The sequence below is a fragment of the Pan paniscus genome, chromosome 18, assembly GCF_029289425.2.
Source record: "Pan paniscus chromosome 18, NHGRI_mPanPan1-v2.0_pri, whole genome shotgun sequence".
Lineage (NCBI taxonomy): Eukaryota > Metazoa > Chordata > Mammalia > Primates > Hominidae > Pan > Pan paniscus.
Window position 1 is genome coordinate 60,146,628 of NC_073267.2, and position 143,818 is coordinate 60,290,445.

The window sequence follows — 143,818 nt, forward strand, 5'->3', positions numbered from 1 at the left end:
CTTATAGCATCTTTAAAAAATAAATATCTATTGAAATATGACAAGCATAAAGGAAAATATAAATATCATGTGTTTAACTTGGTCAGTTTCACAATGTATTTGCATCAATGCAACCACTATTCAGAGTAAAAATAGGAGATTACTGGCACCCCAGAAGTCCCCTTCACTCCTCCCCTAGTCACTACCTCCAACTTTCTCCCCAGTGGTAGCCTCTATCTTGGCTCCTACCTGTAATGCAGTTTTGCCTGCTTTTGAACTTTATAGAAACGATACCATTCCGTATGCACGCTTTTGCACTCAGCCTGTTTCACCCAACATTATGTCTGTGAGGCTGCAGTTCTCGTGGGGGTTCAGTGATTCATTTATTTTCATTGGTTATTAGAACCACAGCATTATTTTTAGTATATTCACTCAACAAACATTTATTGCATGCCAGGTCCTGTTCTAGGCCTTGGGAGAAGGCAAGGAACAAGGCAAAAATTCCCTGTTCCCTTGGAGCTCATGCTGTCTTGGGTGAGAGACCAACAACAAAGACAATAAATAAGTAGAATACATAATGTGTTGTGTGCAGATAAGCGCTATGGAGAAAAATACAAAATAAAGCAGGAGAAGGGATTGGAGGGTGTTGCAGCTGTACACTGAATAGTTAGGGAGGCCTTGCCGAGAAAGTCATATGGAAGCAAAGACCCAAAGGAGAGGAAGGAGGGAGCCATGTAGATTTCTAAAGAAAGAGCATTCCAGGCACAGCAAAGGCAAAGGCCTGAGTGTAACTGCAGGTTTGGCATATTTGAGGAACAGCCAGGAGGCCAGGGTAGCTGGAGCAGAGTGAGTAAGATGAGAGTGTAAGAGGTGGGCAGAGAGGGTGCCAGGGGCCAAACAGCAATTGTAAGGACCTTGGCTTTTACTTTGGGATGGGAGCCATCAACAGAAGAGTTTCAGCAGAGGAGTGATATAATTTGACTTAAAACAGCAACAACGACAACAACAACAAAACCAACAGACTCACTCTGGCTGCTGGATTGAAGAAGGGCTGTAGTTGGAGGCGTGGAGAATGGCCAGGAACTCCTGCTATCACCCAGGTGAGAGATGATGGAGATGTGGACCCAGGTGGTAATGGTGTATATGGGAAAAATGGGCTGCATCTTGGAAATATTTGAAGGCCAAGCTGAAAAATTTGCTCCCAGATTGGATAGTGGGGTTGAGAGAAGATGGGTCGGGTTAAGTGTTCTAGGTTCAGATGTTCTGTCAGTTTTCTTAATTAATTTTCTGTTACTGGGCATTAGGGAGGTTTCTAGCTTCTCACTGCTATAGGCAAGATGGTGGTGAACATCCTTGTAGATGGTTCTGTGCACTGCCCAGAATGAGTTTTCTAGGGTAGATTCAGTCCTTCTAATGCAGCATTTTCCAACCTTGGCTGACTGTGCACCACCTGTACAGGTATTTACTTGAAAGCTGTATGGGGTAGTGGTTAGAGCATTCATTTGTGCCAGAGGCCTGGGGCAAATCCCCATCTCTGGTGCCAGAGGAAAGGGGGCATCTCGAGGCTGGGGAGGCCCCTGGCAGGAGTGAAAAGTCCTGAGGAGCCCGGGCTTCAGGTCTCAGAGGGGGCCACTGTTTTTTGAGTACCTTCCTCTCTGTGGGACTCAGTTTCCCCATCTTCACCATGCCAGTGAGTGGGTGGGTGTAAGTGAGCGAGTCTGCCTGGAGGATCCTACTGCTGCTCTCTGCACCTCTTAGGGGAATCTCCTGCCTCCTCCTTCTCCCTTGGTGGGCGTGAGATCCAAGTTCAAATTTGTACCTCAGTTTCTGCATCTATAAGTTAGAGGCAATAATAGTCAATACCCTAGAGGTGGAAGTAACTGAGTTACTGTATGTAAAGACTAGCACATGGTAAGCACTTTCTAGATGCCAGTTATTTTCGTTATTTTTAAAAATTGACTTCACATTTTTTAAAACAACCAAATATGAGTTTCAAAAGGAACATTTACATTAACACGTTAAATGGAAAACCGGTGTCATTTGCTCCAGAGAACAGAAGAATGTAAAATAAAATATATTTAATGGAAACAAAAACAATGCTATTAAAGCTAATTAGATAGTTTCAGAGCCAAGTAATCTAGGCAGTGCTAGAAAGGTACTCAAACCCTATTAGTACTAAACTGAAAAATAAACTCCATTCAACATAAACGGAAAAATTGAAAGGAAAATGAAAAAAAAGAACCTTAAATGACCAGTCCACTCTTACCTAACATGTAACCTGTCACACTCTGGAAAAGTTTTGCTAGTTTTGGCTGTGTGTGCGTGTGTGTGTGTGTGTTGGGAAGTGAGGTGTGTGTGTGTTGGGAAGCGATGTGTGTGTGTTGGGAAGTGGGGTGTGTGTATATTGGGAAGCATGTTTGTGTGTGTTGGGAAGCGGTGTGTGTGTTGGGAAGCGGTGTGTGTGTTGGGAAGTGGTGTGTGTGGGGTGTGGTGTGTGTGTGTTGGGAAGTGGTGTGTGTGTGGGGTGTGTGTATGTGCACTTGTGTGTTGGGGAGCAGTGTGTGTAGGGTGTGTGTGTGTTGGGAAAGCAGGGTGTGTAGTGTGTGTGTTGGGAAGTGGTGTGTGTGGGGTGTGTGTGTTGGGAAAGCAGGGTGTGTGTGTGTTGGGAAGTGGTGTGTGTGTGTGTGTATGTGAGTGTTGGGAAGCAGGGTGTGTGTATTGGAAGTCGGGGGTGTATGTGTATCGGGAAGCATGTTTGTGGGGGGGGAAGGAGGGCGTGTGTGTGCGTGTATGTGAGTGTTGGGAAGCAAGGTGTGAGTGTTGGGAAGCAAGGTATGTGTGTTGGGGGAAGCGAGGGCTGTGTGTGTGTATTGGGAAGCATGTTTGTGTGTGGGGGGAAGCAGGGTGTGTGTGTGTGTTGGGAAGTGTGTGTGTGTATGTGTGTATGTGAGTGTTGGGAAGCAGGGTGTATGTGTTGGGGGAAGCGAGGGCTGTGTGTGTGTATTGGGAAGCATGTTTGTGTGTTGGGGGGAAGCAGGGCGTGTGTGTGTGTTGCGAAGCGGTGTGTGTGTGGTGTGTGTGTGCGCGTGTGTGCTGGGAAGCGGTGTGTGTGGTGTGTGGTGTGTGTGTGTGTGTGTATGTGTATGTGTTGGGAAGCGGGTTTTTCCGAGGACTCCCCGGTTCCCTCCTGGTTGAAACGTGGCCCAGAAAGAGAGGCACACTGGCTAGGGCACACAGCCAAGGCCGTCCAGCCCCGCAGGAAGCCCCGGTCCTGCCCTGTCCCAGGTAAGCCTGGCCAGCCCTGGAGCCGGCGCTGCGGGGCTGCGGGGCTGCGGGGCTACGGGGCCACGGGACAGGAGCGGGTGCTGCGGTCCGGGCAGAGCAGGGGCGGGGTCCAGGCGGGGGCGGAGCCGAGCGCCCGCGCACCCGGAGCCGCAGCCCGAGCCGGAGCCGGAGCCGGAACCGGGAGTCGTGGCCCGGAGTGGGCCTTGGAGTCGGCGCGCAGGCGGCTCGCGGTGAGTGCTGTGCCCAGCGCCTGGGGGTGGGCTGGGGGGAGACTGTGGGCGCCGAGGGTCCCACCCCCGGGACTTCAACACTTGGCTTCTGAGCCATCCTGGCCGCAGGGCTTGGGCAAGGGTTGCCTCGGTTTCTCCTGGGGGAGTCCCAGAATGTAGATGGGAAGTGAGACGGAAAGGGGGCATCTCGAGGTTGGGGAGGCCCCTGGGCCACTCTTTTGATTTCCTTCCTCTCTGTGGGACTCAGTTTCCCCAGCTTCACCATGCCAGTGAGTGGGTGGGTATAAGTGAGAGAGCCTGCCTGGAGGATCCTACTGCTGCTCTCTGTACCTCTTATGGGAATCTCCTGCCTCCTCCTTCTCCCTTGTTGGGTGTGAGATCTAAGTTCAAATCCATCCCTTCCCAGACAGCCCACACCAGGACCTGTGAGGCCACATCCCCCAGCTGTTTGCTCTCCTCTGCTTCTCAGGTTGATGGAGCAGCCATCTGGTCCTGCTTTCATTCCAACAAACTGAAAAGCCCTCCACCCCAATCCCCCTGGGGAGGACCTCCTGAAGCTGCATGAGGGCTGGGGGCTGGACCCCTGCTTCTGAGTTTGCTCTTTCTGAGCCTCTCCTGCCGTGGCCTTGGTTTCCCCATGGGCTGTGACCTAGCCTCCTCCAGGGTCCTTGTTCTACAGAGGGGAAACACCTGCCCTGTCACTCTCCCCTGACCCCTTAGTGAAAAAGACTAGAGTGACATCCCCACCACCTGTACTTGCCTGTCCCGATCACTCAGCCATGGGGCTGCTGGGGCCCCTGAGTCTGTTGGCTGCTCAAGGCCCCTTTGCCTCGCTGCACCCTGGGATCTGAGGCTGGAAGCATCCTCATCCAGCCCACCCCCCTCCTACCCAGTGCAGAGCCCCTCTGTGACACATGCCCAGTGGTGGGGAGCTTATTACTGATGAGGTGGCTTTTTAGTGCCTTGCAGCTCTTGTTTCCTTTAGCTAAAATCTGTGGCTTACAGATTCTACACTTTGGTTCCATGTCTGTCTCCCGGAGCCATGCAGAGCACATCAGTTCTTTCATTCTTTCCAGCAGTCATCATTCATGCACTGAATGAGACACAAGACAGAGCAATAGGAAAATCAGACAAAACCCCCTGCCCTCATGGAGTGCACATTCTAGAAAGGAATGGACAGCAATGAAATAAGTAAATACATGGCATAGCAGGTGGCGGGAAGTACTACGAGTAAAACAAAGCTGGGAAGCAGGATGGAGTGCTGGGGCTGGGTATTGCATTGTATATAGCACAACCAGGGAAGGCTTCCCCAAGACCACGATAGCTGGGCAAAGTCATAAGGAATTGAGGGGTGAGCCACGTGAGTATCTGGGGGACTGGGAGGCTTTGGTTTTCACTTGGAGCGTCATGGGAGCACGGGTTTGGAACAGAGGAGTCACCTGCTTTGACTTGGGGTCTGGCAGGCCCATCTAGCTGTGGGGTGGAGAATGGATCATGGGGGGTGGGGTAAGGGCAGAAGGAGAGCCCGGTGAGAGGATCATTGCTGTCATTCTTGGGAGAGACCATGGTGTCTTGCCCATGGCCCAGAGGTGGTTAAAAACAAAGAAACCCAGACATTCAGATTTGGGATATATTTCAAAGGCCGTGTCGATAGGATTTGGGGTGCAAGAGAAAGGTAGAGTCAAAGATGATTCTGAGTGTTTGGCTCGAGCTTCTGGAGGTTTGAAGCTGCCATGAACTGAAATGGGAGTTGCTTAGCGGGGAGATCAAGAGTTTGGTTTTGTGCTTGTGGAGTTTGAGCTGCCCATTAGGCATCAATGATGAGTAAGCAGTTGGGAAAAGTTAAGGGCGGAGGTTGGAGTTGAAAATAAAACTTTGGGCATCATCACCATATAGCTGGTATTTAAAGCCACAAGAGCAGGTGGGCTCATCTAGGGATGGAGTGATATGGAGAAGAGAAGGGGTCTAACCATTGAGTGCTGGGGCCCCCAGTGTTAGGAACCAGCCAAGAAGACAGAAAGAGTGAAAATCAGAGAGTCGGGGTGTCCTGGAGGAAATGAAGAAAATGCCCCAAAGAGGAAGGAGGGAACAAATATGACCAATGCCCCTGGCAGAGCAAGCAGGCTGAGGGCTGAGGATTGAGCAATGGGAGGTCACTGGTGACAGTTTCACTGGAGCTGGATGGGGAACTTGAGGGAATGGGAGGGGATGGGAGGACTTGGGGACAGCAGTACAGGCAACAGACAAGGGGGCCTGCTGTAAAGGGAGCAGATAAATGGGATTGGAGCCAAATGAAGAAGGGGGGTGTCAAGAGAGTGCTTTACTTTTACAGTGGAGAATTAGAGTGCATTGTGCACTGGTGGGGGGATTTGATCTCTTAGGGAGAGAACAGTGTTGGGGAGGGAGAATGCAGGATGGCTGGGGGAGGGTGGGGGGCTTGGCCCCAGCAGAGACTCAGGACACTTGGGAAGTTGAGCTTCCCTGGGCTTCCCCTCCTCTCCTGTCTGCAAGCGGTCAGTGGGCTGAAATTTCAGCACTTAAGCAAAGCATTTGCTCTTGGCCCCAGAGAAACCGGGCTGGCTGTGGTCTCAGGAAGGAAGGAGGTGTCCAGGCTCAGGCCTGGGCCTGGGTTTCAGGGAGGGCCCACGTGGGTCGCCCCTTGACCCTCTCTTTCAGCAAGGAAGTGATCCTTTCTCTACATGGGCCTCACCTTGGGGAGGACAATGGTGTCTTTGAAGTTGTAGTAACTGAAGTAGAGATCAAAAGGCAATGCAGATAGACTGACAGATTTCGCCTGAAGAGGGGAAGCCCGACCAGGTAATAAAGGAGTAAGAGGAAGGATGTTAAGGACAATTTTAGGAAACAGATAATGAGTGAATATTTTTTCTCTCTCTTTCCCAATTTAAACTGAAGCAGGAGAAACTGAAGCTAGACATAATGATTAACTTCCCAAGCTGGTGAGCTTCCTGAGCTGGTTAGTGAGAACAGCACTAAGGCCAGGTTCTCCTCCCCAGATGGTTAAGGTGAGACAGGACAATGCCTGCTCAGAGACAGGGGCTGGCTGAATTGGCCCTCAGGATTCTCTCTGCTCTGAGGTTTCTGGAAGAAGGCCAGGGCAGAGGTGTGGTGATGCAGCTGCTGGGAGGACAGAGCTCCGAGTCACGTGGCTTGGGCGGGCCTCCCCTTCCTGGTGTCCACAGAAGCCCAACGTCACTAGCCGGGGTGTGTATGGCTCACACGTAGGCCAGGCTGCCCTAGGCTTGGTGTGCAAGGGAGGGGCCCCTACTTACTTGTGGCCTGTCCCCTCGTGAATGTGTCTCATGTCCCCAGTGGGGTTTTTCAGTGAGGGTCATGGTCTCCAGGATGCACAAGGCTTTGTGCCAGAATTGCCTGGAATTACCTAGTTCTGGAAGGCTGGTTGGCCAACTCTGGCCTCTGGCTTTTCCTTTGGGAATTTCCCTTGAAGGTGGGGTTGGTAGACAGATCCAGGCTCACCAGTCCTGTGCCACTGGGCTTTTGGCGTTCTGCACAAGGCCCACCCACAGATGCCATGCCTGCTCCCCCAGCCTAATGGGCTTTGATGGGGGAAGAGGGTGGTTCAGTCTCTCACGATGAGGAGGAAAGAGCAAGTGTCCTCCTCGGACATTCTCTGGGTAAGAGGAGCAGGCATTGTCCTGTCTCAGCTTGATTCTCAGCCTTCTTTCATCCCTGGCCGCGCACATGCTCCCAGGCCTGGGGTCAGATGGGGAGTGCTGACTCTGTTTCTGGGCTGTTTTCTGGGGAGAATGGGTGGGCGGTTTTTTTCCCCAGGACCTGGGCAGGGGCAATGGTGGGGGCTGCTGTCGCATCCTTGGCTGGTGTTTCCACAGCTGAGAACCACTCCAGAGCCAAGCCCAGAGCTTATTCTACCCCTTTTTTGTCCTCTCTTCCCCTGTCCTTGGCCACCCCACCCTCTTGGCTCCTCTGCTTAGATGTGGGCACAAGGAGGAGAACTCCTTGGCCTGAGAGAACTACCTTAGATCCTGGCTTCCAGTGGCCTCTGCAGGGGGGTACACCCTCTCTCCCAAGCAGCCAGACACACAAGTAACCTCATTGCCTCAGTTTCCCCATCTGACCAGCACAGAGTCCCCTGTGCCCCAGCAGCGTTCTGAGAGATTGGAGCTTTCTCCTTTTGCTTACCTTGGCTACCGTATGAGGACAGATACAGAGTGTTCCCCCCACCCCCAGCCCAGGGGATATTTGATTCATGAACATTCCCACAGTGTCTTTGTGGGGGACAGTGCTGTGCCAGGCTCAGGGATGCCAGGACGAGTAAGACCCAGGCTTCCACGTGGCCCAGGAAGGGAGAAAGACACATAAACAACCATCAGGAAAGAGGTAAAATCCCCAGGCCACTTGGCATCTGCTCCCTTGAGTGTCTGGGAATGTCCCTGATTTATAAAAAGAAGCTGATGGCCCTCTTTGTTGTCCATGCCTACACCCTTTCACTTTCGTTTCTTCGGGGCACTGCAGCAGCCCTTGTCCACGGACCCCATGACAATCGCAGAACTGACCATGCTGAGAGATTTTCTTGGCTGCTCAGGGACCCTCCCAGGGCTTGAAGCTCCTGGAGGGTCACTTGCCCTCAAATTCCCAGAACCCACAGCAGGTCACTGATGATAGCAGTGGCAGCAGTCTGTGCACGGTGGTTTCGAGGGCGTGGGAGGGAGGTGAGGGCCCTAGGGCAAGTGTGTGTGGGAAGTGTTGATGGGGGACAAGGCACCAGAACGCTCGGAAACAACTTAAGTTTGCACTGTAATTTTTCACTTTGCCTAGGACAGGACCTTTAGAACAATATTCTGAGTCTATCCCTTGGAGTAGCAGTGTGCAAAACACACAGCATGGGCTTGGGGCCCCTGTGGGGATCCCAAATGTAAGAGTTAGAGACATGCATTCCAGAGTCATACATGGCTCGTGTTGAAATCCTGACTCTGCCTGTCTAGCTGTGACACATCGTACAAATCACTTAGCTTCTTGGTGCCTCAGTGTCTTCCTCTGTAGAATGGGTAGATCATAGGCACTACTTCAGAGTGGCTGGGAGGGTTTAGTGAATTCCTGCAGGAGAGCACTTAGAATGGCACTTGGTGTGTAGTTTATGCTTAATTAATATTAGCCGTTACTGAAACTGCTGTAGCCTGAATCCAGCCAGCATGAAAGAGCCCCTCTCACCCTGCTTCGAAGAGAATGAATTCCCTGATTGCTTGGAAGATCTCTCTCTCTCTCTCTTTTTTTTTTTTTTTTTTTTTGAGAAAGGGTCTTGCTCTCTTGCCCAGGCTGGAGCGCAATGGTGCCATCTTGGCTCACTGCAACCTCTGCCTCCCAGGTTCAAGTGATTCTCCTGTCTCAGCCTCCTGAGTAGCTGGGATTACAGGCGCTCGCCACCACGCCCGGCTAATTTTTGTATTTTTAGTAGAGACAGGGTTTCACCGTGTTGGCTGGGCTGGTCTAGCGCTCCTGATCTCAAGTGACCTTGGGAGATCTCTTGCTCCTAATATTACCTCAAGCCTTTTTAAACGTTTTAAGCCGGAGACCAAGCATGGGTATGGGAGTTAGGGGTCTTGATTTAATTCTTGGTTGCTTCAAACTCTGTGGAACCTTGAGGTGTTTCTTGCCTTCTCTGGGCCTCAATTTTCACATCTATATGGTGGGGAGCTTGGATTGGGTAATGTCTGAGGCTAGAACCATGGCCAACTCGGGTTCTGCTGGGGCTGACTTGCCCTGGCCTTCCCTGACCACCCTGCATCTGGCTTCTGGAGAAGTCCCGCACTGACCTTGTTCTCCTCCCCAGGTTGTGAAATGTGCTCGCAGGAGGCTTTTCAGGCACAGAGGAGCCAGCTGGTCGAGCTGCTGGTCTCAGGGTCCCTGGAAGGCTTCGAGAGTGTCCTGGACTGGCTGCTGTCCTGGGAGGTCCTCTCCTGGGAGGACTACGAGGGCTTCCACCTCCTGGGCCAGCCTCTCTCCCACTTGGCCAGGCGCCTTCTGGACACCGTCTGGAATAAGGGTACTTGGGCCTGTCAGAAGCTTATCGCGGCTGCCCAAGAAGCCCAGGCCGACAGCCAGTCCCCCAAGCTGCATGGCTGCTGGGACCCCCACTCGCTCCACCCAGCCCGAGACCTGCAGAGTCACCGGCCAGCCATTGTCAGGAGGCTCCACAGCCATGTGGAGAACATGCTGGACCTGGCATGGGAGCGGGGTTTCGTCAGCCAGTATGAATGTGATGAAATCAGGTTGCCGATCTTCACACCGTCCCAGAGGGTGAGGCACTCCTGGCGTGCATCACAGAGTTCCCAGGAAAGGGGTGCTTAGTCACCAAGACTGATTTGTCCTCATGAAGTCAGCCTGTGGGGTAACTTGGTCCGTGGGATTTCCCCTAAAAAGGTAGCCAGGCAGGTAAAATTTGCTCTTGACTCTTGGCAGGAAACATACAACTCTTTCTTTCTTCTTTTCTTTTCTTTGTCTCACTCTGTTACCCTGGCTAGAATGCAGTGGCACAATCATAGCTCACTGTAGCCTTGAATTCCTGCGCTCAAGTGATCTTCTGGCCTTAGAGTAGCTGGGACTACGGGTGCTGTACCACCATGAACAGCTAATTTTTTTTTTTCTTTTAGAGATGGGGTGTTGCTGTGTTGCCCAGGCTGGTCTCCAGCTCCTGGCTTTAAGCAATCCTCCCGCCTTGGCCTCCCAAACTGTTGGGATTGCAGGCATGAGCCACTTTGCCTGGCCAACAGAACACTCCTGCCGAGAAGAAGTGTGTGGTGGCCAGGAACTCAGATTCTGGAGCCAGAATGGTGCAGGCTCAAGGTCAACCCTGTGTGATCTCAGGCTTCCCTATGGAGCCTCTCCAGCCTCAGTCTCCCTTGTTTCAGTTTCCTCATCTATAAAACAATGTTAATAGTCAAATGGTGCCTATCCTATAAGGCTCTTGGGAGGATTCAGTGAGTTAATTTGGGTAATGCTTAGGATAGTGTCTATTACCACTGGCTGCTATTTATTATTTCTGTTATGAGTGATACTCTGTACTCGTACACTTTTATTTCTGTCTGTTTTAAATTAACAGCACAACAGACCATAACACTGCAGTATATTGAATTTATTTTATAATTAACATAGCATATTATAAACTAATATAGCTTAAATGTTTATGTAGGATTTCTGACATGAAATTGCATTAGATCATAGATGTTCAGAGTTGGTATATAACTGCCCCTGAGAATGTAGTAACTCAGCAGAGACCAGAAGGTCAGAGAAATGACCACTGAATATTTTTGAAACTCTTTTGTTTTCTTCCAAATAGTGATTCTTAGGGCTCCTGAGAGGCAGATGGAACAATCACTAACATTCCACTTTATAAATCGGGAAGTTGAGACCAAGGAAAGTAGTTTGAATAAGCTCACAGTAGTTAATGAGGGGGCCAGTGCTGGACCAATTGGCCAGCACTGGTCATTGACTTATTCATCCATCATTCATTTATTCAGCCAGAATCTATTAGGTGCTTCATACATATTTGCTTAAAGTTTGTTGTGTTCATAGAGCTTTGCACACAGTAGGTACTCCATAAATATTTGTTGATGAAATAAGTGAGTTACTGAATGAATGATTGAATTAGAATGACACTGCAGTGTTAAAATGGGCTGGATTGGGGAACATTTTAGTTTTTATTTTTGTCTGTTTTCCAAAAATGTATGTGTTGTTCACATGAGTCTGGATAACCCTAGATTGAGATTGATGAAATAAATAAATTTGTCTTCAAGGCTGCACTAAAGCTGGCTCACATGGCTAGGTATTTACAGAGCAGACGTGGTGCAGTCCTCTCTGATTAGTTGCACGTACAGAAGACATATTCGTTATTGGACTGACCTTAGTTTCTCTTATAATTTGTTAGGGGAATTGAATCAGCCCATCTGAGAAGTTACAAGATTGTGTCTTGTCATCTTTAAAAGTTCAGCAATGTGATCTGGTACAGATGGTCTGAGGGGTTTGGAGAAGGTAGCCTAGATCCCTAGGGCCCAGAGAAGACAGGATGTGAACAGAGGAAGTACATGGATTGGTGAAGAAAAGAAATGGGATAACTCATGGGTCAAAGAAGAAATCATGATGGAAATCAGAAAATATTCAGAACCAAACAATAATGAGAATATTATTTATCAAAATCTATCGGATGCAGCTAAAGCAGGACATAGGGGGAAATTTACAACCTTAGGTGCCTAGATTAGGAAAGAAGGAAGGCATTTGTTTATTTATTTGTTTATTTATTTATTTGAGATGGGGGTCTCACTGTGTCACCCAGGCTGCTGGAGTGCAGTAGCACGATCATAAATCACTGAAGTCTCGAACTTCTGGGCTGAAGTGATCCTCCCGCCTCAGCCTTCCAAGTAGGTGGGACACAGGCTAGCACCATCATACCAGGCTAATTTTTTTTTTTTTTTGTAGAGACAAGGTCTTGCTATGTTGAGGTCTCAAACTCCTGGGCTCAAGTAATCCTCCTCCCTCGGCTTCCCAAAGTGCTGGGATTACAGGCATGAGCCACTGCGCCCATCTAAGGCTGAATTTTAATGAGCTAAGAATTCATCTTAAGAAAGGGCTAAATAGACAGCAAAAGCAAACATTGAAGGTTGGGACTGAGCTGAGTGGGTAGCAGGGATGGGAGACAACAGATCTGAGGAGAGCAGGAGATTTTTAAAGGATTGCACTGCCTGAGGTTTAAGCCTTTAGAATCCAGCTCTCTCTGAGCTCCCTTTGAGCTCTGACATTCTGTGACTCTGATTTGGTGGCCTTCCCTTAGTAGCCTTACTGATTTCATTTGGATGGTGCTTGTGGTATATCCAACCAACATGTCTTCCCAAATGGCCTCTTAATTTCCTATAAAGAAGTAGTTGTCATTGATTGCAGGTTAGGGACAGAAAATGCTGTGGAATGAAACAAAATGCAAGTTAAAGAACTAAATTCCAAAAATACCCATTGCTACTATTGACTGAGTGAATTCCTACTGTGTGCCAGGCACTGTACCCAGTCCATTCCCTGTATTATTTTATTTAAGCCTCACAAGGGTGTAGTGTGACTACACTGTTTCTTAACAATGAAGAAACTGCCCAAATCGCCCATCTGGGAAGCGGCCCAGCTAGAATTTGAATCCAGGCCTGTTTTCCTCCAGAGCTTGTGCTATTCTCTGTCTGTCATAAAATGTGGGGGCTTTGTGTGGTAAACTTGCTCAGTTGGGCATAGCAGTTGTTAGGAAACCTGAGGCTGGTAACACCAGCTGTAATACCAGCTGTCCGTCTGACTCATGCAACTGTTAAAGTTGATAGGGCTGAGGTGTCAGACTGAGCTCTGAATTGCCTGATTCCTATAACAATATTAACTTAAACATTTTTTAAATTGGGAAATGCACCATGCATACAGAAGAGTGTGTATATTTCATATGTATAGTGTAAACTGTTCCCATCACCCAGGTTAAAAAACAGGATGTTGCCAGTACCTGGGGCCTTCTTTAACTGCAACTGCTAGAGGTAAACACTGGCTTGACTTTTGTGTAAATCATCTCTTTGCCTTTCTTTAATGTTTTAGCATCTTTTAAAATAAATCCCCAAACAATGTATTGTTCTATTTTGAAAAACTGAGTAGCAAGCCAAAAATAGCTGTGTAAAGAAAGGTCACTTAAATTAGGCTGGGTGCGGTGGCTCAAGCCTTTAATCCCAGTACTTTGGGAGGCTGAGGCAGGTGGATCACAAGGTCAGGAGATCGAGACCATCCTGGCCAACATGGAGAAACCCCGTCTCTACTAAAAATACAAAAAATTAGCCAAGAATAGTGGCATGTGCCTGTAGTCCCAGCTACTCGGGAGGCTGAGGCAGGAGAATCGCTTGAACCCGGGAGGCAGAGGTTGCAGTGAGCCGAGATCGCACCGCTTGAACCCAGGAGGCAGAGGTTGCAGTGAGCCAAGATCGTACCACTGCACTCTAGCCTGGGTCACAGAGCAAGACTCTGTCTCAAAAAAAAAAAAAAAAAGAAAGGTCACTATTGCCTTTTCTTAGATGAAGATTCCCAAGGCAGGGAAAGCTAAGTGGAGTCTCAGGGACTTGGTCTGGCTTTTCCTTCCCTGGGAATTTATAAGGACCTCTTCTGGGAAGTCAGTAGGCAATGCCATGAATGAGTCTGGGGAAATATTGGGCTCATTGCAACTGGAGGGTCTGGCAGGGCTGATGTGAATTAGGTGCTGTGTCCGGAGGAAAATGGCCAGAGGAAGTGGGCTGCTTTGTACAGTCAGTGGTAAAGTTACCAAAGGCTATTATAGCTCACAGGAATGGGCCAAGGCTAAACACTCCTGTGGAGTGAAATGAATGTCCTCAGCTGACTGAGGCAGCGGGAGTTGAGAAGAAACGATATTAGTTCATGGTGAAGACAAGTCAAATATAGATAAAGGTTAGGGTCAGGCTTGCCTGGACATCTAGGAGATAACTGCCCTCAACTTGTTTGAATCTTGAGTCACTGCTCCATTCTGTTTGAACTGGTGGCCATCTACTTATAGTATACAGCCATCAACCTGAGATTTCCCTACATGGTCTTCCTGCCTTGGTCTCCTGTATCCTGAATCCTATGGCCTCTTCTTCCCTGGTTTACTACATTTTGCTAGACCGTATCCTCCAGTCAATTCCTTAGAATGAATGTATGAAAGTTAAAATTTCTGAGGTCTCACATGTCTAAAAGTTCCTTCATACTGGATTGATAGTTTGGCTGGGTATAAAATTCTGGGCTGGCCATCATTTTCCTTCAGAATTTTGATTGCATTATTCCATTATCCTCTCTTTTCAATATTGCTTCTAAGAATTCCAAAACCTTTTTTTTTTTTTTTCTTTTTGAGACAGTGTCTCACTCTGTCACCCAGGCTGGAATGCAGTAGTGTGATCTTGGCTCACTGCAACCTCCGCCTCCTGGGTTTAAGTGATTCTTCTTCCTCAGCCTCCTGAGCAGCTGGGATTACAGGCACCCACCACCACACCCTTTAGTAGAGATGGGGTTTTGCTATGTTGGCCAGGCTGGTCTTGAACTTCTGACTTTAGGTGATCTGCCTACTTCGGCCTCCCAAAGTGCTGGGATTAAAGGCGTGAGCCACCACACCCAGCCTCCAAAACCATTTTAAAACTCTTTCTGGTAGCTTTTAAAATTTTCTTTTAGTCCCCAGAATTTTAAAATTTCAATTATGTGCCTTTGTGTTCTTCCGTTTTGTTGGTCACCCAAGAGGTACTTTCAATCTGGAAACTTCTCTCTTTATGTTTTGGGAAATGTTCTTGATTAGTTTACAGGTGATTTCTTCCTCTCCATTTTATCTCTTCTCTTTTTATGAAACTACTATTAATTCAATGTTAGAATTCCTTGACTGATCATTTAATTTTCTTCTATTTTCCATCTCTGTGTCTTTTTGCTCTACTTTTCTATGATAGTCACAGCTCTATCTTTAAACTCTTGAATTTTTCATTTTTGATGTCATGATTTTAATTTGCAAGAGGTAGGTTTGACTGTTTCTTTTTTGTAGTATCTTACTCTTGTTTTATGGATGCAACATCTTCTTTGACTTAAGGATCATAAGATAGGTGGGTTCTTTGTTTGTTTGTTTGACTGTTTTTCACCCTATGTAAACTTTTTCTACAAGTTTCTTTCCCCTTCCCCCATTTTTGGCTTCTATCTCCCACATTAGATGCTTTCTCTGGGCTCATGATACTCTTTGGTTTTCTTTCTCAAGATTGACAGGTAGGACTTTAAAACTTGTTAAGCATGTGGGTGAAACTTGTCTACCATGAATTTCACTGTAGATATTTTGGAGATTGACAGTGTTTATATCTTTAGATCTTGCCTCCTGGGTTGATCAAGTTATCTGAGTAGACCACAGACCTTTTGCCTGGGGATAAACCAGAAATCTGTTTCAGAAACCACTTTGATTCAGTCTTCCTTGTTTTAGTCATTTCCTTCAGTTCTGGAGGTCCCTCATGCTGATCATTCCAGAGCCCTTTACAGATCCTAGGGTACACACTGCATGGTTTTCAACTTTCTTGTTTTGGGGTTAAGATTTGGCTTTCAGGAGTCTCCTCAGTCCGTTACTATTCATTCAATCAGCAAGTCCTTGAGCACCTGATTTGTGCCAGACATTCTTCTAGGTGTTAGGGATACCTCAGTGAACAAAACAGACAAAAATCTTTGTCTTGGAAATACACACACTCCAGTCAGGGGAGAGGGACAATAAGCCAAAGGAAGGAAATTACAGAGCGTGCTAGAAGGTGATAAGTGCTGTAGAAAGTAAGTAAAGTGGGTTTGGGAGTTGAGAGTTTGGGAAGGGGATAAATGATGGCAATTTTAAATAGAGTAGTCAAAGTTCTCACTTAGAAGGTGAAATTCAAGTAAAGACTTGAAGGAGAACAGGGAATTAGCCACATGGATGGCTAGGGGAAGGCTTCCAAGCTGAGAGGACAGCCAGAGCCAAGGCCCAGAGGCAGGAGCATACCTGGTAGTTTTAGGAAACAGGAGGCCAGGATGCTGAGTGGAGTAAGAGGGGGCATGAAAGGAGAAACTTGGGTCCACGTGGTTCTAGACAGGTATTTTTGTCTGTTTTGGGCCCTGAAGGTTACTGTTGGACTTGGACTCTTACTCTGAGGAAATAGGGACACTACTGGGACGTTCGTACAGGAGCGATGTGACCTGAGTTTTGTTTGTAAAGGATTAGACTCTGGCTGTGGCATTAAGGCTAGGCTGTGGGGGCAGGAACAGAAGCAGGGGGACCAGTTTTGCAGCCTGTGCAGCTTTCCAGATAAGCAGGGATTGTGGCTTGGAGGAGGATGGTATAGAGGAGGTGACAAGAAATGGCTCTATGTCTGGTATGTAGATGTTGGCCACAGATGGCATTTGAGCACTAGAGACCTGGCTAGTCCACATGGAGTTTCCATAAGCACATAATACACATCAGATTTCAAAGACTTAATATGAAAGAAAGAATGAAACATACCTTGCTATTTCTTTTTTTTTTTTTTTTTTTGAGACCCAGTCTTGCTCTGTCACCCAGGCTGGAGTGCAGTGGTGTGATCTTGGCTCACTGCAACCTCCGCCTCCCAGGTTCAAGTGATTCTCCTGCCTCAGCCTCCTGAGTACCTGGGACTACAGGCACATGCCACCACGCCTGGCTAATTTTTTGTATTTTTAGTAGTGATGGGGTTTCACCATGTTGTCCAGGCTGGTCTGGAACTCCGGACCTCAGGGGATCCACCCGCCTTGGCCTCCCAAAGTGCTGGGATTACAGGCATGAGCCACCATGCTCAGCCATATCTTGCTATTTTCTACATGGATTACATGTTGAAATGGTAATGTTTTGGCTATTGTGGATTAAATAGAATATATGATTAAAGTTGATTTCATCTATTTCTTTTAACTTTAAAAAATGTGTCTGTTAGAGGATTTGAAATTCCACATGCGGCTTGCATTTGTGCCCTGCATTTCATTTCTGTTGAACAGTGCCCTTTGGGACATGCTTTGAAGGTGGAGTCAACAGGATTTGGCAGATTACAGACGAGAGGCTTCAAGGGTGACTCCAAGACTTCGGGGCAGAGCACCTGGAAGAAAGGGGTTAATATTAGCCAAGATGAGGAAGGCTGTCAGTTTGGCAGGTGCGTGGGCAGGTTAGGAGTTTAGTTTTGAATATGTTGGAGGTGTTTATGAAACTTTTAAGTGGAGATGGAAAATAGGCAGTTGGATGTGCAAGTCCAGGGCTCAGGGAGACAGTTCAGGCTGGAGACGAAGATGTGGGAGTCTGAGGAGAGATTGTATTCAAATATTCAATCCATGAGACTTCAGGAAATCACTTCTCTTCCAAATGATTTACAGCCTGCAGAATCATTTTCCCTATCTTTGTAGGTTTAAGTCTTCATTTTGTTTCATTTATTTTTCAGTTATTCACTGTTTTAGTGAGTTTTGAGTAGGAGCCAGATTGGATGCATGCGTTCAATTCACCATCCAACACTGTATTAACTACTTGAAACTCATATGGTTGTTCGGTTGTTTTTTTGACCTTTTATTCTGGATGGAAGAGAGATGCTTATGAAGTTGCAGTAATCAGTAAGCCTTCCCACATTGCTCCATCAGCCTTCCTGGAAGAATAATGTCTTCTGCCTTTCCTGTAGGCAAGAAGGCTGCTTGATCTTGCCACGGTGAAAGCGAATGGATTGGCTGCCTTCCTTCTACAACATGTTCAGGAATTACCAGTCCCATTGGCTCTGCCTTTGGAAGGTAGGTATATGTTCTCAGTTAATCAGAAAGGGAAGGGCAGTCAGTGCAGATCCATGGTTAAGAGCAGAACACACCTCGGTTAACATCCCATATGCTGGCAGTATAGCCTCCCTATGACTCAATTTCCTTGTTTTAAGGGTAGCACCACCCCCTGTCTCATTGGGATTTTAGGAGCATTAAAAGGACAAAAGCGTGTAATGTTAGATATTAGCTTTCATTATCTCCCACACAGTATACTGACAATTGGGCTACCATATATTGAGGGCTAACTAAAGGTGTTACTTACCATCCAAACTCTCATTATCTGTACCGAAAAGATATGGACACATGTTTTGAGTTAGGGCTGGTATCTCTTGATCTCTGAAACTTAGCAGCTCACAATGGGAAACTCAAGAACCAAGTGGATCCAGAGACTCTGGTATCCCTCAGTGCCCAGGGTCACCACCCAAACTCAGGAACAGGAGGGGCTTGGACCGCACCACTTGAACATACCAGGCATCCTGCCAGGTGCTTTATGGACAATGTCTACCCTTTGCAACAACCCTGAGAAGTAGGTGGTGTTTTTTTCCACCTTATAGATGTGGAAACTGGGCAGGGAGGTTAAGTGACGAGGGAGGGGAAGATGGGTCTGATTGTAAATTGTCCCCACCTACACTTTCTCTTTCCTTGGGAGAAGAAATGTCAGTTGTAAAGAGAGAGTGCAAGCCTGGCACTCTTTAGGGCTTGTTCCTACACCACTGTACGGAAAGCTCATTGGCACTGAAGCCCCCTGAGCTGTGTGTGGTGCTGGCAGATGGGTCTATCACCCTGGGCTGTGCCCTCTGGGCAGCAAGCAAGCCTGTGGGCGGGGTGGCTGGAAGTCTGTGCCTGGCACTCGCGAGTGCACCGTCTCATTGAAGAACAGGATCTAAACATCAGTGCACCACAGCAGGGTGTGCAGCACGGAGTGCAGGGCCTGGTTTGGCCCTTGGTTGAGGTTTGCTGTTGACATCATCAAGCACAGCTAGTCACTGTAAGACCAGGCCAGGGTGCAAGATTCCCCACACTTCTAAAGGTGACAATTGGTGTGTTTATTTCTCTATAAAATGACTTTTTTTTTTTCTGGAGAATTTTAGTATCATTGGTGATGACTGGAAAACCTGCATCAGAAATCAGGTCGGAAGAGGAAGATATATATCTGATATGTACTGGAGAGGAAGATATCTATCTTATGGTCTAAGTTCAGGGATCCTGGTATATTCAGAGGGCAGAAAGCTCAGCAATAATCATCAACTCTGGGAACAACAGAGGTGACATAAACACAGGGCGTCCCCTTTGTGTGACTGCAGATAGTCATCAGTGAGCTCAGAGCTCTATGAAAATTACTTGCTAGTTTTTGGGTTGAAAATAGTGGGCCAGTGTTTGGTTGGGGGCAGTGAGGCTGTGATGGCGGGGGACCATGCCAAGCTCCTACCAGCCTGGGACGCTAAACCAGCACTTCCCCATTTCCTGAAAGGGGAACTAAACTCTGACACAGGAAATGGTTTGCTTGCATTACTTTCAGGATGAGAAAGGAAGAGCACTGGCCTTCCAAACACACCCCGTGCATGAAAACTCTCCCTGTATGGGGTGCATGGGGAGGATGGGGAAGTGGAGGCAGGATCACAGACTCTTGTTCGAGTGCTCAGCTGGGGCACCCCGGTGACCCCGAGGCCTTCCCTTGCTACGTCCACCCAGATCAATCAGGATCATCTCCCCATCTCGAAGTTTAACTTTATCACATCTCAGAGTTCCTTTTGCCACGTAAGGTAACATATTCACAGGTTCTGAGAATCCGGACGTGGACATCTTTGAGGGTCTATTGTTGTGCCTACTATATCCATGAATAATAATGATAGTAAGCACCATTTTTTGAGAGTTTGCCATGTCAGATATTCTTTTAAACTGTATTTTATCTCGCTGCCTCCTGAAACGATCCTTCCAGGTGTATATTGTCCCCATTTTTACAGATGAGAGAACTGAGGCCCAGAAAGGCTAAATGGCTTGCCCAAGTGTATGGTGGACCCAGGTTTTCAAACTCAGGTGTGTCTGGCTTCAGAGACTGGGCTCCTGAGCCCTTAAGCCCTTTGTTCCCCTTTAGAAAAAGTCAACTGAGGCTGAGTGGTGAAGGGATTTATCCAAAGCCACCCGGCCACTATGGCAGGACAGATATCAGAATACAGGTCTTCCGATCCCAGCCCAGAGCCCCTTCCCGTCATCTAGAACTCCTCCTGGTGTCAGTAATGATAATGGCAGTCACTGATGTCTTTTGAGCACTTACTTTGTGTTGAGCACTGTGCTAAGCACTTGACATAGGTCATCTTAGTTGATCCGTGTAAAACTCTGTGAGGTAGTGACCAACATTTCTCCCACCTTACAGAGGTGGAAACTGAGGGTTAGGAAGTTTCCTTGACTGTCCTCAAAGTGCACAGCTTGTGAATGGAGGAGCCAGGATGGGCGCCCGCTGGCTCTCCTATCCCTTCAGTTATGTCAGCGTCCCCCGCAGCAGCCCATTGTCTGGTTAGGTCCCATCTTCACCATGGTGCCACCTTCATCTGCCTCTTCTTCTGCCTTCCAGCTGCCACATGCAAGAAGTACATGGCCAAGCTGAGGACCACGGTGTCTGCTCAGTCTCGCTTCCTCAGTACCTATGATGGAGCAGAGACGCTCTGCCTGGAGGACATATACACAGAGAATGTCCTGGAGGTCTGGGCAGACGTGGGCATGGCTGGACCCCCGCAGAAGAGCCCAGCCACCCTGGGCCTGGAGGAGCTCTTCAGCACCCCCGGCCACCTCAATGACGATGCGGACACTGTGCTGGTGGTGGGTGAGGCGGGCAGTGGCAAGAGCACGCTCCTGCAGCGGCTGCACTTGCTGTGGGCTGCAGGGCGAGACTTCCAGGAATTTCTCTTTGTCTTCCCATTCAGCTGCCGGCAGCTGCAGTGCATGGCCAAACCACTCTCTGTGCGGACTCTACTCTTTGAGCACTGCTGTTGGCCTGATGTTGGTCAAGAAGACATCTTCCAGTTACTCCTTGACCACCCTGACCGTGTCCTGTTAACCTTTGATGGCTTTGACGAGTTCAAGTTCAGGTTCACAGATCGTGAACGCCACTGCTCCCCGACCGACCCCACCTCTGTCCAGACCCTGCTCTTCAACCTTCTGCAGGGCAACCTGCTGAAGAATGCCCGCAAGGTGGTGACCAGCCGTCCGGCTGCTGTGTCGGCGTTCCTCAGGAAGTACATCCGCACCGAGTTCAACCTCAAGGGCTTCTCTGAACAGGGCATCGAGCTGTACCTGAGGAAGCGCCATCGTGAGCCCGGGGTGGCGGACCGCCTCATCCGCCTGCTCCAAGCGACCTCAGCCCTGCACGGTTTGTGCCACCTTCCTGTCTTCTCATGGATGGTGTCCAAATGCCACCAGGAACTGTTGCTGCAGGAGGGGGGGTCCCCAAAGACCACTACAGATATGTACCTGCTGATTCTGCAGCATTTTCTGCTGCATGCCACCCCCCCAGACTCAGCTTCCCAGGGTCTGGGACCCAGTCTTCTTCGGGGCCGCCTCCCCACCCTCCTGCACCTGGGCAGACTGGCTCTGTGGGGCCTGGGCATGTGCTGCTACGTGTTCTCAGCCCAGCAGCTCCAGGCAGCACAGGTCAGCCCTGATGACATTTCTCTTGGCTTCCTGGTGCGTGCCAAAGGTGTCGTGCCAGGGAGTACGGCGCCCCTGGAATTCCTTCACATCACTTTCCAGTGCTTCTTTGCCGCGTTCTACCTGGCACTCAGTGCTGATGTGCCACCAGCTTTGCTCAGACACCTCTTCAATTGTGGCAGGCCAGGCAACTCACCAATGGCCAGGCTCCTGCCCACGATGTGCATCCAGGGCTCGGAGGGAAAGGACAGCAGCGTGGCAGCTTTGCTGCAGAAGGCCGAGCCGCACAACCTTCAGATCACAGCAGCCTTCCTGGCAGGGCTGTTGTCCCGGGAGCACTGGGGCCTGCTGGCTGAGTGCCAGACATCTGAGAAGGCCTTGCTCCGGCGCCAGGCCTGTGCCCGCTGGTGTCTGGCCCGCAGCCTCCGCAAGCACTTCCACTCCATCCCGCCAGCTGCACCGGGTGAGGCCAAGAGTGTGCATGCCATGCCCGGGTTCATCTGGCTCATCCGGAGCCTGTACGAGATGCAGGAGGAGCGGCTGGCTCGGAAGGCTGCACGTGGCCTGAATGTCGGGCACCTCAAGTTGACATTTTGCAGTGTGGGCCCCGCTGAGTGTGCTGCCCTGGCCTTTGTGCTGCAGCACCTCCGGCGGCCCGTGGCCCTGCAGCTGGACTACAACTCTGTGGGTGACATTGGCGTGGAGCAGCTGCTGCCTTGCCTTGGTGTCTGCAAGGCTCTGTAGTGAGTGTTACTGGGCATTGCTGTTCAGGTATGGGGGAGCACCATCAAGGCTAAGTGTGGGAGCACCGAGCTGGGATCTAGAAGTCTGGGCCCAGCTTCGCCTCTGCCACCCTTCTTTGCAACACTGTCCAGATCCCTTCCCTTCTGGGCCTTAATTTCAATATGTGATGATGACAGCCACACTTTATTGACTGGCTGGGTCTGGTGCTATGCTTTCCGGAATGACCTCATCTAATCTCTACAACCACCCTGGGGGGTAGGCAGGAATGTTATTATCTCCATTATCCTTGACTTGAGGCTCAGAGAAGTGAAGTAACTTGTCCAGGAAATGGCAGAGCTGGGGTTCACAAATTGCATCATTCTGATTACAGGTTTTCTGCCTCCCACCAGTCTATGGATACACTTCAGAGGCTCCCTGAAAACCTTGAGGTCACTTGCAGAAAGTTTTGTGTAGTATGTGTCCGTATCAGGAACAACACCAAATCAGAGGTGACTTGTGCCCCATCAGAGACTTTAACACCCCAACCAGATGGGAATTTCAGGACCCAAGAAATAGGAAGTGGCTGCAGGGTTACAACTACTGTTGGATTCCTGAGGTAGCACAGTGTCCAAACAGGATTTCAGCACTACCCGTATTGCTTAGAGCCCCAGCCAAAGATGTGAGGTTTTGCCCTTTGGAGAATCTGTGCCCCTGAACTCGGGGGCCTCTTTCCACATCTTGGGGGCAGGCAAGGGCAGAGGGTGTGCCTAGGCCTGCGGATCAGCATGCGACAGATTCCCCAACATCCTTCCAGCTTGAAAGGGGAATGCCCTGCTTCTATTTAGAACCTATAGGAAAGCAGAAGTTCTAGATTGAAGTTAAAATTGATTCCCAGCCTCCAGGGGCTTTGGGCTACACCTGGATGACCTTAATTGACCCTAAGCATGGGACAAACCTCTTCTTGAGAGTATTACGATGGTATACATCTTCTCTGGGGGCAAAGCAACAAGATTTATTTTTCACCATGGACCAAACACATGGATACCCACTAGAAACTGTGTAGTGAATTTTGTTAACCCTGACATAGGGACCATGGTCTTTAGGTTAAAGCATAATAACAACATAATACATAACATATATAGCGAATATATATATGTATTACATGCAATGAATGTAAATATGATTATACCCATCATGGTCTTGGAGGAAACAGATGACACACTTAAAATGGGTGTTTTGAGGAGAGTTTGAAAAACAGATTGTTTACAAGCCATGGGCAGGAGTTAGGAAGAGTGAGAGGGTTGGTGCAGGGGCCTGGGGTTAGTAACAGCTGGGGGAGGGTAGACTTGAAGGGGGAAGGGGAGGGAGACTAATTAGCTGGGGGGAAGGTATGGAGACGGCTGCCTGAGCTTCTGCAAAGTGGAAGAATACCGCTTGGCCCTAACTCCTCACCCCAACTCTTGCTCGTGACCAGCGCCTTCCACCAGCTGGACCCATCAGGGAGGCCGAGTGGGCTGTCTGCTGGAGTAGTCCCCAGGCATCAGCCTCCCAGGAGCCAGAGACGGGTAGAGAAGGGGGAGAGTGGATCTGGCCAGGCAAATGGAAAACAGCCAGCACCAAACTCTATTTCCCTAGGAGGGAGGATCATGATACTTTGAGTGGGAATTTGGAAACCTGTCTGTTGGAGCAATTTCCCTGATAGAAATAAGAATGTGCATTTTCCTGGGTAGTAGACTCAGTTTTTACCCCAAGAGGCCAGGCATCACTGGCCTGTGTGATCCTCATAGGCCAGTCCATCTCTGGAATTCTTGAATGGATCATCCATCCTTGATTAGGGATGTCCCCGTGATTACCAGGGTGTGCAGAAGGGCTCTGGGAAACCTGTGGGTCTGTCTCTATGTTCAGAGAAAGGTGAGGGTGGCCTGGTTCTAGCTCATGGTGCTCAGACTGTGGTGTGTAAAGGCACTCGTGGCAATGCAGATTCCTGGGCCTGCCTCTAGTGATTCCCATTCAGTAGGTTTGGGGTGGGGCCCAGGAAATCTATATTTTTCACAGACACCCCTGGTGATTCTGATACAAGTGGTCTCGCCCTGGGAGAACTACTGGTCTGCAGCAACCAGCTTGGTTTTCCATTAGCAATTACTGTCCTTGAGCGAGTTTTACTGCTCTTCACCTTACACACACTAAAACTGCCAAGGCCGTAGGGGAGGGGAAGCAACCATGAGGTTGCTGTGAGTGCATTGTGTGTGTGTGTGTGTGTGTGTGTGTGTGTGTGAGAGAGAGAGAGATTGAGAAAGAGAGGAAGGGAGGAAGGGGGAGGGCACAGGCTCCTCTCCCACAGTGCCAACCTGCCTCTCTCCCACTTGAAGTGTTTCCATGCCAACTGAAATCCTCAGCCTCTAGGAAACCCTATATACACAGTGCCCCTATATAGGTTTCTTTAGACTCTGGCTCTCTCAGACTCTAGAGTGATGGCTTTAAAAGTTTTTTGAATGTTACCCACAATGATTGAGAAAGAGAGAGAGAGAGCACGCACCACCATGTAAACATGGAACCTAAGCTTCACAAAATGACTTCGCTTTATGAACTCTGAGGCACTCTGCTCTCTTCTGTTCTGTTCTATTTCCATTTTAGAAATGCTGCTCAGGACCTTCAAAATGATTTGCATGACCTGCAACCTGCAGTCTGAAAAATCACTGCACTACAGAAGTGGCCATAAGAGGCCCTGAGGGAGAAGGTGCACAATGTCATGGTTAAGAGTGGGGTTTGGAGCCAAGCCACCTAGGCTCAAAGCCTTTATGTGCCGTACAACCTTGGCAAAGTCACTTCGCTTGTCTGTGCCTCAGTTTCTTTCTCACGAATGCTCATAATAATGGTTCCCATTTCACTGGCTTGTTGTGAGGATGAAATAGTGTTATTATTGGGAAGTGGTAAGGATAGTGATCAGTGCTAGCGATCATGATTCTAGGTGACTTTTACTGTGTACCAGGTGCTCACAAGGCTTTATGTGCACAGCCTGGTGAGGCTGATAATACTATTGTTCCCTCTTTTTTTTTTTTTTGAGACGGAGTCTCGTTCTGTTGCCCAGGCTGGGGGTACAGTGGCGCAATCTCGGCTCATGCAAGCTCTGCCTCCCGGGTTCACACCATTCTCCTGCCTCAGCCTCCCAAGTAGCTGGGACTACAGGCGCCTGCCACCACGCCCGGCTAATTTTTTTGTATTTTTGGTAGCGACAGGGTTTCACTGTGTTAACCAGGATGGTCTCGATCTCCTGACCTCGTGATCCGCCCGCCTCGGCCTCCCAAAGTGCTGGGATTACAGGCGTGAGCCACCGTGCCCGGCCTGTTCCCTCTTTTATAGATAAAGAGACCAGCAAATAACTAGTAAGTGGCTGATCAGGATCACAATATCCAGCTGAGGCACTCCAGAGCCTGAGCTGTTAACCATTCAGTCAGGGCCTCCCAAGTTTGCCTAAAGATAAAGAATCATGTGCACAGTTGTTAAAATATACAGATTCCTGGGCCCCACCCCGCAGATACTTGATTGCCAGCTCCAGGGTATGGGCCTGAGAATCTGTCTTTTAGGGAAGCTTTCAGATGATGTTGTGATCAGGTGAGTTTTGGGAATGGTGCCCCAAGAGGAGTGGCAGACAGGGCTTGCTCGGCAGGGACTAGCCTGTTGGAGTGGTGTCATTGGGGTTAAGGACTGGGCAGCAGGGCCTCACTAACCACAGCCTATATGCCTGTTTCTGAAGTTTTGGCCACTCTCATCCAGCTGGTCTACTGTCTGCTGGCCTAGATGATGGTAAATTGTCCCCAGGGGTAGCCTGTCTAGTTCAGGCTGCACCTTTCGCATATATCAGCTCCTTTCCACCATCATCCCCTTTGTGAGGCTGCTGTGATTATCATGTTCCTTTTGCAGAGATGGAAACATTGCCTCAAATTAGCTCTGTCATTTCCTAAGGATTCCAGGGTTCTGGAATTAGTAGGGGGTCTGGATCCTACGTCCTGGGCCATCCCCATCATAGTGCACCACGTCACCTCCCTGGCCAGGGACCGTGGGGTCTCCACTTTTTTGGGGTGCTCCATCTATGCAGGGTTTCCTGGAAGCACAGATGCTGGCACTTCAGGGATGAATGAAAGTCTTTTTGGGGGATTTGTAGATTTTTTTCTTGTCTTACTAGCTCCATTTTCAAATGTATTTATTTTGTCTCTTTAGTTTGCGCGATAACAATATCTCAGACCGAGGCATCTGCAAGCTCATTGAATGTGCTCTTCACTGCGAGCAATTGCAGAAGTTAGCGTAAGTCAGCCTGGGCTGTGGACAATGGGCTCCAAGTGCCCTGGTCTCACCCCAGGTCGTGCAGCCTGGGAAGCTGTGAGTGATGGGCTGGGGCAGGGGCTGTTTGCATGATGGGGGGTGCAGGTGATTCCTGCCCAGAAGGGAAGGGCAACCCTGGGATTTGGTGCTCACTGTCCAATGTGCTTTGCTTCTGTGTCTCCTCTCTTCTGGAACTGAACAGTCTATTCAACAACAAATTGACTGACGGCTGTGCACACTCCATGGCTAAGCTCCTTGCATGCAGGCAGAACTTCTTGGCATTGAGGTGAGCCCAGGTTTTCCTTATTCCCTGGAAACTATTTTTTGCCCCATTTCTGAGTCAGTCTGATCTGGTCTTGGCCTGGCACTGCCCACACTGGCTCCTGACCTCCTGATTGAATGCAGGGACAGTGTCTCATTTTAAGCAGGGGTTCTCTAATGCTGTGATCTCCCCAGTAAACTCTGGACTAGCTCTGCTGAGGACTTCCTGTCTTTTGACCTTTAGCCCGTAGGGCAAGAAAGCTTTTCTAGGCCCCTTTCCTTTTCTGTGTCTAAGAGTGTCACAGCTTTCTGGGGTTACTGAGTTCCACGACGCATGTTGAGCTCGTCCTGGTGGGGGAGGCATACACAGTTACTTGCCACCCCAGCTGTGGCAGCGAGTTGCTGCAACACTCCCAGGAGGTCCTTTCACCACTCAGAGCATGCAAGGTTTGCAGTCCATCTGGTTCTGCATTTCTGCGACTCCAGTGTCTCCCAGTTTCAACAGGAGTCTCTCTCTCTCCTACCTGATGCCTTTAAATTGCCCCTCTAGCTGGCCGCTGGGTTGGCCTGGCTTCTCTCTCCTTCTCTCTCTCTCAGATATTCTTGCCTCCTGTGATTTGTGAGGCAGTAAAAAAAAGACAAAGTAAAGAATTGCTTCCATCTATTCTTTTACCTCTTGGGCTGGGTTTGTGGATGGGAGCCGCCATTTTAAAATGGCGGGCCACATAGCTCAGTCTCGGCGAGGGCTACTGAGATCAGAACCACAGGTGCCAATTTGTACAAAGGACTCAGTCCTGCTACCACTGCCTGCTCCCTCAGACTCACAAGCCTGGAATAGGCTGTGGCCAGACCTGGCTGGCCCATCCCTGAGAAGGGTGCTAGTTTCAGAAATGGAGGCTGAGTTTGTGGCCGACACAGTAGTCCTCCGGTTTGTGCAGGAGAGATGTTCTAAGACCCCAGTGGATGCCTGAAACCATGGAGAGTACCAAGCCCTACACATACCATGCTTTTCCCAATACCTACACACCTGCAATAAAGTGTAGTTTATAAATTAGGCACAGTAAGAGAGTAATAGCAACTCATAATAAAATAGAACAATTATAACAATCAATATACTATAATAACACTATGTGAATGTGGACTCTCTCCGTCTCCCTCAAAATATCTTCTTGTACTGTACTCACCCTTCTTCTTGGGAAGATGTGTGGTGGTAAAATGCCTGTGTGATGGGAGGAAGTGAGGTGGATGACGCATGCAGCACTGTGCTCTAGCACTGGGCTGCTGTTGACCTGACCACACTTTAGGAGGAGAATCATCTGCTCCCAGAGATCCCTAATCTTTGAGCAACAATGAGGTCGGCAGCTGGATGTCAGGAGCAGACAATCTTGATGATTACCAAATGGGAGCGTATAGAGCGTGGATGCGCTGGACGGGGGGCTGATTCACGTCCTGGGTGGGATGGAGCTGGATGGCACGTGATCAGAATAGCATGCAATTTAAAATGTATGAATTGTTTATCTCTAGAATTTTCCATTTAATATTTTTGGACTGCAGTTGATTTCAGATAACTGAAACCATAGAAGGCGAAGCTGCGGATAAGCAGGGGGCAGGGATTACCATATATCACTGTAATAGAGAGCACAGGCTCTGGAGCCAGACTGCCTGAGGTTTGAACCCTCATTAGCTGTGTGACCTCAGGTCAGCCCAATGTCTGTGTGCCTCCGTTTCCCCTTCTGTAGAATGGAGGTAATAACCCTGGCTACCTCACAGGCTGTAGTGATGAGCAAGCAAGTTAATCCACATGAAGGGCTGCACCGTCTGGCAGGGGCTTTATATAGTAAGCGAGTGGCTGAAAGATGATGGGTAAATCACACAAGCACTCAGCTTGTTTCTCCTTATGTGAGTCCGGTCCTCCAAGCAGGGATTCAATGTGCCACACATTTATTGGGGAAAAGTCCTAAAAGGAGAAGTGGGGAAGGGAGCTGGGGGAGGCTGGGAGGTGTGTCCCTGAGTGAAGGAGAGAGGGAAGGAAGGAAGGTTGAGACTGGGCACCTTGGACTTCAGTGCAGTCCTAAGACATCTTGGCAAGGCTGATGAGGAGTTCTTGAACCAAATTCACCAGGCAGGGGAGCCTGATGTCTCAGGCAGGGGCTGGCAAGTGCAGATGCGAGGATGTTAGATTTTGGAGCACAGCAGCTGGGGCCCTTGGCTACCTCCAAGGAGCTGAGGCTGGAGACCTGAAAGGCGAGTTCTCCTAGCTGCCACACCCCTTCTCCAAGGATACAATAATATCTGCCTTATAGGATTGTTGTGAGCTGAGTGGCTTGACGTTCCTTGAAAGAATGAAAGCGTATAGTTATCCCAGGAAGCCTAGGGTTGCAGGTGAGAGCTCTGGGGCTTCTCCGAAGCTCTCAGAGGTGTCTGGATTCGGTTGCAGCAGGAGCCTTCCTTGCTGGGATCTTCCCCCACCCCTAGCCTTGGCCCTCCCTCTCTCCTTCCTTTCTGGAAGGCTCAGTGGGCCCCACCCCTCCCTCCAGCCACCTGGACCTGCCCAGCGCTCTTGTGCAACAGGTAAAGCCTACCTGTAGCAACAACAGATCTGGGAAGGCTGCAGAGGGCACGATGGGGTCTGGATCGAGGGCGGCTGAGACCAGAGGGAAAGGTGTGACCCTGAGTCACCCTCGCTGTCCCGGGGAAACCACCTCCCAGGACAGCTGCCTACTGTGGCTCCTGCCTGGACTTGTCACACTGCTGTGCAAACAGCGTCCCGCTGCCCCTTTCCCTTTGCTGGGGGAAAATGAAGTTTTGGGAGCCGCTGAGTAAACTAGACCTAGCAGCGAGGGCACCTGATGTGGCTGCTGCCTCCCGGGCAGGTCCTCAATGCTTTCTTCCTGTGTTTCCCTGGCCAGGGCACAGACGGCCCTCCTTTTCTGCCTGCCGCTGTGTTCTCTCAGCCTCCTCTGTCTTCCCTTCCAGGCTGGGGAATAACCACATCACCGCTGCGGGAGCCCAAGTGCTGGCCCAGGGGCTCCGAGGCAATACCTCCTTGCAGTTCCTGGGGTAGGTTGGATTCCAGGAAGAGGGACCTGCACGGAGGGGCTTGGGACTTTTGAGGATTTAGGGGCAGGTGAAACTCTTCAGCCAGGAGGCCCCAGAGGCAGCCCAGCTCCAGTGGGGAGGACAAGCCAGGGAGAGAGTGGGCGGCCCTTGACTGCCACCTTCACACTTGGTCTATGCCTGACAAACAGGAAGTTTGGGATGTTGGGGCTAGGGGAGGACAGTGCCCACGAGCTGGTGGCAGGAAGCCCTCTGATCCTCAGGGGGCGCTAGGGCTGTACTTTAGCTGCATATTAAAACCACCTGGAAGCTTCTAAACACTATTGCCAGGCCTCCCACCCCAGACTGATGAAATGCAAATATCTAGGTGCAAGGCCCAGGTATCAGGAGTTTTAAAAAGCTTCCCAGGGGATGTACAGCCAGGGGTGAGGACCCCTGACCTAAGAAAGAGAAGGAAATGGGGAAGGATAGGAAGGCACCCAGGATAAGAGGGGCTGTGCTAGGTCCCTCGGAGCTCTTGCTCCCTGTAGGACCATGCTAGGGCCTGCCAGGGAGGGGAGTACCCCAACCTGCAGCCCCAGGGTGGGCTTCCTCTGTTTGCTAGGCACCCAGGCTTGCACCTGTGCTGTTTCCAGCAGCCTCTCTCCTATCCTGTCATGCCCTAGTGTGAACTGGAGTCCATTTGACAAGAACTGGGAGTTTTAGAACCTGGGACTGTAGGAAGAGAGAATAACCTTAGGGCCTAGGTGTTCCAGCCCATTTCACAGGGAGGCAAGTTGCCCCCAAGCTCAGTTTTTTGTTTTGTTTTGTTTTGTTTGAGATGTAGTCTCACTCTGTTGCCCAGGCTAGAGTGCAGTGGCACGATCTTGGCTCACTGCAACCTCCGCCTCCTTGGTTCAAGCGATTCACCTGCCTCAGCTTCTCAAGTAGCTGGGATTACAGGCACCCACTACCACGCCCGGCTAATTTTTGTATTTTTAGTAGAGACAGGGTTTCACCATGTTGGCCCGGCTGGTCTTGAACTCCTGATCTCAGATGATCTGCCCGCCTCGGCCTCCCAAAGTGCTGGGATTACAGGTGTGAGCCACCGCACCCGGCCCCCAAGCTCAGTATGAGCCACAAATGGGACTATGTTGCTCTAGAAATCAACATCTTTTCCACACTGCATTAGTAGCAACAGAGTCTAGAACAAAGGAGGCCACAGCCCCACTGAACTCTCTTCTGCTTGAGGTCACATCTGCCACATCAGGGGTATTTACCTCTTTCAACACATATTTATTAGGGCACCTGTCTGGGCCAGGCGTTGTGCTAAATCCCCCAAACGCTGTCATATGATACGAAGTGTTCTGTAACTCGCTTGGTTTTTTTTGTTTGTTTGTTTGTTTGTTTGTTTGTTTGTTTTTTGCTTCACCATATATTATAGGAATTTTTTTAGGTCATTATGACCTCTTTATTTACTTAATTATCTATTTATTTATTTTACTAATATTTACAGAAAGGGTCTCACTCTGTCACCCAGGCTGGAGTGCAGTGGTTGCAATCATAGCTCATTGTAGCCTTGAACTCCTGAGCTCAAGTGATCTTCCTACCTCGGCCTCCTGAGTAGCTGGGACTACAGGCACACGCCACCATGCCTGGCTGATATTTTTATGTTTTGTAGAGACGGGGTCTCACTATGTTGCCCAGGCTTGTCTCAAACTCCTGGGCTCAGGTGATCCTCCCTCCTTTGCCTCCCAAAGTATTGGGATTACACAAGTGAGCCACCTTGCTCAGCCTGACCTCATTTTTCAAAGAGCTGCAGAGTGTTACATAATGTATTTAACTGGTCACTTTTTGATGACTATTAAGTTGTTTTCAGGTTTTTTATTATTACAGTGTCATATCCCTGGGGCACAGAGCAGTGCTGGCACATAGCCAGAGCTCAATCAATACATATCTAATGAATGAAAGTACAGTGGACGTCCTAATTCAGCCATTCTTTGCTAACTTGTGTACATACCTGTCCAGGGTAGGTCCCTAGAATACAGTCAATAAGTCAGAAGGTGTGAGTTGGGATCTACCTTTTGGAAAGGGATGTTTTCAAACTACAGTGAGTCAGAGGAGGATGGCCCAGAAGCTGGGGGAGTTGAAGCTGATGGCGTGAAGGAATTAGGGGTGTTAGGAAGAAGCAGGAGATAAAGAGCTAGCTTGCAGAAGAAGTGTTAGACTTGTTATGGGCAGGTACTGGAGGGTAGCTAAGGACTTGTGGGTGGCAGTTACCAGGAAGCATATCTGAACTAAGTGTCAGAAAAAGTGTCACAACTGTAAATTACTCTTGTCAGTGAGTTCCCATCCTTAAGGGTTAGGTCTGGGTAGCCCTCTACTATTCTCTAAGTCTGTAATGTAAAGCCACTGAAAACTCTTGGGTTAAGTTTGGCCATCCCACCCAAAAGATGGAGGCAGGTCCACTTTGCTGGGACCAGGAGCCCCAGTGAGGCCACTCTGGGATTGAGTGGTCCTGCCCCTCTGGCTGGGACTGCAGAGGGAGGAGGACTGTTAGTTCATGTCTAGAACACATATCAGGTACTCACTGACACTGTCTGTTGACTCTTTTGGCCTTTTCAGATTCTGGGGCAACAGAGTGGGTGACGAGGGGGCCCAGGCCCTGGCTGAAGCCTTGGGTGATCACCAGAGCTTGAGGTGGCTCAGGTAAGCTTCAGAGTCTATCCTTCAGTTTTCTTGGGGAGATCAGGTGAAGAGGGAGGAGCTGGGGCCAGTTCTGAAGGTCTTTGAACTTTATTTCTACCCCACAATGTTAGGCAATGGAGTAAGGAAAAAAGACCATTGGATTTCAAGAGAGGACACTTGAGTCTTTCTGGGTGACTTGGAAATGTCCCTTGTCCTCTCAGGGTTTTGATACAGTATCTGTAAATTGAAGATATTGGGCTGGATCAGGTACATTTTATCTTAAGGACCAATTCCAATCCATTGGTAGTGGGTGCCCAGTGCACCACATTAAAAAGAATTCTAAGGCTGCACCTGGGCTTAAAGAAGAGCACTATAATCAATTAGTGATGTCTAAAAAAGCTAAAAAAAAAAAGAGCACTGCATTCAATTAGTGATGTCTAAAAAGGGTAGAAAAAAAAAAAAGAAAAAAGAAAGAGCACCGCAATCAATTAGTGATGTCTGAAATGGAGCAGACCAGGAGAGCACCACGAATTTTGCCCTCTATAGGTTAGCTCATCTCTGAGGTCTTTCCCTACTCTGACATGCTTTTGTTCCATGATTACCTCCAGCCTGGTGGGGAACAACATTGGCAGTGTGGGTGCCCAAGCCTTGGCACTGATGCTGGCAAAGAACGTCATGCTAGAAGAACTCTGGTGAGTTTGGGGGATTCTCTGCTCTGGGGAAGTGGATCACAATCTCTGTTGATCCCCTGGCCTCATCCATAGGAGCGGTTGTGTGGACAGACAAAGGTGGATGATTGAGTGATTGACTGATTGATTGATTGTGTTTGTCTTTATATGTACTGAGTGGTATGAAGCTTATAGAGCCTGGTATGTACATGCTAATTTTTTTATTTAATAAAATATATGGGTTTGCTGGTTTGGTGACTGCCTCCACGTGGCATAAGTGTTAAGAGCACAGACTCTGTAATCAAGCAGGCTGTGATCTTAGGCAAGTTAAATAACAATTTCAGAATCTCAAGTTTCATGTCTGTAAAATGAGGGTAAGAATACTTCCAACCATAAAGGATTTTTGCAAGAATTAGATAAAGTAGTGCCTGTGAAGACCTTAATATAGTGCCTGGCATATTTGTAAGTGCTCCATAAATGTTAAATTAGAATAATGGCAGGGTTACTACTACTATTACTGCTGCTGCTGCTGCTGCTGCTGCTGCTGCTGCTACAACTACTATAGTACTGTGACTACTACTACTAATAAAGGTTTGTTATTTTAAAGTGATTTTGAGTTCCTAGGAGCACTGGGTATTCAAGTCTTAGGTCATTTTGGAAGGTGTAATGGAGTTTTGATAGTTGAAAGAGGAACCATGAATCATGCTTATACTGTTGACCTGAAGCAGATTCTAAGTTTCTCATCCTTTAGATGCCACTAGTATAGTTTTCTGACATGTTCTGGGCAGCTTCAGATTATGTCAGGGAGATAAAATGCTGAATGTTTGATTTTCCCGGGAAGCAGAAAGGCACTGCAACATATGGGCATTGCCATAAACAGATTTTATGGATGGACCTTCGCTGTTGCAGGGCTTACTAGCTCTACTCAAGTATGATTGATTCTATCCTGACTGGATTTTGCCACTTGGAATTTCTTAGTAGAGGAGAACCTTATTATGAGAGCATCAGTTATGATTACTGTTAAAAGAAAAACTTTAGGCAAATTAAATTTAGCAGAGCTGGTTTGAACATACAGCAATTTATGAATTGGGCAGCATTCAGAACTGGGAGTGCTCCACCCAGCAAGGTAGGCAAGCAGTATCTGTAGACAGGAAAAGGAAGTGATGTACAAAACAGCTTGATTGGTTGCAGCTGGGCATTTGCCTTATGTGGGCATGGTGTGATGAGGCATTTTCTTTATATGGATATAGACTGATCAGCTGGTAGACTGTGACTGACTGAAGCCTGGCTGCTGTGATTGGCTGAGACTTAGCTGTTTGTTATAAGGATATATTGTTAGGTTGCAGTTTGCTACATAGGAACTCAAAGTACAGAGGCAGTCTCAGGCCAAATTTAGTTTAACTATATGTTAAGCTGCAGGTGACAGGATACCTCCATCTATAGAGGTTTAAACAAGGAAAGGGCTTATTTTTTCCTGTATAGGCAGCTGGAGGTAGGCAGTGTAGGGTTTGTACAGTGGCTACAAGAGGCCAGGAGGGGTCTCAGCTCTGTCTCATTCTCTTCCTGTTCCATCATCCTTAGCCTGTGACTTCATTCACATGGTTGGTTGTCTCATGATCACAGGATGGCTGCTCCAGCTGCAGCACTACTTCTGTATTCCAGGATTCGATCTATATACCCAGGAAAGTCATCTGGGTTCTCTCCTTTAAAAAGCATTCCTGGAAGCCCCACCTGTCGACTTCCCCTTATGTATCAACCATGTGTATGTCACTTGACCAACCCACTTGTATGTTGTTTGACCAGCCCTGGCTGCAATGGAGAGTGGGAAATATAGTTTTTTCACCAAGTGCATGGCTGTCCAAATGAAATGAGACTTCCATTAATAAGGAAGAAAGGAAAGATGGAGATCAGGAAGCTGGGGGATGAGGGAACTTATTACATTGAGAGCCCTTGGAGTGAATTCTCTTGCAAATATGTCCCTGGAATTGAGAATCCCCACAACGTACTTTATCTGTTCTTTCTTTATCCATGAGTTTGGGTTTTCAGATGTTGGATTTCCTATATGGGGGGCATGTGAGTTCATCATCTTCCATAATCAATGTTGTATCAACTGGATTTTCTCTATTCTTCTCACCAGCCTGGAGGAGAACCATCTCCAGGATGAAGGTGTATGTTCTCTCGCAGAAGGACTGAAGAAAAATTCAAGTTTGAAAATCCTGAAGTAAGGAACCCATGAGCAGGAAACAGGACAATAATAGCTGGCCTTTGGAAGGGGCATTTCTGAATAAGATCTGGGCCGCTCTCCGCTGGGGTAACTCATGTGAGGTGGCCTGGTAGAACAGCTTGCCTTGGTCTAGGTGGACAAGGATTCCAGTGCAAGTTGTTTATCTGGGAGGTGGTCCCAGTAAATGCTGATAGGAGAGTGGTGAAGTGAGATGGGGAAGTGAAGGTAACCAATAAAGGGGAGTTATCAAGCCAGTTATCAATGAGGGAAATTGGAGCTCAGTACTCTGGGGCACTCCTGGAGCCAGTGCAGAACACACATGGTCACCTACCCAACCAATGGGCAAGAAAGCCATGGCATTTATCCACCAACCCTCTGTCCTTCCTATGTTGATGTGCGCTCGTGGGGCACTGATTCTCCAGCACTTCCAGCTCACCCTCACCCAGCTGAACATGCTTCTGGGGTCAGGAGAATAGCCTCAGGCAGAGAGTGGCAGGTCTTCTCTGCAAGCAGTGGCTGGGGAGGTGATGTGATGGGGAGTACTGTGGCCTCCTCCAGTGGCTGACTCAGTGGCTTGGGACTTGTGCCACAAAGAGATGGACAGCTCAGGTGAACATGAACCCACCTAGTGACCATCATGGGTTTGTCAGTGCTCTCTGAGGCTGATGCCAAAATTCTTATTTCAAGTAGACCTCAGGAACCCCATCAGATGGCTCCTTTTGCTGGAGGAAAGTGGCATCTGCCTAGGCAAATGTGGTCCTAGGAAAACGCTTGTCTTTAGAGACAGACAGACAGACAGCTGCCTCTGTGAGTGCCAGCTTTGCTGCCAGGCTGCTACCCACTCTGGCGACACTCATTTGTGTTGCTTTCACAAGCTAGGAAGTTTCCAAATATTTGGAGAAAACACTTCCACTAATTATTTGGGTGGAAATGGGCTGGGAAGTTGGGGTGAAGCCCGGATGTGTCTGAGCCAGATGCCAGCTTTGCACTGAGGGTGGGCCTTTGGGAATACCAAGCCCATTATCAACCAGGTGTGGATATGGCAGGTTTGTCTTCCCTCCTTGTCACAGCCTTACTCCACTTGACTCCCATGGATGCCAGGCAATGAGGCTGGGGTTGGTCCCATGCCACCCTGTCATCAGCCTTATTTTTCAGCATCCTAAACTATATCATCCCCCACAAAAATTGAACTTCTGATATATCTTTTATAAAAAAGAGAAATGCCTACATCTTTCTTTTCCAGGCTTAGTTTCTGCCAAGAGTTGGTTGAGAGCCCAGGCTTGCTGGGCGCAGTGGCTCACACCTGTAATCCCAGCACTTTGGGAGGCTGAGGCGGGTGGATCACCTGAGGTGGGGAGTTCCATACCAGCCTGACCAACATGGAGAAACCCCATCTCTACTAAAAATACAAAATTAGCCGGGCGTGGTGGCACACACCTGTAATTCCATCTACTCAGGAAGCTGAGGCGGGAGAATCACTTGAACCTGGGAGGTGGAGGTTGCCATGAGCCAAGATCACACCATTGCACCCCAGTCTGGACAAGAGAGAAACTTCCATTTCAAAAAAAAAAAAAAAAGGATGAGAAAAATAATAATTAAAAAAAAAGAGTCCAGGCTCTGGAACCAGACAGCCTGGGTCTTACCCCTGCTCCACCATTACCAGCCAGTTCTTCTTGGATGAGTGCCTCAGTTGCCTCAAGTGTAAATGGAGATAATGGCTGGACCTTCATTATAGGCCATGAGCATTCACTGAGAGAATGTAGCTAACAAAAGTAAGTTGTAGGTTGGAGCAAAAGTAATTGTGGTTTCAGACCATGAACTTTAAATTATTATAACTAGGCTAAAATACATCTTTATTAATCAAAATAGGAACCATTAAAATCAACACATTTTTGCCAATAAGGAATAAGTTTGTTTATTCCTGTAGCATAAAAATTCATGCTTCGGGATTCAACAAACTCTTGGAAAGCATTTTCTGCATCCTCCTGGTTGTGGAAGCATTTTTCCTGCAGAAAGTTGTCAAGATTCTTGAAGAAATGGTAGTCAGTTGGCTAGAGGTCAGGTAAATATGGCGGATGAGGCAAAACTTCATAGTCCAATTCATTCAACTTTTGAAGCTTTGGTTGTGCGACATGCAGTCGGGTGTTGTCGTGGAGAATTGGACCCTTTCTGTTGACGAATGCCGGCTGCAGGTGTTGCAGTTTTCAGTGCATCTCATTGACTTGCCGTGCATACTTCTCATATGTAATGGTTTCGCAGGGATTCAGAAAGCTGTAGGGGATCAGACTAGCAGCAGACCACCAGTGACCATGACCTTTTTTTTTGGTGCAAATTTGACTTTGGGAAGTGCTTTGGAGCTTCTTCTCGGTCCAACCACTGAGCTAGTCATTGACAGTTGTATAAAATCCACTTTTCATCGCACGTCACAATCAGATCAAGAAATGGTTTGCTGTTGTTGTGTAGAATAAGAGAAGATGACACTTCAAAATGACGATTTTCTTGGTTTTCACTCAGCTCATGAGGCACACACTTATCGAGGTTTTTCACCTTTCCAATTTGCTTCAAATGCTGAATGACCATGGAATGGTCGATGTTGAGTTCTCAAGTAGTTGTAAGAAAATCAGCTTTGATGACTGCTCTCAATTGGTCATTGTCAGCTTCTGATGGCCTGCCAGTACACTCCTCATCTTCAAGGCTCTTATCTCCTTCGCAAAACTTCTTGAACCACCACTGCACTATACGTTAGTTAGCAGTTCCTGGGCCAAATGCATTGCTGATGTTGTGAGTTGTCTCCGCTGCTTTACAACCCATTTTGAATTCAAATAAGAAAATTGCTTGAATTTGCTTTTTGTCTAACATCATTTTCATAGTCTAAAATAAATATAAAATAAACAGAAAGTATTAAGTCATTAGCAAAAAATCATAAAGTGAGAATTGTGCATTAAAATGATGTATAGCATAACCACATTTATTTAAGAATGTATTCCAATATCAAATGGCAAATTTCAACAATGCAAAAACTGCAATTACTTTTGCACCAATCTAATAGAAGTTCAACAAATACTGGCAATTACAATTGGCATTGCCTTAGGGTCAACTTGTAAGACATTCCTGAAATTGTGGGAAAGGGGGAGGACCTGGAGTGGACATTATTGGAAGGCAAAGCTATAACCAAAAGAGCAACCTGGGAAACACATGACTCCTCTGTTGCTGTCCCTGGCCCTATCCTGTCTCCCCTCCCTGTTGTCAGCTACCTCATATGTTCTCTAATCTCTGTCTCTGTGCCCTCAAAGACCCCCCTGAAAATAGAAATATTACTGCTCATTGGTTATTTTCTATCAATTAAGTACTGTATTAGTCCGTTTTCATGCTGATGATAAAGATATACCCAAGACTGGGCACTTTATGAAAGAAAGAGTTTTATTGGACTTACAGTTCCACGTGGCTGGGGAGGTCTCACAATCATGGCTGAAGGTGAAAGGCACATCTCACATGGCAGCAGACAGGAGAAGAGGGCTTGTTCAGGGAAACTCCCCTTTTTAAAACCATCAGATATCATGAAACTTATTTACTGTAATGAGAACAGGATGGGATTCAATTACCTTCCACCGGGTCTCTCCCACAACACGTGGGAATTCAAGAGATTTGGGTGGGGACACAGCCAAACCATATCAAGTACTGTGCAAGTGTTTTAGGCATGCAGAGAGTGGTGGGTCTTCCCAGCAAGCAGAGTGTGGGGAGGTAATGGGGGACTGGTGGCTGACTTAATGGCCCAGGACCCATGCCACAAGGAGATGGATGGTGGATGTGAATAGGAGCCTGCTTACACCCATCACAATTTAGATTCTTATGCTCGATGGCACGGGTACTCTTTTAGGCCCATTTTACCAATGAGGAGATTGGGACTAATTTGCTCGAGATCAAAAAAGAAGTGGTGTAGGTGGGATTTAAACCCAGGATGTCTAGCACTAAAATGCAGGTACTTAACCACTATCCTAAGGGAGTGGCTACTTAATTTGATAAACTCATCTAGTGAATGGAAGAGAGACGGGTACATTTCACTGATGGTACTGAGCCTTTGTTGATGAGCTCATTGGGAATCTCAGACATGAGCAGGATGTGTCTAAGGGACAGGTGGGCTTCAGTAGACTGGCTAACTCCTGCAGTCTCTTTAACTGGACAGTTTCAAGAGGAAAACGAAGAATCCTTGAAGCTCACCATTGTATCTTCCTTTCCAGGTTGTCCAATAACTGCATCACCTACCTAGGGGCAGAAGCCCTCCTGCAGGCCCTTGAAAGGAATGACACCATCCTGGAAGTCTGGTAAGGCCCCTGGGCAGGCCTGTTTTAGCTCTCCGAACCTCAGTTTTTCTATCTGTAAAATGGGGTGACGGGAGAGAGGAATGGCAGAATTTTGAGGATCCCTTCTGATTCTGACATTCAGTGAGAATGATTCTGCATGTGAAGGATCTGATTCTCTGTCTAAGAAAGAAGTCTTTACATCTTTAAGTAGGGAGAAATGATTTCATTTTTAAACCTTGACTATTTATTCAGCAACTTCTCTGTTCTATGAGATAGTGTAGGAATGGGGATGTGGTTGAAGAATGAAAAGAAAAGTCAGCTCCCGCCCTCCTGGAAATTGCATCTGCCTTCACAGGTCAAGGATATTGGATCAGACCTTCTGCGGTTCTGAATGGAGATTACACAGGTTAGGAGCAGGTTGCACAGTGTTTCCAATTCTCTATAATTAAAGCCATAGACTTTCATGTATTTGAAAAAAGCAAGAATTGCATTCTTGACAGATTCTTTCATTGCCTTAAAAAGAATGACTAGCCTTGGGAGTCTGGGCAGCTGGGTCCAGTGTTGTAGACTTTCTCTCTGCTGAGCCACAGCTTCAAAGATTTGTCCTTCTTGTTTCCAGGGATCTATTTCTCAGACAATAAGTAAAGGTTTTCCCTGGCCTAATGTGCTGTAAGTGAATGCTACTATATATGTTCCAGGCACTGGGCTAGAGACTAATATTTAAAAGCCAGGAAATTTCCTATAGAAAATCTATATCTCAGGGTTTTCTCAAAAGAGCTGGGAACTCTGGATGCCCATTCATGATTCCAGTAGTTAACCAGAGTACAAGAAGGGCTGAGTCTTCTCAGATGGGCAAACCCACTCTGGCTGACTGCAGATCCACCAAGCCTATTGTCTTAGACCAGGACCCTTTGGCAACTCATTCCCATAAGCCTGTGACTCTTGCTTTAAATATGCAGGCCTTGTCTTCTCTCAAAAAGCACATCAAGGCTGCAGCGAATGCAGATATCAAATGATGAAGTTAAAAACAAAAGCTTTGCTGGGCGTGGCAGCTCACACCTGTAATCCTAGCACTTTGGGAGGCTGAGGCAGGAGGATCACTTTAGGCCAGAGGTTCGACACCAGACCTTGTCTCTCAAAAAATAAAAAATTCAGCTGGGTGCAGTGTAGTTCCTAGCTACTCGGGAGGCTGGGATGGAAGGATCCCTTGAACCCAGGAGTTCAAGGCTGCAGTGGGCCGTAATTGCATCACTGCACAGGCGACAGAATTAGATCCCATCTCTTAAAAAAATAAAAAATTTAAAAGTGACTTCAAAAATCTATGCTGTGATGGAGAGATTTTTCCTTCTGTATGATTGTGACAGCTCTGTGGCCTATGACGTCATCAGGTTCTGGGCAAAGTGTAGGTTTTCTGTTTCTTTGATTTTGAAACCATTGCACAGTCCTAAGAAACATCACATTCTGGGTCCTGGGCACCAGCCAACATGAGGTTGATATTTTAAGGGGTCTGATGTTATTTGCTGCCTGTTGATGGAACTTGGGAGGGCACCAGGGTTTGCTCATTGCATTCTTGACAGATTCTCTTGTTGCCTTAAAAAGAATCACTGGCCTTGGGGAGTCTGTGGCTGGCTGGGTGCAGTGTTGTGGACTCTCTGCAGAGTCATGGAGCCTTGTTCAGAATGCTTCCTGAGCTGCCCTGGTTGGCCAAGGGTAAAAACAGCCCTGACTTCCCTGCAAGAAACACTGCAGCTGGGCCAGAGAGTCAGCCCATCCCAGGCATGGGTTTAAAAAGTGGAGGCTTTTGTTTGAAAGCCCCGATCTAATTTTGTCCTCACTCAAACCTCTGTTCATTTGATCTGCTTTAGGCTCCGAGGGAACACTTTCTCTCTAGAGGAGGTTGACAAGCTCGGCTGCAGGGACACCAGACTCTTGCTTTGAAGTCTCCGGGAGGATGTTCGTCTCAGTTTGTTTGTGAGCAAGCTGTGAGTTTGGGCCCCAGAGGCTGGGTGACATGTGTTGGCAGCCTCTTCAAAATGAGCCCTGTCCTGCCTCAGGCTGAACTTGTTTTCTGGGAACACCATAGGTCACCTTTATTCTGGCAGAGGAGGGAGCATCAGTGCCCTCCAGGATAGACTTTTCCCAAGCCTACTTTTGCCATCGACTTCTTCCCAAGATTCAATCCCAGGATGTACAAGGACAGCCCCTCCTCCATAGTATGGGACTGGCCTCTGCTGATCCTCCCAGGCTTCCGTGTGGGTCAGTGGGGCCCATGGATGTGCTTGTTAACTGAGTGCCTTTTGGTGGAGAGGCCCGGCCTCTCACAAAAGACCCCTTCCCACTGCTCTGATGAAGAGGAGTACACAGAACACATAGTTCAGGAAGCAGCTTTCCCCATGTCTCGACTCATCCATCCAGGCCATTCCCCATCTCTGGTTCCTCCCCTCCTCCTGGACTCCTGCACACGCTCCTTCCTCTGAGGCTGAGATGCAGAATATTAGTGACCTCAGCTTTGATATTTCACTTACAGCACCCCCAACCCTGGCACCCAGGGTGGGAAGGGCTACACCTTAGCCTGCCCTCCTTTCCGGTGTTTAAGACATTTTTGGAAGGGGACACGTGACAGCCGTTTGTTCCCCAAGACATTCTAGGTTTGCAAGAAAAATATGACCACGCTCCAGCTGGGATCACATGTGGACTTTTATTTCCAGTGAAATCAATTACTCTTCAGTTAAGCCTTTGGAAACAGCTCTACTTTAAAAAGCTCCAAATGCAGCTTTAAAAAATTAATCTGGGCCAGAATTTCAAACGGCCTCACTAGGCTTCTGGTTGATGCCTGTGAACTGAACTCTGACAACAGACTTCTGAAATAGACCCACAAGAGGCAGTTCCATTTAATTTGTGCCAGAATGCTTTAGGATGTACAGTTATGGATTGAAAGTTTACAGGAAAAAAAATTAGGCCGTTCCTTCAAAGCAAATGTCTTCCTGGATTATTCAAAATGATGTACGTTGAAGTCTTTGTAAATTGTCAGATGCTGTGCAAATGTTATTATTTTAAACATTATGATGTGTGAAAACTGGTTAATATTTATAGATCACTTTGTTTTACTGTCTTAAGTTTATACTCTTACAGACAACATGGCCGTGAACTTTATGCTGTAAATAATCAGAGGGGAATAAACTGTTGAGTCAAAACAGCCATCTTCCTTGCGACCAAACATTTAAAAATATTCTGGCCGGGCACAGTGGCTCACGCCTGTAATCCCAGCACTTTGGGAGGCCGAGGTGGGCAGATCACCTGAGGTTGGGGGTTTGAGACCAACCTGACCAACATGGAGAAACCCTGTCTCTACTAAAAATAGTGGAGGTTGCAGTGAGCCAAGATCACACCATTGTCCTCCAGCCTGGGCAACAAGAGTGGAACTCCATCTCAAATAAATAAATAAATAAAATAAAAAATAAAAATATTACTAAAACTTGTCAAATTTTAAAGCACAATTTTCTACTTGAAGCGGAGGAAAATGATGTTTTCAACCTGATAATGTATAGCTTAAGGCAAAAGCAATTCTTAGAAAATAGCCAGGCAATCAAAACACTTTTGGCTTCAGTTTAGAAAAGTTTAACCCCGTGAAGTTTTCAGCTGTGCAGGAGCCTCCCTGTACCCAGCCTAAAAGGCTGCAACACATGTGAAAAGGCCCCTTGGCCCCCCTCGATTCCCTCAAAGTGGCTCCAGGAGTCTTTAACAGGAGAAGGATGGAGAAGGGTTACTTATGGCTGGCTCTCCACAGCGAGCAGCCTCTCACGCAGGCCTTGTGTTAAAATAATGCTTAGCTGCGTTTAATAAGCAAGGGATCAGGTGGTCGCCCAGCAAGGTGAAATCCTACTTCCTTGAAAGGTTTTGTGTCTGGCTGACTCGGTGGTGTGGCATCTCCCTGGACCCTGCATGGGAGTGTGTCTATGGGTTTTCTTTGTGATTGGTGCCCTGTTCTGCCCAGACCATTGTTTCTGATATAGCAGATCAGGAGGAAGGTGGTGTTGAGTCTCCTTTCGCTGAGGAGTACACACAGCAGCCCATTTGCATAGCACTGTATTGGGTTGTCAATTTGTCATCTTTAAATTCATTCAGCAATGAGGCCAGGCATGGTGGCTCATGCCTGTAATCTCAGCACTTTGGGAGGCTGAGCCAGCTGGATCACTTGAGGTCAGAAGTTCAAGACCAGCCTGGCCAACATGGCAAAACCCTGTCTCTAAAAATAGAAGAAGAAAAAAAAAAGTTAGCTGGGTGTGGCAGCGCACGCCTGTAATCCCAGCTACTTGGGAAGCAGAGGCAGGAGAATCGCTTGAATCTTGGAGGAGGAGGTTGCAGTGAGCTGAGATCATGCCACTGCACTCCAGCCTGGGCGACACAGCGAGACTGTCATAAATAAATAAATAAATAAATAAATAAATTCAGCAATGATTTATTAACCAGTTATATTAGGACGACCAGTGGATTGACAAAACAGACATGGTCCTCAAGGTGCTTAGGTGAGGGTAGAGGGAGAGGCAGGCAGAAAACAAGTCAGTTGAAAAAGACATGAAAAAGTCTTCATCCAGGCACTGTGGCTCATGCCTGTAATCTCAGCACTTTTGGAGGCCAAGGTGGGCAGATCACTTGAGGTCGGGAGTTCGAGACCAGCCTGGCCAACATGGTGAAACCCCGTCTCTACTAAAAATACAAAAATTAGCCTGGCATGGTAGCAGGTGCCTGTAATCCCAGCTACTTGGGAGGTTGAAGCAGGAGAACTGCTTGAACCCAGGAGGCAGAGGTTGCAGTGAGCTGAGATCACACTACTGCACTCTAGCCTGGGCAACAGAGCAAGACTCCGTATCAAAAAAAAAAAAAAAAAAAGTCTTCAGGCTGTTAAGGGGCTGGTCCGAGACAGGTTGTCTGAGGAGGTGCCAGGTAAGCTGTGTCCCCAAGAATGAGAAAGATATGGCCAAGCAAAGAGTGAGAGGGAAGAAGGGAGCATTCTAGTAATGGGGGACAAGAGGTACAAAGACCCTGGTGAGGGAAGGAGCGTGGTATGCATGGTAGGCTCAATAGTCACTCCCGAACATATGTAGATCCTAATCCCCGGGACCTGGGAATGTTGCCTTACCTGGCAAAAGGGACTTTGGAGGTGGGATTCAGTTAAGGGTCTTGAGATGGGAAGATCATCTTGGATTACCTGGGTGGGTCTTAAATGCAATCGCAGTTTCCTTATAAGAGAAATTTAAAGGACAATGTAAAGCAAAGGGAAATATGACACCGGAGAAGAAAGAAATGTGATCACCAAGTAAGATGCTACACTGCTGGCTCTGAAGGTGGAGGAAGGCGCCATGAGCCAAGGATTGCAGCTCTAGAAGCCAAAGAAGACCAGGAAATAGATTCTCCCCTAGAACCTCTGCAAGCAGCATAGCCCTGCCTGCCTTGGCTCCAGCCCATTTTGGACTTCTGGCTTCCAGGACTATAAGGGGATAATTTGTGTCATTTCCTGCAGCAGCCATAGGAAACTAATACACTATGTTGGAGGCAAGCTAAGGGAAAGGTGTCACTAGATGGGTTTGCAGAGGTAGGTAGGACCAGTTCAGGAAAGGTCTCACTGGCCACAGTCAAGAGTTTGGTCTTGATCTTGGAATAATGTCAAGGCCTTGGAAAGTTCTAAGCAGGGGAGATGTGAACCAATTTACAGTTAAAGAAGATCTTGTTTGCTTCTGGGTGGAGATAGGACAGGAATATGTAGGGGTGGGGATGGGAGGCAGAAGAAGTGGGGAGGCTGCCTCAGAGCTATTGCAGGTGAGAGGCGGTTGGCAGTGGAGGTGGAGAGAAGAGGATGGATTCCAGAGACATTTTGGAGGTAGATTCCCAAGAGCCTACGAATGGGTTGGATGGGAGGGATGAGGGAATGGCAAACATCAAGGATGACTCATAGATTTCTGACTTGAGAAACTGGGGGCCTGGGAAAGTTGGGTAGGAAACCAGTTTGGAAGTGGGAGGGAGTTCTGTTTTGAATTGTCAAGTTTGAGACACCGAAATGGAGAAGTTAAGTGGAGACGTCAAAAGATGGTGTGAATTTGGAGCTCGTGGGAAAGGTCACAGCCAGAGATAATAGCGTGGGTGTCCTCAGTGTCAAACTGAGAATGGGGCCCTCGAGTCTGGATGATATGAGCTAGAAAGAGATTATGGAGAAAGAAGAGGTCAAGAGGGTCTGGGTAAGATGGTACTGAGATCTTGATATGTGATTCCTGGTAGAGTTCAGAGTAGGAGAAATTCCCTAATTTTCAAAAGTCCAGCAGATACCACCAAAAGCCTCCTGGGCCTGTGTAGGGAACTAGGGAAGTAGGATTCTTGATTGTAAGCTTCTCTGATAGGGAAGTTACCTGAAAGGTACATGCTCATGGCCAGAAGTTTATCCATGAGCAGACGGATTCCAGTTTTGCAGCTAAGAATACATAATTCTTATGCACAGAAAAACAACGTATCAGAGCAGAATTTTAAAAACAGCCTCAGACTTTCATAATATTCATCATCATCCTGGAAGAAAAAGGATGCCAGTCTGAGGGCCCTTCCCTCCCCATAGCACCAAACAAAAAGCTGAAATGAATACACCCCACAGAAATGTGAGAGTTGGAGTCATATTCCAAGCGGCTGAGCTGAGACTAGCGCTTCATTCCATTGTTGTGCCAGGACAGCTTCAAGCCTCCTTATTCACTCCGGTGAGTGGTCCAGCCCAGTGTGTGAAGTGCCCAGTACTCAGGGCAATGCCTGGAAGTGCCCGGGCACGAGAGGATGTGCTGCCTCGGGCCCTAGGTGGAGGGTTCCAGGTGAGCTGTAAGGTCATAAAGGACATTTCCCCTGGAGAATCGCAGGCGGAGATCGCAGCAGGGAAGACTGGCAATCCAGGCTCTTTGATTGGCTTCCCTTGGATCGTTTTTTTCCCCCTAAATTTAATCCCAACCTATTATTATTTCCTGAACAATCCGCAGATCCAGTCCCCTAAGCATCACCACTCCCCTGATCACTCACCCTGAAAATGCTTCTTTTCAGGAGTGCTACATCTCTTTCTGCTTTGTAACAACTTCTCGATATCTTCAGTTCCACATCCCCCTGCACCCCTCCCTCTCACCTGCTCTGCCTCCACCCCCAGGAAACAAGGGGTTCCCTTTGGGATCCATCCTTGCCTGGGTTACTGCATCAGTCTCCCTGTTACTGACTTTGACCTGAGGCATGAACCTATTAAAACATAAGTCAGATCAGCTACTGCTCTGATGTAAACCCTCCAGGACTTCTTGTTGGTGCAGGGTAAAAGGCAAGGTCTCATCTGACTTGGACCCCCTGTATCCTCTCTGGCCTCCCCTTTGCCACTCACACCTGTTTTCTGGGCTCCAACCTCACTGGCTTCTTTGCTGTTCCCTGAGCATACCAGGCACATTGCTGAGGACACCAGGCACATTGCTGCTTCCAGACCTCTGCACTTGCCTTTCCCCTCCTATGGGAACACTGTTCCCTGAGACAGTGGTGTGGTTGGCTTCTTCATTTCCTTCCAGTCTTAGTTCAAATGCAACCTACATGAGGTAGTCCTTCCCTGAACAATCTACCTAAATAGCAGTTTCCAGCCACTGCCTGCCTTCCTTTGTATTGTCTTCTCTGCATGAACTACCTGATGCATGGTCATTTTTCCCCTCCCCTAGAATGTCAGCTTCTTGAGAACAGGAACCACGCTCACTGCAGTGTCCTCAGAGTCTACAAAGGTGCCTAGCACATAGTAGGTGCTCAATACATATTTGTTGAATGAAGGAAGGATCCACTTTCTTTATTAAAGGGGGCAGAAAATAGAAGTTGGGGCAGCTTATAAGAATGAGTCACCCTTTTTCTGACATCATTTGTGTCTCCTTGGTAAAGGAGGAAGATTCCCTGGGACATGGAACAATCCCTAATGCATCAACTGCCCAAAATGGGATCCAGATGTAGCAGAAAGTTCCCTTTAATAAAGAGCTTTCTGTGTGTGTTTTAAAAATCAAACATAGAAATTATTTGTCATTGATACCAGCAAATAGCTCAAATGGGAGAGCATGGATTTATAGTTCGGCTGGATTAGTTTAAAGATGATTAAAGTAATCCCCTTTATCTTATCAAAAAGAGCTTTTAGGTGGTCAGAGTAAAAGTCCTCAGACAGAATGTTCAGTTGCACTTGGAATTTCCCTTCCCTAAGAGATAAGCACATCTCAGAGATGGAAGACCTCAGCCCGTTATCCATGGATCAAAACACTGTGCTGGGCTACTGTGGAGAAAGCGCCTGTGACGTATCCTTGCTTGTGCGGATACCTGGTCCAGTTAGCCACTTGGCCTGGTGTTCATTCTGAATGCCCATATTCACAGGATTGGTGGGAAAATGGCTGGAACCATGGGAGGTTGGATGGACATCTGGGAGTTGCCATTTACTAAGATGGGGAGTGCAGAGGGATTGCAGGGGGTGGTGGTGGGGAATATCAGGAGTTCGCTTTTGGCTGTGTTGAGTGGAGATGCTGAGAAGGCAGTAGGATATAAAAGAGACACCAAATTTGGAGAGACTGCAAGTAGGAGGTACCCCGTGGTAGGCACTGGGAAGCATGGAGCAGGGTCTAGTCAATAACCATGACCGGTGCCACTGAGCAGGTTCCCTTGAGTCCTGACGGTGTGTTACTCTATGTCCCATGCCCCTAGCAGGCTACCTGGAGTTCACCATCCTCCGTGGGGAAAGCTCCATTCAATTCAATAGCTTTATGTTAGGGTCCTGCTGTGTGCAATGAGAGAACTACATAAGACAGCTTAGAATCAGTGTTAGGTCAGGCACAGTGGCTCATGCCTGTAATCCCAGCACTTTGGGAGGCAAAAGCAGGAGGATCACTTGAAGCCAGGAGTTCAAGACCAGCCTGGGCAACATGGTGAGACCCTCATCTCTACTCAAAAGAGAAAAGTTAGCTGGGCATGGTGGTGCGTACCTGTAGTCTCAGCTGCTCGGGAGACTGAGGTGGGAGGATCACTTGAGCCCAGGAGACAGGGGCTGCAGTGAGCTATGATTGTGCCACTGTATTCCAGCCTAGGCAACAGAGTGAGACCCCATCTCAAACAAAAAACAAAAAACAAAAAAAGAACCAGTGTTATGTTCCCTGCAAAACCCTTCAAAACTTCCCATTGACCTTGGGATGGAGAACAACCCCTGTCCTTGGCTCCCAAGGCTCTTTTGTGCCTTCATTGTCTGCGCTCTGCCTCTTCCAGTTTCTTCAACAGGTCATGCACTTTCCTGTTTCCTATTTCTGGAGTGTTCCCCCTCACTCCTGCCTGCCAGTTATCTTTCCCATCTCATCTCAAAGGTGACTTCCTCAAACAGGCCTTCCCTGAGTGGCCAACCTCCCTTTAGGCATGCTCAGAGAGATTCTTCTTCTGAGGCTTACCACAGCCATAATTAAGTAAGTGATCATCTAATGAGTATTTTAGTTTGCCTTTTTTTTTTTTTTTTTTTTTTTTTTTGCCAGAGGGAGTGTGGCATCTCTCTTGTACACTGCTATGTTTCCTGGAACCTGCTCAGTAACACAACCGCTAGTTCCATGAACCCAGGACCAGGCTGGATGGAAGAGGCTGTGGGGTGGTGGATTGAGAGAGGTCATTAGTGAGGGCTGGAGCCCTCTGTGAAGACATGTCTGTAAAGGACTTTGACTAGGTCCTCCATGAAGGGAGGATTTGGAAGGCAGAGATGATGAGCATTTCAGTTGGGGAATCCATTTTAACAGAGGTGGAAAGAGTCTTGGCTTGGAATCAGGGTCTCGGCCCATCTCCTGAGTGACAGGGGCTTGTAATTTACTGTCTTTGGGCCTTCATCTCCTACCTGTAAAATGAGAGGCTGGTTCACCAAGGACTGCAAATAATAGCACCATGACACTATCTCCCCATCTTATCCCCTGGCAGATATCTCTCTTCCCGGTGAGCCTGAATACAAGTTCAGAATTTGTTTTAACGCAATGTTCTAAGCAGCCATTCCCAATTGATAGGAAATGATAATTGAGATAAGCCCCATTTGTCAGGCTTGACTTGGATGAAGATCCCTTAGATGAAGTCAGGCCCCGGCACTGATTCAGTGAACGTATGACAGGACAGAGCCTGGGGACGAAAGCCCTATGGAAGTAGAGACCTCAGCAGCACCAAACACCATCAACAGAAAAGACACAAAAATAGGCCGGGCACATTGGCTCATGCCTGTAATCCCAGCACTTTGGGAGGCCGAGGCAGGCAGATCACTTGAGGTCAGGAGTTTGAGACCAGCCTGGTCAATATGGTGAAACCTTGTCTCTACTAAAAATACAAAAATTAGCTGAGTGTGGTGGCAGGCACCTGTAATCCCAGCTACTTGGGAGGCTGAGGCAGGAGAATCGCTTGAACCTGGGAGGCGGAGGTTGCAGTGAGCTGAGATCGCGCCATTGCACTCCAGCCTAGGCAACAGAGCAAGACTCTGTCTCAAAACAAACAAACAAACAAACAAACATCCCAGCAACAACAACAACAAAAACAAAAAGAAGGGACATGAAAATATTCTAGTCCAGAGTGGCAAACTCAGATGCCTTAAGGGACCAGTGGATGTAGATCGTGCAGATAAGAGAAGTGGTCCCAGTGGTAACATGAGAATGTTTGCCTTGCCTAAAAGGACCCCAAATCTCTCTCCTTCACATTCTTTTCTCCTTCCTCCTTATCGTATGGGTTAGGCAAAAACAAATTTCAGCTGAAATTTTCTTCCGGACAGTTGGACTGTGACCTCTGAGTCCTACCAGCTTTGTTGGAGAATCCAGATGTAGATGAGAACGGTGTTGCCTAAGGCCACACTTCAAGCCAGGCCCGTTGATTTCCAACTTATGGCTTCCTACAGCAGTGTGGTCATGAAGCCTGGAAAACAGGAAGATAGGAGTGACAAAAGAGGGACAGGAGTAGAATGAGGCTTAGGTTTTCAAAAGATGCTCATTTCATTTTGGATGACTATGGCAAGGAAGAGTGGTGGCCTGTCTACTGCTACTGTTAGTCATCACTCATGTGACTGCTTTTATGTATTCATTGGTTTAAATTCCCTGGATCTCCAGAAACATGTCACTTTCCACTGGGGGGAAATTTGTGTCATGATTAAACACACACACACACACACACACACACACACCCCTCCTCCTTTCTCAGTGTTAATCACCTTCTCCTATAATTAGCACTTAAAATGTCAAAGGAGAAGAAATTAATTAACAGGAGTATCCAGTGCAGCAAGGCTCTAGGACTGATTATAAAAAGCACTTCCTTAAATATTTTGAGTGCTTTTGGGAATCAGAAGCCTCCCTTCTAATTGAAAGATCCTTAACTACACCCTAAGTCCTGGCTGGTGGCCAGGGATGCGGAGCTGAGTGAGGCGGCGTGTGGAAATCCCTTCTTCACCATCCTTGGGAAAATTCCCTCCAAACTGGGATAGGTGGCAACAGAGGTTCGGAAACAGCAAGCGTCCCAGGCTGAATCTGCGGAGGAGGAAGAGATGAACCTTTCCTGAGCTGGTACTGCGTGCCAGGAACTTTAGCTCGGTATTTTGCCACAATCCTGTAAGACAACCGATACTATGATCTCCATTTTACAGATGAGGACATTGAGGCTCAGCGTGGTTGTGACTTCCTCAGGTCACGCAGCCACTGAATGAAAGCGCCAAAGATTCAAACTGAGGTCTGATTCTAAAGCTTTGCTCTCTCACGGCATCCTGGAATCCTATTTCAACCTTCATCTGGACTCTTAACCCAGCCCAAACCTAAGCGTCTACAGTTTTGACAGCTGAGGCGGGAGCACGGGAGGCGGAGCTGGTGGCAGCGCAGCGCCCCGCCCCGGCTCCAGCATCAGCCAATGGTGATGCGGCACCCACAGCCTTTCGCCCAATCAGCTTGAGCTTCCCGCCTCCATCCGCCGCTCTTCTCTGCCCCGCCCCTTCGCTTTCCCTTTGGTTCCACCGAGCTTGACAGAGCGGAAAGTCCCTTCGGCCGGCGCCGGGCTGGCAGCCATTGGAGGAAGGTCTGTCACAGGGAGGCCCAATCACGGCCCGCTCAGGAGCGCAGCTCGGCCTACGATTGGCTAGCGCGGCGGCTGCCCCCTCCGCCCCCGCTCCCTCCCTCTCCCCTGTGCGGTTCGGAGGCGGGGCAGGTGGGGGCGGGCCCAGGTAGCAGGTTTGGCTGCGCGGGGGCCGCGCGTCGGAGGTAAATACTAGGGCGGTGGGTGTGGGGAGCCGGGGCCGGCCCGGGACGCGGGCTGGGGAGCCGGGGCGAGGGGCGACGCCCCGCCGCCCGAGGTTAGTGAATGAGCGGGCGGCTGGCGGCCGGCGGGCGGCTGGATCCCCTCGGCGCAGCCGCCTGGCCTCAGGGCGTCCGGAGCCGCCGCGGCGACCATCGGGCCCTCGGCGCCGGCCCGTTAGTTGCCCGGGCCCGAGCCGGCCGGGCCCGCGGGTTGCCGAGCCCGCTGACGTCAGCCCGGGCTTCCCCCCCCCACCGGGGCTTCCCCATCCCCCGAGGCTTCCCGGGAGGGCTGCGAGTCCGGGGAGCGTGCGGGGTCGCCACCGTCGGGACCCCCGGAGGAGAGAGGACTTGGGGCGGGAGCCGCGCGGGACGCTGTCCCCCTCCCGCCCCCCACCCCATTTACAGATTGGGAGACTGAGGCACAGGCCGCTGGCGGGCCCCGACGGCCACGGTTGGCCTCAGGAGCCCGGGGCTGTGATTCCTACCGACCGCGCCGCGGGGCGTACGTACCGATCGATTTTGCGGGTGTTGGTGGCTCCCGTCCAGGAATGGCAGTCGGGGTTCTGGCCTTGTTAATGGCGTGTTCTGCTTTTTCTTTCAGTTTCCCCCTTTCCAGGGTGAGGATGGTTCTACACAGCCACCCGGAGTTCCTTAGTTGAAAGGTGCGCCCTGCTGTGACAGGTATTCTTTCTTTATGTTTTTCTTTCATGTTAACAATCGAGGGGGGTGGGGGGCGAATGGGGGGCGGGGGCGAAGTCATGAAATCTTCAGGAAGATGGTGTTGAGTTTGGTACTCAGCTGGGTCAGCTGCCGGTTATTCATGTACTTGGCATCGTTTCTCTTCCACCCCTTGGCATTTGAATGTTTTAGGATAGTTGTCATCTTTCAGCCACCAAGCCTGTGGCCTTGCAGTCTCCCAGCCCCCATCATCCCTGCCACCTTCTTCTCCTCAATTTTTCCTGGAAAGTTTTATCCTTAGCTCAGCTAAGGAGCATGCCTACCTTGCTTTTGAATTCGGGCTAATTAGTGATCTTAATAAGATTGTTCATTTTGCAATCATTGGCTCTCAGAGAAGCACCCAGGCCTTGAGAGGGTGTTCGTTTGATTGTTGGCTTTCTACACACCCCCTCACGCCCCAAGTAGACTGAATGGCCTTAAGAATTTAGCCTCCCATTCCCCACTGAGCAGTAGGTGGATTTGAACTAGAACAGTATTAGGAGAAAATGATTTGCTGGAAATTCTTATTGAAGTAACACCCAGAACATTCTCTAATATTCTGCTGCAAAATTGTATAGTATTCTTGCAAATAAACCTTCCTCTGGGTGGTAACTTTTGTGAGAAGCAGATAAGGCTTGTTATATAAAGCACAACTAACATTAAGCAGCAATGATTTTTATAGTCTGGCACACCTAAACTGTGGTTTTGTTTGATTTAAGGAAGTCTCCAACACAAGGAGAGAGAAAGGAATAGTTACGTTGTTTATCAAACTATTAGTATTTTGTTCCTGATTTTCACACTATGATTTAAATTAGTTTTTTTTTCATTGGTTGTACAGAATTTATAAGCATCATACATGCTAGTGAGGCTGTAGGAAGTTAGTATCAAATAAACCTCAAAACAACTTGGTTTCGTAATTGTGAAATTTTCCGTATTTGTTTCTTCTTATATGTATAACAATGAAGTGGTTTAGCATGATTTCATTTTATCTAGAGAATTACTGAAGTTTTAGGCAAAATTCATTAAATACTCCCAATTCCTGAGTCTTTTTCTTTTCTCTTTCTCTTGGTTTAATCCCTTAAACAGGAGGAGGAAATGCAATTTTGTTTTCACTGTTACCACTTGAGTCTTTCATTCATTTCTCTGTATTCAGTGCCTAGCATATGCCAGGCTCTCATGTGGGCACTGGATAATACAAAAATGAAGGACGTGGGGAATTCACAGTTTGGCAGTGGAGTGGCTAGGTTTAACACTAGATAGGCAGCAGTATTCCTTGTTCCAGTGGGAATATGCAGATGTGAGAGGCTCTTCTTTTCTTTTTTTTTAACCTTATAAATCCCACTTGTATTAGGGACTGTGTACTTGTGACACAAATTAGTCATTGAGGAAAATTAAAACGGACTCAGTCTTTTTTCTGGCCACGGAATCTCTATATCTCTATTCTTTAGCTGTTTAGAAATATAACAACTTTGTCTTTTAGTGAGAGATGTTCTTTTTTAAAAGGATGATCATTCTAGCTATCCAGAAGCTTTTGGAAAAAGGCCCACATGTCTTCTTTCTTTGGTGTTCAAGCTGACCTTCTTACCTCTTTGCCATTTATAATTAGGGGCAGAATTAAGTATTGTAAGTTTTATTCTAATTTAAATAGCTTCCTGTGGTTTTTAGAACAAGCAGGATATCTTTGGAGATGCAAAAAGCTCTTGAATTGGATCTGTCTTTGTGAGATCCTTATGAACAATATAACCTGATAACTTGAGAATCAGAAAAACACTGCATCTTCTGGATAAGTTAACCATTGGTAGTTTTCTGTAGCTACTGATGTTCATTTGTACTATATGTTGCCTTTCAGAATGTGGTAATTGTAATCTTTAACATTTTCATGTAAAACATATTTCCTGATCATCTTTCCATTGTCTTCATGGAAAATTGATAAATATTTGTGCCTTCCAACTCTCGTCTTGGTTGAATGACTTTATCTTAATACAAGTAAGTTCCCCTTTACTCAGAATCCAGACCATCAACAAGCTCAGATAACCAGAAATGTTTTCAAATCTGTGTGAACCTGAACTGTTCTCCTTCATCAGCGTCCTCAAAGGAAAGGCCTTCTGTTCAACATGGCTTTAGGGTTAAACATATTATTGTGTTTCAACTCGTTGGTAATTTTCATTCAGTATTTATTACCAAGATATTCATAATCACACAGTTACCCAGCCTGAAGTAAGATAGTATTTAGATGAGTCATTTGTGATATACTCACTCAAAGTGATTCAACCTGCAAAATAATAAGAGAATACAAGTGAAAATTTCTCCCTTCACACTGACCCCTCACCCCCACCTGCCCTACGGTGACTTTGAATTTAGCTGTGCTTCTTTTTCCTTCAGTTGTCTTGCTGTTCCCTAGGCCTTTACTTAAAGGCAGAAGCTGAGTGAATGTGGATTGATGTTGGGTTTTTTTGTGTGTGTGTTCTCTCTTTCCTCTTTGTTTTTTTTTTTTTTTTTTTTTGAGACCAGGTCTTGCTCTGTCACCCAGGCTGGAGTACAGTGGCGTGATCATAGCTCTCTTCAGCCTGGACCTCCTGGGCTCTAGCGATCTTCCCATCCTCCAGAGTAGCTGGGACCCTGAGTAGCTGGGCCCACAGGCAGACACCACCACACCCGGCTAATTTTCTTTTCTTTTTTTTTCTTCCTTTTGGGACAGGCTCTCATTCTGTCACCCAGGCAGGAGTGCAGTAGTGCTATCACAGCTCACTAAAGCCTTGAACTCCAGGGCTTAGGGGATCCTCCCACTTCAGCCTCCAAAGTGCTGGGATTACAGGAGTGAGCCACTGTGCCTAGCCTAGATGATGTAGTTTTCAGTATCTAACTCTGTACTGAAAGCGTAAAAAATACCAAACTAACAAACCAACCTTCTTGATGATAAATAACTCATTTACAATGTGATTTAGATCTTTCCCTTCATATTGTGTTGAGTCAGTTTTTACTGCTTGGGGTACCTAAGACTTTAACTGTTTAACTACTATGCACATCCCAGTGAAAGTAGACTGTTGGTGTTATATTCACTTCTACAGTGGGGAGAAATGTATGTTAGCATATTTTTATTGTAATACTGGTATTTTGAGTACATAAAATAAATATATATATATATATATATATATATAATGGAGTGTGTATATATGTGAGAGAGTGTGTGACAGGGTCTTGCTTTTTCACCCAGGCTGAAGTGCGGTGGCGTGATCATGGCTCGCTGCAGTCCCTCCCTCCAGGGCTCAAGCCATCCTCCCACCTCAGCCTCACAAGTAGCTGGGACTACAGGCACATGCCATCACACCTGGCTAACTTTTGTACTTTTTGTAGAAATGAGGTTTCACTGTGTTGCACAGGCTGGTCTCAAACTCCTGGGCTCAAGCTGTCCACTCACCTTGGCTTCCCAAAGTGTTGGGATTACAGGCGTGAGTCACTGTGCCTGGCCGAGAATATTAATGATCATTCAGTTGATTGCCTTGTATATCTCTAGACTCGAGCTGTAAAGTTTCCCATTCAACTTTCTCTATCAGTTGCAGTGAAGAGAATCAATTTTTAATAAGAGAGTTTCAAACTTGTTCTTAATATATTCTTTCTGAAAGAGGAAAGGCTGTATCCTTTATTTTTGGATAATGCTTTTGAAATATTTGATAACTTGTGCTTGACTATTTTAGTTGTCTAACATGACCCATCCTGTTGCTAAGTCTAAGCTCATTTCCACTTGTGCTAATGAAAGTTAGGAAAAAAGTTACCACTCCTTGTAGAGTCCACTTTAAAATATGGTACTTGAAAGCTATAGTTTATTACCCTAAAACATTTTTATAAACCTAGCAGTTATATCAATTTTTACTGTGGATTCTCTTCCTTAAATTATTTCAGAAAGCAAGCTTATAATCAAATTTATTTAACATAATGTCCTAATGCACATATAGTAATTTAGTTTTGTCTTAATAATAGATTATTAGCATTAATGATTTTTATTTTAAATTGTGACATGAATAGTTAAGCTACAGGACCAATAGAGTAGGAGCTGTTGGTATAAAGCAATTATTAAGATTCAGGGAAGTTTCTGATTGTAATATTTGAAGACATTATTCTTAGGAATTTTAAAAAAGAATTTCTTTTCAAAATAGAATTGCTTTACCTCTTTCAAAAAAATTTTGGCCCTAAAAATCTAAATACATTTTAAAGAGAACCAAAACAACAGCTCGTTTTTTTCAAAGTTGCTTTTTGACTGTCTTAACCTTCTGTGAGTGACCAGAATCTCTATTCAATAAAGCCTATGTGCCCTTTGCTCCTAAAGACCCTTTCAGAATGTATGCATTCCTCTTTTCACGATTGTTGCTTTGTGTTTTCAAACACACAAACATATTTCACTACCTGGCTTCTCAGAACTGATTCGAAGCGATAAGTTGGAAAGCAACAAGGCCGTAAAAGGAGTCAAATGCATACAGCAGGAAACCACAGAAAATGGCTGATATGCAAGGGAAAACTCTAGACAGTAGATCTGTAGAAAGCATTCGTGACCTCAGGAAGCATAAGATACAGCCTTTTAACAAAATAACAGCCTTGCAGATCAAGAGTTATGCAAAATAATTTACAGTCATAATGATACATCAATGATCAAGAAAAAAATAAGGACATTTTCTTGTGGAAAGTGTTGACATGTTAAAAGCATTTTGGTCAAAAAGAACCAACACTTCAGTTTGGTCCTTTAAAGGAATAGAACCAAATTGAGGGGTTGGATAGCTGTTTGGGCAGCCCTTATAAGGAGTTTTGTTTATATTGTGTCAAGATAGAGGTTTCCACAGGTGTCTTATATAAGTGGCAAATATAAATTGATCCCATTCTTGCTGAAGTAGACAGTGCCCTCAAGTGGAATTAAAACAAACACACCACAAAAAAGAAGAAAAGAGAACCACTTCATGCTACCTCTGCTTTTACCCTCCCTGAGTGTTACACAGATATTTCAGTCATGTTGGTTTGAAGGAGGTGCCTAACCTGTATCCTGTCTTGGCTAAACCACATGTCTCATGCTGGCTTGTAGAGGGAGAGACTTTTAGAAATGTTACCATTATGGAATACTTCATTATCTAGCAGTGCTTTCTAAAAGAAGTGTTCCACTGTGTATAGCTTTGCCAGGTTGTTTGATCATTAAGTGATTAAATCTAAAATTTGGTTCTTTAGGAGTATTTATTTTTTAATTGCTAGAATAAAATAAATATGATAGTGCTATCAATTGCAGCCATTACCCAGAATAATGGAAATGGATACCTCTATCTCAAGGAAGGATGAAATGAAAGTACTGTCTTTGGAAACCAGATAGCCACATTCTTATGACAGGGATACCTAGGAAGTATTGTTTTCAGCAGAAAATTAATTAAAATAATGAAGTAAAGTCTCAGTTTGAATTAATGAAATTGTGTAGTTTTTTTAACCATCAGTTAAAATAGGTTTGAGAATGAGCCTACTTCATTGGAAAGATTATTATTCTTGTAAAAATTTTAAATGAGGACCAGGTGCAGTTGCTCATGCCTGTAATCCTAGAACCTTGGAAGGCCAAGGTGGGAGGATCATTTGAGTCCAGGAGTTTGAAACTGCAGTGAGCTATGATCGCACCAATGTACCCAAGCCGGGGTGACAGCGCGAGACCCTGTCTCAAAAATAAATAAATAAAATAAAAATAAATGAAAATTTGAAAAAGAAATAATAGAAAGAAATTATAATGCAGTTATATCATGATATTCCCTTGCTATGTAGTACAAGTTTTGATGCTACAAAATTGATTTTTAAAATATTTTTAATATAGTCATATTATAATATCTGATATTTGCGATTTGAGAAATCAGATAACTATGATTAATGTGATGAACATTGCCCATCTTCAGAAAAAATATATGAAATGAAGTTGAGTCAGAGGTAAAATGTTCCATTATCACAATATGGCCATATCATAGCTATCATTTATAGGCATGAGCCACACAGCTCAGCCCGAAATGCTACTTTTAAAAGTTTATTAGTGTCAGAATATGGGACAGGCCTGGTGGCTTATGACTGTAATCCCAGTGCGTTGGGAGGCCAAGACAGGAGGATTGTTTGAGCCCAGGAGTTCAAGACCAGCTTAGGCAACATAGTGAGACCCTGTCTCTACAAAAAGTAGAAAGCTTAGCTGTGTGTGGTGATATGCGTCTATAATACCAGTTACTCGGGAGGCTGAGGTAGGAGGATCACTTGAGCCTGGAAGGTCTTGGCCACAGTGAACTGTGATTGTGCCACTGCAGTCCAGCATGGGCAACAAGAGTGAGACCCTGTCTCAAAACAAATAAATAAAAATAAATTAAAAAAAGTTAGAATATGTATATAAGGGTAATCTTTAAAAGTTTTTACTAGAATCTGATTTTATAAATTTCAGTGTCTTGGAAGCAAACATTGTGTTGTCTTTGAAAGTACTTTACAATTGGATTTCATTAATTAAATATGCACAGTTACAGTAGATAAAAGTAATACAGTATGTATGTCTTTTAGCCCTTTTAGATATTTTTTGAAAATATTTCATTTGTGTGTATGTGTTTACTGGTCAAATGAAAATTTTAAAAGTCTTCAGTCTTAATTTTCAGTCATGTAGAATGAAGTCTAAAGTTTATTTTTGCTTTTTCACTAGGCATTTTGATTTCCTTTCTTTTTACAGCATGGACACCACGTTGCTGAAAACACACCTTGGGACTGCCACTGAATTTATCTTTTGCGGTTTTATGACAAAGTTATTAGTAGTTTCCCTTTTTTGAATTAGTATTTTGAAGTTAATATCACAATGAGTTCAGGCTTATGGAGCCAAGAAAAAGTCACTTCACCCTACTGGGAAGAGCGGATTTTTTACTTGCTTCTTCAAGAATGCAGCGTTACAGACAAACAAACACAAAAGCTCCTTAAAGTACCGAAGGGAAGTATAGGACAGTATATTCAAGATCGTTCTGTGGGGCATTCAAGGATTCCTTCTGCAAAAGGCAAGAAAAATCAGATTGGATTAAAAATTCTAGAGCAACCTCATGCAGTTCTCTTTGTTGATGAAAAGGATGTTGTAGAGATAAATGAAAAGTTCACAGAGTTACTTTTGGCAATTACCAATTGTGAGGAGAGGTTCAGCCTGTTTAAAAACAGAAACAGACTAAGTAAAGGCCTCCAAATAGACGTGGGCTGTCCTGTGAAAGTACAGCTGAGATCTGGGGAAGAAAAATTTCCTGGAGTTGTACGCTTCAGAGGACCCCTCTTAGCAGAGAGGACAGTCTCCGGAATATTCTTTGGAGTTGAATTGCTGGTAAGTTTGATAAACCATTTTAGTAGTGTGTGTGTTTGTGTTCATGTGTCTGTGTATTTGTATGCACATACATATTTTTCTCCTTAAATACGAAATAAATTTTCCCAAGAGTCTTCTGTAATTTTTAATATTCATCATCCTTGCTGATGAATCCATGTTATGGTTGAATCCATAATCCAAAACTTGCTTATAGTTGTCGCTGATAATATGTGTGAAAATCACCTTGGCGTTTATTTCTGTTGGAAAGAGACCCAAGAACTCTGTGATATGTTTCCAAGCTTAATATTCATTCTTGAGAACTTAAATGTCAATTATATTTTGACATTCTTGCAAATAGAATTGTATGCCTTCTTTGCTTCTTGATTTAATTTCTTTTGTTTACTTTTTTAATGATGAATTGCGAAGATGTAAAGATGATGTCGAAACTTAAAAAACTATGTACTATGGTAGGAACATACAAAGAGTTTCACCTGGTTATTGCAGACATATATATTTTAGAAATTTTAACATTGCCTGTATTAAACATGAACGCTACCAGTTGTAAATAGTTACATAAAAAATTGTTAATTACCTTGCGTTATCATCTATAGGTTTCTTAGTTCTTCTTAATGTATGTTATTAAATAACAATTTAGATATAAGATTTTTGAAAAAAAAGTTGCAGAAATTTAAACTTGCTTATAATTGTCCCCGATAATATATGTGAAAATCCTTAGAATTTATTTCTACCGGAAGGAGACCCAAGAATGCTGTGATATGTTTCCAAACTTAATATTCATTCACAAGAACTGAAATGCCAATTACATTTTGACACTCTTGCCAATAGAATTGCATATCTTCTTTGCTTCTTGATTTAATTTTTTTTAAAAGCAGTGATTGTAAACAATTAGGAATTTGAATCCCAGTTAAGCCATTTACTAGCTGGGTTGCCAGGTTACTTAACAAAGCTACTTAACTTCTCTAATTCTGCATCCTTACCTGTACAATGGTGTTAATAGTACATGACTTGTAGTGTTTTTGTGGTACATTGATGCAGGATTTAAGCACAGTGACTGACAATAAGTGCTTAATGAATGGAGCTAACATTACTGCTATTTTAAAGTAACATTTTCTTTTTATAACCAAATTAATGTTAGAATCACAACATGGAATTCAGCCTAGCTTTCTCATGATAGAGTTATGAATTGAAATTATCAGATAATATTATTTCAGCATCAGATACAGCTTCTTGTTTTTTAAAACACTCTAAATCCAACAGAAACTGCTAATAATTGTATTTCTTATTATATGTATCATTTAGAATTTGTCCAGAGTGATTTTCCTGAAATCTCTAGAGTGAACCCCTTTTCCTATGGATCGTCTTTCTATATCTATTTCTTTCCCTTCTCTCTTAAAAACTAGGAAGAAGGTCGTGGTCAAGGTTTCACTGACGGGGTGTACCAAGGGAAACAGCTTTTTCAGTGTGATGAAGATTGTGGCGTGTTTGTTGCATTGGACAAGCTAGAACTCATAGAAGATGATGACACTGCATTGGAAAGTGATTACGCAGGTCCTGGGGACACAATGCAGGTCGAACTTCCTCCTTTGGAAATAAACTCCAGAGTTTCTTTGAAGGTTGGAGAAACAATAGAATCTGGAACAGTTATATTCTGTGATGTTTTGCCAGGAAAAGAAAGCTTAGGATATTTTGTTGGTGTGGACATGGTAAGAAAATTTTGGATTAAATATCTTTGTGATATATATATTAGTTTATATATATATGTATATATATATATAAACATATATATACACACATATATATGTATAGTTTATATATATATGTATTAGTTTTAGGACCAATTTACTTGCAAATTGAATACTTTGAATATTTAACATGATCTAATTTGGAGTACTTTAAAGAACATGTTCTAATTTATCTTTGGTAAAGGAGCATTGAAATAGAACAGGGGTCTAGATACAGATTACATTTACTTTTTTTTTCCCATTTGAATAAACTAGAATAATGTTCTCTATCTTTAAATTTGCCTTATTGTAGCTGACCAGTAGACAAAACAAAACAAGACAAAACACAATTATATTACTTGAAGTCCTATTTTTCTTTATTTTGAAACAGTTTTTTGGGGTACTCCATTTTTTTGTGATATTCTACACAATTTAATGGCTGATCTGATTTTAATAATTAGTATAAAAATCATTTATAGAAAATACCTGAGTAGAGGAAAACCACATTGATTTTGAGGAATAGACAATCAGAATATCTCATAGGATTTCATTCATTTTAAAAACCTTTTTTAATTGTGGTAAAATATACACAACAAAATTTATCACTTAAGCATTTTTAAGTGTGCATACAGTGGCATTAAGTGTATTCACATTGTTGTACTGTCACCTGTTCATCTCCAGAACTTTTTCATCATCCCAAACCGAAACTCTGTGCCTGTTTAACAGTAACTGCCCGCTTCCCCAACCTCTGCTAACCACAATTTCTTCTGATTTCTCTGTCTGAATTTGCCGGTTCTAGGCTCCTCATAAGAGTGGAATCATACAACATTTGACCTTTTGTTTGTGTCACTTATTTTTAATGTTTCCTTACATTCATACTTTTTAATAATGGATCCATTCCAGTGTGGTTCATTGAATTATACCTGTGGCATTGAAAGAATAAGAAGAGAAAGGCTGAGACCATTTTTATCATATATTGAACATATGGGCAAGACTTTGTTATGTATAAAGAAGGAAATTCATATGGAATTACTGAACACTAGAATGAGTTAGGAGGCGATGTGAGTAGTAATCTCTTATACTCACAATGGGGATGCTTTTAGTCATCATTTTTATCTGCTCAGGTATACTTTTTGGTTGGTAAGGTAATGTTCTAGTGTAATGGTTTCCTGTGCTTGAAAATTCCAGGAAATTCTATCTGATACTCATTGGTTAGTTACTAAACAAACGTTTACTCTTAACATGTGAAAAGTTAGAACCAGAGTAAAACATGTATGCCCCTCAGGATAGCTGACAATAAAGCACTCCTTTTAACCAATATTCTTTAAATAGTAATTCAGTCTTTATTTCAAGGAGAATTGTGGCCTTCATGGAGGGAAGATTGGAGAAAGAGGGCCACTGGTCATTGGGGTTGGTCTCCCCTTGCGTCAGGCTCTTTACCTTGGGCCTCAAACTTGGCAGAAGCTGTTTAGGGTTTAGGCCTTGCCTTTTTCAGATGGCGGTCTGGGGTCAGCTTGTTTACCTGAGTCAAGCTGCCTAGAGATTTGCCCTGCCAGCTTCTCTCCCTGCCTCCATCTGTCCCATAGCTGACTTGTGCAGATATTCGTTCCAAACACTTCTATTATAGTCCTTGAGAGGAAAGTTCTGGCAAATGCTAGAACTTCTTTCTTTATCTCCTTTTCCTTCTATTCATCCTTTATTTCCAGGGACATTTTAGCATGCCATGCATATTGGTGCTCAGGGCAGTTGTCTGACTGGCCCGTCTACTGATGTAGTTCCCTGTACAGCACAGTGCTAGTTGGCACTATATTAGAATATCAGATAATTAAATATAAACATCTCCATCTTGGAGAAGATTCCTATATGCTCATAAATGACAAAAGAACAATTAGAAAATAGACTTTTTATGTACAGAAAGGCATACAGAAGTACAGATGGACTATTTAAATGCTCAGGGAATATGAAGAACTTAGGGCTAATTAGAGGCAGGTTTCTGGGTGAAATAATATATTATTAATGAAACTTCCTGTGCAAAATACTGTCTTTTTAAACCTCAAATGGGTGTTATCCTACAGATTAGTATTTATTGTTCAGTAAAGTATGAAAAAAACACTTTCAATTCTTTGCTTATCTGGGGGTTTACTATCACTTGATTATTCTTGAATCTCATTTCCCTAAAGAAAAAAATGAACAAACCAATGAAAAAAGCAAAGCCTTATTACTATGGCAACTATTCCTAATGTATTCTTTCTTTCTTTTAGGTAAAATTGTTAACATTTACCAATGTAAAATATTTTGGAGGATTCTTTATGGAAAATACAGACTTCCACATTTACGTTTCATTGAGGAGGATTTTAATGTTTATTATTTAATTTCTAGGATAACCCTATTGGCAACTGGGATGGAAGATTCGATGGAGTGCAGCTTTGTAGTTTTGCATGTGTTGAAAGTACAATTCTATTGCACATCAATGATATCATCCCAGGTATGTTTTCTTTGTTTTATACATTTATAAGGCAAACTTTTTTTTAAATTTTTTATTTTTTTATATCAATATGTTTTGGGGGAACAGGTGGTGGTTGGTTACATGAATAAGTTCTTTCATGGTGATTTCTGAGATTTTGGTGCACCCATCACCCGAGAAGTATACTCCGTACCCAATGTGTAGTCTTTTACCCCTTGCCACCCCCCATTCTTTCCCCCTGAGTCCCCAAAGTCCAATGTATTATTCTTACACCTTTGAATCCTCATAGCTTAGCTCCTACATATAAGTGAGAACATACAGTGTTTGGCTTTCCATTCCTGAGTTATTATACTTCTCTTAGAATAATAGCCTCCAATTCCATCCAGGTTGCTGCGAATGCCATTATTTCATTCCTTTTTACGGCTGAGTAGTATTCCATGGTGTATGTATATATATACACACACACATATATATACACATATATGTGTATATATACACACATATGTATATATGCGCATATATACATATACACATGTGTATACACATGTGTATATGTATATATACGCATATATACATATACACGTGTATACACACATATATGTATACATATATACATATAGATATATATACATATATGTATATACATATAGATGTATATACATATATGTATATACATCTAGATATATATATAGATATATATACATCTAGATTATATATAGATATATATAATCTAGATGTGTATATATAGATATATACACATCTAGATGTGTATATACATCTAGATATATATACATATACACACATATACATACATATATACATATGTATACATACATATGTATACACGTATATACATACATATGTATATATGTATACACATACATATATACACATATACATATGTATACACATATATACATACATACATATATACACATATATACACATATATGTGTATATATATACACATATATATACACATATATGTATATATATATATACACATATATACTACATTTTCTTTATCGACTTGTTCATTGATGGGCATTTGGGCTGGTTCCATATTTTTGCAATCGCAAATTGTGCTGCTGTAAACGTGCATGTGCAAGTACCTTTTTCCTATAATGACTTTTTTTCCTCTGGGTAGATTCCTAGTAGTGGGATTGCTGGATCAAACGCTAGAGCTACTTTTATCTTTAAGGAATCTCCACACTGTTTTCCACAGTGGTTGTACTAGTTTATATTTCCACCAGCAGTGTAAAAGTGTTCCCTTTTCACCACATCCATGCCAACATCTATTCTTTTTTGATTTTTTGATTATGGCCATTCTTGCAAGAGTGAGGTGGTATCACATTGTGGTTTCGATTTGCATTTCCCTGATAATTGATGATGCTGAGCATTTTCCCATATGCTTGTTGGCTATTTGTATATCTTCTTTTGATAATTGTCTAAAAGTGGGCTAATGTCCTTAGCCCATTTTTTGATGGGATTGTTTTTTTCTTGCTGATTTGTTTGAGTTCTTTGTAGATTCTATATATTAGTTCTTTGTAGGATGTATAGATTGTGAAGATTTTCTCCCACTCTACTGATTATTTCTTTTGCTGTGCAGAAGCCTTTTAGTTTAATTAAGTCTCATCTATTTATCATTTTTGTTGCATTTGCTTTCGGGTTCTTGGTCATGAAGTCTTTGCTTAAGCCAATGTCTAGAAGGATTTTTCCAATGTTATCCTCTAGAATCTTTATGGTTTCAGGTCTTAGATTTAAGTCTTTGATCCCTCTATAAGGCAAACTTTCTAATATATATTTTGAGAACATAAATGTAAGCTTCAAGATATATTTTTAGAACTTGACTTTTATATTATGGAATTGTTATTAAATAGGATATCCTTTACCCTCAAATGAAAATAATTAAGATTTTTGTTTCCAGACGTATATGAGTATAAGGGTGGCATTAATATGTTTTCATTCACTTTTTCATCACCTGTCCATTCGTAGTGGGGGAAAAACCCTTCCTGTTAATTAGAAGGATCGGAAAATGTAATAAACTGCTACCTGAGTGAGAGCTTGGTTTAAACTAGAAGGCTTTACACAGACATTGGTCATCTAATCTAATCTAATGTACTGTGGAGAAGATTCTTGCTGGATAACCTGTGAGATCCCTTTTAGTTTTGAGAAGGTGTGATTGATCAGGGATCAGGACTCTAGTCAGAAATAGATTGCTCAACTTTACATTTAGAAGAAAAATCAAGCAATCTTTTATTTTGCCTCAAACAAGTAGCACCTAGTGTCTGCTGTCAGGTAATTGACAATTTCTGTTGATAACAGCATCAAAAGTTTCATCCCCCTGCTGTTAGTGGAACTCTCTGTGATACAGGCTAGTGCAATAAAGCCGACAGTGGCAGTCAGAGATGGTGATTCTCATTGAGCATTATGCAACTCTGATTAAAATGTCAGAAGGCCTGCAGGCAGACTGTAGCCAGGAATGTACCAGGCCCTGAGTTAGACGACTTAATAATTTTTTACATTCTTAACAAACTTATAATGTAGGTCTTAATGATCCCCATTTCGCTGATAAAAAGCTGGGGCTCGGATGGACAACAATTACCAAAATCAAAGTAAATAGTAGAGCCAGAATTTAAATCCACACCTGTCTGATTAGAAAGCTGTGCTCTTTTCAGTACCTCCCCACCCCAAATCCTATCTGTATATTTAGGATGTGAAGACCTGCATAGAAAACCATACTTCTCAGTCTCACATGTATACTTGGGAATATTGTTTCCATGGAGATATATTTTGTCTCTAATTCTATAAAAGCTGAATTTTGCTATAGCAAGGATCACAATTGAATAAGCAAACTGAATTGTTTTTTTTTCAGGTCATTTCAGGTCCTCAGTTTCTTTTGTTGTAAAAATGAAAGGGCTAATACTAGATGATTCTTAAGGTTCCTTTTAGCGTGCACTGTTTGCGCTTCCTGTTTTCCTGTTGCTGAGGCAAGTAATCAATGCTTGTTTTTCAAGTTAGGGCATGCCTTCTGCTTTAGTTTTTAGCTTTACAGCAACAGCACATTAATTTAGTTGGAGGTATAGGACTCAAATGATAGCTTTATTTCAATTTTACTTCTTCAAAGTGTGACATACTTTGCTTTACTTGATGTTTGTAAAATCAATTTTTAATTTATTGCAAATTGAATTCCTAGCTATTTTTTATTTTGCTTCCCTTTGGGAACAAATGATTTACATTCAGGAAAAAGCATATATGTGCTTGATATTTTACTTGGCAAAATTTAATTTAGTTTTTCATGATTTTTTTTTTTTTTTTTGAGACGGGGTCTCGCTTTGTCGCCCAGGGTGGAGTGCAGTGGCGTGGTCTCTGCTCACTGCAAGCTCCGACTCCTGGGTCCACGCCATTCTCCTGCCTCAGCCTCCCGAGTAGCTGGGACCACAGGCACCCGCCACCACGCCCGGCTAATGTTTTGTATCTTTAGTAGAGATGGGGTTTCATCGTGTTAGCCAGGATGGTCTCGATCTCCTGACCTCATGATCCACCCGCCTCGGCCTCCCAAAGTGCTGGGACCACAGGCGTGAGCCACTGCGCCCGGCCTAGTTTTTCACGATTGTTAATGGAGATAATACAATTTATTTTATGAATTAAAGTACTTTTAAATATTATAATAAATGCTTATGGTTTACAAAACAGTTTAATAAAAGGCCATTCCTTCATTCAGATATTATTAAGCCCTTACCTAGATGTTGGGGATATAGTAGGAAGCAAAACTGGTAAAAATTGTTCTCGTGTGGAGTTTTCATTCTAGTGAGTGGAGACAGACAGTAAATATGTAATGTGTATGATCAATTACATGATAATAAGATGAAAAATGATAAACACAGTGAGGAGGAAGGGAGCACTGGGTTGTAGGGCGGGATTTTTCGATTTCATGTAGGGTAGTTCTGATAAACCTTCTAATAAGGTGACATTTGAGCTGTTGACATGAAGGAAGTTTGGGAGAGAACATGTGGATTCCGAGGGAGAACCCAAGGCCGCAGCCAGCGTGGCCAGTTTGAGCAATGTGAAGAGTTGACTGTGGCTGCGGCAGATGGAGTGAGGGAGAAAGTTGTAGGAGCCACAGTGGGAGCTGGAACAGGTAGTGCTCAGTGGGCTGTTGTGTGGATTCTTGGCTTTCATAGCGACAGAGGTGGGGAGCTATAGGTGGGTTTTGAACAAAGGACAACTCACCCTAATTTGCATTTTTAAATGATCTCTCTGGCTGCCTGTTAAGAATAAACTAGACAGAGGACAGAAACAGGGAGACCAGGAAGGAGACTGTTGTAGTTATCCACGTGAGAGACGGTGGTGGCTGGGACTTGGGTGGTATGAAGAGGATGGTAAGTGAAGGATTTGGATATAATGTAAAGATCCCATCAAGATTTGCAGATGGGTTGGGTGTGAGGTTTGAGAGAGAGAACAGAATCAAGGATGATTCCAAGGTTTGGACTGAGCAACTGGTAGGCTGGAGAGGCAATTTACCCAGGTGGGAAAGACAACAGGAAGAGCATGCGTGGGGGAGTGGGAGTTGGAAGTCAGGATCTTTGTTTTGATCATGTTAAAATTGAGTTAGCTATTAAACAATTTCATTTGAATGTTTATGTTAATATTATACGAATTCATGTTTAATCCTTAAAAATGGGCAATGTGCTCATCATTTTCATATTTAAGAAACTTTTGGCTGGGTGCAGTGTCTTATTCCTGTAATCTTAGCACTTTAGGAAGCTGAAGTGGGCAGATCACGTGAGGTCAGGAGTTCGAGACCAGCTTGGCCAACATGGCGAACCCCCCCCGTCTCTACTAAAAATACAAAAATTAGCCAGGCGTAGTGGAGGTCACCTGTAGTCCCAGCTACTCAGGAGGCTGAGGCCAGGAGAATCGCTTGAACCTGGGAGGTGGAGGTTGCAGTGAGCTGAGATTGTGCCATTGCACTCCAACCTGGGTGACAGAGTGAGACTCCATCTCAAAAAAGAAACTTTTTACTGTAGAATGTATTTGCAAAAGTATATATAACAACATATATTAAGAATAATAATGAACACTCATGAAACTGACCATCTAGGTTAAGGAACAGAACATTAGAAGTACCTTGAAAACCACCTGCAATACCTTGTTTTCATTATAATTGCAATCTCTCCCTAGAGGTGACCACTATTCTGAATTTTTCATTAATTATTTCCTTGCTTTTTATAATTTAATTATATCTCTGTAGCTAAACAATATACTGTTTAGCCTGCTTTTGAACTTAATGTAGTTAAAATCTTACTGATTTTTAAATTACTTGCATCATTTACTTAAAATGTATTTTGAGATTCTTTTCTGTGGATGAGGGCATTAGTAGTTTGTTCATTCTCACTGCTTCATAGTATATTTCGTCATGTGACTATCCCACAGTTTGGTGCCCATTGTAATATTAATGGACGCTTGGGTTTTAGGTTGTTTCCACCTCCTTTTCAACACTTGGTACTGATTAAAATTTTTGCCAGCCTAACAGCTGAGAAATGGTATCTCAAGGTGGTTTAAAAGTTTGTAGTTCCCTGATTACAAGTAGGATCGAACAGCCTTTTATATGTTTATACAACATTTGTGTCTTCTATTAAACACGTATTTTTTTGCCTGTTTTTCTGTTGAGTTGCTCATTTATTGATTCATGAGTTCTCTAGTTTTAGAATTTTAATAAAACATCTTTTAATGTTTTGTTATGACATTTTAAACAGAAAAACTGAAAATTTTATGTTAAGCATCCTTATGCATATCATCTAGATCCTACAATCAACATCTTACTTGCTTTATATGTATCTGTCCACCTCTCTATTCACGTACTTATCCGTCATGTTTTCTTGTGCATTTCACATTAAGTTGCAGATACCAGTTCACGTCCTCCTAAATACTTCAGTGTGCACCTAATTAACTAGAGATAAGTATTTAGGGTTTTCTTTTTCATTTCAGATAGAAGTCACACATATAATGACATACATATGGATTTATTTGGGTTTTAACTAATATATATATACCCTTGAATTAGAAACCTCTATCAAGTTATTAAAACAATTTTAAGAAGAAATCATTCATGTATCTCAAATCAAAATTAAAAAGTACAATAAAATATCTCATTTCCATTTTTATCCCCTCTGCCTCAGTTGCCTGCTTACTCCATCCTTTGTTTCTCACTAGTCAGTTTTTATGAATTTCTTATATATCTTTCCAGTGTTTCTTTATACAATATAAATATTCTTATTCCCCCTTCCCTTTTAATTCAAGAAGTGTAGTAGATACACTATTCTGCTGTTTGCTTTATTCTCTTAATTTTATATGTTAGAACTGTTTGTATATTTGCAAACAGAGGTTCTTGTTTTTTATAGTGTATAATTTTCCATTGTATGGAAAAAAATTCCATAATTTATTTAACCAGTTTCCTATCAGTGGACATTTGGGTTGTTTCTGACTTTTTGATATTGCACACAATGTTACTGTAACCTGTACATGTCTGTTTCCCACATGTGCTAGCATATCTGGAGGATATATTCCCAGAAGTGGAGTTGCTTGATGAAAGGGCGTATGCGTTGGTATTGTTTTGGATATTGTTAATTGCCTTCAGTCGTAGATATAACAATTTATATTCCTGCCAGTAGAATACAAGGGGGAACTTACAGCTTTCCCATGACAGTGTGTTATTAACTTTTTTCCCAATCTGATAGATAAAAAATATATTTCAGTGTATATAATACATTTGCAAATAGAAATTTGCATTTCTCTGAGTGATGTTGAACATTTTTGCATAAGATTAAGGGCAATTTTTCTTTCTGTGAACTGTTTGCATCTGTTGCCTATTTTTAAATTGGGTTAGGTTATTGGCCTTTTTTCTCACTGATTTCTTCATATGTTAGGGTGGCAAACTCTTCTGTGATGCGAGGTGCAAATGTTGCCCACTCTTCCACCCTCATTTGTCATTTGTCTTTTTTTAAAATTGCTTATTTTTCTGGTCACCCTCATTTGTTTTTATTGTGGTAAAATATACCTAACAGGATGTACCATTTGAACAATTTTTAAGTGTATAATTCAGTGTAAGTATGTTTACAGTTGTGCAACCATCACCACTATCTATTTCCAGAAATCTTGTTCATTATCCCAAATAGAAACTCTATACTCATGAAGAGATAGCTGCCGGTTCCTCTTTCCCTCCAGCCTCTGCTCATCTCTGTTCTCTGCTCTCTGTCCTTATGACTTTGCTTACTCTGGGTATCTCATATTAGTGGAATCATACATTTGTCCTTTGGATCTGGTGCATTTCACTTGGTGTGATGTTTTTGACTTTGGTGCTTTTTGCCATGCAGGATTTATAAAATTTTTATGCTGTTGTATTCTTTTTGTTTTAATAGATTCTGGATTTTGAGTTACTCTAAGGTTATAAAGGAATTTCCCTGTGTTTTCTTCTAGTACTCTGTGGTTTTAGTACATATCTCTATATCTATCTATCTATCTATCTATCTATCTATCTATCTATCTATCTATCTATCTATATCTTTGACCCATTTCTGTTTTATGTGGTATATGATGTGAAATATAAATCCAATCTAGTTTTTATTTTTGCCCACAGGTAGAAGATCCCCTGTTGTCTTAGTATCATTTATTAAAAAGTCCCTCTTTACTGGTTTGAGAGGCCACTTTCATCATACTAAATTTCCACATGTAGTGTGGTATATTTCTGGACTTTCTATTCTGTCTCCCCACGTTTCAATACCACATTGTTCTTAATGATTTTTAAAAAATTGTATATATTCATGGGGTACAAGTGTGATTGTGCTACACTGCTGTATTGCACTGTGGTGAGGTCAGGGCCTTCAGCACATCCATCACTGGAGCAATGCACATTGTACCCACCAAGCAACCTCCCATCATCCACCCCCCACCACCCCGAGTCCCCTTTATTCATCTTTCCACACTCTGCTTCCACGTGTGATTCTTTATGTGTTTTAATATTATTAACACTAGTCTCCTCTCACTGTTCTTTTGAATTTTCCTGTTCTATACTGTTTTCAAAATAGTAGTCTTCTTGATAGTTTTGCGTTTTCACATTTAAGTGTGTTATTCACTTAGATTTGGTTTTGAACAGGATATGAAATATGGGTGCAGATATCCAATTTGACCTTCCATGCTTGCTGTGTATAAATCAAGTTTCCAGATGTACACGTGTGGATCTTTCTGAGCCCTGTTATTTCCCTACACTAAAGCCTATCCATAGCTTTAGAAGTCTTGGTAGCTGTGAGAGTACATTTCCATTGTTCGTTTTCTTAATGAATGTCTTGGCTATTGTTAGCCTTTGGGCTTCATTGTAAGTTTAACTATCAGCTTCTCAAATACTATAAGAGAGTTCTGTTAGGATTTTGGAATTGCAATTAATCTGTAGAACAATTGGAGGAGAATTGACATTTCTATGATATTAAAACTTCTAATATATAAACATTGTGTATCCTTTCATTTATTTAATTTCCTTTTGGTAAAATTTTATAATTTTCTCCATGAAGAGCTTACTTGCATTTTGATGCATTATAAAGCATATTTTCTAACAGTGTCATGCTGATGTAGAAATACAATTGACTTTTTTTTAGAAAACAGCTTTACTGAGATCTAGTTTATAATTCACTCAGAGTGTACAAATCAGTGCATTTTAGTGCATTTACAGGCATGTGCAATTGTCAAGATAATTTTAGAACATTTTCATCACCTCTAAAAGAAATGCTGCACCCCTTAGTGATCATCTCCTAAACCCTTCATCCTTGTTAGTCCTAAGCAACTACCAGTCTACTTCTGTCTCTGCATATTTGCCTTTTCTGGACATTTCATTTAAATGGAATCACATTATATGTGGTCTTTTGTGATTTACTTTTTTCACTTAGCGTAATGTTTTCAAGGTTCCTCCATGTTGTAGCATGTGCCAGAATTTCCTTCCTTCTTAAGGCAGAATAATATTCCATTGTATGGACATATCACATGTTGTTTATTAATCAGTAGATAGATATTTAGGTTTTTTTTTCACCTTTTGGCTAAAATGAATAATGCTGCTACAAACATGCATGTACAAGTTGTTGTGTGGACATATGCTTTTGTTTCTCTTGGGTTTATATCTAGGAGTGGAATTGCTGGGTCATATGATAACTCTATGTTTAACCATTTGTGGAACTGCCAGACTGTTTCCCAAAGCAGCCACACCATTTTACATTCCTACTAGCAGTGTGTAAGGGTTTTGGTTTCTTCATGTCCTTGTCAATACTTGTTATTATCTGACTTTTTTATTCTAGCCATCCTAGTGGGAATGAAGTCATTTTCAATTGACTTTCGTGTGCTGATTTTTCTTACAAACAGACTTACTAAAATATCTTATTCACAATCCATGGGTTACTTATAAAATACTCAGTCATTATAGTTTGCACATAATAACAGTTTTGCTTCTTCTAAATTCTTTTATTTTTAAAAATGGTTTCTTACTGTCCTAGCTAGGACCTCTAAATACAATATTGAATAGAAGTAGTGATGGAAGACATCTTGGCCTTTTTTTCTGATCTTAAAGAAAATGCTTTCAACATTTCATTATTAAATGTGATGTTTGCTATAGAGTTTTATTGTTGTATCTGTCATTTATCAGGTTAGAGAAGTTACCTACTGTTCCTAGTTTTCTAACAGTTTTATCATGAATTGATGTTGAATTTTATCAACCCCTTTTTCTCTATTGAGATAATCCTATTTTCTTTTAATCTGCTAATTTTCTTATATTGAATCAACCTTACATCCATGATGTAAACCCATGGTTTACATGGGTTTACATCCTCATGATTCATACTTTGCTTGGTCCAGTTTGCTAGTATTTGCATCCTGTTTTTAAAATCTGTTTATAAGAGATATTGGCCTATACTTTTTCCCTCTTAGCTGTCCTTGTCTGGTTTTGGAATCAAAGTCGTGCTTGTCTTATAAAGTACCTGAGAAAGGTTTCTTTTATTTTGTTATTTGAAAGAGTTTATGTAAGATTAGAATTACCTATTCCTTGACTATTTGGCAAAGCTTCTTTTTGTGGAAATGTTTAGCTACTGATGAAATATCCTTTAACATTTGTTTGTTTTTGATTGTCTTTTGCAAGTTTTATTTTTTATGAATGTATCCATTTAATTCATTTTCAAAGCTTTGGGCATAATGTTGTTTATAAAAGCCTCTTAATTTTCTGTTCAACCTCAGCAGCATCTGCCCTTGTGTTCCTATTTTCATCCAAAATGTTAATCATTTGTGCTTTCTTATATTCTTCACCAATCTTACCAGTGGTTTCTGACTTTCATTTTTTTCAAAGGACCAACTTTTGGCTTTCTTAATTCTTTCTAGATATACTTGTTATTGTTTAAAATATGCTATTATTTTTACTGTGTAACTAGTGCATTTTTTAGGTCTAAGCCCGTAGTTCTCAGCCTGGGATGCTTTTGTCTCCTGGGGACATTTGGCAGTGTCTGGAGATTTTTGATTGCCACATCTGAGGTGAGAGTACTACTGGCCTCTAATGCATGGAGACCAGAGATGCTTCTAAACTTCCTACAGTGCACAGGGCAGCCCTACACAACACAGAATTATCTGGTTCAGAACCTTAGTAGAACTGAGCTTGAGACACTGTGTCCTAAGCAAATTCTAGGAGTTATGCTCATTTTATAATGTTAACTTGCTGGATAGCTATGGGGGAATCACTTGAAAAATAAATTTTCTTTCATTATTTATGTATTCTTGCAGGGATAACCAATTCTGTGCTAATATTGTTTTTCCCAGAGTAACATGGCTAAATGTAATTTCACTTGTCTTACGAAATCAAATACAGGCATACCTAATTTTATAGTGCTTTTCTTTATTGTGCTTCACAGATATATGTTTTTTATTAATTGAAGGTTTGTGGCAATTCTGCTTTGGGCAAGTCTGTCAATGCCATTTTTCAAATAGCATGTGCATACTTCGTGTCTCTGTGTCACATTTTGGTAATTCCTGCAATATTTCAAACTTTTTCATTATTATTATATCTGTTATGGTGATCTGTAATCAATGATCTTTGAGGTGACTATTGAAATTGTTTTAGGGCACCACAAACCATACCCATATAAGATGGCAAACTCCACTGATAAATGTTGTGTGTGTTCTGACTGCTCCACTGACTAGTGGGACCTCTGTCTCTCTCACTCCTTGGGCCTCCCTATTTCCTGATACCCAAAAATATTAAAATTAGGCCAAGTCATAATCCTACAATGGCCTCTAAGTATTCCAGTGAAAGAGAGAGTTGCATATCTCTCACTTTAAATCAAAAGCTAGAAATGATTAAGCTTAGTGAGGAAGGTATGTTGAAAACCGAGAGAGACTGAAAACTAGGCCTCTTATGCCAAAGTTAGCTAAGTTGTGAATGCAAAGGAATATTTCCTGAAGGAAATTAAAAGTGCTACTTTAGTGAACACATGAATGATAAAAAAGCAAAACAGCCTTATTGCTGATATGGAGAAAGGTTTAGTTATCTGGATAGAAGATCAAACCAGCACATTCCCTTAAGCCAAAGCCTAATCCAGAGCAAGGCCCTAACTCTCTTCAATTCTGTAAAGGCTGAGAGAGGTAAGAAAGCTGCAGAAGAAAAGTTGGAAGCTCGCACAGGTTGGTTCATAAACTTTAAGGAAAGATGTCATCACCATAACAGAAAAGTGCAAGATGAAGCAGCAAGTGCTGATATAGAAACTGCTGCAAGTTATCAGAAGATCTAGCTAAGTTAATTGATGAAAGTGGCTACCTTAAATAAAAGATTTTCAGTGTAGGCAAAACAGCCTTCTATTGGAAGAAGATACCATCTAAGACTTTCATAGCTGAGATGAGTAGTCAATGCCTGGCTTCAAAGCTTCAAAGGATAGGCTGACTCTTTTGTTAGGGGTTAATGCAGTTGGTGACTTTAAGTTGAAGCCAGGATTCTGAAAATCCCCAAATCCTTAAGAATTATGCTAAATCTACTCTGCCTGTGCTCTATAAATGGAACAACAAAGCCTGGATGACAACGCATGTGTTTATAGCATGCTTAACTGAATATTTTAAGTCTACTGTTGAGACCTACTGCTCAGAAAAAGGATTCCTTTCAAAACATTACTGTTCATTGATGATGCAACTGGTCACTCAAAAGCTTTGATGGAGATGCACAAGGAGATTAATGTTGTTTTCATGCTTGCTAGCACAATAACTGTTCTGCAGCATATGGATCAAGGAGTAATTTCTATTTGCAAGTTTTATTTAAGAAATACATTCTGTAAGGCTGCCATAGATCAGGATTCCTCTGACAGACTGGGCAAAGTCAATTGAAAACTGTCTGAAAAGTATTCACCATTCTAGATGCCATCAAGAACATTCATGATTTATGGGAGGAGGTCAAAATATCAACATTAACAGGAGTTTGGGAGAAGTTGATTCCAACCCTCATGGATGACTTTGAGGGACTGAAGATTTCAGTGGAAAAAATAACTGTAGATGTGGTGGAAGTAGCAAAAGAGCTAGAACTAGAGGTGGAGCCTGAAAATGTACTTGACTGAATTGCTGTAATCTCATGATCAAACTTGAGCGGATGAAGAAAGGAAAAGTGGTTCATTGAGATGACATCAACTCCTGGTGAGGATATTGTGAACATTGTTGAGATGACAACAAAGGATTTAGAATATTCCATAAAGTTAGTAAAGAAGCAGCAGGGCTTGGGAGAGGATTAACTCCAGTTTTGAAAGAACTTCTATTGTGAGTAAAATGCTATCAAGCAGTATCACATGCTACAGAGAAATCTTTTATGAAAGAAAGAGCCAACTTCATTGTTGTCTTATTTTAGGAAATTGCCACAGTCACTCCAACTTTCAGCAACCATCACCGTGATCAGTCAGCACCCATCCACACTGAGGCAAGAGCCTCCACCAGCAAAAAAGACTATGACTCCTTGAAGGCTCAGATAATCATTAACATTTTTTAGCAATGAAATATTTTTAAAATTAAGGTATATACATTATTTTCAATAACATAATGGTATTGCACACGTAATGGACTACAGTATAGTGTAAACATAGCTTTCATATGCACTGGGAAACAAAAACACTTGTGTGACTTGCTTTATTGTGATATTTGCTTTATTGTGGTGGTCTGGAACAGAACCTACAATATCTCCGGGGTGTGCCTGTGTGGGTTTGTGGGTTTCAATTTTTTTTTTTTTTTAATTTCCATAGAGTACTTTTGAAAGCTCAAAAAATAATTAAAAAAAAAAAGCATTTTAGATTGAAAGTAACCGTTCTCTTTACCTACCTTAATTGCATTTCTTTGAATTTTACATTTTACAACTGAATGCAATTCATTATATTGAATAAGTTAGGAGACTAGGGAAATCATTAGTTTAGTATTAGAATTTAAGATTGAGATACCTGAACTATGAAGTTGGCTTATGTATAATTGATTGTTTTTCTCAGTTGGCTGTAGAATAAATACTTGAAGTGCTTTCTCCCACACACACACTCTAGAGCTGTATTTCCTTCTGTCTATTTTTTCCACATCTCAATTTGGTTTGAAATGTAAATTATCTTGGGTTCTACAGTAGCACTTAAAAAGAAAAGCAAAGAAAAAAACCACCCTTTCTATTTTTCCTGGAATATAACCTGACAAGGAATTCTTCATTAGTAGTATTTATCTTAAAAACATTTACGGTTTTGTTTTATTAAAATATTGGTGGAGGATTAAGATAATAAAAATTAGTTACATGAATATCTTGGGCGTCACTTGTCAGGCACACTTTGATCTTCTAAATCAGTAGTTATCATTGTCATTATTGCTGGCTCAGAGCAGTGAAGAGAAAGGAAAAGAATGGTATTTTTTTTTCTTTTAAAGCTTGATTTTCATAAACCCTCAATAGGAGATAATTAAGAATGATACCAGTATTTATAACATAATACATAAATTACACTTATTTGTCAACAAAATAAAGCTTGCAAATAGACTTTAAAAACTAAAGTTGTTTAAATGAAAATTAATTTAGTTTACTTAAATGAGTCTTCATCTGCCTTTCATGTCATCATTAGGACTCTTTTCTTGAGGGGAAAAAAAAGTCAAAGTGTCTCCTTTAGTTCCTTAGTTTCTTTTTCTTGCCCAATTACCTTCATCTGTGAAACAAAATTAATATTTACAGCATCTAAAAAAGAAAAAAGATTCTTTTCAGAGCAGTTGAACGGCTGGGAAGCTTAGGAAAGAATTCTTTCTAGTCAATTGCTTGTAATAGTTGGCTTCTGAAGGATACCTTTGATTGAAAGATGCAGGAATCTTAAACCTGTTATAAAATTGTTTCTCTCTTATATTTCAGTTCTAAATGGTTAAAAACACTGCTAACATATCTAATTTGACATTATATTCATGTTCTTGAAGTTGTTATGATGAAGCATATCAATTAGCACCACCCCAAAATTATACATTTCGGTTTTTCTAGTTCAACCTGTGTCTTCTGTTCTAGTTGTGGGGGTTGGGAGTATAATGCTGTTTTTTTTGACGATCTCTACAATCAAGATAGTGAACATATCCATCACCCCAAAATATGTCCCTTGGGATCCCTCCCTCTGCCTCTTCCTGTCCTCTCAACCCCCTACATTCAGACAACCACTGGTCTTCTTTACATCAGTATACACTTGTTCACATTTTTAAGGATTTTACAGAAGTGGAATAACTCAGAATGCATTCTTTTTTGTCTGGCTTATTTCACTCGACATAATTATTTTTTATTCATCCATGTTGTCCTTTTTATTGTTGATATGGTTATATTAGTTTCTATGTCCATTCACTTGTTGATGGACACTTGAATTGTTTTCAGTTTTTGGCTATTATGAATAATGCTGCTATGAAAATTTGTGTACAAATCTTTGTATGGACATATGCCTTCATTTCACTTGGGTACCTACCTAGATGTGGGATGGCTGGTAATATCATAGGTGACTGTTAACTTAAATAAAACCCCCAGACCTTCCAAGCTGTGTTTCCAAAGTGGTTGCATTATTTTACATTCCCAGAAGCAGTATATGAGATATACAGTTCTTCCATATCTTTGCCAACACTTGGTATGATCAGTTTTTAAAATTTTAGTAACATCTAATTGTGGTTTTACTCTGCGCTTCATTGGTGACCAGTGATATCAAACATCTTTCCATGTGCATATTTGTCATCTGTATATCTTCTTTGGTTTAGTATCTGTGAAAGTCTTTGGCCGATTATTAATTGTTTCTTTATGATTGAGTTTTGAGAGTTATTTATAAATTTTGAATACAAACCCTTTTTCAGATATATGCTTTACAGCATTTCAGATTATTATAGATTCACATGCAGAGACAGGGATCCTGTGTGCCCTTTAGCCAATTTTTCCCAGTGGTAACATTAACATGTTGTAAAACAAGACGTGTGCAACATCACAATCAGAATGTTGACCCTGATACAATCAAGAAGCAGAACATTCCCATCCCACAAAGATCTCTTATGTTGCCCTTTTACTGCTGCACAAATTCCCTCTTCCTCCTGCCCCATCCTTAACCTCTGACAACCACTCATCTACTCTCGATTTCTGTAATTCAGTCATTTCAAGAATGTTACATAAATGGAGTTGTACAGTATGTAACCTTTTGAGACTGGCTCTTTTTTCACTGAGCATAATTCTCTGGAGATTTACCTACATTATTTTATATATATCCATGGATTGTTCCTGTTTATTCCTGAGTAATATTCCATATTATGGATGTATCAGTTTGTTTAACTGTTTAGCCGTTGAAGGACATCTGGTTTGTTTCCAATTTTTGGCTATTATGAATAATGCTTTTATAAATATTTGTGTGTAGTTTCCTGAGTGCACATAAATCTTTATTTCTTGACATAATTGTCCAAGTGCGTATTCGCTGATATTTGCAAATTTAGTTTCTTAAGAAACCGCTAAACTGTTTTCCAGAGTGACTGTACTCTTACTTTACCACTGGCAATATATGGGTAATCTGGTTTCTCTGTATCCTTTCCAGCATTTGATGTTGTCCCTATTTTTAATTTTAGCCATTCAGAGAGATTTGTAGTTGTATTTCACTGTGATTTTGATTTGAGTTTACCTGATGGCTGCTGATGTTGAACATCGTTCTGTGTACTCACTGTCATCTGTATATATTCTTTTTCTTTCTTTCTTTTTTTTTTTTTTTGAGATGGAGTCTTGCTCTGTCACCCAGGCTGGAGTATAGTGGCGTGATCTCGGCTCACTGTAACCTCCACCTCCTGGGTTCAAGTGATTCTCCTGCCTCAGCCTCCCAAGTAGCTGGGATTACAGGCGTGCGCCACCGAGCCCAGCTAATTTTTGTGTTCTTAGTAGAGAGAGGGTTTCACCATGTTGGCCAGGCTGGTCTCGAACTCCTGACCTCAAGTGATCCACCTGCCTCGGCTTCCCAAAGTGCTGGGATTACAGGCGTGAGCCCCTGCACCCAGCCTTCGTATATATTCTTGAGTGAAAGGTGTCCTCATCTCTTTTGCCCAGGTTCTCATTGGATCCTGTGCTTTTTTACTATTGAGTTTTGAGAAGTCTTTATGTATTCTAGATACTAATTCTTTGTTCAATATATGGTTTGCACATTTTATTTCCCAATGTGTAGCTTGTCTTTTCATCCTCTTAATAGGGTCTTTCACAGAGTACAAGATTTTTATTTTTATGAAGTCCAATTTATAGTTTTTCTTGTGTGGGTCAAGCTTTTGTGTCAAGTTCGACAACTTTTGTTTAGCTCTACATATGGAAGATTTTCTCCTAAGTTTTTAAAAATTGAAATGTAATATGTTGTGCAACCCTCACCACTATCCAGTTCCAGAACTGTTTCATGGGAACCCAGTACCCATTAAGCAGTTACTTCCCATTGTCTCTTACCCTGAGACCCTGACAACCACTGATCTGCTTTCTATCTCTACAGATTTGCCTATTCTGGACATTTCGCATAAATAGAATAAAGATATGTGGCTTTTGTGTCTGGCTTCTTCAGTTAAGCATAATCTTTTCAAGGTTCATCCGTATGATAGCAAAATCAGTACTCTAACCTTCTTTATGGTTGAATAATATTCCAATAAATGGATCTGCCGTATTTTGTTTAGCCATTTTTCAGTCGATGGACGTCAGTTTCTAGTTTTTGACTATTATTAAAAATGCTGCTGTGAACATTCATATACAAGTTATTCTGTGGACATCTGTTTTCAGTTCTGTTGGGTACTCCCTAGGAGTAGAATTGCTGGGTCATATGGTGACTGTGTGTTTAGTCATTTGTGGAACTGCCAAATGGTTTTCTGAAGGAGCTGCACCATTTACTTTTCCAGCCGCAATGTATGAGGGTTCTAAATTCTTTGCATCCTTGTTCTCTGTTTTCCAAAAAGTTTCATAGATTTACTTTTTACATTTAAGTCTATAATCTATTTTGAGTTAATTTGGTATAAGTTGTGAGACTTAAGTAGAATTTCTTTTTTAAAAAAATCTATGGATATCTAATTGTTCCATCACTATTTGTTGAAAAGACTCTTTCTTCCATTGAATTATTTTTCTACCTTTGTGAAAATTCAGTTGGGTATATTTATGTGGGTCTATTTCTTGGTTCTCCATTCTGTTCCATTGATCTGTGTGTCTGTCCTACTGCCCATACCACAGTCTCGATCACTGCAGCTAACTAGTAAGTCTTGCAATCTATTAAACTAATTCCTCCTACTTTATTCTTTTCCAAAATTATTTTAGTTATTCTAGATCTTTTGCCTTTCCATATGCATTTTAGAGTAATCTTGTGTACATCTATACAAAATCTTCTTGAGATTTTGATAGGAATAATAAACCTGTATATAACTTTGGGGAGAATTGATATCCTTTGGCTAGAGAGAGCAGAACTTTGGTTGGGGCCTTCTTTTGTCTATGCCTATTGATGTTTCCAGGGTGCTGATTTTTTTAGCTCTAAGTATGGGATAAGAATATAGTCAAGAAGAAAACCCAGAGGGAAATCTCTGTGATGTTATTTCTTAGGTCTTGAGGTTCCTAGCTGGTCTACCTTCTCATCTCTACCTTTCAAAGTCTTCTTATATTTGTTTTATATATTATGTCTAGAGATTTTAGTTGTACTTAGCAAAAGAAATAGGAAGTACATCTACTTTATCTTCCCAGAAGTAGAAGTTGCACCTTCCTTTTTAACTTAACAATAGATATTAGAGATTATTTCATATTAGTACATAAGTTGTATACTTGGTCTTTTGTTTAAATCGTTGCATTATATTTCATTTTATGCATGTACCATAATTTTTGAACCAGCCTCCTACTGATGAGCATTTAGGTTGTTTTCAATCTTTTGCTGTTATAAACAGTGCTTCAGTGAATAACTTTGTATCTGTGTATCAGTTAGCATGTGTGCCAGTATAAAAAGATAACTTCCTAGGAGTAGAATTGCTAGGCCAAAGGCTATATGCATTTTACATTTTGATAGACAGTAATACATGGCTTTCATAGAGATTGCTTGTCAATCGGAGTCACCATGAATGTTGCCTGTCTAGGCAGTACTCCTGGTCCTATGAGACAGTTAGAGCTGGAGCCCTGAAGAAGGATAATTTGAAGCACCAGATATCAGCATGCAACTTTTGGTGTTATCTATATGGCACCTTCAAGCATTTCTTGAAGAATTTTTCATATACTATTATGGAAAATATTTATTCTGATGAGGAACCCAACCTTTTAGAGATTTTTGAATAGTTGCTATGTAGGATATTTCTGGCATCGGGTTTAATAATACCTCATTCTACTCAAGTAAACTGTATTTTCTTCACAAGATTTCTGCGGATGTTAAATTCTCATTTGAGTCTGAATTATGCTCTTGTGGCTGCTGATGTTAAGCGGTACATTAATTAAACAATTTCTCTTAATTTACCGGGTCATTCAAATTCATAGACATTTCATTTGATTTGAACAATAACTTGTTCACTAGTTTATTGTTATGATTTCCTGCTCAAGATTCTCCAAGGGATTTTTCTTTTTCTGGTTAAATCAACAAGTGATGGATAAGCTGTGAATTTTATCATTTAAATGCAATCTTGCTGTGTATACATAATGGATACTTTTGGTTTGGTTTCTTTTGCTGAACACAATGTCCATGTTGCCCTGTTTATCAGTAGTTTGTTCCTTTTTTATTGCTATGTAGTATTCCATTGTATGAATAGACCATAATTTGTTTCTCTATTCTTCTGTAGAATAGCTTGTTTCCAGCTTTTGATTAGAATGAATAGGGCTGCTTTGTACATTTTTACTCATGCTGTTTGGTGGAATTATCTTCTATATCTTTTAATATCTTTAATTAGGATTATTTTAATCACACAAAATTGCCAGCTGAATTTATCTTACCTTGTTTTCCATCCCATATTTATCTTTTCCTGAGTTGGTAATCACTTATAATTCATTTAAGTTTGAAAGCTTTGCTTCATGACCCAAGTAGTTTTGGGCCATGAACACAGTTGTGACAAAGTAACAAGAAATATTTGGTGTGTAATTGCTGGAGGGCAATTAGAGATGGTTTGTGCCCCTTTGTCTGTATAGAATTCTGATGGAATGTCTTCTTCTTCAGAGCTGATATTTGACCCCCTCTCAGACAGCCTTTGACAGAAGGTAGCCACAGTTTCCAACTCCAGTGCGCCCCCCTGCTCACATTTCTAATCTTTGGAGCTCCTCCCTAGTGTCACCTGCAGAACTGTCACCACCGGCCATCCACTTGGCCCTCCAGTCCTGCCAGGCTACCTTCAAAGCCTAACAAAGGGAAGAGCACTTGCTTCATTTGTTATAATGGTTACTAACTATATAATGGATCTATATCGTGGTATACATGTGAACATACTTTAAAAATGTTATATGCAGTTAATTACAGTTAATAGTGGGAGTTGTTTTTCTTTAGGAAATTTATATGCTATAATTTAGGAACTCTTCTCAGTGACTAAGATTTTCCTTCTGAAGTATCTGTCATGGGTGCTATTTAAAGATATCTGAATGACAACATCATAAAAGAACAGTGGTCTCCTCTTTCATCAAGGGATACTTCCAAGACCCCCAGTGGATACCTGAGACTATGGATAGTACTGAACCCTACATATACTGTGTTTTTCCTCTACATTCATGCCTCTGATAAAGTTTAATTTATATATTAGGCACAATAAGATATTAAAAACAATAATCAGAGAAGAGACAATAATAACAATATGGCAACATCACTACTCGTGTACTTCAGGACTATTATTAAGTAAAATAAGGGTGACTTGAATGTAAGCACTGTGATACTGCAATAGTTGATCTGATGACTGAGGTGGCTACTAAGTGACTAACAAGGCAGGGAGTAGACACAGTGTGGAGATGCTGGACGGGGATGGGTTACGTCAGGGGTTATGGATTAGGATGGTGCAAGATTTCGTTTATAATACTCAAAACAGCATGCAACTTAAAACTTACGAATTGTCTGTTTCTGCAATTTTTTATTTAATATTTTTGGACAGTGGTTGACTGTGGGTAACTGATACCATGGAAGGTAAAAGTGTGGATAAGTGGGGACCACAGTATTAGTACATAGCTTTTCTCTTATTATATCACTTGATCGAAATTGTGGTTAATTGGTATAATTTTCGAATTAAAATATTTTCATATTCTATTGGATCATATTATGAGATGTTTAAGATATAGTTTAATAACACATCCCCCTCCCCTTTCAACCATGGAAAAAAGTTACCAAGTATTTACATATAATTCATTTAGTATAATTTCCTCTTTTTTTAAGAAAAGTCTTTTCCTTGTGTTTAAAATGTAAAAATTTTCCTATTTCTTTCTTTCTGTCCTCAAATCCACTGTGGGTGATATCGTTTTTGCTGACACACAGCTTTATCAGGTATGACTCCTAAGTGTCGTGTTGGACTCCACGGATGTATTGTTGAATTTTTCAAAGGAAGAACTTTTCACACTGCCTCTTCTACATTCCCTTGATCAGTATTTAGGAGTATTCTATGATCATTGCTGGGCTTTAAGGTCTAGAGTGGTCTTTGTATTCAAAACAAGTTTGCCACACTTATTACACCTATATTTCAGAAATAATTGTGAGTGTTTTCTTCAAATATATTATTGTCGTATGTCTCTGGCTTTCTGTATTTTTAATCCATGCATAATTCTCTATGTTTTCCTCTTTTATATGTATAAGTGTTTGTATACACATCTGTGTTATTCTTAACATATATGTTTTTAAAAGCAGATATATGTTCTTAACCAGAACTTTCTTTCCTATCCATGATACATATTCCTAACCAGGCTTTTTTCAAACTGTGTTCATGAAATAATATTAATCTGAGATGCTAAGCAAAGTGGCACAAAAATTTTTATCAATAAGTTTATTTTGTTTCTCCCTGAGCAGTTCACAATGCACATTAGCATATTAAAGGCTCTGGTTCCGTGCAGTAAAGAAATTGTTTATCTTTGTTTATCTCAGCATCTTCAAGAAATATTTGAGTTCGAAACACTTCATAATACACAGGGGTGTTCTAAGCCTGCTGATTTGGGAAATGCTGTAAAAAACCGAGTAAGATTTTCTTTGTAGTGTTTTAAGAGATCAAATAAAATTGACTACAAGTGATTAAGTTTTCAAGAGGTTAAAGCATTTAGCTGAATTGTATTTTGAGAGGGTATTTTCTTATAGAAATTACATTTTGAAATACAGCATTGGTTTTTTCCCCCATAGTATTATCTTTTTCAATACTTTTGATGGCCTTTAAAAGGCATTTGTAAAACTAAAAATTCTGCCTTTTTGTGGAAAGAGGGTTTTTTTATTTTGTTACTGTCATTGCTTCCTTGTTTCTCTTCTATAAGAATTTGCCTTCATCTTTAAAAAACATGCTTACTGTTTCAGAGAGTGTGACACAGGAAAGGAGGCCTCCCAAACTTGCCTTTATGTCAAGAGGTGTTGGGGACAAAGGTTCATCCAGTCATAATAAACCAAAGGCTACAGGTATGGATTAATAGCATATAACCTTTAGTAATTTGCATAATGCCTAACTTGCCATAGCATTAAAAAAGATTATAAGCTATTACTTCTGAACATGTATGTAGACTTTTTTTCTTTCAAACATTTTTAGTAGTGAAACTAAAGTTTGTATATAAATACTGTTGCTTAAGCCAAGTGTTCCCAGCCTTTTTTACCTCAGGAAGAGTCCCCCATAGGGTCTTGTGTGTTTTGCTGGTCTATAATCAAATGGTTTTTGGAACTCCTTACTTGGAATATTTGTATGTATAGTTTAGGATTGCAACTGTGTAAAATAATCCTATAGGGATAATGTTATATAGGATAAAGTATACTAGAGGTTAATTAAATGGATTTTGCTAACTAGATTTGGTACAAATTAAATCCCAAACTGCTAAGCAAAAATTTCTTCTCTTTCCCAGAAGCTTCCTCACAATATGTGTGGAGCTTACAGCTCTTTTTTTGTTAGCTTCCACATACTTCATAGATTTATAGAATAGTAGTTATACAAGCCAAAGAGCTCATTAAAAAGGCTCTGAGAATTTTTGTTAACTCGGATGCGAGTTAGGAAAAGAATATTTTTTCCTCAATTATTACAATTTTGGCTCATTTAAAAGGAAATTGTACTTTAAGAATTATTTTATGTGACATTGGGGCCTGGGAGACTTAGGATTAATTGCAGGATATATAGGTAACAGTCTTTTTTATGTTAACCTATAGATCTATATAGGATAGCTCAAACTTGCTACTCTCACTTAAATAGAAACAGACTAAAGATTTTCTTAAGCTATGGCATGTTAATTGTATTGTAGTAGATCTTAAAGTTATAAATTGTACAGCTACCTGCTTTAATTTGAAAAAGGGAAATCAGCTTTTTTGTGGGTTCTGGAGAGCCCACTGCCCCCCACTGTGTGTGGCATGTCCTTGAATTAATACTGAGGCAGGGTAATGTCATGAAATGGCTGTGGCATAGCTACACTCGCCCTCTCACGTATAATAAATCCAATCTGTAAGAAATAATAGTGCTTGATTTTTTCAAAGACACAAGGAATTTGATGACCAAAAATTCCAAAATGTTTAAAACTTAACTATTTTTAAATGTAATTTGTGTATTGATTTATATATAGAATTTGAGGATTACCTTCTTTTAAAATAATAGGTTAAATTTGTGAACCAATGGGTCTATGAAATGAAGCTGGAGAATGGTGATTTTGACATTTAGAAATAAGCTGTGGTACATGGAACAATTTCTTAAAGCAGTTCATTTTTTAAAAAATGAGTGGGCTTTTCTTTTAACTTACTCCTGTTTCCCTCCTATCTTGACTTTTGGGCTGAAAAATATTTTTAATATTGTCAAAATGGTTACCAAATTTTTAAAAGCTGAAGACAGTTAAAAAACATATTGTGTTTATATACATTTATTGGTTATGTAAACAGTTATTAACATCATATTCATAATAATTTCTCTTACTAAAAAAAAACTTTGATGCTATATTGACTTTATTTTTAAATGAAACTTTTCTTGTTCCTATAGGATCTACCTCAGACCCTGGAAATAGAAACAGATCTGAATTATTTTATACCTTAAATGGGTCTTCTGTTGACTCACAACCACAATCCAAATCAAAAAATACATGGTACATTGATGAAGGTAATCAGTAATTTTAGTGTTCTTTATAATGATCCTTTCTTTCTAACTCATCAGAGAAAAATGGTTTTTTATATCAATATTTGTAGTTTTTGGAAACAGAATAAGTAGACCACTCTTTGTAATATTGCTGAACTAAAATATTGTACACAGTTTGAACCGTACTGCTGTTAAGATTATTAAAATGTTTAAGAAATGTATTAGTAATTTGTTCTTTTCCTTTAACTGCTGATCTATTTAGGGTGGAAGATTTCTGTCTGGTTCCTTCCTGACCTCTTTAAAGCACTCCCTTTTAAAAAATTTTATCTTCCCTTGGTCCTGGGACATCATTTTCACCTAGTTTATTCTCTTCTTTGTTCATTTGTTCAACAAATATTTATTGAGTGCTTTTGATTGCCAGGCATTCTTTTAGGCATCAAGATGAAAATGGTGAGAAAAAAATAGACATGGTTCATGCCCTTTGTGAGTTTGCAGTTGTTAAGTTGTTGAGACAGAAATTAGTCAAACAACCACAGACACAGTAGAGTTGCCTTGGTGGTGTGTGCAGTGAAGGTGCATGATGCTGTGAGAATACACCAAAGATGATTTTTCTCAGGGTCTTAGGGGTGTTTCTTTGGGGCAGTGACACATGCTTAGGTTTACCAGAGGAGTGACAGATGACAAAGTGAAAGGGGCTAGAACCTCCTCGGGAGAAGAAATAGCATAGGGAAAGTCCTCCTGGAAGAATGGAAGCTAGTGTTTGCCAGGGACTAGAACACAGAGAGAGGCATGACACTCATGAGATGAGAATGGAAAGGCAAACAGGCCTGACTCTGTGGTCTCCCAGCCTTTAGAGTTTTGCCTGCCACATTTGTTTTTAAGGCACCTGGAGCTGATTTTCGTGTAAAGTATGAGTAGGATTCATGTTTAATTTTTTTTAAAAATATGGATAACCAATTATCTCAACAGCATTTAGTAAGAAGTTCATTCTTTTGTCATTGATCTGCAATACCTGCCTGTCAGCTGTATTAGTCATTTTAAGAAAATAGCTTTTGGCTGTGGCTCTCTTTATCATGTGTTTGGTTTCTCTTAAATTACATTCTGTGTTTGTGTTTATTCTGGCTTTGAACTTCTTATTGTATGTTTGTTTTCTCTCTTCTGTTGTTTCTGTTCTTTAGTTTATTCTTCTCTACTTTTTTGAGGGTTATTCTGTTCTTTTAACTTCCCAAGTTGTATGCTGAGTTCATATTTAGCTTTTGTTTTTTTCTGAAATAAGCAATGAAGTCTATAAAATTCCCTTATAAGTATTAATTTAGCCATGTTCCACAAGGATTCTTTCTTTCTTTGTTACTTTTTCTCTCTTTTTTCTTTATTGTTAAAACGTGTTATTTCTTTTTTGATCCATTAGAGATATAGAAGCGTTTCTTAAGGTTTTCGGTATCTTTTTGTACTGCCTTCTCAATTAATTGTATTTTGGACAAAGACTATCACGTATACGATACCCGCTGATAATAGATTTTTTTGGTTTGAACAGTTGGGTGCCATTGACTGAGGTGCATAAATATGGAGGTGGAGAGAGGAGCGAGAACACTGTTGGAGATAATAACTTTGTGATGCCTATGAGAGTACTATTAATAGCAGGGAGGTCAGGTGGGCAGTTGGACTAGATCTGTATATTAATTTTTAGAAATGTAAGACAGAGTCAATATCCTTGAATACATTTCTGTAATTAGGAATAATTTTTTAGTTGCAGAAGACCCTGCAAAATCTCTTACAGAGATATCTACAGACTTTGACCGTTCTTCACCACCACTCCAGCCTCCTCCTGTGAACTCACTGACCACCGAGAACAGATTCCACTCTTTACCATTCAGTCTCACCAAGATGCCCAATACCAATGGAAGTATTGGCCACAGTCCACTTTCTCTGTCAGCCCAGTCTGTAATGGAAGAGCTAAACACTGCACCCGTCCAAGAGAGTCCACCCTTGGCCATGCCTCCTGGGAACTCACATGGTCTAGAAGTGGGCTCATTGGCTGAAGTTAAGGAGAACCCTCCTTTCTATGGGGTAATCCGTTGGATCGGTCAGCCACCAGGACTGAATGAAGTGCTCGCTGGACTGGAACTGGTAATTTAACTTGACCCAAAAATTTCAATTTTTTTCTCTGTGAGGTTTTGTGCAGATTTCACCCTATTATATGCTTTTTGACAAACTGTTATATTTGTCAGAAAAGCTATCACTGCAGAATAATTTTCTCACCATGTTTTCTGACTTCCCTTTGCCGCCCCTGAAGCTTGCGACCCACTTGTCCTAATGTTAGTTGATTTACGTTCAAGGAATGAAAGTTGATTTTTAGGCCAATCGATTTAGGCTCCTTATATTAAACAGAATTTAGTAAATCAAGCAAATTTGCCATCAGCTTTTCTCTTTCTTCTTCAGCCCCTTCCCCTGGTCAGTTCTAATAATTATATCACTGGCTTTAAAGTTAATCACCATTTTTAGAGATCTTTTGAGACCTTTGCTAGAGGGAAAGGTTTTCCCTTTAGAGATCAGGAGAACATATCATTTGATATTTTGTAATCAGGAAAGGAGAAGTTGAGTATGTTTAGCATTTATTTAGAGATGGGGTCTCACTCTGTCACCCAGACTGGAGTGCAGTAGTACGGTCAGGGCCCACTGCAGCCTCGACCTCCTGGGCTCAAGCTATTCTCCTGCCTCAGTCACCTGAGTAGCTGGAATTACAGACATGTACCATCATGCATGGTAATTTTTTGTATTTTTAGTAGAGACAGGGTTTTGCCATGTTGCCCAGGCTGGTCTCAAACTCCTGGACTCAAGTGATCCGCCCGCCTTGGCCTCCTAAAGTGCTAGGATTATGGGCATGAGCCACCACACCTGGCCAATTTAAATATATTTCTTTTTTTTTTTTCTTGTTTGTTTCCATGCTAGTGAATACTATCTTATGGGGCATGGTGGGGAGGCAAGAATGAGGGTTAAAATAAATAGCCTTCTCCTTCCCTGCCTGTTTTAATGCTTGTAGAAATGGTGCGGGAAAGCCCGTTTAACCAGGGGAGGTTGAAGCATATATTCTGAAAGGAAATACAAGAAGGACTTCATGCTGGATTAAGGAAGTCACTTCTTAAATCAGTAGCTGTGGGCTGAAGCACTGATTACTCAACTCCTTTTTCTTGATGAGGTTCTCAGTACAGGTGCGAAGAGGGAGTGGTGAGAAAGGGTATACTAGAAACAGGTCTTAGAAACCTTAGTTCTTTGTATACTATCTCTGTAAGGCACGGTATAATGCATATTGAAGCATTTCTTTTTCAGGAAGATGAGTGTGCAGGCTGTACGGATGGAACCTTCAGAGGCACTCGGTATTTCACCTGTGCCCTGAAGAAGGCGCTGTTTGTGAAACTGAAGAGCTGCAGGCCTGACTCTAGGTTTGCATCATTGCAGCCGGTTTCCAATCAGATCGAGCGCTGTAACTCTTTAGGTATTTGGATGCTTTTTGTTTACTTAACAACCTGGAATGACTCTAATTCTAATCTCATATCATGTTATATTAGGTGATGGTGACAGTGTTTTAATATATTTCTTGCCAACGCTCATTAAGCTTTAAATCAGTAAAAATGTTGCATGGTGTATAAGAAAGTTGTTTTAAGAGGGGACATCTTAAAGAAGTATTAGGACGTGCGTTTGGGACTTATAAAGTGAATAATAGTGTGGTTTGTTTTTCTCTTCCTGTTGATGACAGACATTTAGTTTTCAGCAATACTAGTGGTAGAAATTGAAATGTAACCTTCTTTTTTTTTTTTACTGACTTCCCTCACAGTGTCTTGTTTACAGCAGTGAGTGTATCTTACAAAGAAATCAGCATTTTAGTGTAAGAAGTAGATTTCAACTGATTGCTGGAGGACAGCTCTCCTCATCACGTGTAATTGGTGGCAGTTTCCTGGTGCTGTTCCTTTCCACTTCTACATAATAGTGGAAAAGCATCTTGGGGCTTCAGCAGGTGCAAACAGGAAAGCCATCTTTATGAAAAACACTCTTATTATGTTGAAATAGTACTTTGGAATTTTCATTTTCTTTTCAAACTTGAAAATGAAGCAACTTCAGATAAATAGTGAAATATTTGGGAAACATATTTAACTTGACAGATGCTTTTTACACATAATACTCTAAAGTGTGTTTTTAAATCTTGGAGGAAATGAAGTTGAAAATGAACAATAGCAATTTTTATAAGCCAAGTCGAATAGCAGTTAACCAAAGCCTACTTTCCACTTAAAGGAAAAATTTTGCATCAAAATACAAAAACATTTTAAAATGAAAAAATATTTATGGGAATACATATTGTAATAGTTTAAACGAATTCTTTTCATTTACTTTTTTTAAAAAAATCTTTTCAGCATTTGGAGGCTACTTAAGTGAAGTAGTAGAAGAAAATACTCCACCAAAAATGGAAAAAGAAGGCTTGGAGATAATGATTGGGAAGAAGAAAGGCATCCAGGGTCATTACAATTCTTGTTACTTAGACTCAACCTTATTCTGGTAAGTTTAAAAAGAATGCAATAGGTATAGATAGTGCCATGAGGCAGGGACACATACCGGTGTGTGTTTGCGTGTGCGTGTGAGTGTGTGTGAAAGAAACTGCCATCTGCCTCTGAGTAGAGAAACTGGATGACTGTGGGTCAGGATTGAAAGGGAGATTTGCTTTTTATGACATACTCCTTTTAAGCTTTTGAATGTTGTCTCATGTTTCTGTGTCCAGAAAGGTGAATGATATTGGTACAATGGAATAGATATACAGAGGGTATCTGGGAAATCTTTGTGCATATATCAAACAACATAACTTGCAGTAAAGCCATTGGCTGTTATGTGCTGTATTTCTTTTAGTAGGTAAAGGCAGTCATAAAACTACTGTCTTTAAAAAAACGATTTTCAGTAGCAGCACTGCTGCCCTCATATATGCAATTTTTTCCAAAGTGGAACAACTTAACATTGCAAGATTTTTTTTTTTTTTTTTTTGAGACAGAGTCTCACTCTGTCCCCCAGGCTGGAATGCAGCGGCACAATCTGGGCTCATTGCAACCTCTGCCTCCCAGGTTCAAGCAATTCTCTTGACTCAGCCTCCTGAGTAGCTGGGATTACAGGTGTGAACCACCACTTCCGGCTAACTTTTTTTTTTGTATTTTCAGTAGAGGCGGGGGTTTCACCATGTTGGCCAGGCTGGTCTCGAACGTCTTACCTCAAATGATCTACCCGCCTTGGCCTCCCAAAGTGCTTGGGATTACGGGCATGAGCCACCACGCCCAGCCTTAACATTGCAAGGATCTTTAAGCTCTGGAAATTGAACCAAGAATCTTTAGGCTCTGAGGATTGTAGACTGGGCTAAATTGAGAGTAGCCTGCCAGTTCTGTAGCCATATGATAAGAATTAGGAAGTTAATATGGGATGTTAACATTTTTAAAGTAGGAAGAAGAATAAAGTGGCGGCCATTTTATTTGCAGAATACTTTGACAAAAACAAACCTTATAGCATTGATATAATATTCTTTAGATTTCCTGATAAAAATCTATATTAGCTAAATTTTCTTTTTCTTTGATAACAGCAAGTTACTGCTGTCACTCGTTTATTTTTTTGAGAAGGAGTCTCGCTGTGTCGCCCAGGCTGGAATGCAGTGATGTGATCTCGGCTCACTGGAACCTCCACCTCCCGGGTTCAAGCGATTCTCCTATCTCAGCCTCCCAAGTAGCTGGGACTTCAGGTGCACTCCATCATGCCTGGCTAATTTTTGTATTTTTAGTAGAGACGGGGTTTCACCATATTGGTCAGGCTGGTCTCAAACTCCTGACCTCAGGTGATTCACCCGTCTCGGCCTCCCAAAATGCTGGGATTGCAGGCATGAGCCACCGCACCTGGCCTGTTAGTCACTCATAAGTGATTTTAGCATTTAAAGAAATTTATTAATGTAATAGATCTTTGCAAAGGGGCATGGGGAGAGGGAAGTGGGGCACTGAGTAGTGCTTGCCTCGGGAAGTCGTTTCCAAATGCTGTCTTCTGTTGTCTGTTTGTAATTTGACTGATATTTGTAGTCTCTCTATCAACTTTTGCAAAGAAGTTTTCTTTCTTAATATTCTGTTGGCACGTTGTTATCCTTTAACACTGCCAATCTGCCGTTTGCTTTCTCAGTATTATTGGTGTTGTCCTTAACATGGAAGGATCTGCAGGTCCTGATGATTGAACCATGGGTATCTTCACAGAGGTCTTGGTACCTGTGTTAATGAAAAACACAAGTTGTTATGTTATTTGTTCTCCAGACTTTACTTATTTTCCTCTTCTAATTCTTTTAAAAATCTATTTCTTGAAAAATATGTTTACAGCATGAAGAAAATTATCCTTTTTCTTTTGCAGCTTATTTGCTTTTAGTTCTGTTCTGGACACTGTGTTACTTAGACCCAAAGAAAAGAACGATGTAGAATATTATAGTGAAACCCAAGAGCTACTGAGGACAGAAATTGTTAATCCTCTGAGAATGTAAGTAGAAGACAAATTGCTATTTTGCCTTTATATGGTGTTCTATTTGCTGTTTTCTGGTATAGTAATTAATTTATACCTTGTCTTCATGTAATAAGAGATGGGTGAAAATTAGTTCTTATGGTAAAATATTACGTTTTTAAACCTTTGGTCCTTGTACTTTTTTGCTTATTTAATTTCTTAAATGTGGCCAAGGTGTAGAACATAGCATATTCCATGAAATGATTTAACCTATTTTGCTAGAGTAAACTATAATTTAGCAATTGCAGTACGTTTAGGAAAGCTAATACATAATACTTAGGATTCTTATCTTTTGAAATAGTTTATTCCAACACTTCTGCTACAAGTAATCATGCTTATTAGTTAAATTGGTGTAGTCTAGCTTCTTAAATCTGAAAGAAAAGGAGAAAGGGAAATTCTTTATAGAATAGCTAGTGTTTAATACTTTGGACTAAGCAACAGATGAGATGTATTTTAGTACCATATTTTTTGGTTAAAGGAATATATTTGGCCTCTTTCCACCTGCCTTAAAAAGGTGATTCTTTTTCCATTTCCTACTTTAGGAATTATAAATATGTCTTTTTATGGCCACAGGAAGCAATTTGTAATGGTACAAGCACAAGTGACAGGAGATATCTAGTAAAGACTTTGAATAAGTGGTAGTAGTGATATGTGATAATGTCACATTATAAAATTTAAACTATGAAGAATTAGGACCATAGATCATAAAACAAATTTGTTCATTCAGGAGTATAGAGGAAAGTGATTTATTTAAAGTCCATATTAAGATAAATTTGAATCCTTTTATATACTGTTCTTATTTATCAATTAAAGTAAAAAATAGTTTGATATCAAATTTGAACCAAAAAAGCAGAATACTCAAATACAATGAGGATTCCAAATTATCCGCTATATCACATGACTAGGAAAGTAAATTATAAGAGAATAAATTTCCTCACTTATATCTTTTGCTTTCCTTAAATTCTGTAATGATTTCTCTAATGATCTTACTCTTTAAGATAATTGTGAATCTTGATTTTCACATCAACTATTTTGTCTTATGCAAATTTTTAAACATACGATTTTTTTCCCCCAAGTAATTGATACTGGAACAAGACAGGTCAAACCCGAAACTCTAAGGCATGTTAACACCTCCTTCCTAGAAGAGAGGAAGAATAAACATTCTTTGGATCCTGTTGTTCAAACAGTTAAGAATCATAGTTAATCACACTTTCTTACCCTGTCCACGGTAAGAAACTGGTCAGATGCCCTGTTGTGATCAGGATTCCCCGTGTCTGTAGCATTCATATCTGTATATAGCTGACTGGTTTTATTTGGTGCTGAAATCTCTGCTTTTCTTCAGAGACCCTGTCTTTTTAACCTTACGCATTTTGTATTCCCAGTGGCTGACAGGTTACATTACTATGTAAGTGGTAGATTCTCAGTCTGTATTGGTTGCAGGAAACTAATGAGTGAATGAATAGTATAAAAAGTGGATATAAAATTAGCTAGTTCTGACTTGTCCAGTAAACTTATGGTAGCCGCAAAGTTCTCCTCTGAAGCCATTTTTAGAATTAGAAATTTAAAGTGATATTAAACTGATTGAATGTGTCTTGCATTCAGACAAAGAAGAGAGAAAATGTCATCATTATGCCAATTGGTTTGATTGCAGATTTTAGATTTTCAGTTTCTTATAAATTCCCTTTCCCATTTCCCTTGGTGGCTGTTTCACACTTCAGTATTAAAAGGATATTCTCTCTCAAAATTGTATATTCTGCTTTATAAAGTAAATGCTTTAATTTCCCAAGCAAATATTATTTAAAAAATCAGTCACAGCAAACCTAAAAATTTTTTTATCTTAGTGTATGACAGTTACTTGTAGAGGATATAATAGTGTCTTGGATAATTCTGGTTCTAGATCTTTAATTTTGCAAACTTCAAGAAGAAGCTTATAATTGTTTTCTTCAAAAATAATTGTCTAACCTATTGATTTATGACATACTGGAGTTGTATAAGAAATGTGTTGGCCAGGTGCGGTGGCACACACCTGTAATCCCAGCACTTTGGGAGGCCGAGGTGGGCGGATCACTTGAGGCCAGGAGTTCAAGAGCAGCCTGGCCAACATGGTGAAACCCTGTTTCTACTAAAAATACAAAAATTAGCTGGATGTGGTGGTGCACGCCTGTAATTCCAGCTACTTTGGTGGCTGAGGCATGAGAATCTCTTGAGCCTGGAAGGCGGAGGTTGCAGTGAGCCGAGATCGGGCCACTGCACACTCCAGCCTGAGTGATAGAGTGAGACTCTATCTCAAAAAAAAAAAAAAAAAAAGAAAAAAAGAAATGTGTGATTAAGATGTGTTATATAATTTAATACATGCCAATATCAATTAATAGTTTTTTACTAACTTAGATATGGATATGTGTGTGCCACAAAAATTATGAAACTGAGGAAAATACTTGAAAAGGTGGAGGCTGCATCAGGATTTACCTCTGAAGAAAAAGGTGACCATCTTAACTTATATGCGTTAAAAATAACTGAAGAGCATATTCACATGTCAAAGTATTAGCTGAAATGTGTGTCTGTGTAGTTGGGGGGTTTTCTTTTAAATTAGAAATTTCTTTTTATGTGATATATGGTTAGCTCCTCTTTTTGTAAATTCTTCCTCTCTTCTAAAAGTGATTGATGATGTGGAATAATGAACTCCTTTAAGAAGCTGGCTGGTTCTAGTATATTAAATGCTTAAATAAAAAGTCCTTTCCTTTCCACCCAGCAATGATATTCTCAGTTGTTTCTCTCTTGTGGTGCAGAGTTGCATTGGGTTTTCTACATTTTCCCACTGAGTTTTCCCTGTTGTAAAAGGGAGTTAGAAAGCTGCTGACTAGGATTAAGTTTATAGTCAGGGAACAGTGTTATAATCTCTTCCTAGCTAATGGGCTTACTCAAAGATTCACCACCTGACTTTGAATTTGTCAGCAGCATACTGTAAACAGCTGTAATGTTCAGAGGCTTGCAGGAAAAAACAGAGCATACTTCAGATTGTACTCCATTTACCTTAACCCCTCCAAAGGAAATAACAGCTATTTCATTATGTGTGATGTGTTACACCCTTTCAAATGTAATAAACTTAGAACAAAATTGAAACATAATACTTGATTATAACTTTTAAATGTCTTTTATGTTTTTCCTTTGTCAGGAAAACTTGAAAACTGTGCTTTTAATTGAAATAATATTGGATGAATGAAACTGAATTCAGTATTAAAATTTGACTGTTAGAAATAAAAAATAAAATGATTTAAAAATTTTGCCTGTGACTTATTTGATTTTTAAATTTTCTCCTAGATCCTGAGGAATTCTTGAATATTCTGTTTCATCATATTTTAAGGGTAGAACCTTTGCTAAAAATAAGGTAACCTTTAAATTGTTCTAGAAGCATTGGAAAAATAGACAATTCTCATTTCTACTGCCATTATTCAACAGACATGATTTCCAGAATGATTTCTTAATATTGTATTTGTTTAGGGCTCTTAATAGGCTAGGGGAATATCATGCAAGTTAATTTTATTTGTTGTCCTTGCCACAGTACCATAGTTTACTTGAAGATCAAATCCAATGTAAATTTATACTATAATTTTTAACCCTAGCGATAAGTATTATTGCAAATCATTTTCTTTTGAAACTGTATATATATTTTCATAATTTCAATTAATGAACCTTTTAAGAAAAAAAACTCATTCTAACTTAATCAGACACTTCAAGAAGACTGTTTTCTGTCTACTCATCACTCAAAAAATTTAGTCTTAAATTAGCTTTCCTGTTTTTAGTTGTATAACTTTGTCTCCCCTCCCCACCCACCATGTTGAATGAAAGCCTTGTTTAATGTAGTAAAGTTCTTAATGAAATGTTCTAAATGACTGAACGTTCCAGGTAGTTTGAATGTTCTCAGTCTAAACAGTGGACCTTTTTACATTTTAGCTTGGGTTTCTCTGTTGAGAATCTTAGTAATATCCTATGCACTTCCCTAAAAGCTAAGCATAGACGAGTACTCTTCCTCATCTCTGTGTCTTAAAGTGATATTGTTTGATGCCACTGTTGAACTGATGGGTGAGGAGAATAGAGGGAGGGTGGATGGTGCCATGGCTGTGGTTTGATATTGTTTGGGAAGTTCTTATGAATGAAATGAGACTGATACATAACCATCAAGAGTTCATATTATCTGTTCAAAGATGATAATAGCCATATGTACACCTAAAAATCCTAGAGAATGGCCTAAAAATTACTACAATTAGCAACATAATTCATAATTTGTCTATGTAAAATATCCATGGAAAAATCAATAGCATTTCTGTATACCTTCAAGCAAATATGAAAAAGTAATTTAATACTTCATGAAAGTATAAAATACCAAGAAATCAATTTTATTGAGATAGATTTTTTTTAAAAGACTTATACAGAGCTAAAAGGGTTTTGATTAATTAGTGAGAAAGATTACGTTCTGGGTAGGACAATTAAATAATTTAAAGACGATTACATAATAATTTGCACACAAGCAAGATCTTAACATACTTCAGGAAAGTGGATTTAGAGTTCTCTACAAAATGAAGTGGGCAAAAATCTTGAAGAATGCTTTTAAAATAGATTTCTATTATAAGCTACGAAGGCAAAGCAATAGACTTTAAAATAGTGTGTGATACTAGCATAAGATTAGAAATATGGATCAATGGGGCCAAATAGAAAGCTCAGAAATAGAATTAACTGTGTAGAATTTCAGTATCTTATAAGTCAACTTTCAAACAGAAATGGGAAAGGAAAGATATGTTTAATACATGATGTAGGAAACCTAGAAGGCACTTTGGGAGAAAAAAGTCAATTTGGTTTTTCATTTTAAAGAGATAAATTTCAGATGCTTAAAACAGTTGTTTTCATCGTTTTTACCCCTTTTCTAGCCTACACACTTATGGAATGTAATACACGCCCAGTAATAACATAGGTTGAATACTGAGTGATCCTCAGAGTGGGTAGGGAGGGATCAGGGCATCTCTGAATATATCTCAGAGTCTGAATGCCTTGTGGGACTTGAAAGGGCCCTGGGAAGTTCTTACACCCCCTGAAGGGTACACTGTCCCCTTCACCCCTGCAAACAACCTCTTCATATTGAGAATCACTTTTTAAAGATTATAAATATTCTAAGTTGGCTCTTTTTCAAGAGTAATTCTTCCCCTCCACTAGCATTTCATTTTGACAGACAGAGTCAGCAGATGCAACAAATAGGAGGATAAGTACCTTAAAAAAATCTAAAATAATTAAATAGTCTAAAAGAGACTATAAGATGTTCTTAAATGATTGAAGAGACAAAAGAACTAGATGACAATGAAAGGTAAAACAGATTTGATAAACAGAATCAAATAACCAAAGACAGAATCTCCAGAAATAGAAACCATATCATGATGTTACCTCATTGATGCAGTGTGCACAGCTGAAGAGAGAATTGCTCATTTGGAAGACAGAGCTGAGGAAAGTACCCAGAATATTGCACAAAGGGATAAAGAGTTAGAAAACAAGAAAGAGAGAATAATAGACATGGAATATGGATTCTAACTGGAGTTCCAGAAGGAGATACTAGAGAGAATAGGGAAAAGGCAATGTTTCAACAGATAATAGCTGAATAATTTTTAGAATTTTTGATAGACTGAAATTCTAAGAATAAAAATATTCAGAATTTCTGAGCAGGAAGAACCAGGACTAAATTACCATTCAGAGACTTACTATAGGATGTACTTCAGTAAAACAAAACTGAGTTTAGAATAAAGGAGTGGGATGCAAGAAACAAGGGAAAGTCAAGAAATTAGTAAATTGTCTTCTCCATCCTCATTTCTGCCTCCTTTCCCTCAGTGTTTGCAATGCAGTGGTCCTTTCAACCACCAGCCCTCCTCCCCTGCTGCCATTATTATGATTACAACTACTTACCTCTACTACTTCCTGGTTTCTTATTTTCCTCTCTCATTTTTTTTTTCCTGTGAACTGTTAATTTTCTATGCTTTTTGGCTTTCACAGAAAAATTCTGGTCTTTTGTCATAGTCATCAACAACTGATTAAAACATTGGTATATCATAGCCTTCAGGTTTTTTGATTATCATCTGTTTGTATTTGTTGTGGGTCTCCAGAATCTCCTGTTTTGTTATCAATTAAGTTTTGTTTATTTGGGGATATAAGTTGCTTTGGGAAGCTGAGAATTTTTGCAGGCTGATCTCTGAATAGCTGAGTTTTTTTTTTAAGTGATAACTATGTTAATATTTTCCCCTAAAAATCTTAAAATCTAGATATAAGTTTAGATGTAAATAGTCTAACTTTATATCCAGAAATTCTGCTGAAAAGGTAAATAGTAAACTTAAGGATTATTAGTCCTTCTGGTAGAGTTAAAGACTAATGGCATGCTATAGTAAAATATTTAGGAGGAAAGATGCTCAAAATATAAGAGTAACACTGTGATTGGCATATGGTAGGTGCTTACTTGGTATTTGTTGAATAAATAAGTGACTATCAGACAGCATGCTTTAGCAGAAAGAATGGTAAGCAGTGGTTAGGGCCCCTAGATTCTTTACCCAGCTCTGCTTTTGACTTGCTGAGAAGTCATTCTCCTTCCCTAGATCTCAGTGCCTTCATTTTAGAAATGAAAAGTTCGATCTAGAAGGTCTGCTAAGGGTCTGTCACATCCAGCATATAATAATTTATTTTCAGGCATTAAATACAGTTTGCTGCTTTCTAGATTTGGGCAGTGAAGTTGCACTAAGTGATTTACCTTTTGGTTAGTTCTGTTCACACAGTGCTTCTTGATTGAGATTATTATTCCATTATTTTTTTCCTAATCACTAGGAGAACTTTCCAGTCTAAAAACTAAGCAAAATAAATCATTTATAAGGTCTTGTGCCTAAGCACATTTAATTATTTTATCCAAATCATTTATTTCTCTCTGTTGTTCTGACTATCCAAAGCTACACCATCAATTTTATGGTTTTTCTGTTCTCAAATACTGCTGGGACAACTTCACATTTTGATTTAAGCATTTGATAAATAGGTTGTATGTATTTTTTTCTCTGCGTGTTTTTAGATCAGCAGGTCAAAAGGTACAAGATTGTTACTTCTATCAAATTTTTATGGAAAAAAATGAGAAAGTTGGCGTTCCCACAATTCAGCAGTTGTTAGAATGGTCTTTTATCAACAGTAACCTGAAATTTGCAGAGGTTAGTGATACTCACCTGTGGTATTTTATATGAAAGTCTGTGGGAGTCTTAAGACTATTGGTAGTTTCAGTATCTATTGATTTTAACTAGCTGAGAACAGTTTGAAACACAAACTGTTAAGAAACACAAATTTTAAAAAGTATGCAGTGTTTCAACTTTGCCTTTACAGAAAATGTCTTAGAATTAAGATTGAATTTTTTGGATTTCTGCTGCCAAAGAAAACACCAAGCTAATTTGCGTAACTTGAAAACTTTTAGGTAGTTTAAAGCAAAAGGAGACTTACGTTTTTTAAAATGCCATTTTACCCAAGCATATTATCCAAATATATCAAAATATAATGTTTACTTCCCCCCTTCATTAAGAGACAAAATGTCAATAAATTCATTTATATTTGCTAATGAACCAGTGATAGAAATTATTTTTCTTTTATTGTCCAAGAATCTCAATAATTTTAATAGTATATGCTTGTGGTTTATTTTGATTGTATTCATTTCTGAAGTCATTTTTGGTAAAACCTTAACAGCCACAGTTATATATTTGTTGAAATATAATGAGTAGTGTCCTTCTGTGATGACATTTTCTGTATTATATTTGCAAAAACAATCTGTCCAAAACCTTTAATAAATATAAACCCAAATAAAATGCCATGATTTTATTTGAGACTCAAGATTATTGAACTCCGTGACCTCTAGGTGCTGGTGTGCCCCTGCGATCATGAGCTACTTGAAGACTTGTGGCTTGTTGGTGTCCTCTGTCCACAGCCCATGGTCACGTGTGGATCCTGTTTCATAGGACACCAATATTAAGGCAGAACTCACTGTTTTGTTTGACAGCCATGACTATTTTGGTTTCATAGGGAAAAGTTTTTTTTTTAACACTTTGATTCTAAAAATATCTGTCTTTTTTATAGGCACCATCATGTCTGATTATTCAGATGCCTCGATTTGGAAAAGACTTTAAACTATTTAAAAAAATTTTTCCTTCTCTGGAATTAAATATAACAGATTTACTTGAAGACAGTAAGTATGAGATTTTTTTTAGTTTGTTTTGTTGGTTTTGTGGAAATTGTCAGATAATTCTCATCAGTTGTGGGTTAGACTCTAACTGGACACAGTATTTCCCAAGGCAATTCAGTATCTGAAGAGCCTGGAAATATGAAACCAGTCATTTTATTTCCAGGAATTTATTCTGAGAAAACACAAATGAAAATAAATATTTGATATGCAAATATACTTATTATTATATGATTAAGAAATTAGAAACAACTTGAATGTTAACCAGAGGAGAATGGTTAAATGAGTGTGTATCTAACAATTAAACTACTGCCATTAAAATTCATGGTTTTGAAGACCAATGTGTATGAAATGGTCATGGTGTAATATTAAGTGGAAAGGTAAGTACGTTGATATATTCTACAAAAGGAGCCATATATATATATATACACACACACACATACATACATATATACCTATGTAAATATTCAGTATGAAATTATTAGAGAAAATTCATAATCATATTGACAGTGGTTATCTCCTGCCAACTAAAATTGTAGATGCTTTTAGTTTTCTCCATTATACTTCCTTGCATCTTTGAATTTTCATCAATGGGTATTTTATAATGAAGGGAAAAATACTCTAGGAGACACTATTTAGAAAAACTATTTGGTCCAAAAAAATGTTTTTAAAGATATTTCAAATACTAACTAAGAGCTTAAGCAGATGGAAGAGAAAGAGACTTTTTTGAAGCCATGAACATTGTCCTTTTTAAAGCCTAACTTTTCTTTACATCTTCTTCATGAAAGAATGCATTTTTTAAAAAGTCCTCTTAACTTCCCTTCCCCTTCCCACATTTCAGCTCCCAGACAGTGCCGGATATGTGGAGGGCTTGCAATGTATGAGTGTAGAGAATGCTACGACGATCCGGACATCTCAGCTGGAAAAATCAAGCAGTTTTGTAAAACCTGCAACACTCAAGTGAGTTTCCCTTCACTTAATGGATGAACTTTTGTTGAACAGTAACTTATTTATAGTTGAAAACACAATGCTCGTTTTGGAAAGTTTTTTAAAATCATAATTAACGGTTAAAAATTCACAATAAAATGGTATTGCTTTTGCCTTTTCTGTTTACTTGAGAGCTGTTGGTGAAGTACTTGATTGCTATAAGGGATGTATTTGATAAGAGTAAGGAAGCCCATTCACTTGACACATTGAGTTTCTCTCATTAATGACTTTTTTTTCTTTTTTTTTTTTGAGACTGAGAGACTGAGAGAGACTAATGCCCAGGCTGGAGTGCAGTGGCACGATCTCGGCTCACTGCAACCTCTGCCTCCGGGATTTAAATGATTCTCCTGCCTCAGCCTCCCTAGTAGCTGGGACTGCAGGCGCCTGCCACCACACCCAGCTAATTTTTGTATTTTTAACAGAGACAGGGTTTCACCATCTTGGTCAGGCTGGTCTTGAACTCCTGACCTCATGATCCACCAGCCTCGGCCTAATGACATTCTTTTCATGGTCCATTTTAGGTCCACCTTCATCCGAAGAGGCTGAATCATAAATATAACCCAGTGTCACTTCCCAAAGACTTACCTGACTGGGACTGGAGACACGGCTGCATCCCTTGCCAGAATATGGAGTTATTTGCTGTTCTCTGCATAGAAACAAGCCACTATGTTGCTTTTGTGAAGTATGGGAAGGACGATTCCGCCTGGCTCTTCTTTGACAGCATGGCCGATCGGGATGGTACTGAAAACGCCTTTCTTCTGCATGTGGCACAGGGTTCTGATTTGTAGTGGGACAGTTCATAGTGGGATTGCCTGTTCTGAGTGATATTTTCCGAGAAAATCCTTTCAGGATTATTCTGGTGACAACAGTCTTATATCTTGGATTGCATTAACAACCTTGCTAGCTGAACTAAGGAATAATATGCCATGTTTTTTTTTTTTTCCTTTTTTGAGATGGAGTCTCACTCTGTCACCCAGGCTGGAGTGCAGCGGCGTGATCTTGGCTCACTGCAACCTCCACCTCTCAGGTTCAAGCAATCCTCCCACATCAGCCTCCTGAGTAGCTGGGACTACACGCATATGCCACCATGCCTGGCTAATTTTTGTATTTTTAGTAGAGATGGGCTTCTGCCATGTTGCCCAAGCTGGTCTCAAATTCCTGGCCTCAAGTGATTCACCCTCCTTTTCCTCTCGATGTGCTGGGATTACAAGAGGAGCCAGTGCACCCAGCCTCATATTGTGATATTTTGACATGCATATGCTCTTTTTTAAAAAAAAAGAATCCTAAAATTCTTATTTCAGCCCTGAGGGATCTTATTTCCAGCTTCGTTGTCTTCTTTCAGGCCCCTCTCATTTTTGTGGGAGCCACGGTAGCTGTTTATTAAGTCATTAAGTAATTCTACCTAAATCCTGGCAAGATGGGGATTATTCCTGTTTTTCTGTTATTAAAGCTGAGGTTTAAGGGGCTTGAGGTATTGTAGTTTGTGTTTAACTCAGTCTTTCTGATCTCAGTGCATATGTTTTTTTGTACTAAACCATGTTATCTTCCAATTGCCAAAAGCTGAGAGCAGAAGTAAACATCCTTTTCAGAAAAGTAAAGCCTCTTCTGCATGTAGTATGTTTCTCCCTGAAGTGGGGAATAGGCTGCAGTTGCCAGGCCACTTTCTAGGATGCTTCATCATTATTTAACTAATGCTTAATGAATGCCAGGCAGGATAGTGGGTTTTAGGTAAGAAATGTTTGTTAAAGCAGCCCTGCCTCTACCTATAAGGAGTTTGCAGGTTAAGACCAGGCCTGGGCAAGGTTGTGAGGTGTGACTCTCATGTTCCTCCATTCTTATACCCTATTTTTCCTTTAGCTGCTCTCTCAGGTCCAGCCCCCGCGGCCTTCTGGTGCGGCCCTCCAGTAGCCTAAGACATTCCCTGTGGCAGCCTCTTGAACAGAGGCCCAGGCCCTAGATCAAGAGTTCTCCACCTTTTCTCAGTTCTCTGATGCTTGAGGGATACATCCCAGCCCCGTCTGTAGATGTGCCCCCAACCCAGTTAACATTTGCACTGAACAGCGTAACACAACAGCATAGGTTTGGAAAAGCCACTGAGGTAACCCAGAGGAGCCTTTCCTGGAATCTCTGAAATCACACCCCAGAGCACCTTCATCAGGGCCTGGTGATGTGTCAAACAAACTGTGTTAGAGTTGCGTAAGGATGTGTTTAAAGTGTAGGGAGCTATAATAGCGTTCATTTGACTAGATCTATTCCAAATTGGACAGTCTTATGGTGAAGTGTGCTGGGTGGCTTGTGTCTGGGAGGAAATGAAATGTGAGGAACAGAGTGTCGTCTACATATGTATTGATAATATGATTCAGAGAGAAGTCTGGAAAGTAGGTTAGGGGCTTACCTCAGAATTCGTGTCCTTTTACCAGGTTTATTCACTGTTGGCCCCAGAATCCTTTCAGAAACCAAGAAATCAGAATATGTCAAGGGTTAAAGGACGCTTTCACTTCCAGAAATCAGAAGTAAAATAAAGGCTTTTAGAGCCTGAAATTAGCTTTTTGGAAATGATAGGATTATAAAATCACTGGCAAAAGGGTTTAGAACTTGACTGCCCTATAAAGAGTTCTTCCTCTGTGCCATAGGTGGTCAGAACGGCTTCAACATTCCTCAAGTCACCCCATGCCCAGAAGTAGGAGAGTACTTGAAGATGTCTCTGGAAGACCTGCATTCCTTGGACTCCAGGAGAATCCAAGGCTGTGCACGAAGACTGCTTTGTGATGCATATATGTGCATGTACCAGAGTCCAACAATGAGTTTGTACAAATAACTGGGGTCATCGGGAAAGGCAAAGAAACTGAAGGCAGAGTCCTAACGTTGCATCTTATTCGAGCTGGCAGTTCTGTTCATGTCCATTGCCGGCAATGGATGTCTTTGTGGTGATGATCCTTCAGAAAAGGATGCCTCTGTTTAAAAACAAATTGCTTTTGTGTCCCTGAAGTATTTAATAAGAAGCATTTTGCACTCTAGAAAGTATGTTTGTGTTGGTTTTTTAAGAAGTCTAAATGAAGTTATTAATACCTGAAGCTTTAAGTTAAGTGCATTGATCATATGATATTTTTGGAAGCATACAATTTTAATTGTGGAAGTTTAAAGCCTCTTTTAGTCCATTGGGAATGTAAATAAATGTGTCTTCTTTATGGACCAAGGATATGAAATCATTTTTCTTTTGTAGCTAACGGTTGCCTTGAGGAAGAAATAATTTGGTTTTATTAAGAGTCTACTCTCAATCCAGTTATTAGAGATGTACTGAGTTTGATTTGTTAATCCTTTCTATATACTGCTGATCTTGCATGTCTACAATCTGCTCAGTTTTTCTGTGTTTCTGCAATAGTGGTCAGAAAAATACTTAAATTCCCTTAATGGTGTTGTTTTCTATTTGTTCTGGTTTTGAGATAAATGAGTGATTCTGTCCCCAAATGTCCATTTTTGAAGTGATTTTCCTGGAGGATTAGGGTATTTAGCAGTTGAAGCTCTTCATTCATAGTAGTTACTGTCAGCTAACAGGTTTTTTAAGGCTTTTAACTATTAATATTTTATGGAATGGGGCAAAGTAAATTGATGAAAGAATTGGAGTGATAATAGTCCTATACAAACATACAGTCCATAAGAAAATGAATTTGGCATATAGAATTATTACAATTTCCTGGGAGAGATGGATATTTAAACCTCTATTATTTTAGACAAGACTGTCTAGAACTTAAGTTTGATCTGTCAGCCAGTACTCCCATTAAATTCAGTGTAGTTTCACTTGATAGAATCAGATATGTCATCGAAATGTTAGCAGCAGCTTCATCCTCCTTCTGATGAAAGTAAGTAGAAATGGGATGTTTTGTTTAATAACAGCCATAGTGTGTGTTTAGACCACAGCGGATGTTGTAGACCAGGACCATAGATGATACATGTCAGTGCTGTGGAATGTGCATTCTCTGAGTGTTGTTTTGTGGTATCATTGTCTTTCCTGAATGACTTTCTAACTGTGCAGAAAGGCAGAAAAGTCATCATATGTATATGTCATATGACTTTATAAAATATTTAATGTGACAAAAAGTGGAAAGAATCTTTACAAACCCTGCAATTACTTTTTTAAAGGCACTTTTACTCTTTGGTTTTATCATTCCATTTTGCTAATATTTACTAGCTTTATAAATTACAGTAAGGTACAAAAACTCATCTTGTAATATTTTCATTTTTGAAGTGAAAAAGTACATATATTTTGCACAAGGTTTTATATTGCTAAGTGCTTGGTTGGGGTGGTGAGATGATGATTAGATCAGGGGTGAGGCTGAGAGACTCTGGGTTTAGGGCTAGCCCTGCCTCCATCTCCCTTGGGTAAAATGAAGGGTGTGGGGTAAAAGATGCATAAGGCCTTTTCTAGCTCTGACCACCTAGAAGTCCAATCACCCTGTAATTAATATGTGTTGAATGAAGAAATGGGTGAATGAGCTTGTCAATGTGATTTTAAAAAATTGACTACCTGGAGGAATGATTAGGAATCTAAATGGAGCCAGCCCTCGGTATCTGCAGGTTTCTCATCCATGGATTCAACCAACTGCAAATGGAAAATATGATTTTTTTAAAAAAAAGGATGGTTACATCCGTATTGAACATGTACAGACTTTTTTCTTGTCATTATTCTCTGAACAATACAAGAACTCTTTATGTAGCATTTACATTTATTAGGTATTATAAGTAATCTAGAGATGATTTAATTAAAATATACAGGAGGATGTGTGTCAGTTATATGCAAATTCTGTACCATTTTGTATCAGGGAATTGAGCATCTTCAGATGTTGGTATCTGCAGGGATCCTGGAACCAAACCCCTGCAGATACTAAGGGCTGACAATCTAGGTAAGACTGGATTTAACAGTTGGAAAAAAAAAAAAAAAAGGAGAGAGAAGACAGTTCCTTTCCTGTAGAAATTAAAACAAAATACAAATTGAGGAAGCTCTGCTACCCAGGCTGTCATGGTAGAGAACTTGAAGAAGACCTGTTTGGATGGACGCCTGGTTTCAAAAGTCAGGTGTGGAGACTGTGTTAAATGGGAAGGCCTCATCCATAAATGATTTCTGGCAACGTCTTCTTCAGGTGGAGCTTGACGTCTTTTTAATGTTACTTGGGGAGGGAGTGCTCATTAAGGGATGCCAGGGCCAGCTCTGGTGGTTCCTGGGGAGGCTGCGTCCTTCCCTGCTTCTGCATGTCATGAGGCAGCAGGAAGGTTTCCCCTGCACCTGTCTGTCCTGGCTCCCTCTGGGTAGCCCCCTACTGTTCTGTGCTTCAGCACAGCCTGGTTTGTCAAGAGGCACATAGTTGGGGCCAGGCTGCATGGCGCAGGGGCTGATGTGCCTGCTGGTTATTTAATTTTTAGCCTTAAGTTTTCTTTAATATTTTCCTGTTGGCTATTTAAAGGTTTTGGTTATCTTTTATTCCTTATCTACAATCAAGATGACAATGTAATTGAATTATCTCATTTATAACACGGTTCATGATTCATGATTCATGATTACAAGCAGAAAATATGTCATGTTCCTCACCTCCAAATAAATATGTGTGTGTCTGTGTGTGTGTATATATGTATGTGGCGGAGAGGGAGAGAGTGGGGAAGGAGAGCAGTGTTATCATACATAGAGAGGCTAAATGTGTCCCATCCCTCACTGTCAGCTTTATAAAGGAGTTTGACTCCATCCACAGAAGAATGTTTTATAAGACTAGGAAAACACGTTGAAAACTAGGATAAACAGCAACAAAAATCAACTAAATATGTTGTTACTGTTGCTAAGGATTTTCTCCTTAGAATAATTTAGGATTTTTAAAAATTTCTGTTTGCCAAATGCTGTAGATAAATGGCCAGATTCTTCCTATCCCCAGGATTCCTTTATTATTTTTTTTCACAGATTTTGAGAACAAGGGGGAGACATAGTATGGAAGATTAAGATTCCATTAATCTTATAGAACTGTGTTGTCACCCAAATTCCTGCTTGTTTGAACATGGCATCTTCATAGATTCAGGATTCACTACCCTCTATAGCTGGATCTTGAAAATTATCTGGTCAGATAATTTTGCATCTGCTTGGATGATTGTAGACTAAGATGTAAGTGGAGGATAAAGTATTAGACCTTTGCTGAGTAACTGCCAACCAAGAAGTATTTATCGGACACTTACTAGGTGCCTAGGATTGTATCAGAGGGAATATGAGATGTGTCCCTGCCCTACTTAGTTTTAACGAGAGAATATCTATTAAAGGCTACTTAGCTAAAGGGTAAGGGTGACAGGTCTACGGGAAGCTTTGGGAGGTGGTGTGCTGTGACAGAAAAAGTGGCAGAGTAGGGACGAGAGACCTGCATTCTAGCCCTGTTTCTGTCACTTGCTCTGTACACTTAGACAACAGCTTGACCTCTTGAGCTTTAGTTTCCTCCTCTGCATAATGAGAGGGTTAGACTACTGAATTGTATGGGAAAAAAATACAAATTCCTGGGTCCTAGGTCATGCCTGCTGAATCCGACTGTTCAGGAAGAGGCCTAGGAAATCTGTGAGGGAATCCCCAGGGGAATCTCGTGACCAGCCAGGTGTGAAATCTGCTAACTGGAAGATCTCAAAGCTTCCTTCACTTTTTGTGATTTTGTGGTCATGTAACGTTACTGTATTATTCTACGTAAATGTGGGTACTTGGATGTTTATCATACTGTTTCTCTGTGTTTACATACTAATTTGTGTAAGAAATGCATTTTAGTCTGTGTACCTCAACCTGCTGTTTGTTTCCTAGAGGTGTTAGTAGTCTTTAAATATAAGTAAGACTTAAGAGGATATTTGATGTTATTTACCTGGATATTTTCTTCCCCTTTTATTTATTTAGAGGAAATTGAGATTCTAGGAGCCAAAAAAATGAAAACAAAATTCTAAGGCAAAGTTAAAGAAAAAAATTACATTATTTCTTGCCATTTGCTACTTTATAATGAAAATTTAAAAATTATATGGGAAGATTTTTCTCTGGGATAACAAATCCTTGTCATAAAGTAAGAGGTCTTTTTAAAGTAGGTAGGCTATAAGGCCTGTAATTTAAAATAATACTCCTTTCTCTAGGGGTTCGTGCAATTCTCCATTAATGAAGATAACATTTGAATTCCCCAAAGCAGGTGAGGAGTCGGGGAGGAGAAAGCGATGTTAAAATGAAAACTCACTGCAAAAGAGGAGGCAGAGGAAGAAGGAATGTAAACCCCTTAAAGCAGATGTGTGTGGGGCCTTATGAAGACCAGGAGTCTGCGGGTGTCAGGGGATTGCCCCTCTTGACAGAGACTAGGGTTTTAGACTGAGGCTTCCTGCAGGGAGTTCGCATTGCCCTTCTCCGTTCCCCTTCAGACCTTTCTGGGGAGAAGAGGTGGGAGGAGGGGAGAAAGACTGTTCATCTTATTCTAAATCCTGGAGCAGCTGAAGGTTTTCTCTTGAGTCAGGATGCAGTGGTAACACATTAACCAGCAAGTGTGGCCAAGGATAATGAAAACGTGGGAAAGGAAGGTCTTCCTCCTCCCTGATTGTAGCATCCAGCAGTCTCTGTAGCCAGGTTACTCAAGAACCACATTTGATTTCCTGGCCCTTTGCCTTGGCAATGATGGCATTTTTATTTCACTGTGTTTTAAAGTCTTCATTTATTTTTATAACATGGGTTAGGGAGAAGGGCCACAAATGGAGGGATTGTCCTTTCAAGCACCACAGCTTCAGATAAAATTAGTACTTTCAAATATTGTCCACTTTAACTTAAAAAATTCTAGAGGGATTATATTGGAGACTCAACTGCCCTTGGTTTTAGTTTATAAAATGGCCTAGTACGGTGGAATTTTAATTTTAGAAAGTCTTAGCATCAGATCATAAACATTCATTAAAAGAACTCACATCCCATCTGAAACTTCCCAAGGGAGTTGGGATTCTTAGTAGATTGGTAGAAAGGGGCTCATTTTCTACTGCATTTCCCATTTTTGGTATCTTGTTCAGCATGTTTTATTTTTATTTCTTGTCTGCAGAACATCCTATATTTATGAGAACATTCTTTAAGAAGACCACCACATAGAATACCCCTTCCTATCAGCTCGCTCTGATTTAGCCTTAATTTTGTTAAATTTTTTAGAGATGAATGAAGTGCTGCTGTGGAAAGAAATGTACATATACTATTTCTGTATCATTAAAATTACATTTTTATGGTTCCTTTTCCTGGATTTCTTTGAGGGAAGGGTTTTGGGTTATGAGAAGGCTGGAATTGGGTCTCTACAACACTTTAAGTTTTTGCTGTGGTAAGATTTCTTTGAGGAAATGCTATACCTGGGCACATCTCTGTGTCTTGATCAAGCCTCTACCACCATTACAATTGCTTTAGAAAACCTCACACACTTACCCTGTTCTGGGAGATGTGCCAGCGGCATTATGATGCCGTGTGGCTTCTTGATCTAGCCAAGTAATTCTGACCTCTGATGCTTGTTAAAGCTCAGCTGCTCCAGCCTCCAAGCCACTCCAGCCAGAAGTTGTCCCCCACTGCTTCATTCCATCATCTATAAACATGAACCCAACACTGTTGCCTAAGGAGTAGTGTGTCCCATTCTTTTTTCTTTTTTTTGAGATGGAGTCTCGCTCTGTCGCCCCAGTTGGAGTGCAGTGGTGTGATGTCGGCTCGCTGCAATCTCTGTCTTTCAGGTTCCAGCGATTCTCCTGCCTCAGCCTCCCAAGTAGCTGGAATTACAGGCGTGCATCACCATGCCTGGCTAATTTTTTTGTGTTTTTGGTAGAGACAGGGTTTCACCATGTTGACCAGGCTGGTCTCAAACTCCTGACCTCAAGTGATCTGCCTGCCTGGGCCTCCCAAAGTGCTGGGATTATAGGCGTGAGCCACCACGCCTGGCCAGTAGTGTGTCCCATTCTACCACAGCTTCCACAGAGGCAGTTAAATATTTTACTTTGTTGTGATAACCAGAGGAATGGTCGCATGATGTATTGTGTATTGAAATTCCTACTTTAGTCTTCTTTTAGGTAACAGATCAACCTTCCTTGGAAATTATTTGGAGTTTAAGTCACTTAATGTGCCATGATAGGAAAGCTAGAATGGTCTGAGTTGGTAATACTGGTATTGACAATACATTGAAGAACATTTCTGTTTCAGAACCCCATGGGTGGATATGCGTGCTGATATCCAAACAATGCTGTTCTGACATCACCGATCTTCCTTGTCAGATTCAAGGGTTGGCACACTTTTTCATAGTCCCCACTCCTTGTGACTCTGTTTGGGTCTGTTACTGTTACGGCGACAGTACATACCTTGTGCCCATCTGTGGATCTGGACAGTTAAGTGAAAACAAGTCCTTGTCAGAAGAAAGCTGGCCTGGCCGAAGGAGGAGCCACTGGCCCTCCCCTAAGCCCCTTTTTCTGACTTGCTGAGGCATGTTCTTCCTCATTATCACCTCATTATCAAACTTTGAGCAGCAGTTCTCCATTCAATCCTGGTTGCATGTTGAATTCACATAGGGAGATTTTAAAGACGCCAGTGCCTGTGCACACCCCAGACCTATTGGAATCTCTGAAGATGGGGCCAGGCAGTGGGTCCTTGTCAAAGCTCCTTATGCATTTCTGTTTCAGAACCCCATGGGTGGATATGCGTGCTGATATCCAAACAATGCTGTTATGACATCACTGATCTTCCTTGTCAGATTCAAGGGTTGGCACAGTTTTTCATAGTCCCCACTCCTTGTGACTGTGCAACCAGGATTGGGAACCAGTTGTCAGGAGGAATGGAGTTTTCTGAGGGAGACAGAATCAACTTGGCATTCCCTGGTGGAACATTCTGCCCTGCAGAAAGAGAATGTGGACATGAACGAGCTCCTCAGGGAAAGTAGAAAATTTATTGTAAAGCTACCAGCCCAGTCCCTTGAGGAAGAACCCAGGGAATGTGTTCCCGAGGCAGGAGAGAGAATTTAGAAGTAGGATGAAAATTTCACTATTTGTGAAGAGGACTTAAAAGATGTCCTTAAATGGGCATGATGATGACGCTAATCTCTTTGTTTAGGAAACATTTCAGAGATAAGCCTCAAATGTATAAAAAGAAAGGAGAGAGCTCACCAAGTTGATTAGAGAAGAAAGAAGGCAGGAGAATTCTTGGGGAGGGACTGTTTTGGGGCAAGCTTTCAAGCCTGTCTTTGCACTGAACTGTGGGCAGTCAGGTCTCTGTGGGCTGCCAGCTTCAGTAGACTGCTTGGAGTGTGGATTTATTGGAGAGGAGGTAGATTCTGAGGTCTAATGAGAGTAATTAGGCGAGTGAAGACTGAAATGGATATTATAAGAATAGTGTAATTCTCCCAGCAGACTGACCCTTATTACAAAAGCGCGACTGAAATTTGCAAGTTGCGTCCACTCTTTTGACTGTACCACTTTACTAGGAGTTAATGAAAACCTTTAAATTCCGTGTATGAAATCACCTTACAACTAACACACAAATCTGTTTAAACACCTAATATGGCCTTTTCCAAACTAAGTAGTTTGAAGTTACACTGGGGTTTGAAGAGTTGGTGAGGAAGTTGACTGTACCACGGATGCCTTCCTGAGTCCCTCTCCTCCAGTCCTCCCCAACTTTAGCAGACTTAGGAAGCGACCCCTCAGGCCTTGCCTTGCAGGTTCTATTTGGTGGCAGGCAAGACTCAGCAGCCTGTAGTAAATGCAGTCAGGCCTCAGGCCATGATGAGTGGCTTCTTTGCTGTGCCTTCTTATTGGCTCCAGGGAGGCGAGGCTGCTCCTGGGTTAGTGCGTGGTGGGGTGATGACACTGGAATATACTGTGTTTTAAACAAATGTGCGTTTTGTTGGGTCTGGCCATCTCTGTAAACTTCAGACTGTTTTGTTCCGATGTATTTCTGAACTGTGCCCTGTAGGTCGCCCATTGGGGGTGGGATGGGCCTCTGCAGGTTGGAAGGACTAAGTGCAGTTTCAGGTTTCTGTTCAGAGGTCAGCTCCCTGAAGAGGCCTTCACAGACCACATTAGCCAGGGGTGTGCTGGCAAATGTTTAACAACCAGCTCTTGGGGGCTGAGGGGCAACCCTGTTTGTAGCCTCTGCTGATTTGGTGGTATAAATACCCCCACCACGGCCAATTGCAAGCTACCAAAATGACACCTTTCAAGGAACTAGGGAAGACTTATATAGTAGGATTAACACAAGTACATAGCATTTCTGCCATACAGATACGACAGACATAAAACCACGGAGGCAAACAGCAGCCCAGCACCTGATTTTGTGAATCACATTTGATTGGAACACAGTCATGACCATTTATCTAAGTACAGGTTGAATATCCCTTATCTGAAATGTTTGAGACCAGAAGTGTTTCAGGTTTCAGATGTTTTTGGATTTGGGAATATTTGCAGTATGAGATGAGCAGCCCTAACCCAGAAATCCAAAATCTAAAATGCCCCAATGAGCATTTCCTTTGAGTGTCATGTTGGTGCTCAAGAAGTTTTGGATTTTGAAGCATTTCAGATATTTGGATTAGGGAGCATTTAAGATTTTCAGATTAGAGATGCTCAGTCTATTATCAATGCTTTTGTGCTACAATGGCTGAGTCAAATAGTTTTGACTGAACCCTTATGGCTCACACAGTCATTAAATGGCCCTTCCCAGAAACAGTTTGCTTACCTTTGGCACAGAAAATGGTAAAATATAAAATAATTAGGAAGTAATGAGTTGCGAGTATTTGTTACCTTTACTTTAAGTATAATTTCATTTTAAGTTTATATAATTTGTAAGTTTATATAATTTGTTAGCTTAATAATTCAATAATAGATCCATCCAAGAACTGACTCGCAAAATTCCTGAAAATTTAATAAAGGGCTCTTGTGAGCCATGGATGCCAGCTCCAGTTTACTTCTGCCATCATCTCAAACACACCTACAGGCACATATAGACTCCTGTGCGCTTCATTTTCTCCACAGCACTGATCCCCTGGCCGCATGGCTTATCGTGGGCTCCTCAGGACCTCCCCTAGTCCCTTTAATTGTCTTTCCTTACCACCTTGATCAGTGCCTGGCACAAACCTCCCGCCTCAGCCTCCTCAGTAGTTGGGACTGCAGGTGCACACCACCATGCCCAGCTGGCTTTTTACATTTTTGTAGAGGGGGGCTCTCACTATGTTGTCCAGGCTGTTTCAGCCTTTTATTTGTGGAAGCCCCACTGTCTATTGTCAGTGTGCTCAGAATTAGATTACTGTCCCCATTTCTTTTGAGAAAGCACAAGACGTCTCAGTCTCTAGTTCCCCAAATAATGCTTCCTCTCAGAAGTGGAGACATCGTAGGACTCCCCTGCTAGGGCTTTGATGAACTTTGAATGAAACCATGCACGGAAAGTGCTTATCACAGTGCCTGGCACTCCGTAGCCCCTGAGTAAACAGCAGCCATCAGTGGCAGCAGCAGCAGCATTAGTACTAATATCGTAAACATGAACTTGAGAGACAGGGTGCAAGTCTAATCAGCAGTTCTCTTTCTGCCTCTCATCTCCCTCCACGATCCTATTTTAAGCCACACTCTTGATCCTTTAGATGGTTTTATGAGATTGAGATTTTTCTCAGGCATCTTGTCCCTGAGTGCAGCAGCGCCATCTTGTGGTCATTACTGGTTATGGCGCTGTCCTAGATCTAAGCTCCCAAACTCCGAGCCGCAGCCAGAACCCAGGCTTGGGAGGCAGCAGGGATTTTGAAAGCCAATGTGGCAGTCGGGCCAACACACCAGATTACACACTACACCCAAGAGGGTTTAAGTTTCCTCTGCGTCATTTCGGGACAGCTGCTTAGTGTTGGCCATTTCTGTTTGTGGCTGTCCTCACTCATAATGGGCTCTGTCTTGCCCTTTCTCTGCATCTGCTGCTCCCTCTGTCTAGAGCTTTCAGGCACCGTCTACAAACGGGGTTTAAAATGAGCTTGCGCCATCTACTGGGCGAATGCCGTAAGGTCGGTTGTGAGGTCCCGGAATCTGCAAAGGAATGAATGAATTACAAATCTGTGGCTTTATGGGGGGAATGTCGGTACGTAATAGGATTCTGATGTCACCTCCCTTTATTTGCGACCCTTTCTCGGTGTAAGCCTCATATCTACTGTGTTAACTTTAGTACAGGTTACTTCGTCAGGATCCCAATGTGAAAATCAACCACACTGTCTTCAGTGCTTCCCAGAGAGGGGTCTTTGGACCAACCTGCGTCGTAGTCATCCAGGGACATTTAAGAATGCAGGCTCCGGCTGGGCGTGGTGGCTCTCACCTGTAATTCCAGCGCTTTGAGAGGCTGAGGCGGGCAGGGCTTGAGGCCAGGACTTTAAGACCAGCCTGGGCAACACAGCAAGACCTTGTCTCTACAAAAATACAATAATAACAATAAAAATTAGACAGGTGTAATGATGCACTCCTGTAGTCCTAGCTACTTGGGAGGCTGAGGCTTGAGGATCACTTGAGCCCAGGAGTTGGAGGCTGTAGTGAGCTATGATCACACCACTGCACTTCACCCTGGGCGACAGAGCAAGACTGTCTCTAAAAAAGAGAATTTGGTATTGGAGGCCCTGTGCAAAACCTACAGCATCAAGCTCTCAGGGTAGGGCCCTGGAATGTGCATTTTGAACACTTCCCCCCTTTCCCACCAAGAGAATCGGGCACACGCTGAAGTGTGAGAGCCACTGCCATTATGGAGAAGAGGCTTCCCGCCCCCTCACCTGCCACTCTAGAAATCCAGAGAAGAGATTCCACTTGGATTAAGACTTGCATAAGTGGGGAGTTGAGTCCAGTCTCTTTCCCCCACTGCAATACCCTGTTGCGGTGACATGTAATAATAATAAAAAGACTTGCATGAACTTCTTTCTGTGCAAATGAGAGCAAGCATCTCTAACAAAACCACAGTGCCCCTGTCGCTCATTTTGTGTGTGGTTTCAGTGATAACAGACCCAAAGTCCTGGGACCAGCATCTGGCACACCATGGGGGCTCAAATGGGTCACTACTGCTGCTGTTACCTGTGTGAGGCCGGCTGGAGGCCTCCTCAGCATTCCTCACCCCCTCCCATCCACCTCTGCTTGGGAGGTGGGGGAAAATGGTTTATACTTTCATATCAAGGCTCGGCCTGCCACCTCGGGCCCTTCTCCCAGAGCAGGGCTCACTTCAAGCAAAGCACACAGCCAAGTTGGAAAGATTCCAGTACTGAGGTCACCCCCTTCCTGGGTGGCACCTCTCTGAGCCTCAGTTTCCCCATTCCTAATACAGAGAATTGTATTAGAGTCTGTGCTGTCCCTTCCAGCTCTGACGTTCAGGGTGGCTCAGTGCTTTGGAAGCCCCTTCCCCATGTGGCACTTCCATGGTGTCTGGGTCTGGTGTGTGCAGAGACCCCCCCCTCAGAATGCCAATTTCTCTTGCTTTGATTCTTTCTCTGCCTGCTACCCCTAACCCATTTTGCACAAATTGTGAGTCATATAGGTGCCCGATACATGAGTGCTTGTTTTTCAAAAGCCTTCATGTTGTGCATACCTCATCCCCAGCAATTCTGTTGCTGGGAAATTTTTCTAAGGCAATCATGATCGCAGATGTGCCCAAGATTAGCCATCAGACTCCGAGCAGCACTGTTTATAATGCTGGCCAAACCTGAAAAAGTTAAATGTGCAGGACTGTAATAAATTATGGTACGGCTAGACTATACCATAACCATTAACCATGTGCAGTCATTAATGATTCTTCTGGAATGTAATTTTTTTAAGGACATGAGCAAAAATTCACACTATATTAGGTGAAAAAAGTGGATTATTAAAAACTTATGTATCGTAATAGATCTAATTTTGTGTATACAAAAATTTGTGGCTAGGCATGATGGTTCATGCCTGTAATCCCAGCACTTTGGGAGGCTGAGGTGGGCAGATCACCTGGGGTCAGGAGTTTGAGACCAGCCTGACCAATATGGTGAAACCCCATCTCTACTAAAAATAAAAAAATTAGCCGGGCTGTGGTGGCATGCCGGTAATCCCAGCTACTCAGGAGGCTGAGGCAGGAGAATTGCTTGAACCCAGAAGGCAGATGTTGCAGTGAGCCGAGATCGCGCCACTGGACTCCAGCATGGGTGGTGACAGAGGGAGACCCTGTCTCAAAAAAAAAAAAAAATATTGTGCATGTACTGAAAAATTTGCTTGCAGGGAATACATTGATTCCTGAGATGACAGTGACTGCGGATGACTTTCATGTTTGTGTTTTTCTCTTGTCAGTATTATCTAAATTAAAATCCGTGGTTGGCTGAATGGCAGGATGTGCAGGGAGGGTTGTCAGGAAGGGGCCATTTATCAGAAGGAGAGAACAGACACCAGAAAGGGCATGGGCTGTCAATCAAATACCGTTGAGGTGTTTGGGAGTGTGGAGTGGTCACCTCCGAGGTCATTTGCATGATAAAGACCCACGTGGACTTCCACCAGTTTTGAAAAGAGACCTGGCCATCCTGGGAAGAAAAAGACTGTCTGGAAGGACAGTGGCTGGGCCCCTGGAGATCAGAGGCTTTTATGACTCCCTGGAGGGAATGCATTGCAGCTGGCATGGAGGGTGAGGCTGCCAAGAGCTCACCACATCAAAGGGGTGGGCATGGCAGTGGGGGGCTCTGGGGTGCACCAATGGTTTCGATCAAAACAGAAGCCATCCCCAGACCAGGAGGAGCGTTCTGTGTGGTGAGGGTCCTGTAGAGGATAGCATACGGCATAAACGTCAGGATCACACTGGGGAGACTGAGGCAGCTGAGCCAGGAGGCAAGGAAGAAAGAGGAAGACTGTATTCTGTCCAGTTGGTATAAAAATCAAACTCAGCCAGCATCGCCCTCTGCTTTATGTTCAACTCTCCAGGTAGCCACCTAGAAAACCTTTTCACACCCATTGTCCCCACCCTCTGAGTAGACAGAATGGAGAGTTTTATTTCACAGCTGGAGAAACTAGGGCTAAAGGAGCTCAATGATCTCACTGGTGTTACTTCCTAACCAGACCTGTGCTGTGGGACTGTCCCGCAGGACGAAAGCAGCAGCTAGGCGTGACCATGGGGAGCCCCCTTGCCCCATAGGTAAATGCCGTCACCCTTTCCCAGCCTCAGATGATAGGGGTTCTGGGACAGAGACACCCTGAACATAGAGTGCTGTGGGGAGTGGCGCATGCCTGGAACATGCTGTGTGGACAGAGGAGGTGGGAGAGATGAGGTGGTAGAAGAGCAACTGTGGGAGGGACTGCATTCTGGAAACCCCAGAGCAGGGGATGAGGAAGAAATTGATCAAGCAATCCTCCCAGCTCGACCTCCCAAAGTCCTAGGATTACAAGCTTGAGCCACTGTGCCTGGCCTACCTGGATTGTGGTGTATCTGCTCTCTGGGCCTCAGTTTCCCCATTTGGTGAACATTGGGCCCTGGGTTAGGTGCTTCCTATATATGCTCCCTTATTCTTGTGAGAACTTCATCCCTAATTATCTGATGAGAAAGCTGAGGGTCAGGCAGAGCCAGTGGGACTTGAAGTCAGGGCCACCTGCCTCCAGTAGCCTGGCATTGACTCTAAAAATGACGAGTGGGAGGAGGGCAGGTTGGTCCAAGATGATTCCCTCAGCTCCTGCCTGCTTCTGCGGTCTCTCTGGAGATGCCTGCAAGGCTCTGCTGGGCCCCAGCACTGTCCCCTCAGCTAGGGAGCAGTTGGCAGGGTTCCCACTGTTCAGTCAGGTAAGGGCCTGCTGCTCTTCAGTGTGGCCTGTGTTTGGTGCCCATCCTATAGCCCAGAGTGCCAAGAGAGCATGCCATCTACCCTGCCTGGGAGGGCGGCCTTGTGCTCAGCTTGAATTTTATTTCCTCCAGCCCCTGGTAGCCCCTTCGCCCCTGCCAGCCTATCTGCTGTGGGTGTGGGCTCCAGCTCTGTCATATTCTGTCCGTGTCCAGGGCTATGCACAGAGCCGCAGTGCTGGTGGGGAGGGGCGCTGCCAGGGGTGGCCCAGAATCTAGACCCTGAATGGCACTGGGGAAGCATGGGCTGCTCCCTTTTCCTTTCTTTCTTTGTTACTGAGATGCACCTTGTTATCCTAAAGGGCACTGGGCCCCTGTATAGGGCTCAAGGAAATTTACATTTCCACACACTCTTGCAGCCATACATTAGGTCAACCGGGGGACCTTTCCCAGCACCTCCAAGGCTCCTTCTGCTCCCCCAAGTCAAGTTACCTCCCTGCACCAGTGATTACCGCTATTTTGACTTCCGTCACTATAGATCCCTGTTGCCAGGTTTTGAACTTATGTAAAGGGAGTCATAGATCGTGCACACTTCAGGTAGTGTCTGACGTCATGCTGTGTGCATCCTTCAGACTGTGTCTGTTGTGTATGTCAGTGATTCTACTTCATAGCTATGTGATGCTCTCTTACGTAAATATACAATCGTTTATTTATGATTCTCATACTGATGGAAAGGGGCATTGCTGACAGTTTGGGGCTACTACACATGACCCTACTGTGATCCTTCTTGAATTGGTGGATTTTAGCTTTAGGAGAGACAGCTGCAGACTTTTCCAAAGTTTACACTCCTTCCTTATTTTATTATTATTTTTTAACCAACTCCACTGAGGTATAATTTACATACAGTAACATACACATATTTTAAGTAAGCAGTTAGATGAGTTTTGACACATTCATGAATTTATTTTTTATGAGACCAGGATCTCACTATGTTGCCCAGGCTAGTCTCGAACTCCTGGGCTCAAGCGATCCTCCTGCCTCAGCCTCCCAAGTATCTGGGACTACAGGCATGCACCACCATGCCCAGCCAATTTTAAAAATTTTTCGTAGAGAAGGGGATCTTGTTATGTTGCCCAGGCTGGTCTTGAATTCCTGACCTCAAGTGATCCTCCTGCCTGGGCATCCGGAAGCTCTATTACAGGCATGAGCCACCACTCTGGGATCTGACAAACTTTCTTTAGTGTGCTTAGTGTTGAAGTTCAGTGACTTGGAGTAGTCACCTCCAGCTCAAGGTGCATGTGCCTGTGTGTTTTCTCCTTTTTTTGATAAAACCCAGGCTCAGCACAGGGTCGAGAAAAAGACTGAAAGTCGGCCCAGAAAGCAGCGTGGAAAGTAGAAAGCTAGTCTGGACTACCATCAGCATCAAGGACCTCAGTCACTGGAGCCATTGAGATGGGTCCACCCCTTCTCCCTCTCTTTCTCTCTCTCTCTCTTTTTCTTTCTTTAATTCATTAGCAACAGGGTCTGTCTCACTATGTTGCCCAGGCTGGAAAACCTGGGCTCAAGCAACCCTCCCATCTCAGCCTCCCAGGCCCAGCTCAATCTTTCTTTTTAAAGTTGGAGAATTTTCTAAAGTTCTCCAACTTTAAAGGCTGCTGCCTAGGGAGGCAGGGCTGCACCCACGGGCAGAGTTAGAGGCAGAGCTGGAACAGAACCCCACCATGGTAAATCCGTGTTCACGGGGGGGTGCCATTTCACCCTGGGACATTGTAGAGCAGCTCAAGGCTCTGACTAGGGAGGCCCAGCGCCTGGGGCTGGCGCTTGGTCCGAGCTCTGCAGGCTTTCCTGGGTGGAGAGGAGCCTCTTCCTGCCATGCACACCAGGCCTTCCTTAAGTGACTCAAACACCAATCTTCCTTGGGCTTCCTGAACTGTGAGGATTCCACAGTCTGGCAGGGCTGGTGGCCTCAGCCGTACACTCTGCAGCCAAGAGGGCTCTAGCTCCTGATTCCACCCTGTCCCTCAGCGGCTCCCCAGTGCTCTTCCAGGCCTTAGGCCTGCACCATCCCCACCTCTCCCTCCTCACCAACCTGCCACCTCCTGCCTCAGGTTGACACACTCAGGAGGAAGTCAAGCCTGTCCCTGTACAAAAGCCATATTCCCAGGCACTTGCCTGAGTAGAGACGAAGTCTCAGCTCACTTCTACGTGAGCCCGAGGTGCCCACGGTCCCCACACCCACTCCAGGAGTCCTTGCATTTGCGCAATGCTTTAGACTCATCTGTCAGCTCGGCAGTGGGGCCCCCAGAGGGTGAAAACCACATTGTCCCTGTCTCATCAGCAACCAGCACAGGGGGCACCAACTGTGGCCTCCTCCCATATTTGTCGGGAGACTGAATGATTCTCAGGAAGCTGCACGGCCACCGGCCATTTTACATGGGCATTTCCAAGCTGGGTGCTTTTTGCACCATGCTATTTTGGGCGGGAAGACTTTTCCAGTCCCTTTTTCCTTGGCATGCCACAGAAGAATTTCCTTCACCCACATCTGGATCATCTAGAATTACCCAGGTCAGCCTGTTGCTTTCAATGGCAAATGTCCAATGCATGGTGTTGGCTCATTTTCATCCCCACTGTCTGGGAGCCCTTGAGCCTTGAGCTTTGGTTCACTATGGGCAGTCTCTTCCCTCCAGGCCTTAGCTAGAGCCAGGCAGGGACAGTGCCCACTCAGGGGCCGATCCACCTCGCTGGGGGCCACCAGTTCGAGCTGCATGCTCTGTGAAACCAGTCATACCCAAGCTACTGGACTCTGGTCACTCCATGATCCTTGGCAAGACTGTCTGTCTATGAACCTCAGTCCCTCTATCTGTAAAATGAAGGATCCTAGACTGGGACTCTCAAGCTCACTTGCCTACAGGGGCCAGGCAGGTACCTTAGGGAAGGGAGAAGGTTGGAGTCTTGGTGGAAAGCTGATATGGTGAAGGAAAGGAAGAAGCAGGCCAGTATATTCTGATTTTTTCTTTTTTTTGAGACAGAGTCTCGCTCTGCTGCCCAGGCTGGAGTGCAGTGGTGCGATCTCAGCTCACTGCAACCTCCACCTCCCAGGGTCAAGCAATTCTCTGCCTCAGCCTTCTGCGTAGCAGTGAGTGCCACCATGCCTGGCTAATTTTTTTGTATTTTTAATAGAGACAGGGTTTCGCCATCTTAGCCAGGCTTGTCTTGAACTCCCGACCTCGTGATCCACCCGCCTCAGCCTCCCAAAGTGCTGGGATTACAGGCGTGAGCCACTGCACCTGGCCTATGTTCTGATTTTTCAGACGAAGTCAGAAATTTCTAAGAGAAGCAAAAGTTCCCGATCTGTACAAATCTGGCAACTTTTTTTTTGTTTTTAACTCTGTATGTGCCAGATGCGTTTAAGCCAGAGCAGCTCCATCTTGAATAAGGGCTGGGTAAAATGAGGCTGAGACCTACTGGGCTGCATTCCCAGGAGGTTAAGGCATTCTAAGTCACAAGATGAGCTAAGAGGTCGGCACAAAATACAGGTCACAAAGACCTTGCAGATAAAACAGGTTGTGGTAAAGGAGCAGGCCAAAACCCACCTAAACCAAGATGGCGACAAAAATGACCTCTGGTTGTCCTCGTTGCTCATTATGAACTAATTACAAAGTATCATCATGTTAAAGACACTCCCACCAATGCCATGACAGTTTACAAATGCCATGGCAACATCTGGAAACTACCCATATGGCCTAAAAAGGGGAGGAACCCTCGGTTCAGCGAAATCTCTGCCTCTTTCCTGGAAAACTCATGAATAATCTACCCCTTGTTTAGCATATGACCAAGAAATAACTATAAGTATACTCAGTCAAGCAGCCCATGATGCTGCTCTGCCTTTAAAGTAGCCATTCTTTTATGCCTTTACTTTCCTAATAAACTTGCTTTCATTTTACTCTATGGATTCACCTCAAATTCTTTCTTGTGCTAGATCCAAGAACCCTTTCTTGGGGTCTGGATTGGGACCCCTGTCCTGTAACATATGGACCAGCTATTTGAGCTCTGGCCTAGACATCCTGCTCTATATACCTTCCCCCTGGGGGATTGGTGGGTGGTGGCAGGGCGGGAACCCCAGAAAGGTGCAGGGCTTGAATTCTGACTACACCCGCCTCTCCCCACCCTCCAGCTGTCATGTTGCAGGCACCCTTTGCAGTGTGATCGCCTTCCTTTCGGGGCGCCCGAGCTAGCATATGAATTTTTGATCAGCTTGCCTTTTGAATGAGTTGACTATCATGAATAACAGGGCAAAGGGCGCCAGCATTGTGTCTTTAACTATAACTGTTCCAATTAATTATGGGTGTAATTAGCATACATCGTGAGCAGCCCTGGAAAATAATACTTCATGGGTTATAGATGCCCTGGCAGCTGTAACATGAAGTGTGATACCGGGCTGGGGTAGAGATAGTTATTAATAAATTACTCCCATTGTCAGAGACCCTTATTTATACAAATTAGCAGGGGATACATAATCAACTTTAACTGTATAATTTATAATAATTGATTTCATTTTGACTGACCACCAGTCGCTTACCAAATACCCTCGGAAGAAAAATTGCCCTATTAGGGTAAGTTTAATCCTAAACATAGCTAATGAATCCTATTACTTTAAGGTCATATTTGAAGCTTTTGTTAATTGTCAGAACCATTTTAAATTGATTAGAGTTAAATTAAATCAATGTAATGTTTAGAAAAACAATATTTCTAATGGATGAGGCCAGGCTGACCTCGAATAAACATATTTATCAACCGATTCCTGGTGACGAGAAGGGGAACAGCTGGGCCCATAAGTCACATTTGTCTATAATATGGGAAATGTCACCAGACAATTAGTTATGTCAGGTAATGAATAGGGAGCATGGGGACTCCCCTTTGGCAGCTGGTGTGGATGGGGTAGAATGTTCCAGACCTGAGCCCCTGGCTGCTCCCCTCTGGATGGTCTTTGTTTCCCCAACCTAAACCCAATGCTTCTCAGCTTCCTCATTCACCTCCCTGGATGCTCACCTGGTCCACATTCCCTCCCTGCCCTGTCCCCAGTCTCTCAGGCTGTAGTGCTCTGGCGTTCCACCCGGAGCTGGGAAGCCACCCATCTTCCCCGTCCACACCTACTCATCCTGTTACAGGAAAGGGGTCCCGATCCAGACCCAAGGGAGCATTCTTGGATATCACACAAGAAAGAATTCGGGGCAAGTCCATAGAGTAAAGTGAAAGCAAGATTATTAAGAAAGTAAAGGAATAAAATAATGGCTACTCCATAGACAGAGTAGCCCCGGGGGCTGCTGGTTGTCCATATTTATGGTTATTTCTTGTTGCTATGCTAAACAAGGGGTGGATTATTCATGCCTCCTCTTTCTAAACCGTATAGGGTAACTTCCTGAGGTTGCCATGGCATTTGTAAACTGTCATGGCCCTGGTGGGAGTGTAGCAGTGAGGACGATCAGAGGTTACTCTCAGTGCCATCTTGGTTTTGGTGGGTTTTGGCTGACTTCTTTACTGCAAACTGTTTTATCAGCAAGGTCTTTATGACCTGTATCTTGTGCCGACCTCCTACCTCATCCTGTGGCTTAGAATGCCTTACCATCTGGGAATGCAGCCCAGTAGGTCTCAGCCTTATTTTACCCAGCCCCTATTCAAGATGGAGTCGCTCTGGTTCACACACCTCTGACAGTCCCTCACCATCCCCTGGGTTTTGCTCAGGTATCACTGCCTCGGGGAAGCCTTCCCTGACCCCCATTCTCCAACAACCTCCCAAGGATGAGCTGTCAGGGCAACATGGGTACCCTTCTCAGCTGTCATTTTTTCCATCCGTGTGATTCCAACACCAGGCTTCAAGCCCCATGAGAGCAGCCCTGTGTCACTTCCTTAGCCCTGGGTCTCGGATTCTGAGCCCTGATGGAATGCCATGAGGACCTGCTGAATGAATGAAGGAGTGAAGGATGCAGGACTGATATTGGGCTACTCGGAGAATGTCATCTACTGCTTACAGAACATTTACCAAACACCAAGTATTTTACATACATTCAGCTAGTTTTTGAGACATTCTTGAGAGATGGGGCCTGGTACTTCCATTTTATAAAAGAAATAACTCATCCAAGATGTCTTGGCTAAGCGTGAAGAAGATAGGATTCAAACTCAGGTCCAAGCTGGGTGCAATGGCTCATGCCTGTAATCCCAGCACTTCAAGAGGCCGAGGTGGGAGTGTTGCTTGAGTCCAGGAGTTCGAGACCAGCCTAGGGAACATACTGAGTGAGACCTTGTCTTTACAAAACAAAAGACAAAAAACAACAACAAATTAGCTGGGCATGTGGTGGCATGTACCTGTGGCCTCAGCTACTGGGGAGGCTGAGGCAGGAGGATCGCTTGAGCCCGGGAGTTGGAGGCTGCAGTGAGCTGTGATTGTGCCACTGTACCCCAGCCTGGATGACAGAGCAAGACCCTGTCTCTAAAAATCAGTCAATCAATAAACAAACAAAAAAACTCCGGTCCAAGAAAATCCAAAGCCCTCTCTGAAGCCTTTGCCTGGTCAGCTGGGATTCCTGCAGGAAACAGCATGGGGACCTCGAGGAAAGGTTTGGATTTCCAGAGGGAGGCCAAATGGATCCTCTGGGCTAACTCCTGAGAGAACTAAATCTGGGCAGGAGAAGCAGATGTCGGGGAGAGGAAAGAGCTGGTTCATTCCAGTGGCCCCTGCTTCTTCCCCAGCCCAGAGGGGTGGTCCCTGGGTGGGGTGGTGCATAGGGTGGAATTCCTGCCAGACATCCGGACCTGCGGTAAGTCCTTGATGGGAAATGTATTCACCGTGTTACCTTGGGAGCATCACTGTGGCCTCGGTTTCCGGGGCTGTGAAATGAGTTCCCAGCCACAGCACTGCTCAGAGGAAAGGCATGGCGGGAGCAGGCTCATGATGTGCACTGGGGAAGCCCCTCCTCTCCTCTGTCCCTCTTACTTCTGTCACCCTGGATTAGCGGCAGGAGGTGGGGATCTCTGCCTTTACCTAGCTTCTGCTTGGCACCTTGGAATGGAGGTGGCCAGCAGGCTGGGATCTTTCAAGCCTACTGAAGCCTGAAAGAGGGGCCCTCAAACGGACCAAGGTGCTTAGGATAGGAAAGGCACTCAGACTCCCCACACAGGGAATAAAGATTCAGAAAAGATTCAGAAACTCACAGGCACATGCCACCACACCCAGCTAATTTTTGTATTTTTAGTAGAGAAAAGGTTTCTCCATGTTGGCCATACCGATCTCAAACTCCTGACCTCAGGTGATCCACCTGCCTCGGCCTCCCAAAGTGCGGGGATTATAGGCATGAGCCAGTGCGCCTGGCCTTGCATGTGCCATCTCTACAGTTGGTTCTGTGCTTCGCTTTATGAATTGAATCATACAATTCGGAGACTGCTGATCAATAGTAGCATATAATAAGGGTGTCTTCATTTTTGTAAGCAGTTGCTTGGTGTTTTATTGCTTGGTTATGCTGTCATTTATTTAGCCATTTAGATTGTTTCCAGGCTGTAGCTGCTGCTTCCTCTTCCTCCTCCTCCTTCCTCTTCCTCCTCCTCCTCCTCTTCTGAAACGGCTTTTCCAGGTGCTTTTTGTAGTAAACTCACTCTGGGCTGTCCTGAAAATCTGCCCACATGCCAAGTGGTCATTGAGGGAAAGAACATTTCTTTTTAGGCAGAGTCTCACTTTATTGCCCAGGCTGGAGTGCAGGGGCATGATCTCGGCTCACTGCAACCTCCACCTCCCAGGTTCAAGCAATTGTTATGCCTCAGCCTCCCAGTATCTGGGATTAAAAAGTGCCCGCCACCATGCCTGGCTAATTTTTGTATTTTTAGTAGAGACGGGGTTTCATCATGATGGCCAGGCTGGTCTTGAACTCCAGACCTCAAACAATCTGCCCGCCTCAGCCTCCCAAAGTTCTGGGATTACAGGCTTGAGCCACGGTGCCTGGCCAGCATTTCTTTATCAAACCCGAATGCTTCTACATCCCACACCTGCCGTTGGAGGAAACACAATGTCGCTTTGCAGAGGTTGCTGTGGTGGGCGGGAGGGATCGTGGTGGGCAGGTGAACAGCTGAGGGATAGTAGGGGCCTCAGGGAGAGGAGTCCTGTCTGTTATAAGTGGCCCCTGAGTGTGCCAGGCACGTCACAGCCCTGTACTGATCAATACAGGGCACTTTGATCAGCTTATTCCAGATACAGCAAGGGCTAGGTTCTGACATGTGGTTACCTGGGAGGGAGGGAACAGGAGCCAGGGAGGATATAACAGGGAGTGCATCAGAGAGTTGAGAAGAGTCTGGTGGGTAAGGGTTGCAAGCTCAGGCTGCCTGAGAAGTCCCACAATCTGCCATCTGCAAGCCCTTTGGGCTTGGGCTGGAACTAGACCAGTGGCTCAGACTGTACCCTCAGGGGCCCCATTCCTGCCCCTGAGGGTACACCATTCCCTCAAGGGCTGGAATGGGGTGGTCTGTGTCTCCAAGGAAGTTCTACCCCTTCTAGGAGAAGCAATAGAGATTGCGAACCATAGCCTTTTCCCTGTTTTGTGGGTCATAGAGTGGAGGTTGCAAACTCAAGGCCTGCCTGCATGAGGCTTGCAAAAACTTGTGAAAAGTTGCCAGCCATGGTGGTTAATTTCATGTACCAACTTGAGTGGGTTAGTGGGTCCCCAGATTAAACACTGCTTCTGGGTGTGTCTGTGAGGGTGTTCCAGGCAAGATTCGCATTTACATCCGTGAACTCGCTTAAGCAGTTGTGGGTGGGGGACATCCGATCCTTTGAGGGCCTGAATAGAATTTTAAAAAGAGAAGAAATCCACCCCCACTTTTTTCTGGCCTCACAGCTTGAGCTGGGACATCTCGTTCTCATCTTCTCCTGCCCTCAGACTGGGATTGACTCCACCTGCTCTCCCAGGACAGCCACTGGTGTAGTTCCAGTCCAAGCCCAAAGGGCTTGCAGATGGCAGACTGAGGGGCTCCTCGGGCTCCCTAATAGAAGGAGCCAGTTGCTCATAATAAACCCCTCTCTCTCTGTCTGTCTCTCTGTCTCTCCCACTCTCTCTCTGTATATGGAAACACACACATGTATATTCTATTGGTTCTGTTTCTCTGGAGAACTCTAATTAAATCAGTGTTTAAGAAAATGGAAGATTTCACACAAAATCTGGATCTTCAGCCTTTCTCGAAAAAACTGGAGGAGTTGGCACATCAGGCGCTGTTATCTACAAGGGCACCCAGGGGCAGCAGAGGACCCCCACGATCAACCCTGAGCTCTGCCATTCTCTGCAGTCCCCACCTGGCTGCTTCCTAGGGCCTGGACACCACACATAATTAAGTTTGCAATCCTTAGCATAAAGGGAAGGCCATCGGGGTCCACGTATCCTGCCTCCCGGGCTGGTTCCTTCTGAGGGGTATCAGGGAAGGAACTGGTCCAGGCCTCTCTCCTGGGCTTGTGGATGGCTGTCTTCTCCCTGCATCTCTTTACAAGGCTTTCTGTCAATGCCTCTGTCTCTCTGTCCAAATGTTCCCTTTTTATAAGGACATCAGTCATATTGGATTAGGGCCCATCCTAATATGCTCATTCTAACTTGAGTACTTCTGTAAAGACCATATGTCTGAATAAGGTCACATCTAGGGGACTGGGGAATAGGACTCTAACATGTCTTTTTTTGGAGGGGAAACAAGTTAACCTATAACAGGTGGCTTTAGGAATCAACTTCATTTGTCCAAATGAATTATAGTTATTTCGCTTTCTCCTCCATGACATCGAACTCTGCTGACACCCTAGGTCAGGGATGACTTGTATATCACCGCTCTCACAGCAGACATCATTAACTGATCATCGAACTTTTGCATTGAGCCTGGCTGTGACCTCAGAATCCTTCTAAACACAGCTCTCCTGGTACCTACTACAAATCTGTTTATCGTGTCTGACCTGTGCCTTGCTCTGTTGTGTGTTGCTTCTGTCTTGCTTGGTTCAATTCTGTTTCCTCTGCTTAGGAATGCTCTTAAAGCCCAATTCAGGTGTCTGCTTTCTCCCTTTGTATAGCCTTCCCTGATTATCCAAGCAAAGAATATCTCTCCTTCCATGTGCACCAATGCACTGGTTCTGAAATTGTCCCTGTAGGAAGGGCCCTCATTGGAAGAAAAAGACTTGGGGATGGGTTTGCATAAACTTTGCCCGGGAGTCAGAAAAGCCCAATTATTTACATCAAAGTGAGGGGGATGGGCTGGTGGAAATGGGAAGGAGGACCAACACCCCCAGCCCCTTATGCTCAGTACTTAGTACTCACCCTGCTTGTCTCATTCATTGCATCCTGAAAATTATCTGTGCAGAGAATGAGAATTTATGTCAACCTGAAAATGACAGCCTGCTTTCCCTTTGAAGGAGGGCTTCCGCCTATTCCTGGAGTGGTTTGAGGGGAGGGTGGATGTTCCCCAGATATATATAAATTACCCTCTCCTTCAGAGAGTGGAGATTTAGCAGTTGTGTTTTCCTAAGACAAGGCCTTCCCTGCTCTTAAGAAATGGGAAATTCAGTTTTTGGCTTTCTAATAACTTGAGCTCTGGGTTCTAGTATCACGTGGAGATTTTTTCTGATTGGCTACTTAGCGGAAGGAAAAGAGGTAAACCAGGAGGTAGGAGCTGATCCCTCCAAGCCATTCTCCAAAAGTAGAGTCTGGGTGAGGTTCAACAGCAGCTTCCCCAAAGATATGTCCACTCTGAACCTCAGAAGTGGCCTTATCTGGAATAAGGATTTCTGCAGATGCGATTAAGACTAGGGCCTCAAGGTGATCTTATACCTGGATTAGGGCCCTAATGCTGATGACAAGTATCCTGATAAGAGACAGAAAAGAAGACACACAGGGCAGGTGTGATGGCTCACACCTGTAATCCCAGCATTTTGGGAGGCTGAGGTGGGTGGATCACCTGAGGTCAGGAGTTCAAGACCAGCCTGGCCAACATGGTGAAACCCATCTCTACTAAAATTACAAAAATTAGCTGGGCATAGTGGCGGGTGACTGTAATCCTAGCTACTTGGGAGGCTGAGGCAGGAGAATCACTTGAACCCAGGAGGTGGAGGTTGCAGTGAGCTGAGATGGCGCCATTGCACTCCAGCCTGGGCGACAAGAACGAAACTCCATCTCAAAGTAAATAAATAAATAAAAATTAAAAAGAAAAGGAAAGAAAAGGAGCCACACAGGAGAGAAACAGATGTGAAAATGGAGACAAAAATGGGAGCACTGAGTCCACCAGCCAAGGGATGCCCAGGGCTGCCAGCAGGCGTCAGTAGCCAGAGAGACAGGAACTGTTAGCACTTAGGGAACCTGTCTGAGTCATGTAGCATCAAATGTCACTGACAGCAAATCCATATGGATCTGTAGCAGCCTCATTTCTTGCCTCCTCAGAAGAAAGAATTCAACTGAGGGGCATAAAGCAGAGTGAGAGACCAAGGCAAATTTTAGAGCAAGAGTGAAAGTTTATTAGAAGGTTTTAGGGCAGGAATGAAAGGAAGTAAAGTACACTTGGAAGAGGGCCAAGCAGGTGAGTTGAGAGTCAAGTGTGTTATTTGACCTTTGACTTAGGGTTTCATACTTCCGGGGTCTTGCATTCCTTCTCCCCTGATTCTTCCACTGGGGTGGGCTGTCCACATGTGCAGTGGCCTGACAGCACTTAGAGGGGGCCGCATATGTGTGTGTTTACTGAAGTTGTGTGCATGCTCAGTTGAGGCGTATTCCTAGAAGGTCATATACCAGGTAAACTGCCATTTTGCCTCTGAGTGCTCATGCTTAAGCCCACTCGCCCACTCCTGAGATCTTATTGGGAAGCTGCTGATCACCAGTTTCAGGTGTTTCTGTCTATTGGGAGACAGCCTTTCCCTGGCGCCGGCTGTGACCAATTATTATTTTAGAGAGACAGCTTAATAACTATTTGACCATCACCTGATGGTCTCCTGACACTCCTGGTGGGGGTGACCCTCTCCTGCTCTGCTCGTATCTGACTAACTACCGACTATGACAGAATAGATTTTCCTACCAAGCCTCAGAAGGAGCGTGGTCTTGCCAATACCTTGATTTCAGGCTTCCTGCCTCCAGAAATGTAAGAGAACACATTTCTGTTGTTTTAAGCCACTAAGTTTGTGGTCATTTGTTACAGCAGCCCAAGGAAACTAATACACTGGGTCGCCATTTTTATTGACCTCACAGTAGTTAACACACTGATGAAAAGACTCTGGGTGAGGCAGAACTGTGAGGCCCACAGCAGAGGTTCAAAAAGGGTGGTGTGTTTTTGTGCCCTTCACAGCTTCTCAAGCCCCATGCGCTGTCTTCTCCGGGTATCCTCCGGGTTTGCTGTCTGCCCTGTCGGATCCTGGACTGGCTTCAGACGGAGGGCTTTCCTTCGAGAGGGCAAAGGAAGACAGCTTTCGGAGGAGGGAGAGGGAGTAGGGCAGAGTGGACACTGGCAGAAAGGAGAAGAATGGGGGTATGGGGATAAAGGGAAGAGGAGGGTTGGATGCCAAAGCTCATGCCTGTAATACCAGCACTTTGGGAGGCCGAGGCAGGAGGATTACTTGAGGCCAGGAGTTCTGAAGCCTGGGCAACATAGCGAGACCTCCATCTCAAAATAAAATAAAATAAAAAATCAGCTGCACATGGTGGTGCACACCTGTAGTCCCAGCTACTTAGGAGGCCGAGGCAGCAGGATCACTTGAGTCCAGGGAGGCAGTGAGCTGTGACTGTGTCACTGCACTCCAGCCTGGGTAACAGAGTGAGATCCTATCTCTAAAAATAAAAAGAAAGAGAAAAGAAAAGGTTGACTGGAGCTCTGAAGTCTGAGGCCCCCCAAAATGAGGCTGTTGTTCAGGTCCAGGTTGGTGGTTGTAAGGGGTACTGCAGGGTGCCCCAAGACCAGTTGGGTCTGAGCCCTTGCCCACCTGATTCCAAATAGCTCCTTTGTGCCCATTGCAGACCCTGAAATTCCACTATTAAATTCTCTTGGAAGACCTAGGGTGGAGGTGAGTTCTATAGCAATTACAACTCAGTGTTGTCTTCCTTTATAAATCACATCCTCAATGCAGGTTGGCTACATCCAATTCCGGCATTTTAAAGGCTGAGTGACAAAGACACATGTGAAGCAATCTGAATACATAAGCCTGGATTTCTATGACATTTTCTCCTAACATTTATACTTGTCTTGTTCATCTTTATTTCCATGACAAATTTTTTGTCCCCTGCTTTCATAGGGAACACAACATTTTAAAAGCAAATTATCATTATGGAATCTTTTACAAACATTCAAATTAGTTTAAAAAATGTTTTCCACTCATATTTCATTGGTTGAATATTATTTAATTAATGCTATAGAAACTCCAAAGAATGAAAAATAGAACTAGCATTTGACCCAGCAAATACCACCACTGGATATCTATGCAACGGAAAAGAAATCATTTTATCAAAAAGATATCTGCACTTGTATGTTTATTGTAGCACTGTTCACAATAGCATAGTTATGGAGTCAACCTAGGCACCCATCCACGGTGGACTGGATTAAAAAAATGTGGTACATATACACCTTGGAATACTTTACAGCCATTAAAAATGAATTCATGTCCTTTGCAGCAACATGGATGCAGCTGGAGGTTATTGTCCTAAGTGAATTAATGAAGAAACAGAAAATCAAATACTGCATATTCTCACTTATAAGTGGGAGCTCAAAAATGGGTACACATGGACGTAAAGATGGAAACAATAGATACTGTGGTCTCCAAAAGTGTGGGGAGAGAGGGAAGAGGGCAAGGATTGAAAAACTGCCTATTGGGTACTATGTTCACTGTTTGGGTGATGGGTTCAATAGACGCTTGGACCCCAGAATTATGCAATATACCCTGTAACAAACCTACACATGTACCCCTGAATATAAAATTTTTTAGAAAGCTACAGAAACTCAGTAAGAAACGCCGGCATTACATGGGTCTGGGAACATATGCAATTGATATTGGTCAACTTCCAACTCAAATGGCGGGTGGGGACAGAAGTGAGTTTGTGACTAGACCAGAGCTTCCCAACCTTAGATTTGAATGATGAGAGTGTAACTGGGGAGTTGGGGAGGGAGTTTTATATATATAGGAACACATCTGGGGAAAATATCATGGGAACAATTGGGGGGTCTGATTGAAAGTGCAGATTCGGAGTCCGCTGGCCTGAGGTGGGGTGTGCGGGGCTGCATTGATGAAGCCCCCCAGGCTGTGCTGGTCCTGCTGGTCTGGAGACCACACTTTGAGGAAAGAGGGGGAAGAGCAACTTCTCAGCCTTAGTGGTGAGTACGCTCCGGGTGGAGAGGGAGAACGAGTCAGTTCGCAGTGGCCATTAGGAGGACTCTTGCGCTGAGCCCACTTCTGCTTTCCCATCCTTTTCCCATTCATTGCTTTCAGTTCTGGTCTTGGAACCATGCAGGATAAATCACTAAATCACATAAGCTTCATGAGAATAGGGTCAGCTTAGAGCCTTGCAGGTAGCTAGAATGCCTTAAAAGTTTTATTTTTTTCAGGTTTATTAAGGTGTAATTTACATACAGTAAAAATCACTTTTAAAATGTGTACAGTTCAATGAGTTTCGACAATATATATAGTCATGTAACAGCCGCAATTGAGAGATAAAGCATTTCCTGCAAGCAAGAAAAGTTCCTCTTGTCCCTTTTTTGTTCAGTCTCCTTTCTTCACCCCCAGTCCCTGGCAACCACTGATTTGATTTCTGTTCTTACAGTTTTGCCTTTTCCTGAACATCATATTCATGAAATCATACAAATTGGGTCTGGCTTCTTTTAGTTACCATAATGCTTTTGACATTTATTCATATTGTTATATAGATCAGTAGTTCGTTCTTTTTGTTGCTAAGCAGTATTTCATTATATCCATCTATTAATGGGTTTGGGGGTTGTTTCTACTGTAAGCTAATGTAAGTAATGCTGTCATGAACATTTGGCCACAGATCTTTGTGTGGACATAGGTTTTCATTTCTCCTGGTAAAAGCCTGGAAGTGGAATCACTGGGTCATGAGGTCAGGGTATGCATCACTTTACCAAAGACTGGCAAAATGGTTGCCAAGAGAGTACCAGTTGCTCCACGTTCTCACCACGGCTAATATTGTCAGTCTTTTTAATCTGAGCTATTTTAGTATGTGTGTCATAATATCTCATTGTGGTTTTCATTTGCATTTCTTTAATGACTAACAGTGTTGAGCTTCTTTTCATGGGGTTATTTGCCATTCCTACATCTTTCTTGATGTAGTATCTCTTCATATTTTTGCCCAATTTTTAAATCGAATTCTTTGTCTTCTTGTGTTGTAAAGAGTTCTATATATTATTCTAGATACAAGCCCTCTCTTTATCCAGTGTTTCTAAATATGTTTTAAAATATTGCCCCTCAAGAGCCTTTTTAGACATTTTTTCCTAACGTCTCCCCCCATCCACTATGAAATGTAAATAACAGACATATCATATATCTATTTATATACCATGATCCTTTGCAGGCTCACATATCATCATAATATCTAAAATTTTTAGCCACCAAGAACAAATTTTTGCCCCCTCAATGGTATCACCTCCATTGAGAATGCATACAGTTATCAGATATGTGTTTTGCAAACATTTGTTCTCAATTTGTGACTTGTTTTTTTCATTTTTCTTAATATCTTTCGAAGAGCAGAGTTTTACATTTTTATGAAGTCCAATTTATCATTTTTTAATGACTTAAGCGTGTTGTTTTCTATCTAGGAATTATTGGTCAAAACCCAGGTCATGTATATTTTCTCCTAGAAGTTTTAAATCTTTAGCTCTTACTTTTAAGTTGGTGAACCATTCCAAGTTACTTTTTGTATATGGTGCAACATAAGGGTTAAGTTTCCACTTCTTTTGAAATGAATGCCCCATTTTCTAGCACTATTATTGAAAATACAATATTTCCTCATTCAGTTACCTTGGTACTTTGTCAAAAATAAATTGACCATGGAGGTGTAGGTCTATTTCTGGACTCTTCATTCCATTCCATTGATCTATATGACTTTCATTATGCAAACACTACACCATCTCATCTGCAATTAGATAGCATTAATCCTCTAGCTTTGCTGTTCTTTTTTGAAATTGTTTTGGCTATTCTAGGTCATTCATTGTTTTATGTAAATTTAGAATCAGCTTGACAATGTCCACAAAAAGCTAGCTAGAATTTGGACTGGGATTACATTGGATGTACAGAAATATTTGGGAAGTGTATTAGTCAAGGTTTTCCAGAGAAACAGAACCAACAGGATGTGTGTGTGTGTGTATGTGTGTGTGTGCGTATAACATATATATATTTATATTTATTATAAGGAATTGGCTCACATGATTATGGAGGCTGGAAATTCCAAATTTGCAGTGTGGTCTGGCAGGCTGAGACCCAGGAGAGCTGTTGGTGCAGATGAGGTCTGGAGGCAGTCTGCTGCAGAATTCCTTCTTGCTAGGGTAGGTCGAACTTTTCGTTCTATTAGGGCTCTAACTGATTGAATGAGATCCACCCCCATGAAGAAATGCAATCCGCTTATCAAAGTCCACCCATTTAAATGCTAATCTCATTCAAAAACATCCTCCAAGTTGACACCTAGAATTAACTATTGCAGGGAGGATTGACATTTTAACAATACTGAGTTTTTTGATCCATGAACCTGGTTTATCTGTATTCATTTTGGTCTTTTATAAAAAATTTTTTTCAGCAATGTTTTATAGTTTTCAGCATATAAATCCTGCATAGATATCATTAGGTTTATCCATAATTATTTCAGGCTTTTTGAAGCAACTGTAATTTTTTTTAATTTAAATATTCAATTGTTAATTTCTAGTATACAGAAATGTCATTGATTTTTGTACAGTGATCTTGCAACCTGTGACCATGCTAACTAAACTCACATAGATTTCTTTAAATATATATGATCATATTGATTATAAATAAAGACAGTTTTATTTCTTCTTTTTGAATATGTTTGTTTTTTATTTCTTTTGCTTTCCTTATTGCACTGGTTAGAACCTTTAGTACGATGTTGAACAGAAGTGGTAAAAATGGGAATTTTTTTCTTTAGTTTTTGTCTTTTTTTAATATTAACCAGGTCCTCACCAGACAGATAATGAGAATTTTTTGAATCTCTGTTATTAGATCTTTTGAGATGATCATTTCATTTTCTTTCCAGCTTATTGATGTGGTGAATTTACACTTTTTTGGATGTTAATCCAATCTTGTATTTCTGGGTTAAACCCCACTTAGTCATGATGTAGTATCCTTTCTATATATTTTATTTTATTTTGCTGAATTTTATTTGCTCATGTTTTAATAAATATTTTTGAGTCTATGTTCATGGGTGACATTGTCTGTAGTTTTCTTGTTGTAACTTTGTCTGGTTTTGATATCAGGGCAATGTCGGCCTCAAAATGAGTTGAAAAGTATTACCTTCTCTTCTGCTTTATAGGAAAGTAGTGTTTCTTCATTGAATGTTTGGTAGATTTCACCACTGAAACCATCTGAGCCTGAAGTTTTGTTTGTGAGAAGGTTTTAAACAATGAATCAAATTTCTTTAAAAGTTATATGAAAAGCTATTTCTTGTCAGATAAGCCCTGGTGGTTTGTGTCTTTTAAGGCTTTTTACCATTTCATCTAAATTGTCAAATTTGTTGGCAAAGTCACCCTTAATATTACCTCTTTAACATTCTAATTTCCATAGGGTCTATCGTTGTGTACCTGCTTTCATTCCTAATATTGGCAATTTGTGTTTTCTCTCTTCTTTCTTGATCACTGTCTAAAGGTTTGTTGATTTTACTGACCTTTTCAAAGAACCAGGTTTTTGCTTTATTGATTTTTCCTATTTTCCTATGTTTTATCTTACTGATTTCTGTCCTAATTTTTATTTACTTTCTTCCATTTTGGTTTAATTTTCTCTCCTTTTTTTTCTTTCTTTTCCTTCCTTCCTCCCTTCCTTCCTTCCTTCCTTCCTTCCCTCCCTCCTTCCCTCCCTTCCTTCCTTCTCTTCTCTTTCTTTTCTTCTTCTTCTTCTTTTTCTTTTTTTTTGACAGAGTTTTGCTCTGTCACCCAGGCTGGAGCACAGTGGTGTGATATCAGCTCACTGCAACCTCCACTTCCTGGGTTCAAGCAATTTTCCCGCCCCAGCCTCCCGAGTAGCTGGGATTACAGGTGCGTGTCACCATGCCTGGCTAATTTTTGTATTTTTAGTAGAGACGGGTTTCACCACATTGGCCAGGCTGGTTTCAAACTCCTGACCTCATGATCCACCCGTCTCAGCCTCCCAAAGTGTTGGGACTACAGGCGTGAGCCACATTTCTCTAGTTCCCTAAGGTGGAGGCTGGGGTTATTAATTCGAGATCTTACTACTTTTCTAATGCCAGTAACATGGGGTCTATGGAGTCACATGGTCCAAGCTACAGAACTTGTAGCACAGCCTGGACCTGCTGCAGAGCCCTCTCTTGCTTTGAGCCTCACTTAAAACTAGCATGTTTCCTTACAAGTCATTGAATGGGCAAGAGCAGTATCCCCCAGTGTTGGAGTATGTGTCCTTCAATTCGGACTGGTCTACCAAGCACTGGGGTTTTTTCCTTAGTGGTAGGAATTGCACAGTACAATAACTTTACTTTATTTTGGAGGGGATTGATATTATTTGCATGCATGTGCCCACCCAAATCTCATGTCAAATTGTAATCTCTAATGTTGGAGGTGGGGCCTGGTGGGAAGTGACTGGATTGTGGGGGCATATTTCTCATGAGTGGTTTAGCACCATCCCCTTGGTGCTGTCCTCATGACAGTGAGTGAATTCTCTCGAGATATGATTGTTTAAAAGTCTGTGGCACCTTCTCTCTCTCTCTCTCTCTTCCTCCCTGCTCTGGCCATGTGACATGCTTGCTTCCCCTTCTCCTTCTGCCATGATTGTAAGCTTCCTGAGGCCTCCCCAGAAGCTGAGCAGATGTTAGCACCATGCTTCCTGTAAAGCCTGCAGAACCATGAGCCAATCATACCTCTTTTCTTTGTAAATTACTCAGGTTCAGCTATTTCTTTACAGCAATACAAGAATCACCTAATACAGGGATGCTCCACTGCTGCAGACCACTGGCCCCTAGAAACTTTGCTGATACATACCTGGGATTTCTTACTTCCCATCCTTTGGACAGCATGTATCTTACCCAGGCATCCCGATGACTTGTCTCTTCTTGCTCATCTGATCCAATTAACATATCATTGATACAGGGAAGTAATTTCAGTTTCTTTGTGAAGTGTCCAGATTGCCTAGGTCACATTATGGACTACATTATGGCAGAAATCAGAATTACCATATTCCAGGGCAGGATGATCAATATTTGCTATTATCCATTGGATGTAGATGCAAACAGCTTCTGATCCTCATTTGTGATGGGCACGTGTAGTGGGTTAAATGATGCACCTGCCCCCACCCCACCAAAGAAAAGATATGCCCACCTGGAACCTAGAACTGTGGACTTATTTGGAATAAAAGTCTTGGCAGATATAATTAAATAAAGGATCTCAAGATAAGATCATCTTGGATTAGGGTAGGCCCTAAATCCAATGATAAATTTCCTTATAAGAGAAGAGAGAGGAATACATACAGGAGAGGACAGAGATTGGAGTGATGTGTCTACAAGCCAAGAAATGCCAAAGACAGCCGGCAGCCACCAGGAGAGGAAGGACTCTTCCCTAGAGCCTCCAGAGGCAGCCTACTGACCCTTTGACTTCAGACCATTGGCCTCTAGAACTGTGAGAGAATAAATTTCTGTTGTTTTAAGTCATTAAGTTTGTGGTAATTTGTTATGGCAGTCCCAGGAAACAAACAACAGTATTGGAAAGAACACGTTTGGCAGATCAGAAATAAATTGCAAACCACATAGCTGAGGTTGTGTTAGTCTGCTGTAGTAAACAGACCTCCTTTGGCATAGGAACTGCAATTCAGCCACCACTTGGTTGATCCTTTCGTCCATCATCTGCAGTGAGAGCTCTGGCATCTCAGCTTCATTTAATGAGGGCCAATGTGAGCTTTTTCCAAGCTTCTAAGAGCCATCCCAGCTATGTATTAGACCCATCCCTGGAAGCCTCGCCAGGGTGTTAAATTCCATGGCAAAGGAGAGGGCTCCCTTGTCAACAAATGTTCCTTTATTCAGTGATAAATTCTGTCCACCTTGACCCAGCATCCTCAGGATCCACTCCTGGGCATGCCCTCCCAGTCCTGCCAGGGCATGTCCACTAGTACCTGCAGAGTCTTTTACTTAGAAACTTTCCCATTCCTAAGCAGGCCTCACACAGTTGACTTATGCTGAGACTTGGCCCTACAGATTAGACTGGTGGCCGGGAGAGGAGGTGACAGCAGATACGGAGGAGGCCAGTGCTGCTTTATAACAATCCTCATTTGAGGCTTCTTGGATAGTCTCCTAACAGGGTGGACGGGCTGCTTCTGCAGACCCAGAGGACCCAAAGTTCTCAAGTACATGTACTCAAATGCACTTACCCCAAGTTCCAGATTCCTGTAGCTTCTCCATCAGAGTTCTGACTTTGGTGTAGAAAACTTGCCTAGGCTTAGAATTAGAATTTAAATTTCCTTAAAGTTGCAACTCTTATCCTTAAGTCCTTTCCTCATATCCTTAAGGCCAGGGCCTGGGAGCCAGCTCTCTGCCTCCCCAGCTGTGGGAGATGAGAGTTTCTATAATGCTGGCAATGGGGCTCTCAGACCCTCATGTTTTGCTTCACATTGTGATTGATGGCCCTGAGTCTGTCTTTTCCTCTTCTTAAGGCATGATTGGCATTCACTGGTGGGCACCCAATTCTACAGTCTTTATAAGAACTCTTTTTCCCATACCTCTCAAACATCAAAGCTCTTGCACAGGGCAGTGCACCTTTTCCACCTGTATCCCATGCCCTGGATGTATTACAGGTAGAATCTTAGCAACAATCACTTCCTGCCATTTACCACTGTACACTAAGCACCGGTGATGGGGCTATGATTTCTAGCCAGCTAGGGACTTCAGAATCCTATCCTTCTCATCTATTTCCTAGGATCAATCCTGGTGCCAAATATATTAGCTTGGGTTCCCTAAAAGCAGAGCTCGAGAAAGGAATTCAAGGAGCACATGATTAATCAGGGGAGTTTTTCAGGAAAATCCTGTAAGGGAGGGAATTAGGCACAATAAGACAAGGGAGAGAGCAGAGCAAGGAAGCAAACCTCAAGCAAAGCCCAGTCTTGGTCTGAGCCATGGTGATAGCCCTGAAGCTCTGAATCACATTGATCAGTCAGTCATTAGCTGTGGGCTGCCCTTGCTGTGTATTGGGGTCCAACTTCCAGGTCATGGTCCCTGTCATGAGCTGAAGGCATTTCTCCAGGGAAGGGTGCAGCTGGTGCAAACTCACTGGAGTCCAGAAAGGTGATCTGGGAGGGGAAAAACAGCATCCTACAGACCCCATGTAATTCATAGCCTCCATAATTCACAAGTTCTTTCTCCATGAGGTGGTAAGTGGCAATTTTGTATTCTTGGAATGCCAGATACCTATAATGATAGTAATTTTTTTCAGCAATGTTTCTGACATTTTTACAGAGCATGCACTTCTAAATTAGTGACACACCATGGTGATGTTTGGCCTTCTTCAGAATAACTTTATCCTTTCCCTTCTCTGGCCCAGAGCTATTGATTTTTAGGTGGTTATTTTATTTTATTCTTTTTTTTTTTTTTTGAGATGGAGTCTCTCTCTGTCACCCAGGCTGGAGTGCAGTGGCACAATCTTGGCTCACTGCAACCTCTGCCTCCTGGGTTCAAGTGATTCTCCTACCTCAGCCTCCCGAATAGCTGAGATTACAGGTGTGTGCCACCACACCTGGCTAATTTTTTGTACTTTTAGTAGAGACAGGGTTCCACTGTGTTAGCCAGGATGGTCTCCATCTCCTGACCTTGTGATCCACCCACCTCGGCATCCCAAAGTGCTGGGATTACAGTCATGAGCCACCGCGCCTGGCCTATTTTATTCCTTTTTTTAGCACAAACTCTAGCACAACCACGACCCTTGAATCAATGCTTGGATAATGTTCCTAGAAGATTACAAAATATTTTGAATCACAAGATCAGTTAATGTTAAAGATAATATGCACTAGTCACCAAAGGTACTGTTGGAAGTTGTGATAGAGGAACAATAGCATGGGTCACACAATAATGACAAAGGACAGCACGTCCTTCTTTTCACCAGCTAGAGGCATTGCCATGTTGCACTTGGAAATGCAGTTTCAACTCACCGGCCTACCAGTTTGAAAGTTATGGAATTCTTGATGAGTTGCCAAGTTATGCAATTCTTGATGAGTTGTCAATCCCCCTGTTTGGGAGGATTTCACATTTTTGTATGTAACATGAGGACATTATTATTTTTATATTACATAGTTTCAAAATCACATCATTCAAATGCACATGTGGTGTTGTGTTCCAATACTTTTCTGGATTTGTCTTTTACATTTAGCTTCTTAATCCAGTAGGAACTTACTTTTATATATGATGTGAGGTAGGGATCCAACGTTTTCTTTCTGTTTTCCAATGGAACTCTAGATGTCACAATCTCATGTATCGGAAACACCATAATTTTCTTGATTTTTCCTATAAATAGGCTTCCATTCTAGACTTTCTATTCTGCTTCTTTGATTTCTTTGCCTGGTCTTATCAGCTTCATGTTCTTGTATCCACTTAATGGTCTCTTTTAAAATTTGGTAGAATATGCGAACACTTGTTTTTCTTTTTCAAAATTTTCTTGTCTATTCTCTTGCATTTTCTTTTTCAAATGAATTTTAGTGTCGACTTGCCCAGTTTCATAAAAAATCCTGTAGGGATAGTGGTTGGGATGGTATTGAATTTATAGTTTAATTTGAGGGGATTTGACATTTTTACAATATTGAGTGTTTCCATCCAGGTGTTTGGTTATGCCTTTCCATTTATTCAGGTCTTCTTTTATGTCCCACAGTACATTTTTATAGTTTTCTTCACATAGGTCCTGAACGTTTCTTGGTAGGTTTATTCCTAGGTATTTTATATATATTTTTTGTTTTCATTGTGAATGAGACTAGAGGGTTTCTGGGATTGTACTTACATCATAACAGGATTGTTTATGCTTGGAGAAAAAGAAATGTTTCTTGCTCCTGAATGAAGGTGCCTGTACATCACTGTGGCAAATCAGTGGATAAAACTGATTGCAGATGCGGGTTCCCTTTTTTTTACTGTGC

At 42.6% G+C, this 143,818-nt stretch overlaps 2 protein-coding genes, 1 long non-coding RNA gene and 1 pseudogene across 18 annotated transcripts; 2 read left to right on the top strand and 2 right to left on the bottom strand.

The window, feature by feature from the left end:
• The first annotated feature begins 3,412 nt into the window (after positions 1-3,412).
• Positions 3,413-42,882, top strand: NOD2 (nucleotide binding oligomerization domain containing 2). Of its 3 annotated transcripts, none has more exons than XM_014341753.5 (12): positions 3,420-3,494; positions 9,322-9,788; positions 17,693-17,798; positions 20,395-22,210; positions 26,409-26,492; positions 26,713-26,796; positions 29,748-29,831; positions 32,433-32,516; positions 33,104-33,187; positions 35,301-35,384; positions 39,626-39,709; positions 41,554-42,882. In XM_014341753.5, the coding sequence occupies exons 2-12, from the start codon at positions 9,330-9,332 to the stop codon at positions 41,624-41,626; spliced, it is 3,042 nt and encodes a 1,013-aa protein (XP_014197239.1). In that variant the 5' UTR covers positions 3,420-3,494; positions 9,322-9,329; the 3' UTR covers positions 41,627-42,882. The 3 variants fall into 3 exon arrangements, with proteins under 3 accessions (XP_034796034.1, XP_014197239.1, XP_003819863.1); XM_003819815.7 differs by lacking the exon at positions 3,420-3,494 and adding an exon at positions 6,968-7,147; XM_034940143.3 differs by lacking the exon at positions 9,322-9,788 and having other exon boundaries at positions 3,413-3,494.
• On the bottom strand, positions 36,330-41,559 carry LOC129394173 (histone-lysine N-methyltransferase SETMAR-like; annotated as a pseudogene).
• Positions 42,883-49,180: 6,298 nt separating the features above from the next.
• On the bottom strand, positions 49,181-52,826 carry LOC134729359 (uncharacterized). The gene is made up of 2 exons (XR_010110361.1): positions 52,495-52,826; positions 49,181-51,228 (listed from the first exon to the last, which is right to left on the bottom strand). It is a non-coding gene; the product is annotated as an uncharacterized LOC134729359 (long non-coding RNA).
• Positions 51,754-111,980, top strand: CYLD (CYLD lysine 63 deubiquitinase). Of its 14 annotated transcripts, XR_008621485.2 has the most exons (20): positions 51,754-51,948; positions 52,586-52,665; positions 59,411-60,037; positions 61,438-61,740; positions 64,138-64,243; positions 86,224-86,322; positions 87,869-87,985; positions 89,709-90,088; positions 91,289-91,454; positions 92,368-92,509; positions 94,373-94,495; positions 96,905-96,996; positions 97,835-97,901; positions 101,601-101,733; positions 102,644-102,752; positions 103,588-103,706; positions 104,255-104,471; positions 106,367-107,593; positions 110,865-110,917; positions 111,800-111,980. XR_008621485.2 is itself a non-coding variant. In XM_003819816.4 (18 exons), the coding sequence occupies exons 3-18, from the start codon at positions 59,534-59,536 to the stop codon at positions 106,549-106,551; spliced, it is 2,862 nt and encodes a 953-aa protein (XP_003819864.1). In that variant the 5' UTR covers positions 51,754-51,948; positions 52,586-52,665; positions 59,411-59,533; the 3' UTR covers positions 106,552-111,980. The 14 variants fall into 14 exon arrangements, 11 of the variants coding, with proteins under 11 accessions (XP_003819864.1, XP_063454058.1, XP_034796040.1 ...); XR_008621484.2 differs by having other exon boundaries at positions 106,367-110,917; XR_008621483.2 differs by having other exon boundaries at positions 110,865-111,980.
• Positions 111,981-143,818: the final 31,838 nt, after the last annotated feature.

Excerpts from the sequence above, each read along its gene's own strand:
- NOD2 (XM_003819815.7), top strand. The coding sequence starts at position 7,075 with ATGGGGGAAGAGGGTGGTTCAGTCTCTCACGATGAGGAGGAAAGAGCA. Across the intron at positions 29,832-32,432 it reads ACCTCCTTGCAGTTCCTGGG|ATTCTGGGGCAACAGAGTGG; the intron begins GTAGGTTGGATT and ends TGGCCTTTTCAG. Across the intron at positions 35,385-39,625 it reads TCAAGTTTGAAAATCCTGAA|GTTGTCCAATAACTGCATCA; the intron begins GTAAGGAACCCA and ends CTTCCTTTCCAG.
- CYLD (XM_003819816.4), top strand. The coding sequence starts at position 59,534 with ATGAGTTCAGGCTTATGGAGCCAAGAAAAAGTCACTTCACCCTACTGG. Across the intron at positions 97,902-101,600 it reads GAACCTTTGCTAAAAATAAG|ATCAGCAGGTCAAAAGGTAC; the intron begins GTAACCTTTAAA and ends GCGTGTTTTTAG. Across the intron at positions 104,472-106,366 it reads CAGCATGGCCGATCGGGATG|GTGGTCAGAACGGCTTCAAC; the intron begins GTACTGAAAACG and ends TCTGTGCCATAG.